Below are 144,179 nucleotides of genomic sequence, written 5' to 3'. Positions count from 1 at the left end.
CTCTTTTAATAATATTCCAAATTGTTTTAATTTTATTATCAGAGTTGCTGATTTCAGACATGATACACATACTCCTGGATTTTTTAATAACTTTTCTTAATATAACACAGTAGTTTTTATAATTTTTGATGGTTTCTGGGTCACTACTCTTTCTTGCTGTCAGATACATTTCCCTTTTCCGGTTACAAGATATTCTTATACCCTTAGTAAGCCATGGTTTGTTACAAGGTTTCTTATGAGTATATTTAACTATTTTCTTGGGGAAGCAGTTTTCAAATGCATTTACAAAAATGTCATGAAATAAATTATATTTTAAATTGGCATCAGGTTCACGGTGCACCTCATCCCAGTCTAACTGCTGTAGGCTTTCCTTGAAATTTGCAATTGTTAAATCGTTGACTGAACGTACTACTTTGGAGGACTGTTTAGTATTGCTGAATGGAGCTATGTCATATATTGTAACTAGCTGTGCACCATGATCAGAAAGACCATTCTCAACAGGCTGAGCATTTATCTGGTTAAACTTATCTTGGTCTACAAAGAAGTCATCTATCAGTGAGCTGCTATCCTTTACCACCCGAGTAGGAAAATCAATAACGGGTGTCAAATTGAAAGAACCGAGTAATACTTCAAGGTCATTTTTCCTATTACCCTCTTTCAGAGAATCTACATTGAAATCCCCACAGATAATAATTTGCTTCCCCCTGTCTGACAGACAGCACATCAAGGAGTCCAAATTTTTCAGAAATAGATGAAAATTTCCTGATGGGGACCTATATACAGTTACAATTATAAATGTGCCTTTATTTAATTTAAGCTCACAGGCACATGCTTCTATATGTTTCTCTACACAAAACTTTTTTGTTTCTATACTTTTTGCACAATGATAACTTTTGACATATGTAGCAACTCCTCCTTTCTCCATATTGTCTCTCATTACATGTGCAGAGAGCTTATAATCACTTACATTTACCTTATCCATATCAGTAACAATGTGATGCTCAGACAGGCATAGTATATCTATTTCATTCTCAGCTTCTAAATCTTCTAAACAAACCAGAAGCTCATCTACTTTATTCTTTAAACTCCCAATATTTTGATCAAATATACTTACATTATTTTTAACTATACTTTTATGAGAACCTTTCCTTATTCTAACATTTGCAGTACTCTCCTGTCTGAGTTTCTCATTGTGCTTAGGCCTAGTTCCTATACCAGTGGTCACATGGTGTTCAGAGAGGCAGATTATGTCAACTGGGTTGGGTGACTTTAATTCATCGATGGAATTACCTAGGACTGAGATACAACTTGGTGGAGATAAAATTTCTGGTGATTGGTGAAAATTTATAATTGATAGCTGTGATTGGTGATCCAATGTGCTAGAATTTTGCTGTTTAATTTCTTTCCTAAACTGAAGATTTGTTTCAATCCTGACCTCTCGTAGAACTTGACATCTTTCTGTCTACCTATCCTAAAAAAGGTGCTGCTCCAACACCTGTAACCACTGGTATTTTACCATTCATGGCAGTGCCTCCCCCCCTTAAATTTCCTGCTATTACCTCAGCCAGTTTCCCCTTCCCTTTCCTGTTGAGATGTAGGCCGTGCCTGGTATAGTCCCACCTACTGAGATAATCAACAGGAACCACACCAATATGAGCCCCCGCACCCGACCCAAGCAGCTGTTCCAACTCCAAATTAACTCTCCCAACAGAAGACTTCAAATAAGGCCGGTCATGGCGTCTCAGGACAGATACAAATTCAACATTGGTGTGTCTCGATGCCGACGCAATCTTTACCAGGTCACACTCTATACCGTACCCAGGATCTCTGTCGATGCTGTTCCCTGGCCCTCCCACAATAACCACGGTGTCTTCCCTGGTAAATCCTTTACAGAGTGAACCTAAATCCTCTGTCACCTGATCCAGACTAGCACTTGGTTTGAAAAAATTTGTGACCTGGTATTCTGGTCCTAATTCCTACTGCAGAAGTTGGCCTACACCTCTGGCATGAGAACTGCCTAACAGCAAAACTTTCTTCCTTTTCGATGACTTTCCTACATTCTTTTTCAATTTCCTATTGAAAGTTTGTTGTGTCCTGTCTACACCTACCTCTGCTTGAGGCTCATCAGTTTCTAACTGAAGCAACAGGTCAAACTTATTTTTGACATTCACCACAAAACTTTCAGACTTAGTTCTAGGCCTGTTCCTTCTGCTACCTGTTGCCACTTCCCACCTCTCCTTGCCCTTCTCCCTCCTTAACCTGTCCAGATCTTCCCTAGCCTGATCTAGCTCAGCCTGAAGTGCAGCAATTTTCCCCTCCTGTTCCACTATCTTCCTATCTCTGCTGCAAATCCTACATAACCACTGATGAGCCTGATCCACTTTCCCAACGCCCACGCCACTGCAGTCCCCCCAGTGAAAAAAACTACTGCATCCATCACACCAAACCCCGGAACTAACGATTCTACGGCAAGGCAGGCACTTCTCACTCATGGCAAAAATAATACTTTAGCTAGAATAAATCAATTAAATTACCGAAAATCAAAAAAGACCTTACAAGAATTAAGCCTATTCACAAATGTATATAAGCAAGTTTCTGATTTAAAATTCCGCTGTTTTTCTGAGATCTGTATTAAAACAACGAAGGTATACGCTATTTATTATATATTTCACTCGATGGAATGAAAAAAAGGACAATTAAACGAGATACTTTAACTTTGATTCTCCAAAAACGTTACGAGAATTAGGCCTATAAACAAATGTATATAGGCAAGTTTCTGATATAAATTTACGCTGTTTTTCTGAAATCTGTATTAAAACAATGAAGTTATACGCTATTTACGGTAGTTTACTTATTTGTTACCGAGAAACTAGTTAAATTACCGTGAAACAAGAAACAAACACGTTTACAAAATTTAAGCCTAAGCGCGACTTCGTGAAGTTACGATCTTTTCGTGTTTTCTGAAAAAATACGCAAATAAAAGTCAAACCTTTAACGGCAAGACTAAACGATACACTAATGCACGTATTTAATTTGTTGTCGGCGTTAAACTAAATTATATTCCTGTCTAAATCACTTAACTTTCTGGAAGTGGTTTCTGGCGTCACTTACTCGGCGGCCATCTTGGAGAGCATGGAGTATCAGCCTCAGAATGCCACGAAATCGTTCCCCAGATCATAACGCTCCTACCTCCGCCCTGGATCCTTTCGAGATTTGTTGCAGTGTGTTTGCTTTCACGCCATACCCTCCAACAGCGACCTGTTCGATGGAGCATAAAACGCAAATCATCTGAAAAGTCCGCCGTCGCTACTCAGTGGACGTCCAGTAGCGGTAATGGCATGCAAATTCCAGCCTTCGTCGCCGATGAACAGCAGCCAGCATGGGTGCATGAACCAGTCGCCTGCTGCGGGGACCCATATGCGGCAACGTTCGCTCAACAGTCGTTGAGGAGACACTGTTGGTAGCCCCTTGGTTCATCTGGGCGTGCAGATGCACAACAATTACACATCTATTCGCCCGTACACATCTCCGCAGACATCTTTCACCCCTGTCATCTATGGCTCGCGATGCACCACAACTGCCTCGGTGCCTGTGGTGTGCGTACTGTAAGACCTTCGGTACACAAACCATCAGATTATTTGACTTGTCGCTCTAATGAAGTAGGCGAGTGTCAGCAATATGTCTCGTGGTCTTATTGTGGCGTGTCTATCTTCTGCCGTTAGGTCAGACGACAAAAATGCCACTTGCACGCTTAGAGTAGCAGATTGACGGTGACCAATTTGATTAATTTTCACACACATTTATTAAAATAATAACAAGCCTAAAAACTACTTAACTTGGTTCTGGATGCTATTTACAATTGACAGTCTGAAGTTCCTTTGCTCTTGGTACGTTAATTTTATTCTCACATATCTCTGATACTTGACAAAGTGTCTATACATTTCTCTTCATGGCTATGTACAGGAATATGATAATCTTATTAGGCGTGGACTGAAACTTTACTATAGACTGGTACAGACTAATGCAGACTGATTAATCGGAGGTCTGTACACTCGTTATAATACCTCGCGCGTTCAGGTATCACTGCGCGAGTGTGATCCGTGAGGAGAAAAGTTCTACGTTAGCAGCAATCTCATTGGCTGCATTACATATTAATACGCGGATCGGCGGAAGCAGAATTTGGTCCGTCTCTAAGACAGCGCCATCTTGTAGTGCGGAGATGGATGAGCGCTGCGCCTGCGCTGTTGTGCTTAGTGGGCGCGCTCTAGTGGGAAAGTTGTGTACGCACTGACTACGCGGAACTATGTACACAACAGTGCCAGTTTTGAATAGTGCGATTTTTCAATGCTGGGTATACTCTAACCAAGAAGGCATGTGTACTGTTTACAAACTTGGCCGTTTCCGAAATACTTCTACCCTTGGCCCGAAAGCCACTGATCATGACCTCTGGATTTCAGATAAATCGCTCCTTTTCAAGCATTGCACTGCACTGTTTTCCGCGTACCCTCGACGTGCTTTATTTACCCTGCAGTGCTAAATTGCACGTCATTTATGACGGCGGCCGAGTTTAGGTTTGTTCTGCGCATCTGACGTCACAAAACACAGTCAGCCAATGAACAGAGAACGACGTTGCCAGAGCTCGACTGCTGTACAGAGCACGGACGAGTGTCTTCAGTTTTAGAAACGTTCAGTCATAAATGAAGTAGCTGAACGAAAGCAATGTCTTGATAGCAGAATTTATTTTATAGAAAGTTTGGAAAAAGCTTTCTTTATACCAATTGCTTCATATTCTATTAATTAACTAAACCAAACAAGCAATAACCCTCCTAATTCAGGCGATAGCAAGCAAAGGTGCTTGTATCATTCTCACTAACCGGTTTTTCGCAATAAAGAACAGCGGTAATTGTTTATTTCCTATTGTACTTCGACGAAACGTGAGTAATTCACAGTCATACCAACAGTGTTTGTCGGTATTTTGCGTCCTAGTTTAAAGTCCTTCAGGAAGTCTATTGAATGAAAAGCTGCGTTAGTGTAATGGTAAAAATGTTTGACTGCTTAGCGAAAGGTTCCGAGTTCAAACCTTGGTCGGTGCGTACTATTTTCTTTATTTAAAAACAATATCCAAGTGTCTTCATGAATTTTATTCGTTTGAATGTAATTTTTGAAAATTTCTGGTAGCAACTGAAATCGAGCATACAGAAAGTATACGCTATGGACTTTTACCTCTGCAAACTCTTCAAAATCTCGTTCTGTGGTTTACTACATTTAATGCTGCACAATAACTGCGTTGAACATCGAAACAAAATTAAGTCATTTTTGGGGGGAAGGTATCAGTCAAGAAGATATGTAAAAATCAAATTTTTGGGACAAATAGTTTTTGTGAAAGCGAATGATAAGTGTGTCAAAGCAGTCGGAACACCATGTGTCTACACAGGCGAGCAGTGCAGTGTGACAAAACCGCGCACAGCGAGGAATGCGGAGAGCACGTCTCTATAGCAGCGAAAGAGTTAATGCGGCCGTGGAGGCTTTACTTCAAACTGCGCGCTCCCCCGTAAACTTAAGTTTGCTTGGCGCGTGCAACTGACAACGCAGCAATCTCCCGCGTCTGGGCTGGCATGCGCGAACCGCCAAGATAAAAGAATTGGACTATAGTTCTACCGCCTGCCGTCTGTCAGATGTTGTTGCACGTTGGTGTCCAACAAAGGCGCTGGTCACGTTAATGAGACTGGACCGTATAAATTATGGTGTTTGGACTGTAGACCGCAGCCTTTACCAGAAGCACAATACCTCGGGTGTTGTCCATAAAAGACCTTATAAATATGTCTTGCTTTTAGAAAAAAAAGTATTAGCAACGAACTGATGAGTGCCTGTTCAGCGGCCTTCAGCCATTTGACATATTACGATCGACCAGACAAGAGTGGCCTCGAAAAATAAATATTTACTATGCTTCAGTAATAAACATCTGACCCTCCGGTGGAGTACCCACGACTGCGTTGAGTGATTAAACTGCAGAAAACGATCTTAGAAACAAGGACAATCGATGCTCACAAATAGTTTCAATGTCACGCATAGTGTAATTGCAGTTGCAGACTCCTTTCACAAATGCATAGTGAAGTCGTAATGGTATGTCTGTTAACGAGATTACCTTAATGTCAACGGGCCATTAAACGCTAACTTCCTATCCATACAAAAAAGGCATACTTAACAATTTACGATAGGAATGAGTTAATTATAGGTTACCTTGAACTATTCTTTCGACGCTCTCTGATGGTTGGTTCCTTTGATACAGTATCGTCTGTACGTTTAAATCCCCAGTCGTGCACGCAGTGTTTGGGACGTTCTGAGACATTACTCATGTGTATCACACCCCTCACTTACGAAATGACCAGCTTGTGGAAGTATCAGAAATAGTCGACATTTTTTAAGTGCCGTAACTTTCAAAGACTGAAACCTTGAGGGAGCTTTTGATGGATGTTTAGTAACTGAAATTGAAAAATGATCGAGATTGTGGTTCTCAGACACTTCAGGGATAGAAGCATGATCTCGTCCAAGTTTTGTTGGTTAAAATATAATCACACTTGCAACCCAGGTTGGGGACTCAGTAAGGGGACGTCGCTGTAATTATACTTTCTCTAGTCTAATTACTTATACGTTTTGATTGGGAGATATCAAACCATTAAAAAAATTCCACAAATTAAAAAAAATGTGTAGATATTTGTTATGTAATGGTTAGTAATTTTGTACTTCTACTGAAGAGTTACTCTGTGATATGGAAGAGACTACCAAAAATAAACAGCTTTGTCCTACAGTTAAGAATATTACTGCTGGCTTACAGACATATCTCATTTTGGATAGATTATCAATGAATTTTATAGCTGTGTACTTCACTCCTTCCTGTTTCATTGACTACAGGATAGCCTTGTCTGTGATTGCCTGAATTACTTCCATACTTGAATGGACTGTTGGCAACAAATTTGTTCAATGAAAGAGGTACGCGTAATTCGAAGCAGTTTGTTTTTCAAAATTTAAATTATTTTGCCTAAGTATAGAATTTCTCTGAACCGACTTCAATGAATGAAAATATGTTCAATCTTTCAACCTCTTGATTCTCTGAGTCAAAAATCTGTACGTATTCTCATGCCTGCAGTAGGTGTATCTATGAATTGTATCAAAACTACTATACGGCTTTTCAAGCTACAGGTTTCATCAGTATGCAGACTTTTCTCCTTTTTACTGTTTCTTGTTGATACACGACATTAATGTAAGATGTTTTATGTTTGACTATACGAAACTGAATAAACTGTGTTTTTCACTGCTTAAGGCACTCCTGTTTCAGTAAACCAATCTCTTAACGGCTTTTACAGAAACAATATTATCATTTTCTCTGTTTACGCGTCTTTGTTCGATCTGGCAATAATACTTATACAGTGAGGAAGGCTAACTGATACTGGCTCCTGATTCAAATAAAATAATTCACACAGACTAAGATAAGGAAAATATCCATGATCTTGACCTGTGGTATTCCCATTGTAATTACATAAAACGTATTCGCCGCCATCAGCTGTACAAGCGAATGACAACAATTATAATTTGTGTCGACCGTGGACTCGAACTCGGATTTCCCACTCCCCGCGAGCGGTTATCGTAATCGCTTTGTATATACGTGCACTACTCAGGGCCAGCCCCAAGCTTCCATAGGTGATCGTTCATGCGTCGCAACCTGTACTCGAACACACACTACGTAATTCCCGTACAGGGGTGAACATTTTAATTGGAAGTCGCTGTTTGGCATCGGCGGATCAATACGATATAGCAGTGCCCGTGTTCTTAAGAAGACAATTTATACTGACAACCGCTAAGTACATCAGTTTCTCACAAATTTTGGAAAATGTTATAAGAAGGGAGGAACGGGAGGCAGCTATTGGCATCTGGGGAGCCACCTTTTTTGTAGTAATAATCAGTGTGGTAGATATCAGAATTAATTACATATTACGCCTCTTCCTTATTTATACAAATGATATGCCCTATAGTATCATGGACAATTCTAAAATATTTCTGTTTGCTGATGACACTAGCTTGGTAGTAAAGGATGTTGTGTGCAACATTGGCTCTGTTTCAAATAGTGCAGTTCACGACAAGTTCGTGGCTTGTAGAAAACAAACTAAAGCTAAATCACAGTAAGACTCATTTTTTACAGTTTCTAACACACAATTCGACAAAACACGATGTTTTAATTTCACAGAATGTGTATATGATTAGTGGGACTGAATAGATCAAATTTCTAGGAGTTCAGATAGATAATAAACTTCCGTGGAAAGCCCTTGTTCAAATACTTAATGGTACCACTTTTACTATTCGAACGGCATCTGAAGTAAGTGATCGTCGGACACGAAAAGTAGTGTACTTTGCTTATTTTCATTCGCTTATGTCGTACGGTATTATATTTTGGCGTAACTCTTCCAATTCTAAATGGATATTTTCGGTTCAAAAACGGGCAGTTCGGGCAATAAGTGGTGTACGTTCGCGAACCTCTTGTCGACCCCTGTTCGCTAATCTGGGTGTTCTGACACTGCCCTCTCACTATATATATTCTTTACTGTCTTTTCCTGTTAACAATGTCAGTTTCTTCCCAAGAATCAGCAGCTTTGACTCAGTTAATAATCGGCAGAACTCCAATCTGCATTTGGATCGCACTTCCTTAACCCTTGTGCAGAAAGGTGTGCAGTATAATGCTGCATCCATTTTCAATAAGCTACCACAAGAATTCGAAAATCTCAGCAGTAATCCATGCGCTTTCAAATCTAGACTGAAGAGTTTTCTCATGGGTCGCTCCTACTCTGTTGAGGAGTTCCTTTGAGAAAAGAAGCTGATTATTATATTTTTTATGCGTTTACTTAAACTTATGGTTTGACATTTTTGGTTCATAAACTGATGTACTGACACGTCACATGGCCTTGGAGAATTGCTCCTCAATTTGGTCCTGCGAAATTAGACGTGTAAATAAATAAATACATTTTACAAGTCGACAACGTTACAGTGCCTGATAACGAACGTTAACAACCCCATCTAAATTTTGTATCGTTTCTTCTGGAAAAAGGAGTGTTCCGAGCCAGTACAGTACACTATGTCATCAAAAGTGCCCGGACGCCCCTGCGTAACGCAGAATTGATCACTATGGGTCACGAGAGGCAGACACGCCAGTATAAAAGGAGGCGGGGAGTACTGCGTTGTCATCATAGAAGCAGTAACGGCAGAATGGGTCGATCAGGAGATTTCAGTGAGTTCGAACGTGGACTAGTCACCGGATATCACTTGAGGAACAGATCCATCACGGAAATGTCAACCGTTCTGAAGCTGATCAAGCCGACTGTTGGCGATGTGATTGTGAAATGGAAACGTCGGGGGACAGCTATAGATGGACCAAGAACGGGCGGACCTCACGTACTGACGGGCACGGACCGTAGAGTCCTGCGGAAGATGACTGTAAAAAAGTCACATGGAATGAGAGGATGGAGTCATTCGTGAGTTCCGAAGATCAACTAGCAAGATCTCTTCGCGCAGGGAGTTAAAAAAAATTGGAGTACAGTAGTCGATCAACTCCTCATACGCCCCCACTTCTGTAGTCAATGCTAAGCGACACTTAAGAGCGACGCCACTGCACAGTGGGTGGCTGGGAACGAGTGACTCGGAGTGAACCTCGTTACATACTGCGGAAATTCGGTAGGAAAGGTTTGGGCTTGGCGAATGCCTAAAGAAAGTTGCCTGCCGTGATGTATAGTGCCAACAGTGAAGTACAGAGGAGGCGGTGTTACAGTGTGGGGGTGTCCTTATTGCACTTCAGAAAACGCTGATGGAGATGAACACATTTTACTGCGTGCAGTAGAGGAACAGTTCGGGACATTGCACCCCGTCATAAAGCAGCGTCGGCGAGGAGGCTGTTTGCGCCAAGTGGACTGGCCTGCACGCAGTTCCGACCTGGCCCCAACGGAGCGCCTCTGGGACGAGACAGAGCGTCGACTTCGCTCCAGACTCCACTCGGTACATATGAGGAGGTGAGAAGCCAAGGGGTATAAGTGACATTTTCGGAAAAAATTAGTTAAGTGCAGAAATGGGTTCCTAATATATGTAAAATTATGGTGGTCAAGAGGTACGAGTGTATCTCTGTCTGGTGCTGCAATCTGGCAACAGAAAATTTAACTACTTGCAGAAACGGGTGCATTGTTTGGCGGCCAAGGGGTATATGTGAAGCGGCAATAATGGTGGTTCGTGTGTGTGAATGCTGCGCTACTGTTACGAAGTTCATTGCATGTAAGTGATCAAACAAACTTCATTTACTGTCTTTCATCAATAAATACGAATATTAATATTATTTTTATGGTAAATTGGACATAAAATACGAGAGAGAACAGAAACTATGACATCTCCAGAAGGGGACTGTTCTGACAGCTCCGAAGGTGAGTAATTAAGTACACCATTAATATTATTGTCTCATGTTCAAATAAAACGCTTCAAAAATACGTATATTTTATATTTAAAGTGAAAAGTTGTTGATATTATTCGCTAGAATGACCTTTTTTTGCTGCAGACCAGACATATGATGATGATATTTCGTATGAACCAGAGGTAGATAGTGTAGATACTGACTCCAGGGAAAACTATAGTGATGACGGTAATTTTCTATAATTGGTGCAATATGAGCAGTAAACTAAGTTACAGTTCGCAAAAATTTTCCTGGCAGAGTAGCTCCTTTCTTCTGATCGATATCTCTCGGTGGAAGTCAGACTGCATTGTGCTGTTTTCTGGTTGCAGATGCTGCCAAACGTAGTAAGCAACTGATTATAAGGGCTACGAAAGATTTATTCATTAATTCCACATTCATTAACACTACTCAGAACTACATTACTTTGACAGTGAATATCTGTATAATATTATGGTTTCATGAAGCATTGTTACTGCCGTGCATCGTTAATTTCTACCATAGTGAATTACTAATGTGAAGTTAACAGTATCACACAGAATGTTCTCCCTTCACCTTTCCTCACCCCACAGCCATGTTGGTGCATTTTCTTGTTCACATTTTCGCCTTGCTGCCCAGAAAAGTTTTACAAGCTGTGTATTTACCATTAATTAACAAATAATGAGAAATCAAAACAACTTTCATTACCTGAAAAGGTAAAACTAACCAGGTTAACGTACTGCTCTATGCTTCTTCATTTCAGATGAAAATGAGGGGTCTGATGAAAGTGAGGTAAACAGTGGAGGGCACAAAGCTTGTAAGAGAGTAAAGCATGTGGGGAGAAAAAAAAACATGAAGGACTCATTTATGGAAAAGAGTAGTATCATCTACGAAACGTAATGAAGGCAAGGAACATGTGGATCGCAAAGGAAAGTTGTACAAAGAGAGAAAGGTAAGAGTGTACAATCACAACTGCCGATTCAAGTGCAATCAAAACATCAGTCAACAAACAAGACAGGAAGTATTTAATGAATATTGGAGTGTTGGTAACTGGGACTTGCAGACCTCCTTCTTATACTCTTCTGTCAGTGAGCCAAATAGAAGGAAAGGAACTGCTACAAAAAGAAAATCTATTAGTTGCCAATATTCTCTCCAGGGCAAAAGAGTTTGCAAAGAGTTCAGTTCTTTTTGAGGCCCCTAGATGTGTCTGACAAGAGAGTAACAAACGTTGTACAAAAGAAAACCACTTCAACTACAAATATTTTACCTAAGGACAAGCGAGGCCATAAAACTCCTGGAAATAAGATTGATGAAGCTAAAGTAGGTCTTATAAAGGAACACATCAAAAGTTTTACAAAGTGCAGTGGCCACTATTCACGCCAAAAAGCACCTAATAAGAAGTATCTGGTAGGAAACGTCAACCTCAAGAAAATGTATTGCTGTTCGCGGTGATCACACGCCCAATTAAGAACCACGTCCTACATTTTGGAATGTCCAGGAGTCCATCGTAAATTGCGTTCACTTCAGCCTAATTATTGTATTTTGAATAAAAATGTCATTTCTGTTCGTCTCATTGCGAATTTCTGTAGTGTACTGTAGCAGTTCTTTCTCTGTATGGTCCAAGTTTCATCAAGCTTTGTTGCTTGGCAGTGGCACGTCGCTCGAAAATTATTTTCGTCGTCAAGTTTACCATATCGGTATAAATGGAAGTTATATTCATAAATTATGTGTTGATTTTGATGGTTCGATTTATTCTTTTGTGCTAAGGATCAGTGACTACATCCTTCAGAGGATGTCCTCATTAGCACTGGTGATGCTGAAAAAAGAAACCAGACACATACTCAATTTATGGTCAGTTTCTTGATGAATCATTAATTGCTGCTCAATGGTCACATGATAGCTATGCAAAAACCAGTTTGACTTGCTATTAAATTATGTAATAGTGTGTGTGTGTGTGTGTGTGTGTTTGTAATTCTCTTCTACGTATTTTTCATAGATATAACGAAACAAAATTTACTTCGTTGAACTGACTGTTTAATAGTGTAAACATTTAAATAATTTCATAAAAGAAGAAACATTACACTAGTAAATAAATATTATTTATCTTGCTAAGCCAGTCTTGTTCATACATACATCCTTAGAACATTTCACCAATTGTTTTTCAAATAACAAGTCGCTGGAGTTTATGTTCCTTTTAAACGCAGTCTTCATTTATTACTACGTTCTTGACTCACTCTCTACTACAAAGCTTCTTAAAAATAGATTGTGGTACATCCTTGAGCTAGACAAAGAGCTCTGTCAATGAGAGGGTAACATGTACCGTACTCACTGCCTGGTAAACCCTCTCTGCTCTGATGCTACCTGAGGTAACTCTAAAGCAAATATGATGCGCTTGGAGCTAAAAATGTATTATTTATTACGAATCCAGCTTCTAGTACCTTCTAGAACAGGATGAAGTAGTAATATGACTGTCTTAATTGAAATTGTTTTTCAGATTTAATTTATATATTTTCTGGAAATAATAATTTACATGAAGATTTATAGCCGGCCGGTGTGGCCGAGCGGTTCTAGGCGCTTCAGTCTGGAACTGGGTGACCGCTACGGTCGCAGGTTCGAATCCTGCCTCGGGCATGGATGTGTGTGATGTCCTTAGGTAGATTCGGTTTAAGTAGTTCTAAGTTCTAGGGGACTGATGACCTCAGATGTTAAGTCCCCTAGTGCTCAGAGCCATTTGAACCATTTTTGAAGATTTATACGTCTAATGGTTAATAAAGAAGATTACCAATTTTTACAATATGAAAAATAGCAGCTTACTGTAATTTTATGATATCGATTTAATAATCGATAGTAAAATTAGAAAAATTAGAAACCAAGAAAGAAATTTTTTTTGCATCAAAACTGAAGCACAATAATACTGTCTCTACTGTAACTTGATTTTTAGATCATTTAAGTTGACAATTGCAATTACTAATTTTCATGGCTGAAGATAGTTATTACATTATGGATCGATATGAATAACAAAAAATACATTTTCAGATAAACAGTCTTTTGGCAGTCAGGTATGTTCAAAAATATCTTCAGATGTGGAATATCTAGTTTAGGTATGAAAATTAAACCAAGTCGGATCAGAGTTTATACGGACTCGAAAGTATCGATTAACGTAAGCTCACCAAGAAAACTCAGGAACGGCCTGCCAGAAGGATCGGTACTTAGACTACTGCTGTTCGACCTATATATCGCAGACATGGAAGAGACGAGATCTAAAAAGTACGGTTACGCTGATGATTGTGTACTTGCAACAAGCTATAGCTGATTTGAAGTATCAGAGGAGGTCCTTATAGCCGATCTGGAGAAGTTGGGAAGGTACTTCCGAAAATGGCGCCTCCAACAAGACGCCAGCGAAACAGAGGTTACATGCTTTCATCTGAACAATAAACTTGCCAAAAGGGACCTTAGAATACAGTTTGTGAACACACGGCTTACGCTAGTGTTACACTATCACAATTTTTTGTCGAGGTTGATACGTCAAATATTTATCAAAGAAATTTGGTGGTGTAATAGGGAACTTTGTCAAATCTCGCCTGTCGTCTAATAAATGTGATCAAACCTAGGGTCTCGACGTAGATTTGATCATAAAAGTCGTTCGTCTTCTGTTTACTGGAAAATGAAACGTAACCGCTTCGAGCGCTGGCGTCGTTACAGCTATTTGACATCTCTGTAGTGTGTTTGTAAACATGGCTTCAGAGTTTTTTTTTTTTTTTTTATATATAAACTTGCTTCGACTAGGGTAGGGGGTGCGGAAGGGGCACAGTGCATGCTATTAATTGTGCGTTGACGGGCAGATGGAATAATCTACAGGCGACTTCATGTCCACAATCACAGTTACAGCCATCCATCTCAACATCTGGAAACATCCAGTCAGCTTTTCAGCAAGCCAGAACAGAGGATGTGGTCACACTCTAAAATAAAAAAAATTATTTTTTAGCTTTCCATTCTACTTTGTCTATTTTTTAACTGTGGATGCCCCAAGTTAAAAAGCGCTTCATCTGTTTCGTACTTTTAATTAATTTTGTAGTTGTTGGAACACTAATTCCATTAATTAAATTATTCAGAATTTAAAAAAATGGTTCAAATGGCTCGAAGCACTATGGGACTTAACATCTGTGGTCATCAGTCCCCTAGAACTTAGAACTACTTAAATCTAACTAACCTAAGGACATCACACACATCCATGCCCGAGGCAGGATTCGAACCTGCGACCGTAGCAGTCGCGCGGTTCCGGACTGAGCGCCTAGAACCGCTAGACCACCGCGGCCGGCCAGAATTAAAAATAGTTCTTATTGCCCATATAGTGTACTAAACATTTATTTCCCTTCACATATTCCCCCTTCAATGCTTTATAAATCGCTTCACACGTTTCTGAATTTATTTTGGTTGATGTGCAATGTGGTATTAGAGTGTGGTGTTGTAAATTAGAGTAGTTCTCTCTCACGTATCAAGAAACCCCAGTGTCACAGTTTGCCTGTCGTCTGCACATATAGCACTTCTCTAGAGAGTATTCTGCTTTGTAATATGAGAAGCCACTTTACTGAGCAAATACTGAAATACACTCTCATCCATTCGTAAGTAGTTTATATATTAAAGGCTTGAGTTTCTCCACTTGCAGCTGCGTAACAAATTCTGCTGAATGCTTTTGTTATCTCGACATAATACCTACGACTTCGCCCAATTGTATTTCCTTTTTTTCCGCCGTTTATCTTCCAAATACACACACAGTGGAAATGTGGTACTAGAAACTGCAGCGTCATCTTGAAATTTGACGAAAAATATGACGACAGTGTAATATCCCTTTTTAGCGCCACGTCGAAGATATTTGTCAAAGAAATTTGACGAATATTTTACCTTATTTCTTTGTCAAAGAAATATGGTTGTGTAATACCGGTCTTACAATAAAACACCAAAATATTTGGCGACACTCGACAGAACTCTCACATTTAAAGAGGATATAACAAAAATATCAGAGAAACTAAAATCGAGGAACAATATTATACAAAAACTCTGTGGAACAATATGGAGAGCATATGTATGCCTCTGTCCTACGCTCATTTGCTCTGAGCCTCGTCTTCTGAGCTGCTGAATACTGTGGGCTAGTGGGTCTTAAAAGTCCTCAAACTCATAAAATTGACGCTCAACTCAATAACATAATGAGGATGATCATAGGAGTAATCAAATCTACCCTTACGGAATGGCTCCCACTACTGAGCCATATACCACCGCCAAATTTGCATCGTATAAACGCACTCACGAGATAGTACAACAAGATCTTGAGCAACAACAACCCACCAGTACATGAGGACATTTCATACACCACACAAAGCCGCCTTCGATCCAGAAAGCCCCCTAGCAAAATGGCTACAGCCATAGGAAAAATTGAGCTTGACTAAAGCCTGGCGTCAACAATGGACAAGTCAGAGTAACGAAATTCCGTGCATTACCCAAAAGCCTCCGGGTTTTGAGTTTCCACGTCTAGCCTGGTAAACTCTGAACACAATATGGAGCCAAATGATAGACGTTCCTGCATAAATGTGGCAAGAAATCCAAACCATAAAACACGTTATAGAAGAATGCCCTCATACAGCTTATGAAGGGAAACCTGCAGATTTCCTGATGACGACTCCAGAAGCAATAGCATACATAAATACGTTGGGTTCAAAATGGCTCTGAGCACTACGGGACTTAATTTCTGAGATCATCAGTCCCCCAGAACTTAGAACTACTTAAACCTAACTAACCTAAGGACAGCACACACATCCATGCCCGAGGCAGGATTCGAACCTGCGACCGTAGCGGTTGCGCGGTTCCAGACTGTAACGCCTAGAACTGCTCCGCCACCGCGGCCGACTGTATTTCGATTTTAACTGATTGTATTGTCATTTGTGTCTTACTGCCATACGCTACATAAATAACGTATGAAAGTTCCGAGGAGAGAAGACTCCCTAAGATTGCGTTTCCAGTTTCATTCTAAGGCTTGAAGGTTCATACTTAATGCTTAAAAGTTCAGGACTGTTGTGAGCAGTGCCGTAGGAGTAGTTGACTTCTTGTCGCGGCAGGATCAGCGCACCTTGCTCACGCCGCTTGCAGCCGGATGCTGCGAGGCGACGGGCGGGAGGCGGCGTTACGCAAAGTGCTGCAGAGGCGGGGGCGGACTTCCCGGAGCGCGTGCTGGCCTTCCCAGGAGGTCGACACGCGCCTCTCCGCAAAACACCGCCGTCACCCACCGCCGTCTGCGCCGGGGGGGAAGCACTCGTTCGTCACTCCTGGTGGCAAACAGTGTCCCGGACTCGAGAAGCCTCGCAGGGGCGACGCGAAGAACTCTCCTCCTTCACGCGCTTACCACGAAAACTCCCCATCGCATCCCCTCAGATTTAGTGGTAAAATGGCCCAGTGGAAAACTGAACACAGATCAAACATAAAAACAGGAAGAAGGTGTACTGAACTGTGAAAAAAAAAGAAACAGTGAACGGTCAAAGCTTAAGATGGAAAACATTGAGGTAGTTTGAAAGCTCATGGCGTCTTGGTTATTCAGATCTCTATCGTGACCCCGTTTTTTATTTATTTTTTCAGAAAATTTTGAAGTGTCCGTACGGCCATTGACTTGTGTTCTCATTCTGTAATCTTGGCAGTTGTTATACCATTCACTGGTTACCGAAAATGAGTCCTGTAGTTACAATTGGAGATGAAATGAGCGTATGGCACTATGGCACCGATGGCCTGGAGGCCCCATCTGGGGAAGTTCGGACGCCAAGTGCAAGTCCTATTACAGTCGACGCCACATTGGGCGACTTGCGTGCCGGTGATGAGGATGAAACGATGATGAAGACAACACAACGCCCAGTCCCCGAGCGGAGAAAATCTCCAACCCAGCCGAGAATCAATCCCGGACCCGCTTGCATGGGAGGCGAGCACGTTACCACACAGCTAAGCAGGCGGACATGTAATTAACAATGTATTAGGGTCGCAAGTAAGTGTCATGAATAGAGGAAGCAGGAGACATGCCGCATAGTCCTTTCACAGAAAATGAAAACGACAAAAAACGGGTATAAACTATGTTACAACAAAGGAATTCAAGAGTCAAAACTTTCAAAACGGAACGCAAGAGTCATCAAATGTGGTACTCGTGTAGAAAAAATAGTAGGCACAAATGTCTGGGGTCCCTTCACTAACCTCACTGTTGCGAACGGACTTTGCGACATAGACACAGATTTGAATAAAGCGAACAGACACGTCAGTGGCCGAACGGACAGCTCATAACTTCGTGAAAAAAGAAATGGGGAACGAGGGAGATGTGAACATGGATCTCCCCTTTCGCAGCCCAACACCATGACCACATAACCACATAACGCCGTGGCTTCGCTCCATGTTGCACATCTTGAACTTGGATCGTTCACTTGCTTCTTTTTTCACAGTTGAGTACACCTTCTTCCTGTTTTTATGCTTGATTTGTGTTCAGTTTTTGACGGGATATCCACTGTATCATTTTACCACCTAATCTGGGGGTCGGGGGGGGGGGGGGGAGGGGGGTTACGATGGGAGTTTCCCTTGTTAGTAGCTGAGGCGGGGCTGAAGATCGCAGTTGATGAAACACAGTTCCTGACCAATGACAAGAGACACCTGATAATCTTCGTGGAAAAGAAAATGAAACGCAACGCCAGACACATACAAATCTGCATACATACTGCGCAGGCCACTGTACGGTGTGTAGCGGAGGGTATCATGAATCACCACTAGTCATTTCCCTTTCTGTTCCACTCGCAGATCGAGAGAGGGAGAAAAAAGACTGTCTATATGCCTCCGTAAGAGCCCTAACCTCTCTAATCTTATCTTCGTGGTCCTTAGACGAAATGTGCATTGGCAGCAGTACAATCGTTCTGAAGTTAGCTTCTCGAACGCGGCGTCGCCTTCCCACCACAGACTATGATTTCAGTTCCCGAAGCACCTCTGTAATACTTGCGTGTTGTTCGAACCTAGCAGTAACAAATCTAGCAGCTCGCCTCTGATTTGCTTCGATGCCTTCCTTTAATCCGACCTGGTGCGGATGCCAACCACTCGAATCGTACTCAACAATGGTTCGCACTAGCATCGTATATGCAGTCTCCTTTACAGACGAACCACAGTTTCCCAAAATGCTCCCAATAAACCGAAGTCGACCATTCGCCCTCCCTGCTACAATCCTTGCATTCCATTTGATATTGCTTTGCAACGTTAGGCGTAGATGTTTACTTGACGTGACCCTGAAGCAGCAAGCTACTGATGCTGTACTCGAATACCATGTTTTTCCTGCTCATCTGCATTAACTTCATTTTTCTACATTTAGAGCTAGCCAGCGTTTATCATACCAACTAGAAATTTTGTGTAAGTCATCTTGTATCCTCCTACAGTAACTCAACGAGGATACCTTCATGTTCACCACAACATTATCAGACTGCTGCTTACCCCGTCCGCCAGATCGTTTATGTGTATGGAAAAGCAGTCCTGTCACACTTCCCTGGTGCACTCCTGACGGCATTCCTGTCTCTGATGGACACTAACCGTCGAGTACAGTGTATTGGGTTCTGTTACTTAAGAAGTCTTCAAGCCACTCACCTATCTGGGAACCTATTCCGTGTGCTTGTACCACCATTAACAGTCTGCAATGTGGTGCCGTGTCAAATGCTTTACGGATATCTAGGAACATGGAATCCGCCTGTTGCCCCTCATCCGCAGTTCCCAAGATACCTTGTGAGAAAGAGCAAGCTGAGTTTCACACGAGCGATGCTTTCTAAAATATTTTGGAAAATGGATATCCAGGAACCACAATCAAAACGAAAGTGTTACAATAAAGGATATTCGAAGGTGTCCATCTCACTTACATGCATGTACAAATCTAAATTCCTTTCACGTTAACCTAGACATGGTAATACAAGCACTATGTAAACGTTTTTTTAAATTACCGCTACCAGTCACAAACTTTGTCAACTATTGTATTACTTATTTATTTAGCGACATGTTTCGTAAATGCTATGTAGAGACTGTGTAACATCAGTATGACCTTGTTGTAAAGTTGTTTTTGTAATGCCATTTAGCCTGAAGATGAGGTATAACCCTCGAAACATGTCGCTAAATAAATAAGTAATACAATAGTTGACAAAGTTTGTGACTGGTAGCGGTAATTAAAAAAAAAAACCTTTACATATTTCTTGAGACAGCCACGGTCGAAAAATAATCAAAATGGCTTCAAATACAAGAACTTTTAATGTCTATACCTAAGAATGCTTTAATATACAGTATCTGATCTAAACCTCCCGGACACATACTAGTGGATGTTGTAATTCCCCCTCACGTGAAAGATAAAGTGTTATAATTTTACTGAAATGGAATGATTCATGAGAGGAGTCATTATTTCAGCTTGAACCCAGGTATTGTTACAGCTACTAAATATGCAATCATACTGACATCAAAAAACGTCCTTTGCTAAATTATTCATCTAGAAAGCATTATTCAACTGAGTACAGGGCCTAGACTTTACTGATGATACGTCCTTGCCGACAACGCATATACTGAAGTGACAATTTGTCGAGCCGCTTCGAGTGGCCGCGTGGTCTGGGACGCCACGTCACGGACTGCGCGGCCCTCCCACCACAGGTTCGAGTCCGCCCTCGAGCATGGGCGCGCGCGCGCAAGTGTTTGTGTGTGGGTGGGTGTGTGGGTGTGTGTTGTTCTTAGCATAAGTTAGTTTAAGCAGTGTGTAAGTCTAGGGACCGATGACCTTAGCAATTTGGTCCCTTTGGAATTCACACACATTTGAATTGGAACATTTGACAATTTGTCATGGGATACCTCCTAATATCGTGTCGGACCTCCTCTCACCCGGCGTAATGTAGCAGCTCGACATGGCGGGCACTCAACAAATTGAAATATTGGGCCATGATGCCTCCACAGTCGTCCATAAATGCGAAACTGGTGCCAGCGCAGCATTTTTTGCACGACCTGACCTCTCGATTATGTTCGATGGGATTCACCACCGGTGATCTGGGTCGCCAAATCATTGGCTAGAATTGTACAGAGTGTTCTTCAAACCAATCGTGGACAACTGCGGCCTGGTGATATTGCACACTGTCATCCAAAACAATTCCGTCGTTATTTGGTAACATGAAGTCCATAATGGCTGAAACCAGACTCCAAGTAGCTGAACATAACTATTTCCAGTCAATTATTGGTTCAGTTGGACCAGAGGACCCAGTCAATCCCATGTAAACACGGGCCACACTGTTATGGAGCCACCACCTGCTTGCACACGGCGTTGTCGACAACTTGCGTCCGTGGTTTTGCAGGGTCTGCGCCACGCTCGAACCCTATCATCAGCTCTTACCAACTGAAATCTGGACTCATCTGACCAGGCCACGGTTTTCCAGTCGTCTAGGGTTCAACTGATGTGGTCAAGAGCCTTGGACAGGCCACAGTTTTCCAGTCGTCTAGGATTGAACTGGTGTGGTCAAGAGCCTAGAAGAGGCCACGGTTTTCCAGTCGTCAAGGGTCCAACTGATATGGTCAAGAGCCTAGGAGAGGCGCTACAGACGATATCGTGCTGTCATCAAAGGCACTCGAGTCGGTCGTCTGCTACCGTAGTCAATTAACACCAAATTTCGCCTCATTGTCCTAACGGAATCGTCCGTCGTACGTTCCACATTGATTCCTGCGGTTATTTCAAGCAGTGTTTCTTCTCTATTAGCACTGACTACACGCACACGTCACTGCTTTCGGTAGTTAAGCGATGGCCGTCGATCGCTGCGTTTCCGTGGCGAGTGATAATGCCTCAGTGGGATGTGGTATTCTTGGCACACTGTTGACACTGTAGATCTCTGAATGTTGGGTTCCGTAGCGATTTCCGAAATGCAATGTCCCATTCGTCTAGTTGCCACTACCATTCCTCGATCAAAGTCTGTTAAGTCCCGTCGTGCAGCCTCAATCACATCGGACACCTATTCACATAAATCACCCGAGTGCCAATAACACCTATGCCAATGCACTGTTCTTTTATACCTTTGGAATGCGACACTACCGCCATCTGTGTATGTACATATAGCTAATGGTTCCAATGGCTCTAAGTACTGAGGGACTTAACATCTGAGGTCATCAGTCCCCTAGACTTAGAACTACTTAAACCTAACTAACCTAAGGACATCACACACATCCATGCCCGAGGCAGGATTCGAACCTGCGACCGTAGCAGCAGCGCGGATCCGGGCTGAAGCGCTTAGAACCGCTCGGCCACAGCGCCCAGCACATATCCATGACTTTTTCACTTCATTGTATCTGTGTAGGCCTATTGGAACGCAATTTGGTTGGGTGCGGCGTTTGAATCATGTCCCAGCGTGGCGTGCAAAGGAATGGGGCACGCACTCTCCTGTGACCAATGGCGGAAGGTGCTTCTGCTCTGCCGGAAGCCGTTACGGCCGCGGGCTGCATGGCCGCCATGTGATCCGATAGCGTCGCAATGACAACGGAAAAGATGCCTCGAAGGCACTGGAATGCATGTTAGAGATCCTAGAAAGGACAAAAGTATATTCCTTGATCTGTCAGGTCCACGTTTACTCAATATGACAGTTACTTCAAACGTTATCAGTAACTGTCACTGCATAAGATTTGACAGCAGTAACATACACGACAATCTGTATATTATGTTACACGACATATTTCAGATCCTTTCGTATTAAATGACATGCCATGTATTGCTATAGAAGTACATAATCTAAGTAGACTTATATTGCTACTACTACACGTACAGTTATTTTGTAGAAATCGATGCATATACTGTTGTTGTTTGTTCCTCTGCATCAGATGCCACTGTTGACGATTTATCAACCGAAAACCAGGTGGCAAATAAAACCTTTCTACTGCAGTTCATGGTGCAAAGGGGATGTCCTTTAATAAAGAAAAACGTGACAAAAATTTTAAAAGGTGACAACGTTAAAAGAAGGCGAGAAAGGTTACTGAGCCCTCACCATGCATATGTAAAAGCGCGAAATGGTACCAACTGACGATAACACAGTAAAATGCTTATGAAGAAAACTTGTCAGAAACGTGATGGTCTCGGAACGAACCCATCACTTGAACTCTATGTAAGCAAACTGACGAAAGGTAAAAATTGTGAGCCACATCCTGAGGCACACTCACTTCTTAGAAAACATAATACAGAGGAGCGAACGAGAAGAGCAAGAGAGACATTCCGAAAAAAAGCCTCCTCTACGAGTTAGAAAGTATGATTAGATCTCAAGATACGTACATCTCAAAACAGACAACACAAAGACAGGGCTAATTGAAACTAACATCAAGGAAAGGAAGGAAGTTTAGCTTCTGTCGTCCCATTCAGGACGAGATCGTTATAGGTGAAGCACAAGATCAAATTGGACAAGTATATGGACCATCGAAGCCTTCGCCTTGTGTGATTTCGAGAACCAAGAGAAACGTAAATTTGTACTCTCGGACGGCAGTTTGAGATCTACTCCAACCTATAATGAATCCACAAACTAAACAACCTCGCGCTCGCGCTCAGCTAATTTAAATAGGAGCAAAGTTTACAGGAGATGCTGCTTTTCTCAACTTATACTTCATGTGCGTATGAAAGTACTTACTAAATTAGCAATGCTGTGTAATGAAGGATACAGGAAGACACTGTCCCCTCAAGCAGAGAGTACTACTGAAACAATTTACCAATGTGACTATAAACTCTAATACGTCCACCTTTCCTTTTTGTATTATCTCTTTTTGAAATCTAATATATGTATATATAATATATGGTAGGTTCTGGGACGTAACTATAAATTCAAATTTCTGAAATATCATGAAGATAAAGAAGCGGTTTCAGCTGTGTCATCTTTTTGTTACCAAATCACAGCCGGTTTCGTGTCAATGAAAACCACGTACTCAGGTATGTCTGTTTTAGAATTAATCACGAAAAAGTAACAGATCCCTAAAATACCCACTAATATGAAACATTTTCAAATTTCCAGGAACACGGGACGCAACAGCATACTGTGAAAAACTGACATCGTGAAAGTAAACAACCAGCCCGTAGAGGGCTCGCGCAAAGACTAAGGCTGAGGTACAGGTAAGTGTTATTTTATTTATTTCTCCTTTCCTTTAATAAGCTACTTGCTTGACACACATTGTCCGTTTCTTTTTTGAGTTTCGCTGCAGGCTCCCGCACTGTTCTTTCAACTAACCGCTCATCCGATCTTTATATGTTTTTTTTACGTATCTTCATGTTTTAGTTTACCGAAATGCAGTTTTTTTGCGCTCTACAGGCCACTTTGGATATGGATCCCTACGTCTGGTGGATTTTGATTCACTGACGTACCACTATTTAGCGGTACATTATTCTGGTCTGACAACGAATGTTTGGTTCCATGTTCGCGACTACTTAGCTCTTATAACTTCGCTACGTGAGTGCAGCTTCTCTATTTTACAGATTCCTTGAAAAAATTTAATATTAGAGGGTATTTTAGTGTCTGTTACTATTTCGTGATTCATTGTTATCCAGATTTCACCTGAGGATGTGGTTTTCAGTGCCAGGAAACCGGTGGTGACCTGATAATAGAAAGTTGAAATACAGCTGAAGCGGTTTCTTGATCCTAAAGATCATTAGTCACAGCTACGGATGCCATGTGTACAGAGTTTTCTGAATCTGTGAAATACTTGGAGATAATGACATAGTTGAATTTTTAGCGGTTTTCCAGACGAATCTTGAGAATTCCAACTCATTCCTATACTGTAAATTCAACACACAAGGCACTGGGTACAATAACATGGCTACTCTATTCTGCTCTGACGTCAAGATAATGCAAGCTTAATTCAAAGAAGAGCTGTAATGTACTAACTTCAGCACACCACTTTACGAAGGGGAAGCCAGACAATAGCGAATGTTAACATGCGTAACAAAATAAACTTTTATCATTAGTAACAACACGAATCAGAATAAGGATATTATGGGAAAGAGGCACTTAGTTTCTGATTCGTATAGATAACTGCAAGGAAATATTTCGTGTTTCACCTGCAAGAAATCTGTAACGAAACAACTTCATAAAACCGTTAGGCGTGAGTTGAGTTCATTTATCAGCTTGTGAATGAAAAATGAGGGATATTCATTAGAGTAACCGAAAAATAGTGCGACAGTTTCTTTTGCAGTTCTGACCTCAAACTCTACACTCTACCGTTCGTTGCGTTGCGTAGAGTTCTCTCTCTCTCTCTCTCTCTCTCTCTCTCTCTCTCTCTCTCTCTCACACACACACACACACATACACACGTAACACTATGTCGGTTCGGTTTACAACACAGACATATTTTCTACTCTTTTTAATCTTTATCCTTCCTCGTATCTCACTTTCGTCATTTGTTTGGACATCAATTCTATTAACGCCCATCTATTCCAAAAATCCTTCATTGTATTTTCATTGGTAAAAATAGACAACACAGTGTATTCAATACTCATTCAGTTCTATTATGCACATTTATTTACATACACTTCCTTATTTCCTACAAATTTACGAGAAACATCTTCCAAAGCCACGCATATGTATAGCTGCTGTATTTGATCTGCAATCCATCAACAAAACAACTCTCACGAGGAACCTCTCCTGCTCCACCAAGGTTATGCACTTTTTTCGTATTTGTGTTCTAGGTTTCATTTCCTTACGTCTGTCGAGACCGCTCATGTTTTATGCGTGCGTTGCATTGCCAAGCTAAAGTTCACTTCGATACCGTTGAGACCAATCCTCTGCATTATTCGTACGGAGAATCAAAATTACTCGTCCAGTGCGGTCGGCGCAGACTCTTATTGCAAAAGGCCAGCCGGTGTGGCCGAGTGGTTCTAGGCCCTTCAGTCTGGAACCGGTACGGTCGCAGGTTCGAATCCTGCCTCGGGCATAGATGTGTGCGATGTCCTTAGCTTGGTTAGGTTTAAGTAGTTCTAAGTTCTAGGGGACTGATGACCGATTTTAAGTCCCATAATGCTCAGAGCCATTTGAACCATTTTTGTTTTTTCCTTGCAGACTTCTCCAGCTGAACTGGTGTTCCGCCTTCACTCGTCTCAGAGTGACTGGTTGCAGAATATCTTTACGAAGAAAAGGCTAGACGAATATGGTCGTCTAGGAAATGACACGCTATAATAGCTTCTAACCGCAAGGATAGGCGTCACGACGCATTTCCTCATAGGCTCAACACGTATACGTCAGTAATAGGACAAGTTACTATTATGCTTCTGAAGTTATAGTACCACCAGACTGAACCGGCGTGATTATCAGCGTAGTTTTATTTGCTCCTTCCTACAATTCATCTTCCCCGTCGGCCTCTGTTCCTAGAACAGAGCTGCGTAAAGGCTCTCCGCGTGACTATTCGTTTGCGATACGAAGGTCGGCGGAGGAGGCAGGGGACACTTATCCCCCTTACATCAGGCGCCGAGAACTGAACCTGAAAGAACTTCCCTGTAACAAAACCCAGGGGACGGCGGACAACCACGCTGCAAAACGAAGCTGCCAATATTGAGAGGCACCCACATGCCTTGCTCATACTGTGGCATCAAGCAGTCAGGCCTGCAAGATGAGTGGTCTGCCAAGCGAGTGGATTCATTCTTATTTGTCGAGTAACATGAACTCTAGTACTCACAATTAAGTTACAAATTATTCTCCTGTATGAATATTACGCAACGGAAACGCACATCTGACTATTAGTAATTTACAGAACTCTGACTGTTCACTACGCACTGGCAATACCACATTTTCTTTCTTATTTAACGGCTTTGATCAACACATGGCCATCGCACTGAATACGAATGGCGCACACATTATAAATTCTGGATATCATGACAACACACAATTCGAAGGAAAAGGCCACCAATCTTTTTCTTTTCATTATCTTATTTATTCCGATAAATTCTATAACCTAAACACACAAATTCTATAACCTACAACAATAACACATGAGAAATTCCGCCCAGTGGGTATGGCTTTAGATTGGTGATTCTCTATCTTATGGTCTCGTAATTATTTAACGCTACAGTGCACTTTCTGGATAGGATGGTGGATCTTTTGCTATATCTCACACTTCGACTCTCACAACCATCATCACGAAACTTTCCTCCAGACCGAGCGGTACAAAAGGAACAAGCATAACCCACTACCTCTGAAACTACCTTGCTACTCTCCCATGCAAACCACACATAGCCAAATTACATGACATACACCACACTACAACATAGAATACAACACAATAAATAGTCACAACACTATCACTTTCAGCTTTCCCACTTCAATTAGTATTTATCCCAGTTTCACACGACACTGCCCCACTTCGTAATTCTTCTTTCCTACTATGAACTCTGGAGATATATGTACGTCTTCCTGTGCAATGCAAGCCAAGCGGAGTTGCTGGATAGACGGCAGACTCACCTTGCTCCTCTCTCAGAGTATTATAGTTTGAATCAAGCGTCACACGGAAACATATCTCGCAAAGTAATATTAAGAACATATTCATCACACACACGAGTCCTCAACTGATACCATGGACGAGTACTTCTCTTTATCCTTTGTCTTATACACAGATTGAGACTCACACAGCACTCACCACGTGGAAGTACTCGCCTCTAACTTCAAGTCCTGCACACGCCATTTCTTAAACATTTCAACTTATAGTACACACGCTAGTAATTCAGCTTAACTTAAGCACTCGCTAGTATTTCAACTTATTGCTACACGTGGTTTCATTGTGACCGTTGGTCACTTCCGAAGATTACTACGATCCCCTTAATATTACCTGCCTGACATTTAATTCTCCCCACAAAAGTTCCTGAAATAGAGAAATTATTATTCTAAACTACTCTTAAGTATTTCACATGCATACTATGTCTCCACTCTTTTGTCCTTACGGAGCACGCCTAAGACAGGTCTTACCAACACTAGATCCAGCGGCAGAGTGTTGAAACATGGCCGTTCTTCAGGTCATCTCACACCTCTGTCGAGGTGGGGGAAGACCATGCTACCGTATTGGTTAGCCACATTTCAGGCGCCCAAAGCTCCGGTAAGTTTCATCTCTTTGGTTCCACCAAAGGTGGCCAAAGGATCGTCTCAAAGATGATCATATATTCACATTCACTATCTGCGGTTAGCAGACAACCATACATTCATTCATTTCACAGATCTCACCAAACTGGATGTAGGGATTTATTTTGTGGGAGTGCACATGTGATCAATTAAATAATAAATTGTCATTCTTTCCCACACTGGTATCCAGCTTCGCTGTATTAATTGAAATTGAGTTATTTTTACAAAAAATATGTTGTACTGACAAGAATAACGAAGAATGTTGTACCTATTTTCAATGTCGGGCGGTACTGTACCCTTTCAATATTTACAAGGGTGTGCTGAAGAGTGATGCCGCCGAATTTTTAATGTGAAAACCCTTAAAGCTTTTTAAATAAAACAAACATTATTAACCTTCTACATCTTTATTCTTCGTGTCTACATATTTGCAGTCCTCTTCCGTTAGAGGGCTCCGAATTGTAGCGTGTAACGTGGCGGTGCGTAAAGTAACTATGTCGGTGCGTGAGAAACAGCGTGTTGTAATCGAGTTTCGAATTTGAAGAGTTCATCCAAACATGCAGCACCCTTTTTTCAGTATGACAATGCCAGACCACACACGAGCGGTGCTACATCTTCAACAATCCGATGCCTTGGGTTCTATATTACTACATTTTTGGAAAGAAATTGACACGGTGTCCCATTGCAGGCTGTTAACGAAGGTGCGGGCACATGGAATAAGTGTATAGATATGTGCGTGGCTCGAAGACCTTAAATAATAGAAACCAGTATGTTGTCCTCGACGACAATTGTTCATCAGAGACAAGGGTACCGTCAAGAGTGCCCCAGGGAAGTTCGATAGGTCCTTTGCTGTACGCTATATATATAAATGATTTGGCTGACAGGATGGGCAGCAGTCTGCGGTTGTTTGCTGATGATGCCGTGGTGTACGGAAAGGTGACGAAGTTCAGCGACTGTAGGAAGATACAGGACGACATAGACAAAATTTCCAGTTGGTGTGCTGAATGGCAGCTAGCCCTAAATGTCGAAAAATGTAAGTTAATTTGGATGCGTAGGAAGAACAAACCTGTAATGGTCGGATACAATATTACTAGTGTCCCGATTGACACAGTCAGATCGTTTAAATATTTGCCGTAACTCTGAAAAGCGATATGAAATGGAAAGGGCATGTGCGAACTGTGATAGGGAAGGCGAATGGTCACTTCGGTTTATTGGGAGAATTTTAGGAAAGAGTGGTTCACCCGTAAAGGTGACCGCATATAGGACGCTAGTTCGACCTGTTCTACAGTACTTCAAAAATGGCTCTGAGCGCTATGGGACTTAACATTTGAGGTCATCAGCCCCCTAGAACTTAGAACTACTTAAACCTAACTAACCTAAGGACATCACACACATCCATGCCCGAGGCAGGATTCGAACCTGCGATCGTAGCAGTCGCGCGGTTCCGTACTGAAGCGCCTAGAACCGCTCCACCACCGCGGCCGCCTCTTCAGTACTGCTGGAGTGTTTGGGATGCGTACCAGGTCGGACTGAAGGAAGACACTGAAGCTATTCAGAGGCTGGCTGCTAGATTTGTTACCGGTAGGTTCGAACACTATACAAGTGTTACCGAGATGTTTCGGGGACTCAAATGCGTATCCCTGGAGGGAAGGCGACGTTCTTTTCGAGAAACACTATTGAGAAAATTTAGAGAACCAGCATTTGAAGCTGACTGCCGAAAGATGCTACTGCCACCAACAAACATTGCGCGTAAGGACCACGAAGATATGAGGAACTAGGGCTAGTAAGGAGGCATACAGACAGTTGTTTTTCTGTTGCTCTATTAGTGAGTGGAACAGGAAAAGAAATGACAGCTAGTGGTACAGGGTACCCTCCCCCACTCATCGTACGGTGGCTTGAGGATCATCCATGGAGATGCAGGTGTGGACCGTCATGGATCACCCTCCACACAGTCCCAGCTTGGTTCCATCCGATTTTCGTTTGTTTCCAAAACTTACAGAACATCTTCGAGGACTTCACTTTGAACCGCTGCAATAAGAGGCGAAGTTGTGTCTCTCTCAACAAAGTCAAGCGTTTCTACACTGGCGGTGCCGACAAACTTGTCTCTCGTTGGGTGAAATGTGTGTCACTAGGATGACTAACGTTGAGAAGTAAATATGTAGACCTGAAGAATAAAAATGTGTAATGTTAATAACGTTTGCTTTATTTAAAAAGCTTTAAGGGTTTTCAAATAAAAAATTCGGAGTCATTGCTTCTCAGCATGCCCCAGTGGCGGATACAGAAAAACATCAAGGAGGGGACGCTACAGATATTTTGATCTACCTTTACTTTTACCTTAATAAAAAATAATCAAGTCACATGCAAAGTTTAAGAAAGTTTTATTTAAACTGCTTATACACATATACAAGACGATACCCCTTGCGCTCCCCATATGTATCCGCCACTGGCACGTCCTCGTATATAGTTGTAGAAATCCTTATAAAGACAGGGTTCCTACAAAAATACTATACGATGTCCGAAACATACAAGTGTCGAATTTATTGTAAATGTAGTCGATCCACATAAGATATTACAACCATGAAGAAATTGCAGTTTCTTCCACAACACGAGTAAGAAAATAAGCCGTTTGTATTTCCGGAATGGCAACTGGTATAAAGGCACTCAGCGTCTTGTTGCGTTATGGGATTGTTAGTATTTTGTCCAGCCTCCGTTTCTCCTATTTACCATAAAAATTCTATTCGGTATTGATTTTCTTAGGGCTGTAGTTCTTACAGTGAAATTGTTACCCACTTTCCTTCCATTGCGATAAACACGCCTTGCAAGTATTCGCCAAAGGTTTTCCGTGAAGTTCAGATTTAGGCTACGTGCAGGCCAGGGCCTGACGTCGGTATCTTTATCTGGAAACAACTGTTTGGTTTTCGTTATAGACGAAACATGCACCGATGCATTATCTTGTTGAAACACTAGACTTTCGTCCCTTAGGTCCTCAAGGACTGCAATCCGTTCTTATCTCTAGTATTTCATGATACATATCGTAGTTCATTCTAGCGTGCAGCCAAGAATGCGTGCTTTACTTTTCCGACAGAATCCTGCCCAAATCATTGCACTTCCACCACTAAAATTCCAGCTCATTTTTAACTGCTGCTCTGCTGCCAGATATGCCAATCATACTGAAATCCATCCGGACCATCTAAATTAAACTTCTCATTACTGAAGATTACATTATCCCACTCTGAAGCCCATGACATATGTTTTTCAGCAAAAACCAATCTAGCCTGTTTATGTTTGGGTGTTAATAGAAGGTTTCTGCAGTCGCTTCTTGAATGCAATATGTTTTCCTTTGAAAAAATTTGTCATTCACGTCAGACCGTTACCGGCAACCATAACTCAGCAACAAGTTGAGAAGAATAACTGTTTGTGGACCTTGCTTTAGCAAAAGTAACCGTTTCGAAGCCTCAGATAATTTTCTACTTTGCCCATATTTTCCGTTCTGTCCATATCGTACGCCTAATGTAAAGAAATTGTAGAGGGAGACCAAGAGATGAATACACTAAACAGATTCGGAAGGATGTAGGTGCAGTAGGTACCGGGAGATGAAGATCCTTGCACAGGATAATGTCGCATGGAGAGCTACATCAAACCAGTCTCTGGACTGAAGACCACAACAACAATAACAACAACAACAACAACAATGTAAAGAAATTATAAATCACTCTACTTGTAGGGCTCAGTTCCTTGGTGGTTTGACGATCAGAGCGTCCCATTTCTATCTACGCATCGGTTTTTCCTTTTTTATTACATGATAACTGTTTTCCGCGTGGCATTGTCACAATCATGATTTATGTGCACAACAAGCATTGTCGCTGATGGTGTCAGCCCCCTATCTGCAGAAAAGGCACGTATGCACTCAATCATGCCGCACAGAGCTGACTGCCTTCATACCGAGTACCATCCTCTACTGTCTGCATCGTTGATGTAATGCCATATACTGTACTGCTGACATCAAATGTGATACCATCTGACCACATTTGTCACTATACTGGGTCTCATACTAATGCACATGCATAGTGCACAGTTATTGTAACCGGTAATGTTAATTTTCCAACATATATCCATGCCCTTATACTGATTTCTACTCCACAAGACTATGTCCTCCACGTTTACAGGTGACTTAACTCACTGTGACCTGATAATGAGCTACAGTGCCAGCTACACAAACATAGGAAAAGAAATCCACTACGGTATAACTACACTGCTGGAAACAGTAACCACCGTGAAATATCTAGAAGTATCTACCCGAAGCGACCTTAAGTGAAATGACCACATAAAACAAACAACAGGAAAAACAAAAGACAGATTGATATTCATACGAAGACTTAAAGAAATGTAATTCATCCACCAAATAACTGGTTTTGCAGGGCGTTTTTTCCATCGATTCTTGAGTATTTTTGACTTATATGGGACTCTTGCCAAGTAGAACAGATAGAAGAGAGGGGGAGAGATTAGCCAAAGCGTTTCATCACGAGATCATTTAGTCAGCGCGAGAGAGTACAGAGGTGCTCAGCATACCCCAATGCCAGAGGCGTTGTGCACCACGGAGAGTTTTATTATTAAAATTTCGAGGGAGAACTCTTCGCGCCGGCCGGTGTGGCCGAGCGGTTCTAAGCGCTTCAGTCTGCAACCGCGCGACCGCTAGGGCCGCAGGTTCGAATCCTGCCTCGGGCATGAATGTATGTGATGTCATTAGGTTAGTTAAGTGTAAGTAGTTGTAAGTTCTAGGGGACTGAAGACCTCAGATGTTAAGACCCATAGCGCTCAGATCCATTTGAACCATTTTGAACTTTCCACGAAGAGTCGGACAGCATATTACTGCTTCTCACATACGATTTGCGAAATGACAAAAGATAGATCCAATACAGAGGCTTCCGACAATCATATTACCCATTCGCCATTCGCAAGTGGATCTAGAGAGCAGGGATTATTTAGCACCCTCCGCCACATACCCTCTAACGGAGTATTGATGTAGACGTAGCATAACGGGCATAAACACTTGACTGAATTCTGTGAATGTTTTATGTTCTGGTAAGCATATGTTCTAATATGAGTGACGTGTAAGTAACCCAGCTTGCAGCCAACTTACGTGCGGTGAGTATGCGCGACTCAAGACTGTTAACCTAGATTTCCTATTGAGCAACTTGAAATTCAAAACACAGTAGCGTCGTATGTAAGGTGATGAACTACAAGCTATCTCTTTGCAACTCCAACTACTCACCTTCTGGTCCATAAAATATGCAAAAAGAATTCCACATGCATCAGAAAATACTGAAAAAAGCTCACTAAGTGAGGGTGTGATGTATTTAACTACCCTAATATTTGGATGATGTAATGTAGATCCCATTCTGTAAGTAAAGGGACAACGATCATTTGACGCCAGTCTGCATTGTTGCGAAGTTATTAAAGATGCCAGCTCTCTCTGGGGGGGTCCTCCACCTCCTCTCACTGGGAGGTACATGTGCCAACGTCACATGAAATCACTACCCCCACTCCTATCACCTCCCCCTAGTCCCCTCCCCACCTACACTTGGAAATTGGCGGGAAAGGGATCAATCTGTGCTGAGCTGCTGAAGAGGAAGGAGGAAAGGTAGTGTCTTTATTTATTTATTTATTTATTTTATTTATTTTTGACAGAGTGGAATGTCATCCACAGTCCGTGGCCTCTGCCCCACTTCCTGCCACGTTTTCCAACTCGGTATGTATGTGTTCATCTCAAAAGTTTCAAGACCGACTGCTCTAGCCCACAATATCGTCACCAGAAGGTACTCTAAACTATCCTACAGCCGTGCCCATCCACCCCTATTTTCCGTTAACGTCTGCCTCCAATTTTTCCTATTGCATATGTATATCTTCACCTTTCTGTGTGCCCTAGTCGACAATACCATTTGAATCTTGCAGGCCATTGCTAAAATAATAACTGAAACAATCCTATAAACAGGTTTACACATTGAATCACCCCTTCCCTCCCCCACTTGGAAATTGATGGGAAAAATAAAAAGTGTGTTGAGTTGCTGGAGACGAAGGATGTAAGATAGTGTATTTTTTATTCACTTATTTACTTTTGGGGGTTATTCTGCTGAAGAATTTCCTAAATTTTTGGTGGGGAAACCGAACTGATTAATACCCTAGAGCCTTTCTGCTTGAAATTTAAATAAACACAACTGGTTAAAATTGGTGGGATGATAGAAAAACGCACTCTTGAAAAGACTACTCTCATGAGATGAAATTTGTAGTGAATTCAAGCAATATATTGTTTATTTATTTAAAAATTAATCAATTTAATTAATTAAAATGTTATGAAATGGGTTCAATTGAGGAGATGTTGGTGTTGGATAGAGAGAGTTTAGTAAATATATTACTTGTAAGCATACAGCTGAGGACTGTGTCCATAGCCTAATACTTGGTGATAGGAAAGACGAGATAATGGATAAGCTTGGGAGAATACTTTTCAATAAATAATGCTGATGCAGCAGGATGGATGAGGATGCATTCACAACTTTACTGCCTGTGCTGGAGCTGTTCATGATTTTCTAAATGGCCAATCAATCCAGAGAAAACAACTTGTCCTATTCCACTGCCCCGGACTGGATAAACCAGAGGTGCTCGCCTTGATATATGGAACTCAACTGAGGACGCTTGAAACCTGTTTTGTTGTCCTTTCCGATCGCGTATATGTATGTATATGTTCACCTTTCTGTGTTGCCTAGTCCACAGTATCACTTGAAATTGGTGGAATGCTGTCCTACAACTGCTGCTGGAAGAATTGCCTCCTACCAATCTACATGTTTATAGTGAACTTTTACACTGATGAAATCTGAAAAGAGATAGGACAGCAAACTATCACTGAAGTGTGGGAAGAGTAACCTCCTATCAATCTACAAAAAAAAAAAAAAAAAAAAAAAAAAAAAGGTTCAAATGGCTCTGAGCACTATGGGACTTAACATCTGTGGTCATCAGTCCCCTAGAACTTAGAACTACTTAAACCTAACTAACCTAAGGACATCACACACATCCATGCCCGAGGCAGGATTCGAACCTGCGACCGTAGGATATCAATCTACAAGTGAAACAGCTGCTGAGGAAGTTGTAGATGCCCATGCGCGCGTGCACACACGCACACGCACACACACACACACACACACACACACACACACACACACACACTTGGTAAGAAGGTACAGGTCAGCAAACTATCAGTGAAGTGTAGGAAGGCCTATACACGCTACCGCAACTGATGGAAAATGCTTTACTGCTCTAATTACACATCAAAATTGTAGTGAAAGAAAAAAACCACCATCCACCATTCGTAAACAACAGGTCACAATCCAAAAAATACACTGGTAATGGAGAACAATCATTGTAATAACACAGGTATCACAAAAACCGAACCCATAGGTTCTCACCGGGAGAGAGTGGCGGCAGCTGCATGTGCGTTCACATCGATTTGTGGATACAGACTAACGAGGTTAGAACCATTCTTACCTCCCCTCCTACCTACCCTGTGTCCCTCTCCATCCTCTTCCTGTAGGTAGGAATACAGGTCTTCCAGGCCTGTTCTAGCCTGTGGTGGTACACACAGAGATCCATGTGACACTCTTTATAAATATATAATGCATGATTACACAAGTACCCTCCTCAGGTGGCGCCGTTCCTTTGACGGGGGAATTCCAGATACCCTTCTTGTCTCTCTCTCTCTCTCTCTCTCTCTCTCTCTCTCTCTCTCTCTCTCTCTCCCCCCTCATGTGATTACTTCCTGTTTGTTACTTTCCCTCCTCCACTTTGAATTAGCGGGAAAGTTCATTCTCCGCTGAGCTGCCAGACTGTGAGCGTCTCATGACACAAAATGGGCGACAAATTCGAGTAATATATTGTTTATTTATTTAAACATGAGTTATTAATTAAATTGGTGGGAAGCGCTGGGCTGGGTTCTCTTCATTTGGGTGGGGAAAAATAGGCCACTCTTATGATGCTAAAGGAAATAGGGGGGCTGGCACAACTGCGATATCAAAAATGGCAGAAAATAGTCCATTTGCATTACCCTATCTAATTAACCGTTTAACAATTCACAGGAGTCAAATAGGTCACTTAAAGCACTTACCACTACCTAACGATGATTCTTCTTTGTAATAATACATATATAAGGCCATCATGCTCGAGAATGACACACACGTTTTGCAAATGAAGTAGTTAAATTCCCATCAGAAGTAGATCACAGCGCTAAATACGAGGGCTGTTCAATAAAGAATGCTCATAATTTTTTTTAAAACGTACCTTTACTCATGCTCATAATTTTGATGGTCCTTTTCAAAGTAGTCTCCCATGAATGCGATGCACCTGTCCCTGAGTTTCTGCCAGTCTTCAAACACATGCTGGAAACCATTTTTGAGAGGTTCTTCAAAATCGCCTCTGCAGCCTTCACCACATCTTCTGATGATTGATAATGCCACCCACGAAGGCGTTTCTTCATGTTAGAGAATAGAAAAAAGTCACATGGGGCTAAATTCGGACTATAGGGAGGGTGAGGTATGCATTTCACGTTGATTTTTGCAAGATATTCAGCAACAACATTGGCAATATGCGGCCGCGTATTACCGTGGTGCAGCATCCAGCCTGCTCCACGGAAATGTGGTCGTTTGCGCCTGATATGGACTTGCAATGTTTTCATGACATCCCTGCAGTATTGTCCAGTTACTGATGTGTGTGCAGGTACAACATGCTGATAAACTTTTCCATGAATATCAAAGAATGAGATGAGCATTACTTTCCCAACAGAAGCAAACACTTTTGCTTTTTTTTTGGGGGGGGGGGGGGGGGGGGTTGGAGATGAAGGAGATTTCCGCACTGAGCTTTGCTGTTTGCTCTCAGGACCAAAATGATGGAGCGAAGTTTCATCAGCAGTGATTACATTTGAAAGAAACTCCGGATCTTCCTCTAACATCAACTTTAACTGCTTGCAGACCTGCACGAGAGTGTCCTTTTATTCTGGAATCAACAGTCTTGGAACCCATCGCGCACAAACACGTGATGTGTAATTTTTCTGTCACCAACGTGTGGGTGGCACCCAATGAAATGTTCAGTATTTAAGAAAGTGATCTTAAGGTAATTCGTCGATCCGCTCTCACAATGACAGCAGCAGTGTTGATGTTTTCTTCCGTAAGAGCAGTAACTGGAGCATCGGGTCTATCTTCCTTTGAAATTGATTGTATCCCCCCTTTAAACATTTTAAACCACCTTCGAGCTGTGCTGTAGGGAAGAACAGACTCTCCATTGGCGTCCTGTAGCACTGTATAGGCCTCAGATGAAGATTTGTTGAAAGCAGAATTTCAAAGCATATTGTTCCTCGCGTGTTACCTCCATTGCAGCGGTAGGCGATACTGAACATGTCTGACCTTGCCTGCCTCTCACAGGCGGGAACCAGGAGTCCCAACAATGAAACTACTACGGCGTGTTTGATGCACATTAAGCTAATAGAATATCATAAGACTACATTTTAGCGGGGAAAATTATGACCTCAAAAAATTATGATCATACTTTATTGAACTGCCCTCGTATATCTGAGGTCTTGTGTGCACTGATGTTTGAGAACACAAGCACACTCCCTTGAAAGATTTCCACGCAACATATCCCAAGGAAAAGATTTAAAAAAAAGACAGAAACTTCCGATCACACACATTCGCAGTCACGGTGGACGTGCCGTCCTCTGACTGCTGGAGAGCCTGGACCCGCAGCCGTGCCGGCACTTGCGAGCCTCTCCAGGTACCCACACGCGGGTCGTACCAGACATTCAGAGGCCAGAGCAACTGTCACCATCAGCGCCCACCCATCATCCGATCAATTTACACTGAGGTAGGGGGACCGGGGAGGGGGGAGGGGGGGGGGAATTATCATCCAGTGATATTTTCAAATTTCGACATAAAATCGGCGAATACAAGCAACACAGGTGTTCGCTTCTGTCGCCACTGAAACAGCATGTTGGCTAGTTCACTATTCAGTCATCCAGATGGCCCCTTGAGTGCCACCGCCAGGGCTTGTCTACGCGGCTGCAGGCAAGAGCCGACTAGCCACCGCCTTTCTTCACACACACCAGTCGAATGCAGCTAAGCCGCAGGTTCTGGACGGTTGACGTCTCCTGTCCACTCCTGCAGCTGTCTATGGCACACTACGAGACAAACAGGCACGGCTTGGACATATAGTTTTAATTGCAATTCCAGCCCCGACATAGACTCTCCAGGTCATGTTCTTTTCGAGGAACGCTATTGAGAATTGACATTTGAAGCTGACTACGTAAGGATTCTGCTGCCACCAACACACATTTCGTATAAGGGCAATAAAGATACGAGAAATTAGCGCTCATATGGAGGCATATAGATCGCTTTTTTCCCCCTCGCTCTATTTTCGAGTGGAACAGGAAAGGAAATGAGTCGTAGTGGTACAGTGTACCCTCTGCCACGCAGATGAAGATGTAAATTTAGTCTGCCTATTAAGATGTAAGCCCAATCATTTATAGGCGCACAACACCCACAGAAGAATGTTGTCTCTTATTTATCGATAAAACAAAAGACAGAATTTCTGCTGCTGATTGTCCCTCAGAACAAACTTTCACATTAACACACAATTTTCTCACTGCAGTCATTTCGTGAGGCACATGTGAGGGGTTGTAATATGTTTGCACACAACACTTAGGAGAAGCGGTGTAGAGCCCGCTTCTCAGCTACCCTTTTATCAGAGTATCGCTTATCTGTCATATTCTCATGAACCTTCCAGTTTCCTATATAAAGCAATTGAATCCACCGATTTCGACGAGGAAGAGATGTCCCCACGCCAAGTGAAAGACCCCCATTAATTCTCTCGAAATTGCATCACGATCTGACAGCACTGATCCATTAGTTAGAAAGGTCTAGCCCTCAACTCATCATTGGCTAGGCAAAGAGCTATCACAATGAGAAAAATAGCACGCTTACTTGCATGATGAAATTCGCAAAGACAAAGAATATTCGTGAACTGCACAATGACATTCAAAAGCATGCCAGCAACAATTCATCAGTATCAAATGACTGACTGTAAATATCCCCTTGTACATGTCCTAATCTCCTTTATCACATACCTACTATTACTATGCTAGACATACTACAGTGTAATAGTGTAGAATCCTCGTTGACAGCATAATGTTTCGTGAGAACTACATCATATTTCTTCAAATGTAGCGTACCTTCATTACACGAATCTAACAGTATCTCAGAGCTTTCAATACACTAGCCGTCGAATCATTCACACTGGTGCAACAGCCTTACATCTCCACACATAATTCAGAGCTACTGAAAGAACAGGGGGAGATTCAGGACATAATCACAGCATTGCTCATTTTTTACCCTCACATGCCTCTCCAACCAATGGCCTTCCTTTGTTCTCGCATAGTGCTAGTTATTTATTTAAAAGCAGACCTGGGAATTACATGCATTCTACTTCAGATCGCTCCACATACTTACTGCTAGGCATTTTGCTGCGCTTAACGCTTCTGATGATAGTGTACGGCACTTCTAATCCTATTAATGTCCAATAAATTCAGTTACATTGAGCTCAACTGAAACTCTACCACAGGTCGTCCCGCCTTCTTCCAGACAACTCATTCATCTACATACACCCCACATCTAAAAGAAATACACTGCAAGCAGCTATATAAAGCTTGTTGGAGGGTACATCACACCAGTGCTATCGATTACCCATCTATCCCAATCTTACAAGCTGATCGAGTAAAAACTTGCCTATATACCTCCACATACACCCTAATCCACCCCTATGTTTCCAGGAGAAATATGTCGTCTTTCCCACTGATTCTTTTTCCGTCACTTATTCGAATGGAGTATACCAAAGCATATGGTCCTAGCAGCATCCACACGACGCTTTTGCTTCACAGATCAGTCATGTAACATGAACACATCTAGGCTCACAGGACTGGTAGAGAGGGACTACGTGATGTTGAGCCATCGAATCGATGTTAATGTTCACTGGTATGTATCATTTAACCACAAACAGGTCTATGCGTTTTAATGTTCGGATAGCAGGTGACAATGACCTCAAAGTTATAGTGGAATGTGAGAATGTATAGTGAGGTCGTCCAAAGAGACTAGGGAAAGCTGTGAAGCAAATTGACATATACGAGGGTTGGAACCGAGCGAGGTGGCGCAGTGGCTAGCACACTGGACTCGTATTCGGGAGGACGACGGTTCAATCCCGCTACCGGCCATCCTGATTTGGGTTTTCCGTGATTTCCCTAAATCGCTCCAGGCAAATGCCGGGATGGATCCTTTCAAAGGGCCGACTTCAAAAATGATTCAAATGGCTCTGAGCACTATGGGACTTAACATCTGAGGTCATCAGTCCCCTAGAACTTAGAACTACTTAAACCTAACTAACCTAAGGGCATCACACACATCCATGCCCGAGGCAGGATTCGAACTTGCGACCGTAGCAGTCGCGGGGCCGACTTCCTTCCCCGTCCTTCCCTAATCCGATGAGACCGATGACCTCGCTGTCTGGTCTACTCCCCCGAAACAGCCCGACCCCCAACGAGGGTTGGAACTTTAATAGTGGCAACTATTTACTTACAGCTCGTACAAAATAGATACGTGTTTCAAAGTTTTACTGACCTTCAAAATAGTTACCAGCATTGTGCATAACCCGTTGCCAGCGATGTGGAAGACGTAGGTTACTCTTAACAGTGCCAGTTGTGTTGACTGTTCGAGCGGAGCGGTGTATTTCCCGACGAATTTGTAGCAGTTCTGAAGCGAATGCCGTGAAGTGTTTCCTTCAGTTTAGAAATCTAGTTGAACTCACGAGGGCTTAAGTCAGGGGAGTGTAGTAGGTCGTATAGCACTTAACAGCGCCTTCAGTCAAACAAATAAGCAACAGCTTGCACTGTACGTGCTTCTTGAGCATTATCCTGCAAAATGATGGTCAGGTCCTGCAGAAAGTGTCATCACTTCTGTCTCTATGCTGCTCATTTTTGGAACACAACCTACGAGCAGCTTAGAGACAGAAGTGATGACACTTTATGTAGGACCTGGCCATCATTTTGTAGGACAACGCTCAAGCAAGTTTCATACTGAGTGGCGACAGAAGTAATAACGTGTGTTGCATGTATTCTCCGATTTTTGCGTGGAGATTTGAGAAGAATCAATATGGCAGTGTTTGTGGTGGACGATTATCACCCTCTCCCCCGTATAAATCGATCGGCTGATGGTTGGGCAGTCATGGTGACGGGCTCTCCATCCTCAAACTTCTGGTACGCCTGACATGTGGGTACCTGGCCAAGGGTTCGCAACTCCTGTGTGACCAGTGCGGCCTTGGCTCTGGGCACTCCTGCAGTCGGCGGACGGCACGTACTTAAGGATCGTGTGTGTGTGTGTGTGTGTGTGTGTGTGTGTGTGTGTGTGTGTGTGTGTGTGATCGGATGTTTTTCTTTTCGCCAGATATGTTTAGTGGAAACATTGTCCTGGGGGATGGGGGAGTGTGCTTGTGTTCTCAAACGTCAGTGCATACAAGACCTTGCCTATATTTAGCGCTACGCTCTATAAGTGGCGGAAATTTAATTACCCGATTTGCAAAACGTATGTGCCTATTTCTCAAACCTTGTTGTGGTCTTCAGTGCTGAGACTGGTTTGATGCAGCTCTCCATGCTACTCTATCCTGTGCAAGCTTTTTCATCTCCCAGTACCTACTGCAGCCTACATCCCTCTGAATCTGCTTAGTGTATTCATCTCGTGGTCTCCCTCTACGATTTTTACCCTCCGCGCTGCCCTCTAATACTAAATTGGTGATCCCTTGATGCCTCAGAACATGTCCTACCAACCAATCCCTTCTTCTAGTCAAGTTGTGCCACAAACTCCTCTCCTCCCCAATTCTGTTCAGTACCTCCTCATTAGTTATGTGATGTACCCATCTAATCTTCAGCATTCTTCTGTAGCACCATATTTCAAAAGCTTCTATTCTCTTCTTGTCTAAACTATTTATCGTCCACGTTTCACTTCCATACATGGCTACACTCCATACAAATACTTTCAGAAACGACTTCCTGACACTTATATCAATACTGGATGTTAAAAATTTCTCTTCTTCAGGAACGCTTACCTTGCCATTGCCAGTCTACATTTTATATCGTCTATACTTCGACCGTCATCAATTATTTTGCTCCCCAAATAGCAAAACTCCTTAACTACTTCAAGTGTCTCGTTTCCTAACCTAATTCCCTCAGCATCACCCGACTTAATTCGACTACATTCCATTATCCCCGTTTTGCTTTTGTTGATGTTCATCTTATACCCTCCTTTCAAGACACTATCCATTAGGTTCAACTGCTCTTCCAAGTCCTTTGCTGTCTCTGACAGAATTACAATGTCATCCGCGAACCTCAAAGCTTTTATTTCTTCTCCATGTATTTTAATACCTACTCCGAACTTTTCTTTTGTTTCCCTTACTGCTTGTTCAATATACAGATTCAATAGCATCTGGGAGGGACTACAACCCTGTCTCACTCCCTTCCCAAACACTGCTTCCCTTTCATGTCCCTCGACTCTTATAACTGCCATCTGGTTTCTGTACAAATTGTAAATAGCCTTTCGCTACCTGTATTTTACACCTGCCACCTTCAGAATTTGAAAAAGAGTATTCCAATCAACATTGTCAAAAGCTTTCTCTAAGTTTAGAAATGCTACAAACGTAGGTTTGCCTTTCCTTAATCTATTTTCTAAGATAAGTCGTAGGGTCAGTATTGCCTCACGTGTTCCAACATTTCTACGGAATCCAAACTGATCTTCCCCGAGGTCGGCTTCTACCAGTTTTTCCATTCGTCTGTAAAGAATTCGCATTAGTATTTTGCAGTTGTGACTTATTAAACTGATAGTTTGGTAATTTTCACATCTGTCAACACCTGCTTTCTTTGGGATTCGGATTATTTTATTCTTCTTGAAGTGTGAGGGAATTTCTCCTGTCTCATACATCTTGCTCACCAGATGGTAGAGTTTTGCCAGGACTGGCTCTCCCAAGGCTGTCAGTAGTTGTAATGGAATGTTGTATACTCCCGGGGCCTTGTTTCGACTTAGGTCTTTCAGTGCTCTGTCAAACTCTTCACGCAGTATCGTATCTCCCATTTCATCTTCATCTACATCCTCTTCCATTTCCATAATATTGTCCTCAAGTACATCGCCCTTGTAATGATCCTCCATATACTCCTTCCACCTTTCTGCTTTCCCTTCTTTGCTTAGAACTGGGTTTCCATCTGAGCTCCTGATATTCGTACAAGTGGTTCTCTTTTCTCTAAAGGTCTCTTTAATTTTCCTGTAGGCAGTATCTATCTTACAACAGTGAGAAAAGCCTCTACATCCTTACATTTGTCCTCTAGCCATCCCTGCTTAGCCATTTTGCACTTCCTGTCGATCTCATTTTTAAGACGTTTGTATTCCTTTTTGCCTGCTTCATTTACAGCATTTTTGTATTTTCTCCTTTCATCAATTAAATTCATTATCTCTTCTGTTACCCAAGGATTTCTACTTGCCCTCGTCTTTTTACCTACTTGGTCCTCTGCTGCCTTCACTATTTCATCTCTCATAGCTACCCATTCTTCTTCTACTGTATTTCTTTCCCACATACCTGTCAATTGTTCCCTTATGCTCTCCCTGAAACTCTGTACAACCTCTGGTTCTTTCAGTTTATCCAGGTCCCATCTCCTTAAATTCCCACTTTTTTGCAGTTTCTTCAGATTTAATCTACAGTTCATAACCAATAGATTGTGGCCGGAGTCCACATCTGCCCCTGGAAATGTCTTACAATTTAAAACCTGGTTCCTAAATCTCTGTCTTACCATTATATAATCTATCTGAAACCTTCCAGTATCTCCATGGTTCTTCCATGTATACAACCTTCTTTTATGATTCTTGAACTAAGTGTTAGCTATGATTAAGTTATGCTCTGTGCAAAATTCTACCAGGCGGCTTCCTCTTTCACTTCTTAGCCCCAATTCATATTCACCTACTATGTTTCCTTCTCTCCCTTTTCCTACTATCGAATTCCAGTAACCCATGACTATTAAATTTTCGTCTCCCTTCACTACCTGAATAATTTATTTTATCCCATCATACATTTAATCAATTTCTTCATCATCTGCAGAGCTATTTGGCACATAAACTTCTACTACTGTAGTAGGCGTGGGCTTCGTGTCTATCTTGACCACAATAATGCGTTCACTATGCTGTTTGTAGTAGCTTACCCGTACTCCTATTTTTTTATTCATTATTAAACCTACTCCTGCATTACCCCTATTTGATGTTGTATTGATAACCCAGTATTCACCTGACCAAAAGTCTTCTTCCTCCTGCCAACGAACTTCACTAATTCTGATGTGTTGGTAAATGTGCCAACACCTTGTAGATAGAGGCGGCCTAAATGCACGCTATCTAAGGCAGACGGGCGTGAATTCTGGAACAGGATAAGTATTGAATGCTAATAAGAAAAGTATGCAGCTCTTCGAATACTTAACTTTTATATAGTTCTTTGGTACATCGCTCTTGATAAATACAAATAAGACTATCTTCAGATACGGTTAATGGCGCCTTGCTAGGTCGTAGCCATGGACTTAGCTGAAGGCTATTCTAACTGTCTCTCGGCAAATGAGAGAAGGCTTCGTCAGTGTAGTTGCTAGCAATGTCGTCGTACAACTGGGGCGAGTGCTATTCCGTATCTCGAGACCTGCCTTGTGGTGGCGCTCGGTCTGCGATCACACAGTGGCGACACGCGGGTCCGACATGTACTAAATGGGCCGCGGCCGATTTAAGCTACCACCTAGCAAGTGTGGTGTCTGGCGGTGACACCACAAATTCCTACTATATCTAACTTTAACCTATCCATTTCCCTTTTTAAATTTTCTAACCTACCTGCCCGATATAGGGATCTGACATTCCACGCTCCGATCCGTAGAACGCCAGTTTTCTTTCTCCTAATAACGACGTCCTCTTGAGTAGTCCCCACTCGGAGATCCGAATGGGGGACTATTTTACCTCCGGAATATTTTACCCAAGAGGACGCCATCATCATTTAATCATACAGTAAAGCTGCATGCCCTCGGGAAAAATTACGGCTGTAGTTTCCCCTTGCTTTCAGCCGTTCGCAGTACCAGAACAGCAAGGCCGTTTTGGTTAGTGTTACAAGGCCAGATCAGTCAATCGTTCAGACTGTTGCCCCTGCAACTACTGAAAAGGCTGCTGCCCATTTTCAGGAACCACACGTTTGTCTGGCCTCTCAACAGATACCCCTCCGTTGTGGTTGCACCTACGGTACGACTATCTGTATCTGAGCCTTTTTCCTGCCAATTTCCAGATGGTTGGGGGAGGGGAAGTTGGGGAGCAGAGGATAAGAGGGGAGGGGAGTAGTGAATATGGTGACATCATGCAGGATTGCCACACCACCCAAGGGAAAGGAGGGGGGGGGGGGGGGACTGCCCAGGGAGAGGCGCCACGCTGAATAAATTTGTTAACAACAGACAACATTGTTTCCCTACTTCTGTACCTGTGCTTCGAGAATTGCTCATCTCACCGAACAGCTAACTTGGTCTTTTAAAATGGATAAGTGCTCATTAAAGATGTGGTAATTCCAGAAATACGAGTACACCAAGCCTTGCAATACCGCTGTGTGAATCATTTTCTGCCTGTATTACGTTTCTGCTGGAATAATCTGCAACTACATACATAATCCGTACAGTATGGTGCGTGTCGGAGGTACCTTGACACACTACCAGCCATTTTCATTCCTCTTCCACTTGCAAATACTCGTATAACGACGGAAAAACGTGTATCTACCATGCCTCCATACGAACCCTTAATTCGCTTATCTCATTTTATCTTTGTGGTCTTTATGCGACATGTGAGCTGGCGACAGTAGAACAATTCAGCAATCATCTTCAAACGCCAGCCCCCCAAATTTTCTCAATAGTGTTCCGTGAAAAGGCTGTCGCCTTCCCTTGAGGGATTCCCATTTGAATCCACGAATCATCTCCGTAATATTCGTGTGGTGATCTAACCTACCGGTAACAAAAATTGCAATCCGTCTCTAAATTGGTTCGGGGTCATCCTCTAATATGACCTGATGGGGACCTCAGACACTTGAAAAGTACTGTAGAATGGGTAGCTCTAGTGTTCTAGACGCGGTCCCGTTTGTACATGAACTATGCTTTCTTAAAATTCTCTCAAAGAGAAGTTGAGCATTCACCTTCCTTACTACCATTCTTACGTGCTCGTTCTATTCCACAGTGCTTTGCGACATTACACCTAGATATTTAATCGACGTGCCGGCCGGAGTGGCCGTGCGGTTCTAGGCGCTCCAGTCTGGAACCGCGAGACCGCTACTGTCGCAGGTTCGAATCCTGCCTCGGGCATGGATGTGTGTGATGTCCTTAGGTTAGTTAGGTTTAAGTAGTTCTAAGTTCTAGGGGACTGATGACCTCAGAAGTTGAGTCCCATAGTGCTCAGAGCCATTTGAACCAACCATTTAATCGACGTGACTGTTGTACACTGTACGCTACCAGTGCTGTATTGGAACATTACAGGTTTGTTTATCTACTCATCCGCATGAACTTCCATTTTTATACTTTTACAGCAAGCTGACGTTGATCACACCAAGTAGGTATTTTGTCTAAGTCGTCCAGTATCATCCTACAATCACTCAACGGCGATACCTTCCGTACATCGCAGCATCACCAATAAACGACCGCAGTTTGCTGCTCACCCTGTCCGCCAAATCATTTATGTATACACAGAGAATAAGAGAGGTACTGTCGCACTTCCCTGGTGCGGCCCTGACGATACCCTCGCCTATGATGATGCTGCTTACGATATTCCCTTACGTTCGCAGTAATAGTTCTCACGGTGTCGGTCCAGGTGCGGCACTGCAAGAGATGGCAGTCAGGTGTCTCGCACGCTGTCCACTGGAATGACGCTATATACATCACAAGCATGACTGTCAGCAATGTGGCATTCGCAGCAAGACAAAATAACGCACAAGAAAAGAAAATAGCACTGAGTAGTGGAAAGACGTTAGAATGGAGACTTGATGTAAGCAGGTCACAGCGAGGCGACATCCGACAGAAATGGAGGGAATAACGCTGTATTCGAGTACTGCGTTAATATACTGGAATCTGTAAGGGCAATTTGCGTGATGCAAAATATTTATACTGTATTCCTAGCAAATAGTATAGCCTATCCTTAAAGGTAAGCATGTGGGCCATAAAATCAAATGTAGCCGTAATGGAGAAGTATAATAAAACTGGTATTAATCAAGCAAATGTGTTATAACTGACAATGGCACATCACACAAGATCGAGCTAACTCTTGCGTATAGACAAAATAACCAACAGCCCTTCAGTATTTGTGTTTTCATTACCTAGTCAGTAATCCTAGTAACTGGTTTAAAACTGGAATAAAAGACAAAAATCCTGAGGTCAAGTTATGGCTGCACTCTGAATATCATGATATAGTAACGGTCAATAGATTCTGTGCTTTATGAAGTGCACTGATGTAAACGAGCTTGCCACACATAATAAGAGTGCTCTGCATAGAAGACATTATATGAGATTTGTCAGACAAGGTAAGTACCAAATCAAAAGTAAAAATCCAGAATGTGATCGCCGGCTGGAGTGGCCGAGACGTTCTAGGCGCTATAGTCTGGAACCGTGCGACCGCTACGGTCGCAGGTTCGAATCCTGCATCGGGCATGGATGTGTGTGATGTCCTTAGGTTAGTTAGGTTCAAGTAGTTCTAAGTTCTAGGGGACTGATGACCTCAGATGTTAAGTCCCCATAGTGCTCAGAGCCATTTTGAACCAGAATGTGATCAATTGTTCTAAGCGATCAATGTGACGCATGCCAGATGTGGCGAAACGCTTATGTTCACTATTTTGTTAGGGCGAATAATTTGTTACACCCGTTTTCTGCTAGTATGACAAAGCTGTAACGAAGATCCAGGTGGCAATGCGCACTGCAATTTTCAGTTAAGAAAACCGTTGACATTGAATAACATTTGTGTATGGATATACGTACAGAAATATTCCACCATAAGAAACAATCTGTCTGAGAAAAAAATCATCCTGATAGTCCACTTTTAAACATTTTGACATCATCTTATACTAATGGTTCAAATGGCTCTGAGCACTATAGGACTTAACATCTGAGGTCATCAGTCCCCTAGAACCTAACCAACCTAAGGACATCACACACATTCATGCCCGAGGCAGGATTCGAACCTGCGATCGTAGCAGTCGCGCGGTTCCGGACTGAAGCGCCTAGAACCGCTCGGCCAACCGCGGCCGGCTTTATACTAATAGTATGTACAATAAGTAGAAGCAATTTGCTAACCAATCGCCTTGTCATTACTTCTGCAAACCAGACGTTTTTTCCCGTTTCTGTAAATTTGGTGAAATGTGGAGTAGAGCGCTATTAACACACACTCTTAAACTGGAGGAGGGCGGAGAATCTTCTTAATGTGACACCGAATGTGTTCTGTTCGGTCAGAGACTACTTATAACCTCCTCGCCTATCTTCAGTTAAAGGGGCTGAGAGATGGGTCACGAATGTTTTATCACTATAACCCGCTGTAGACTTGTAACCCGCATGAAATACAGAAAATAGACGCTATTCCACAAATCCACTCAGACTCACCATTCTACGTTTATGCGATCGGTCATACGAATTATAACCAGTTTCACGTCCAAGTTTCATGTCAGCCAATGAATTTGCAACTGCATTTGTTAACTCTCCAGTATTTATCTGAATATTCAGAAAACCTCTTTGCGCACAAATAGTGGAATAACTACAGAAAGTTCGCAGGAAGCTACCACTGAGCAGAAGCAGCACCTCCAGCTGTGGTCCCTCTGTCTGGAAAATATGCAAAGTACTCTCTCAGTGGTGTCTGCAGCAGACATGAAACCTTCTCCCACCACTACGTAGTACAGAGGTCAACGAGGTGCCCTCTAGAAAAAAATTTAAAAAATCAGTGAATGGACTTTTGAGCCCAGTCCATAGTGTCTTTCTCAGTACTTGGAACACTCACTATAAAGCGCAATTTGTATTCGGGGAATTGTCGCCGGAGCTGGCCTTCGTTCCCACACGAATGGACGGCATGTAGGGTGTGCACAAAGTAACTTGGCCTGTAGCCACACAAGGGGCACGGTAGGTGAGGTGGCAGCGGTCTCGGCTCCCCTGTGAACCATTACTGCGTCGTAAGGGAGAAGCCTTTCGAAAGTTAAAGCTGTGGAAAGCTTCACATCGCGCGTGACATATAAGCTACAGCTAGTGAGTCTGCAACAATCATAACACATTACGTGAGTACGACCAAAAATACGGCACGTATGAGCGACCAAAAACAATTGTTTCTCACTAATGTACAGAAAATGAAATAGTCCCATAAATCAAGAATCGACCAAAGCAAAACAAGTCCGACGACCTGTGTCAGAGGGAATCATTATAAAACAAAAAAGGTGTAATAATTCCTGTGCGTGCAGTTCGCGTCCGCACCATAGATTTTTCATGAAAACAATGGGATAGAATCGTAAGAAGTGTTTCGTATTAATACGTAATTTAATTACCAATCCCTTTAATACAGAGGTCACACGGTAGTGTGACGGTTGCAGAATAGATACACTACTGGCCTTAAAAACTGCTACACCACGAAGATGACGTGCTACAGACGCGAAATTTAACCGACAGGAAGAAGATGCTGTCATATGCAAATGATTAGCTTTTCAGAGCATTCACACAAGGTTGGCGCCGGTGGCAACAGCCACAACGTTCTGACATGAGGAAAGTTTCCAACCGATTTCTCACAAACAAACAGCAGTTGACCGGCGTTGCCTGGTGAAACGTTGTTGTGATGCCTCTTGTAAGGAGGAGAAATGGGTACCATCACGCGTCCGACTGTGATAAAGGTCGGATTGTAGCTATCGCGATTGCGGTTTATCAAATACCGACATTGCTGTTCGCATTGGTCGAGATCCAATGACTGTTAGCAGAATATGGAATCGGTGGGTTCAGGAGGGTAATACGGAACGCCGTGCTGGATCCCAACGACTTCGTATCACTAGCGGTCGAGATGACAGGCATCTTATCCGCATGGCTGTAACGGATCGTGCAGCCACGTCTCGATCACTGAGTCAACATATGGGGACGTTTACAAAACAACAACCATCTGCACTAACAGTTCGACGACATTTGTAGCAGCATGGACTATCAGCTCGGAGAGCATGGCTGCGGTTACCCTTGACGCTGCATCACAGACGGGAGCGCCTGCGATGGTGTACTCATCGACGAACTTGGGTGCATGAATGGCAAAACGTCGTTTCTCGGATGAATTCAGGTTCTGTGTACAGCATCATGATGGTCGCATCCGTGTTTGGCGACATCGCGGTGAACGCACAATGGAAGCGTGTATTCGTCATCGCCATACTGGCGTATCACCCGGCGTGATGGTATGGGGTGCCATTGGTTACACTCTCGGTCACCTCTTGTTCGCACTGACAGCACTTTGAACAGTGGACGTTACATTTCAGATGTGTTACGACCCATGGCTCTACCCTTCATTCGATCCCTGCGAAACCCTACATTTCAGCAGGATAATGCACGGCCGCATGTTTCAGGTCCTGTACGGGCCTTTCTGGATACAGAAAATGTTCGACTGCTTCCCTGGCCAGCACATTCTCCAGATGTCTCACCAATTGAAAACGTCTGGACAATGGTGGCCGAGCAACTGGCTCGTCACAATACGGCAGTCACTACTCTTGATGAACTGTGGTATCGTGTTGAAGCTGCATGGGCAGCTGTACCGGTACAAGCCATCCAAGCTCTGTTTGACTCAATGCCCAGGCGTACCAAGGCCGTTATTACGGCCAGAGGTGTTTGTTCTGTGTACTCATTTCTCAGAATCTATGCACCCAAATTGCGTGAAAATGTAATCATATGTCAGTTCTAGTATAATATATTTGTACAATGAATACCCGTTTATCATCTGCATTTCTTATTGGTGTAGCAATTTTAATGGCCAGTAGTGTAAATCGCAAATTTACCGCATCCAGCAAAGGTCCGTGGGCAGATGAAGTCGGGCAAGTGCTTCGAGAAATGTTTAACAGTGTGCGTCCTACCGTCAGTTCTCCTCCGTAGCTAAGTCATCAGCATAGCTGACTGCCCTGCAGAGGAACCAGGTTCGTCCCTTCATACCACATCCAAAGCCGCCACTGATAGAGGATGACACAGCAGTCGGCTGGTACCGAACGAGCCGTTAGGGTTGCGCAAGGACTTCAGATTACATTTTAACATTACGTGCTAAATCATCATCGATGAGGTCAGCATAATCAGCAGTCACATCATTCATGAAGTAGGTCATAGGTGTACATGACATGAGGTTCGGTGAGTTCCATGTAACACTGTGCAGTGATACATATTCCCGATGGGCCAGCTACGTAGCTGCTTTCCGCCTATTATTCATTTCCTTTTCGACACTGCCATAGTTCTCGCATTCGCTGGGCAGTGGACGTTTTAGGCTTTTTATATTCCTGTCGCCACTAGTTTTCCTCTGATCTGTTTTTTGCTATAATTTCGAAAATATTTACGAGTCATTCATGAGATGACATCTTTGTTCATTTTGCAATTTTCAGTGTACTGCCGATTTTCACTCGTACTGACGGAAATGCCGTAGGATTGTAAACTTCTGCATTAAAATCGCTGTTCTTGGCTGATGAGATGACCGTGTTGGCACAGCCACCATTAAGTTTGATCCGCATAATTGCGTATCATTCACTCCTCTCGGCCTGAACGCCACCCCGCCAAGGCAAAGGCCACCTGGTGTCGTAGCCATTGGCCGGAGTCCAGGTACCTCAAAGTGGACTCCTTGGCTGACATGGGGAGATAACAGTTCAACTCAGGTATCAGAAATGTCAGGGGCTACCACCGAGACGATACATGACAACCCCACCACGATGGAGTGGCTATAGCGCTGGATTTCGGGTGCAAAGGTAGAGCCACTTGATTGGTAGATGCAAAAGATAACAATGCACAGTGGAGAGTTAATGAACCGCAGTAAGGTGTCCTTCCCCAAACGGCCTGCCCTTTAGTAAAATTTGGAAAGTGGCGGTCAAACCCAAAAACGGGACTAGAATTTAAAAAGCCAAAAAAGGTGAGAAAAAAGCATTTAAAAAGTGAAATGAGCGGAAACCTTCAAAAGTCACAAGACCATGGTAAAAAACTTGACCCAATAAAAAAGGCTCCTATTAGTCGCCCCTTACTACAGGCAAGGAAGGGCTGCAGGTCTATTCTAGCCTATGACACTGCAACTAAGGTGGCTTCCTCTTCAGAACTGGCCGTTGGGATCGCCTGCACTCAAGACAAGAATGCGTCTCTGTGCCAGGAATACGATGGGCGAGCTCAGGATACAGCGCTAGACTGAAACGTGGAATGCGTTATGCCGAACTTTGGAAAGTTTCTGGTAATATTATAAAGTTTGTTGTTAAATGGATTAAATAATACTACAAGGAATTATGTGAAAGACATGTTTCACGTGAAATCGCTCAGTGGTTATTGCCCTCAAATCACAGAAGATCGTGAAAATTTGGTGTAAGAAATTACACAATGACAGAGGGTTAAAATAACTTTTCCAGATTTTTCGATCAAAACTGTAGTTAGGACATAATTTTGAAATGTGGATCATTTCTAAAAACTGGCATCAGTTAACAGGGTGATATATAAGTTTGTAAGAACTATAACTTTTTATTTATGGATCAAGTTTATTTAATTTGGTGTCATTGGAAATATAAAAGAACCTGCTATAATATAATATAATTAAAATATTGGAATTACGCATAGAGACATCTAGAAATCCTTAATTAAAGTCGTTTTCTACAGATCTCTTTTTTTGCAAATTTCAGGAACATTTTTCATCAAGATGACGAGTTTGACCATCTTAATTTTTGTTTCACATAGTGCCTTTTGCTGTACTTTTTAACAAAAAAAAGTCAGAAGTTTGTTATTTCTTTCTTGCTAGATCTCATACTTTTCAATGAACTTTTCAAACAGCCGAACAACAATGCAATAAAGAACAATGAAAAACTGAGTCTAGCTGCCTGTGTTACCAATTCAGCCAATTTTTGGCTGATTTTGGCAGATTTGTATTCCTTAAAGCAGGAAAATATTCTTCTCAGCCGACAGCAAAAAATCTGGATGATTTCCCGTATTGCTGTCTTAATAAATTAAACACAAATAATTTCACTATTTTAATTATCTTAATTATCAAAATATTAAGGTTCAGACAAGAAATTCCGCTGAGTTAATGATGGAATTAATATTGAGATAGCTTAATATATTGTTTAACAATCGGTACTCTGATTATTATTGCCTACTGCGTGACGTCTGACGCAATAACAGACTGCAGCGAGACGATAATGGATTGCTTGAATAAACAATCGTACTAGCTACACACATCTGCAGCGCTATGTCAACTATCACTATTATCAACAATACACTGCCACTAGTCTAAAATCGTTTTCAGTGTATTTATTTAACTCTTTTCACTTTGAATAAGAAGTCAGTTTTCTTAGATCTGTGTACATTTTGTTGAAAAATGCCTGAGAAACCCAATATAAGCACAATTTAGAGGAAAAGGATTAAAAGATGAGTTAAAGACTGGATCCAAAAGATGCTACAGACAAAAGAAAGGTGTGATGTCGTTTTAGTCAATGCCTCCTCAATTGCAAGTGCTAGACAGTCTACACTGAATTTTCAGCCTAAGTTCCATAAGACACCACATCCAGAGCTAAGGTCGGAATGACATTCGGGAGCATGCTTACACTATACAGTATGTTGATTAACTGTGCTAACTGAACAAACGGTGTTTCCAAATAAGTGATCCGAAAATGCATCGCGCACGATGCAGTGAAGTAATAAAAATGTAATGTATATACATTTCAAAGTTTTGCTGAAAAATGGTATTGGTTAAAGTGAGTATAGCATATTTGTGGACGACAGTACCGACACTACTGTTATGAAAAAGCTAGGTGTTTATATTATGAACTTCTCCAAAAACAAAGGGCCTGTAGTTTCAACATTCTTTATACTGTTAGAGCTTGATTCAGCTGACACAAAAACGTTATTGTTAAAAGTGTGAAAGCTGTATTAGCTAACTCTAAACTGAATCTGCAGAAAATGCTTGGTATAGACAAAGACCGTGTCTGTTATTGTAGACATAGAAAATACATCTGTTATTGTTGGCAAAGGCAGCGGAGTTTATGCTGTCCTTAAGCGAGAAATTCCAAACGTAATCCTCATACCATGTTCTTGTCGTTCCATTCAGTTGCCCCTCTCTCGTTCTCGTAAAGAGGAATTAGTAGCCCATTTGGAATTCATTTTTTCAGGAACACACAATCGGTTCAACAGCTCCTCGATAAGGCAAAAGGCCTACAGTGATCTGTAGAATACACTTTATGATGCGGATCCCTTGAAGATACTACAATTCGACGGGATACGTTGGATCTCGATAGAACCCGTCTGTGAACCCGTACTTAATGAGTGGGGGGCAATAATGGAGTACTTAGGGAAATCTCATGGAATGAAATGTCCTTCACCATACAGACATTATATAATTGTATAAAGATACAACAACACATCGTTTTTTCACATTTCTACGACTATTTTTGTGAGATTGACACGTAGTTAACAAGGTGCTCCAGTCTAAATCTAGTGAATCCACCAAGCTGCTTCAAGATCTCATTATTTTAAATCAGAACTCTTGTACAAATGGAAATCGTGAAAATGTGTCAAGATCCGCTTTTCCCAATCCCGTCCCCCTAATAAAGTTAATGTGCTACACAATATATCATCTACAGCACCAGAAAACTGTTTAAGAAGAGAAAAGGACAATATCACATCATTAGCTTCGGAAATAGATATCAGACCGGACATCCTGTCTGACATAGAACCCCAGTGACAGAAAATGAAGTTTTTGGAGTGGGAGAATGTAACAGACACGATTTTGAAAATTGGTTACCCGAAATATTTGTAACAGACTTGGCAACACTGCTAGCACAAACTCTCACGGCCAACACAGGCCAAGTGTGTCCTCATGTTTTGTGTGTGGGCGAGTTTTTATCTCTGAAGAACTTTTTTTTCCCTTTCGATTTCGTGCTTTCTACATCCCCATCCACTTCTCTCAGCGCCTCAGCAATAGACTGCTTTTAGCCGGTAAAAGAAGTGTGACTGCTGTCAACTGGCAACAATTTCCTAGTTGTTTTTACTCTGAGATATTACACAAGGTTTCCGCTATGTTAGATAAATATCTTATTTCTTCCCTAACATTGAGGCTAGGGATCACATAAAGTAGTCATTAACTCTTTCATGTCTCCCAGATTTTTCATAACACACCCTTGACTGGTTACAGTGTCAGAAAAAGTTTAAATCATCCAGTACTTTTCTGCAACATTCAAATCAGATTTAGAAATCGTCATGAAAAACAAACGTTGTATCAGCAAACTTGTGTAAGAAGAAAAGTAGTAGGAGTAGAAGAGAGATTGATATAGTGGACATGTCAAGTCTGAAACAAGCCGATACTGAATTACTGAAGCCAAGAAATATCTGTGAAAATACTGACAGTGATCACGCTTCTCATCAAAGGTTCTATCTGGAAACATTTTAAGACAAAGAATTTGCTGTGGTTCTTTAAAGAAGTGTGGAAAAAGACTGTTGAAAAATCTTTGAAAGTTGTTTCTTCCACCAAAGCGAGGAAATATAAAAGTATCGGACTCAGCTAAGGTTCTAATCTTTGTGTAACATCCTGTAAGGCCGTTTTATCTCTTACATTACATACCTTGTCAGGGTCTGATGAATGTGAAGTTGAAGATCCAGACTATACACCAGATCCATCTACAATTGTTGAAAAACTTAATGGAAGTTGTGAATTACTTGGAATTTCATCATTTAAGGATACCACAATAACTCATGACAGGCGATCAGAACACATTCGCTCCAAGCCTCATCGTTTTAACATAAAAATTCCAGGAAGCGACATCACAAATGCTACAGGTTCAAGTAGAAATGTGCCTTAGGAACGTGGCCGTTCTTTATGCACAGACTTAACAGTTTAATTCAAAAAATTATCAGAAGTTCCGTATAAGAAAAACTGCAAATACTTAGTTACAGAAAAATTCGAATATTTTTAACACGACTGAATATATCGTAAAGAAATCAAGGATATTATTAATATAAGATAAAATTTTGTCAAAAGGGAGCTATAAAGTGGAAAACAAAATAGGTAAGAGGGCGGAATCATATGCCCAGACTTTTTACTACGACAATTAAATGAGTCGAATATCTGATAATAAAAAAATTTGTTTATCTGTCCCTTCAGAAGATGGCAAAATAGTTTATAAGACTGCATGATCTGAAAAATGTCAAAGAAAAACGTCCTTCCGGTAAAATTGGCAGACAGAGTTTAGTGAACTTCGCCCAAAGATAGAGGAAATGAACAGTTGTAGAATGCATAACGTTTGTGTATATATTTGTCACCAAAACGTAGTACTGTTGATGCATGCTTCAAATGTAAAAAAAGCTTACACTGAACTTTTTAAAAAACTTGTTTTGCAATCTGCTTGCTTCACTGCAGTTCTTAGTGTCCTGAAGGGTACGAACTGCATAATTTTTTATTGTTGCTGAAATCCTTACAGTATTCTGAAGATGTTATTTTCAAGCAACAGATCCAACTGTTGATCTGCATTGGACACATTAATGAAAAGATTCGATTAATTTATTTGGTACCTCGTGTAGAAACGCAAAACTTGGCACAACATTATTCCAGAAAGTATAAAGGAGGACACGGGTACACAAGACAAAATACCTGTGATTACTGGAATCAGAGAGGCACATTTTTTAGGTTAGAGTCAGGTTACTGACAGATGGTACTGAAAGAAATGAAAGCAGAACAGGACCATAATACATGTAACAGTATCCAGAAAAAATCAAATTCTTTCATAAGAACATTAGGTGTTTAAAAATATGATAGATGCACTTCTTGTTTGTCTAGAAGACGTGAAAAATTCTAAAGTCATACTTTTTGTGCACCTTTGGAGAAGTTAAATATTACAGTCTAGCATCATTTTCGTGCAGAGTTAACATAGAAAAAGTAGGAGTTAAAACAGTTGTCAGTGAACTATCTGATCATGATGTATAACTGATTGAAACAAGCAATACAGCCCCTTATAGCCCTGAGGCAAGTTTATGCAAAGCAGTGGGTCTTGTTAATGGCAACAGGATACAATGCTTAAAGAGGAAATTAAAAGAGGAGGTATAGGGTGAATTATATGTAGCAAGAGATGCAAATGTCAAATTCAGTTTATTGCATACTAAATTTGTGTCAATATTTGAAAGTTGCTTTCCTGAAAAATTATCCAGAAAACCATAAAAAAGTGAACTGTGGATAGCTAAGGAAATTAAAATCTCCTGTAAGAGGAATAGGGAAGTTTATATAAAGGCCAGAATATGTCCACATCTGACATTACATACATACTACCCAAAATAATGTAATATTTTAAGTAAAGTCATTAAAATGTCAAGAAGCATATACACCCTGACAGAAATTAATAGTGCAGATAATAAGATTAAAACTTTATGGGACATTGTCAAACAAGAGACTGGACCACCTGTCAGTGTACAAGATACCATAACAGTTAATCTTAATTATAGTATTGTGACTGATAATTCACAAGTTATATTCTTCACAATCGTTTTCTAAATGCAACAGCAAAAACTAGATTAAATGATTCATGTCGAAAAGCAAAAGAATATATTAAAAATATCATTCCACACAACTATAAACAACTAGAAGTGGCACATTATTCACTGAAATTAATAAAATCATAAAAATTCACGTGGTATTGAAGGAATTTCAAACAGAATTCTGAAAAGCTAGTCTAACTTAATAAGAAATTTCATTACTAATTCATGTAATGCGTGACTGACTTGGGGAATTTTTCCAGACAGATTAAATTATGTAACTGTTTAACTTCTTTGTAAGAACAATGACGAGAAGACTTAGTGTGATATGCTAAGTAAATTGTTTCCCTTAAATGGGAGATCAATCTTGAGTACATTATATTTTCGAATATTTTGGAAAAATGTCAGTAAGGAAATCATCCAATTTCCTTACTGACATTTTTCCAAAATATTCGAAAATGTAATGTACTCAAGATTGATCTCCCATTGAAGAGAAACAATTTACTTGGCATATCACACTCTGTATTCCAATAGGGTTGCACAACTGAAAATTGATGGCTCTACACACAACTGGCTTGAACCACAATTAACAAACAGAATGCGGAAAAATGTGCTGAATAATTCAGACAATGCTGGAAGGATAGAAAATTTTACTGATGGGGGATAAATCACAAAAGGGAATCCCACAGTGCTTAATTTTGGGTCCACTCCTATTCATTAAATATGTGAATGAGCTTCCACTTAATGTTCAACAAGCAGAATTGATATTTTTCGCAGATGATACTACTGTTAAGCTATAATGAATCTCAGAGACAAAGCCACAGAAGAGATTGTTGTCTTTCAAAGATTTATAAGTGTTCTCTGAAAATGTCCTCTCCCTGTATTTTGAGAAAACATCATGTATAAAATAAACAGAGTCATAGCCAAAAATTGATGTAGTACATCAACAGGAGTTAGTAAATAGGTAGAATGCTACACATTTTTGGGTGTACATATTGATGAAAACTTGAACTGGACGAGGCATACTACTGAGTCTCCCAAGCAGTTAAGTTCAGCTACTTTTACTCTTCGCGTTATTGCTAATATTGAAAACAAACGACTCAACTCCCTGAAATATTTTGCATATTCCCACTCAATAATGTTTTATGGAATGATTTTCTGGGGTAAGTCGCCACTTAGGAAAAAAGTGTTGATTGCACAAAAGTGAACAATACAAATAATACGTGGTATTCACTCACAATCATCAAGTAGGTACTTCAAAGTGTTCGGCAATTTAACAGCACCAATCACAGTATACATATTCACTGGTGAATTTCGTTATCAACAAAAATTTTTAAAATCTTTGTTTTTCGTTTTAGTTGCTTCAGAAGGTCTAAAAAATAATGTGTTCATTAATGTTACACTAATGATGTGTACAAATCCCGTAAACTCACTCGTCCTCGTCCTACATCATTTTAATAAAAGAATCGTTCAAATGAGCTATGGAATATGTAACTAACTAACTTACATATCGAAATTTCAGAGTCAGTGCTTAAAAATCAAGCAAGGAAACACTGCCTGATACATCATGAAGGTAACTGTGTATGTAGTGTTCAGGATGCTGCACAAGGATTTGACTGGCAGAACATTCAAGTCACACTTCACTCTTTTGTTGTGTACTATACAACAGAGGATTGCATTATGTCAATGTCATTGCATGGTATAAATAATTGTTTGCTGTATGATGCACATTCTATGTTGCTAGATAACCTCTCTCACCTATATACTGGAACTAATACCACACATCCAACATGTCGTTTACTTCAGTGATGGCAGTTCTGAATAATATAAAAACTTCAAGAACATATTTAATTTGTGCCATCAGAAGCAACCTCATGGAATTCCTCAGAATGGAATTTTTTGCTACTAATCATGGCAAAATTGCATGTGACGGAATTGGTTGAACGTTTAGCAACAAGATCAAGTGTACAGCATCCACATAACAATCATATTTTAAGTTAAAAATATCTGTTTGTATTTGCCAAAACTTATGTTCCTGGAATACAAACATTTTATGTGACGACAGGGGACATAACAAATTCACAAATGTGTTAAAAAACGATATGAAACTGGTTCTACCATTCCTGGGACAAGAGTAAGTTATTTTTTCTAACTGCTCAGTGAAAGATGGTTGTTGATAAAGCGTATTTCATAATCTTCTAAATTCACAGAATTTCATCTTGGGCTTCAAAACAAAGCCTTTGTCATTATTTAAGAAAACATGTTCGTCAAAGCTATCTACTGTAATCAGTGGTGGCTTGGAAAAATTCTGGATATCAGTGAAGAACATAGATATGTAAAGCTCAAATTCAGAAGACAAAGTCGATCTTCCTGGTTTTTTTTTTTTAATTCTGATTATTGCTGGATCCATTATGAAAACATTTTAATCACTTTCCCAGGTCCTAACGCAAGCACAAGCATCGATCGCTGACATAGTTTTGAATCAGACACAATACTCTCCGTTGATAACTTATTTAAAAGACAACACTTTTCAGAATGTTATGAATGTATTTTATGTGAACTGGAGATCATTTGTTGTACAGTAGGTACAAGTAAAAAAATGAAACGAAAATTTGTTTGTGTTCTTTCAATTTTGAGTCAAGAAACAGAGCAAACACCATTCTGATTTTTTATGCTGCTCAGTACGATAATGCGTGTTATGTGAAACAAAAATTTTTGACTGAAAAGAGTTATTGTATTTTTATATAAGGGCATTGAGTACATTAACAATTGAAAAGTGCTATTACCTGCAATGGTAATGTGTATGCAATCGTGAGTAGCTTTCGAAACATTGACGGACTTGTGTAATTTTGCTAGAATCCCTCACACAGGGATCGTGAGGATAAAATGAGAATAATTACTGCGCGCACAGAGGCATTCAAACAATCATTCTTCACGGGCTCCATACGTAAATGAAACAGGAAGACACCCTAATAACTGGTACAATCGGACGTACCCTCTGCCATGCATCTCGCGGTGGTTTCCAGAGTATAGGTGTAGATGGAAATGCGACCCGGTCTAAAAACGTAATAATTGACATCACGCCTCCATTGTTTACAACCTGAATTTCGAGACTAGACTGGAGAATATTCCAACTTTACATATTCAACGGTGAATAATAAATAAAACGTTCTAGGCACACACATCTGGTTAACGTGTAAATCTGTTGTAATCATTTAGACATGTGAAGTCTAATTGGTTAATTTCATTACAGCACTGACGGAATACTCGCAAGAGGATTTTTGAAATTGTGTAACTCATCCTTCTGCCTACGTAATTAGCACTTTTTGCTACAATCTGTGGAGCGTCATAACGTGACACGTGAACTGTTGCTTTAAGGTTAGGCGTCAGTGGACTTACAACTTCCCCATCAAAAACTCAATTTGTAACATATAGGCAACATGGCTGGTTATCGCAACAGAACGTAACACAGCCCCATCACGGAGAAGCTTACAGACAGACAAAACACACTTGTGGACGGAGATTCATCGGAACACATGTAGATGGTGTTCGATTTATCTATTAAATGCGCACTGTTATCACTGAATTTCTCATTTTGTGTCAGTATTTATATATGACTTGGTAGATATCTAGGTAATTACGGTGTTACCACTAAAATTTCGGGCATGGATGTGTGTGTTGTCCTTAGGTTAGCTAGGTTTAAGTAGTTCTAAGTTCTAGGAGACTGATGACCTCAGATGTTAAGTCCCATAGTGCTCAGAGCCATTTGAACTGAAATTTGAAAAAAAAAAAAAAACTGTTCGTTTTAGATCATTTCTGAAACATTGGAGGCAAAAGTAAGAAAATTTTAGTTTAGTGGCTTGAAAAGTTAACATTCTTTGACCAGAGAAACAAGACATCCGAGACCAGCTGAGTCGAGGAAAGCTTCGGAGAGCGAATGAGCAGAAACAAGTGTCAGTTTTCCGCCAGTGACACACGTCAAGGTTGCTAAGCAGGCTACGCATTAAAGCCTGCACGCCCTTTTCTGGAATATTATTCTTGAGGGCGGCATCCACGCAACATTAACATAATGAGAAACAACAACAAAAATGTCCTTTGGTTCACCTACCTCATGCAAAACTTTTACAGAAACTCTAAAACCTGCGTCTGTTAAAGAGACAGGCGCAAATTATATTATAGATTTAACAACGCATTTTTAGCTCTTCGCGGGTCTTAGCTGCCTCTTATATAAAGTCAGAAGCAATTTAATTATGGCAAGTACGAGAGCTTAGGAAGCGACTATTTTCCCGAGCTGTGGAGCGGCGAGACATTTTGATACTACTTACATAATAATAAATATTACTTCTGTTAATCACGGTGACTTGCAGATTTGTGTTAGGAGTAAGGATACTTACAAATCTCTTTTTGTTTCAGGTAATCTCTAATTTGTTGATAGCCACAAAGTTAAAAATCTCTGTACTCTATACTCCTTTGTCTCGGCGAACAATAACCAATCATGTAAACTCGGCCGGCCGAAGTGGCCGTGCGGTTAAAGGCGCTGCAGTCTGGAACCGCAAGACCGCTACGGTCGCAGGTTCGAATCCTGCCTCGGGCATGAATGTTTGTGATGTCCTTAGGTTAGTTAGGTTTAACTAGTTCTAAGTTCTAGGGGACTAATGACCTCAGCAGTTGAGTCCCATAGTGCTCAGAGCCATTTTGTAAACTCGTTTGGGTAACTACCGCTCTGTACTATTCGCTAGAAGACAAGACCGATCGTTCTTCCAAATGTTTCTGTCTTTTTATTTCTGTTACGTTTCCTTTCCACGATGCACGATGTTCACATCTTTTATAACAATATTTTTTTGCTTCCTATCATCTCCCTTTCCTGTGTCTTTTTTTTTGCTGTCGGCGTATCTGCATTCGTCACGCATACTATCTACACTCGGTAACTACGAAGCTGTCAGTTGTTAACTCGTTGATTACTAGCATGCACACGTGCCACGACGCGCGTGTTATGCTGTTCTTCCATTCGAAGAAACGCTGCGTTGTTACTAAGCGCTAACTACTTTTGTGAATATTATTCACCGAAATACCACCGCAGGCAAATTATCAGACTGTCAAGGAAAAGTAACGAAACATCTAGGACACTCTCAGAACAGATATGAAATGCTCTAATCAGCAAAACTTTGCGACTACCCCACGGGCCCTCACAAAACAGCTGCAGTACGTCGTAATGTGGAGTGTATACGACATAATTCGAGTGAGGAACATTGTACTAGAGACTGACCTAAAAGTGAATCAGCTCCTACACGATTTGTGATCTCTGAATTTGGGTTCCAGAATATAATCTGGAATTTTTGCCATTTTGGGCTTTGTGAATAACTGTCCTGCTGGGGACATGTAATGAGGTATCTCTAACAGAATGTCCTACTCCATTCAAACCAGTGCCGATTCCGGAAACACCAATCATGTGAAACCCAACCAGTGCTTTTCTCACATGACGTCCTGAAAGCCATGGTTCAAGCAGTCAGCTGTGTTTGTAGAAAGAGCTTCAGGTTTTTTCCAGGGAAGTGTCTTCGTACCCTTGCTGTTCGTGTTGTATATTAATGACCCAGCAGAAAATATGAATGCTAACTTAAGGGTTTTCGCAGATGATGGTGTTACCTATAATGAAGTACTGTCTGAGAAAAGCTTTACAAATATTCAGTCAGATCATTTTAAGATTTCAAAGTGGTACCAAGATTGGTATTCACTGTAATAATTCAGAAATGTAAATTTCTGCACTTCACAAAACGAAAAAACGTGGTATGCTATGATCACAGTACCAGTGAGCCATAGCTGTAATCCGTCAACTCGCACAAAGACGTCGATGTAACAATTTGCAGGTGTGTGAAATGTAACGACCATACAGTCTCATTCATTGGTAAGGGCTGCGATTCAGCCGGCCGGAGTGGCCGTGCGGTTCTAGGCGCTACAGTCTGGAACCGAGCGACCGCTACGGTCGCAGGTTCGAATCCTGCATCGGGCATGGATGTGTGTGATGTCCTTAGGTTAGTTAGGTTTAATTAGTTCTAAGTTCTAGGCGACTGATGACCTCAGAAGTTAAGTCGCATAGTGCTCGGAGCCATTTGAACTGCGGTTCATTTGCAGAATACTGGGGAAATGCAATCATTGCACAAAGGATATCGCATACAAAACACTCGAACGACCCACCCTAGATTATTGTTGAAGTGTGTGGGATCCGTACCAAATAAATCTAACACGGATACTGGACGTATACGAGGAAGAGGAACACGAATGGTCACAGATTTGTTTGACACGTGTGAGACTGTCACTGAGATACTGAAAGAACTGAACTGGCAGACACTTTAAGATAGATCCAAACTACACCGTGAAAGCATTCTTAGAAAGTTTCTAGAACGAATTTTAACCGATGACTCTAGAGATACGCTACAACCGTCGATGTATCGCTTTTGCAAGGATTACGAAGACAAGGCCAGACCAAAAACAGCGTGCACGGAAGCAATTAAACAACCATTCTTCTAGCGCTCCATAGTGAAAGGAATAGGAGAAAGCCGTAATAGTTGGTACAATGAGACGTACCCTCTGCCATGCACCTCACAGTGGTCTGCATGGTGTTGATGTTGATGTAGATGTCTAACACATACTTTCCAAAGATATTTAGTCTGTATAAAACTTCTATTCTAAACACAGACTCGGGTTTCTTATACAATCACAAGCTTAACGGTAGTAGGTACAGGGCTACAACCACTTTATTAAATAGACGATGAATTTAATTGACTTAATTATGCATTAAAAGTAATTTTTTCAAGTCATCTGACAGGTTGCCTGATCAGAGGACTATCAAACGGTGGCGACGGAAAAATTTCTGGGTTCTCCTATCGGTTAATTTATAAATTCCTCAGAGTGGGGTCTAACTATAGAAGATCCAGTGGCCGTTGTTTACAGAAGTCCAATCCAAGGTGACGATCGCGCGTAGACGCCTGGCGCCACCCCATTAATGCCAACTAGTGCGTGGGTGTGTCGAACTACCCCTCGGCTGAAAGTCTAAGCGGCCGTCGGCATTTCCGCCCCCACTTATGTTGGCAGCAGCGACCTTTTGCTGTCGGAGGAAGCGTGCAGTGTGCGAGGACCCGAGATTACAAAATCATTGAGAGTCGCATCCTCGCACGCAGTCTCGGCGGTGCTCGGTAGGGTCATTTCGTGGCAGCACATTGTGGGCTTTATTTCGTGACCGGCAGTACCCGCCATTTTCCGCTGCATGTGTTCGATTCCAGCGACATGGAAGCAACCGGGCACCATTACGCTCAATCTGATCGACTCATTCGCTGCAGAGTGCTCATAGTAAAGCCGACTGTGTTCAAGACGTTATTCGGTTTGGACCGCGAGAGATCAGCCTCCCGGTTTTATCGGTGTTGATTCCGTAGTCTTCGTCATGCTGCCTGTCACCGTGAGCTCGCAGCGTGTTTCCACTCGTGGCTCTTCACCGTAACTTGTGATTCGAATCCTGGAGACCATCTTTGATAAGCTGCTTCAAAACTCCTTCTAGAGACTGGAATAGTTATGTCAACCTTGTTCATATTCTGTGTCTTTTCTTGGCTCATAGCAAGCCTACGTATCGCCCGTGTAGTCCGAGATTGTGGACTAGCTAATTACCATCTATCTGTATAGAAACTGCGTCTTATTTCAATGTGTTTACGAGAATGTATCTGCTTTTCTTTCAGTTGCCTGTTACTGGTATATAGTCTCCTCCCGTTCTCTTCATTAATCAGTTAATTTCAATCAGCAATCGAAATCTCTGCAGTACGTAGGGAAGACAGCGATAGGTGGAACTCATTTCTTCTATCTACACTCCTGGAAATGGAAAAAAGAACACATTGACACCGGTGTGTCAGTCCCACCATACTTGCTCCGGACACTGCGAGAGGGCTGTACAAGCAATGATCACACGCACGGCACAGCGGACACACCAGGAGCCGCGGTGTTGGCCGTCGAATGGCGCTAGCTGCGCAGCATTTGTGCACCGCCGCCGTCAGTGTCAGCCAGTTTACCGTGGCATACGGAGCTCCATCGCAGTCTTTAACATTGGTAGCATGCCGCGACAGCGTGGACGTGAACCGTATGTGCAGTTGACGGACTTTGAGCGAGGGCGTATAGTGGGCATGCGGGAGGCCGGGTGGACGTACCGCCGAATTGCTCAACACGTGGGGCGTGAGGTCTCCACAGTACATCGATGTTGTCGCCAGTGGTCGGCGGAAGGTGCACGTGCCCGTCGACCTGGGACCGGACCGCAGCGACGCACGGATGCACGCCAAGACCGTAGGATCCTACGCAGTGCCGTAGGGGACCGCACCGCCACTTCCCAGCAAATTAGGGACACTGTTGCTCCTGGGGTATTGGCGAGGACCATTCGCAACCGTCTCCATGAAGCTGGGCTACGGTCCCGCACACCGTTAGGCCGTCTTCTGCTCACGCCCCAACATCGTGCAGCCCGCCTCCAGTGGTGTCGCGACAGGCGTGAATGGAGGGACGAATGGAGACGTGTCGTCTTCAGCGATGAGAGTCGCTTCTGCCTTGGTGCCAATGATGGTCGTATGCGTGTTTGGCGCCGTGCAGGTGAGCGCCACAATCAGGACTGCATACGACCGAGGCACACAGGGCCAACACCCGGCATCATGGTGTGGGGAGCGATCTCCTACACTGGCCGTACACCACTGGTGATCGTCGAGGGGACACTGAATAGTGCACGGTACATCCAAACCGTCATCGAACCCATCGTTCTACCATTCCTAGACCGGCAACGGAACTTGCTGTTCCAACAGGACAATGCACGTCCGCATGTATCTCGTGCCACCCAACGTGCTCTAGAAGGTGTAAGTCAACTACCCTGGCCAGCAAGATCTCCGGATCTGTGCCCCATTGAGCATGTTTGGGACTGGATGAAGCGTCGTCTCACGCGGTCTGCACGTCCAGCACGAACGCTGGTCCAACTGAGGCGCCAGGTGGAAATGGCATGGCAAGCCGTTCCACAGGACTACATCAAGCATCTCTACGATCGTCTCCACGGGAGAATAGCAGCCTGCATTGCTGCGAAAGGTGGATATACACTGTACTAGTGCCGACATTGTGCATGCTCTGTTGCCTGTGTCTATGTGCCTGTGGTTCTGTCAGTGTGATCATGTGATGTATCTGACCCCAGGAATGTGTCAGTAAAGTTTCCCCTTCCTGGGACAATGAATTCACGGTGTTCTTATTTCAATTTCCAGGAGTGTATTTTGCTTTACATAACAATAAGGCTAGCAGTTCCTGCATGATATCGCTTACGAGCGATTTGTAATTCGTCCGTTTTAGGTAGTTCAGTTGCCAATGACTGCGTCGAGTTACAGATGTCACAGCATTTACAAGAAAGGACTCAATTTTCAGAAGAGTAGTACTTAACCAGGCGAGGGCTTACTGTAGAGAGGGAGGGGGGTTATTATGCTATTCATATTCTCTCTCTCTCTCTCTCTCTCTCTCTCTCTCTCTCTATCTCGTGACTTGCTCTGACGTTCACTTTTAATGTACCACAGGTGCCTAAGATTCTAACAGTAATAATAATAACGAACAAATGTTATAAAATGTCTTAAAATAATACTAATAATTATTATTATTATTTGTTTGCGTCAGTGTCTATTGCGTTTATCCAGGAGATTGTAATCGAAGAAATGTAGCATCTGAAAATCATTCATGCAACTAATTTAAAAACTAGAATAGAAAAAGACACTGGTAACTTTCACAGCGTGAAAATTTACGCAACATAAAAATACAAGTTTGTGCACGTCATTATCAATATTTCACCAAGAATTACGATTGTAAGCTGGCTGTGCAGGCATATAAGCGAGGTGTACGCCGATTCTTTGTTTCTGCCTACCCTAGAGAAGTCAATCAATCTTTCTGAGTTTTCATTAGTGGTGACTCGTTCCTCTTTTCTGTTTAAGCAAGACTGAGTACACAGTTGGTAGGGTTAATTTAGAAGAACTCTGGGACAGAGATGGAACAGGATTGAAATGATTCTACTCCACAATGACTCTACAGAGATTCAGGTTTCTGGTACAGTGGCTGAGATTTGACAATAAGTCAACGAGGTCCGACAGGCGAAAAGAGGATAAATTGGCTCCTAAACGAAATATATTTGATTCGTTCACCAAAAACTGTATACCACACTATTCTCTTGGAGAATATGTCACTGTAGATGAAACGCTTGTCAAATTTAGAGGACGATGTAGTTTTCGAATGTACATTCCTTCCAAACCTGGCAAATATGGAATAAAAGTGTTCAATCTAGCCGATGCAAGAACGGCGTACACGTCAAATTTGGAAGTTTATTTAGGTAAGCAGCCAGGTGGACCATATAAGTTGAGTAATCGTGCAGCTGATGTCGTCAAAAGATTGTGTAATCATATTTCCAAAACATCAAGGAACATAACAATGGACAAGTGGTTTGCGAGCTATGAACTGGCCCTGTCACTTCTGAAAGACCATAAATTAACACTTTTGGGAACGGTAAGAAAGAACAAGACGGAAATTCCCCCAGAATTCGTGAACACAAGAAGTAGAAATGCTTTTACATGTATCTTTGGCTTTCAGAAGACGTGCACATTAGTGAGTTATGTACGAAAGAAAAACAGGTACCTACTTCTAATGAGTACTATGGACCATGACACAAAATAGATACAACAAAAGGGGAAGAAATGAACCCGGAGATGACAAATCTGTATAATGCTACTGAGGGTGGAGTAGTTTAGTAGATCAGATGTGTGCCACCCATTATGCAGCAAGAACAACTAGAAGTCCTTATTGTTTTGCTTACTGAATGTAGCAGGCATAAATAGTCTCGTCATCTTCAGAGCCAACAACCAGGGGGGCACCAAGAGGAGAGACTTTCTGCAATCGCTTGGGAAGGCTCTTGTCAGAGGCCAATTACTACACAGGGCTGGCAGTAAGCACATCAACCGACCTCTCAAAAGATCAGTCAACAGACTGGCGGGGGTCGAACAGCAAGACGATGGGAATGTGAACCAGAGTACGGTGCCTAAGAGAGGACGGTGCTATTGGTGTGAAGATAGCAAAACCCAATAGATTTGTTACAAACGCTCTATGTCTGTGTGTCTCAAAAAACACTCAAGTTTAATTTGTAAAGACTTCATGTAGTGGTCTGGTGTGGTAAAACGACATGTGGAAACAGTACGATCAAAAGACATTGTGGAAACTCTCTGTTTACTTACAACGTTTTCTTACATGTTTTCTACTCATCTGTTCATACCTGAGTTTGGTAGCTTTCATTGTTCTACTTTGTGTGCTATGACACACGACAGTCGCATTGTGTAACCATTTTTGTCCTGTAGGTATGTAAATGTTAGAATCACTGTCTAATTTGTTTACGTAGCAATAAAGGACAACAATTTACTCAAACCCAAAGAAAAACGTGTTTGTCTACTTCATCTAGACAACATACGTGAATGTGAAGCCCTTTTGTGCTCCCTATCCTTAACGAATCAGACTGATACACAGGTCGTGTTTGTGAGACCCCTCGTAGCAACGGTGGTACAAACGAACATAGTAGCAACGGAGGGTTAAATGTAGTCCCTTTCGTGACCGTCTCCCCGGTATGCAATTCATTGTAACAGCCAGACGACGGCTACGTTAGTGCTGAGGCTACTGACTGTTGCTCGAATTGTCAGCAGTTCAACAGCCCGCATACCTCATTAATGAGTCTATTGCTGCGGCTAGACCGAAATGCATCAGACATAACAGCAGTCCAAATTAAGCTCGATGCCCGCGCTTGCACAAACTGTGTCAATAAGGATGTGCCTTGTAGTACAGCACAATTTTCATATGTTTGTCTTCGGTGTAAGGAGACAAATACACCGCACAGGCTTGCGCAACCGACTACTGACGTCACATCCGGAGCCTTCCCATAGCTTTTAGCCACTCCTGTGTGTCTCCCATCGCTCTCCTCAGTCAGCTGTAAAGCAGGTGACTCCCCTACCAAGGCCAAAGCGAAAAACTGTTTAAGAAGACGCATATCGTACCAGGGCAAGAGCAGCATGGAAAACAGGGAGGCAGTAATCGAGTTCTATTAGCCACATTTCACAGTTTTAGCGACAAATGACCTTCCTTGTGTACGATACTCAACTTCTGCCTAGCTACAAGTATGTGGTGAACATAGAGTTGAAAATTGGAGCCGAACCTTGGACTCGAACCCAGATGTCTTCTGTGTCTCAGGCAGTCGCGTTAACCAGCGGGCAAACTCAGCACACCTCTACTGGCGTTCCCACCTACGATTTACGACCAGTGCCAGATGACATTCTCCTAACAGGTATGTGGGAATACAACAGTACTAATGGGGGACGGGAAGACGGGGGAATATCATTTCACGTCATCATATCCCCATATTCATTCCACTTCAGTGCATTTCATTCACTTCATAAAAACATTGTGGTTTTGTAGCCGTCCATGTAAAGTTTCATGTTATCCCGTTTGTCCTAGTATGGCCATTCATTGACTAATTAGTGTCGTATTAAAACAGCTACTTGTAACGGGACATGCTCCTCTTGCATTACTTTTCCTCAACAGTAGTTGTCGATACCAGTATTATTTTTCGAATTTTGGACAGGTCAGTATTATCTCAGTTGCTTTTCTGAAAACTTTCATACAATTTTATACACAGTATGTTATATTTCAATCTAAAATTTATGAAAAAGAATTAGATTATCAAATATTTTAGTCTCTATGTTGCAGTCGATAAGTACTAGTTCTGGATGTACAGTTAAATTTCTTTAAGAAACATTTGAAATTACGAATTATTGACAAACTTAAAATTTCTATTATTAATTTGCAATCCTGTACTGTTTACCATATTTATTTCTAGATTCATTTATGAAATAAGAATCGAAATTGAAGCTAGTAAAAATTCATTAATTAATAAAAATTGTAAACCCTTTGGAATACTGCTATTTCCGCAGAGTGAGGGAGTCGTAACCATGCCTCTGATGTGATCGGACGTATTATTGTGCGAACAGTGTAATTTCGGCTTTGTAAATGTGAAAAAACAAAAATTCTGCAACAACCATCTTCAAATGTATTTAGTTCAATCCAACCGTGAGGACCTAAATGTGAGATTTTTCAGCTTCAAGAACCAGACCCTAGGCAAGAAGAACTGGAGCCAATTCAACATGACAAGCTAAGTAAACTAGAAAGTTTATTGTAATCTTCGCTCCTCTCAGATTTTCATAAAAGGCTTTGCTTATTGCTTAATGTGGACAATGGGGGTGAAAATAGCAAGGGGGGGGGGGGGGGGGGAGATTATGAACTTCAGGTGACAAAGTACGTCCTATCTACGCCTACATATGTCCTCCGCAAGCCACGATAAGGTGCACGACGGTGAGTACCTTTCACCACGACCAGTCATTCCCTTTCCTGCTCCACCCCGGTGGAAGAAAGATTGTAAGCACCGTGCGACTCCTAATTTATCCTATCTTGTCTTAGCGGACCTTACGCGAAATGTACTATGACTGCAGCAGGATCATTCTGCAGTTAGTCGCAAATGCCGGCTCTATAAATTTTCTCATTAGTCTTTCGGGAAAGGAACATCGTCTTCTCCCCGGCAATTCTCATTTGAATTCACGAAGTACCTTAATACTCGCGTGTTGAGCGAACCTACTGGTAACAAATCTAGCAGCACGCCTCTGAATTGCTTCGATATCTTCCTTTAATCCGGCCTCTTATGGATTCCAAATACTGGGGCAGTATTCAAGAATACTCGTAGGTCGCATTCTAGTGTTCTACACGCGGCGCCTTTTATAGATGAGCTACACTTTCCAGAATTTTTTAAATAAACCGAAATCCACCATTCGCATTCGTCTTTACGACCTTAAGTGCTCGTTCCATTTCACACCGTTTTGCAATATCTGACAGACGCGATTGTGGCAAGCAGCAACTCCAACGCTTTATTCAAACATTACAGGGTAGTTTTTCCTACTCGTTTCCATTAACCAATATTTCCCTACATTTAGAGCGAGCTCTGTCGTTCATCATATCAAACAGGGCCGGCCGGTGTGGCTGAGCGGTTCTAGGCGCTACAGTCTGAAACCGCGCGACCGCTACGGTCGCAGGTTCGAATCCTGCCTCGGGCATGGGTGTGTGTGATGTCCTTAGGTTAGTTAGGTTTAAGTAGTTCTAAGTTCTAGGGGACTGATGACCTCAGAAGTTAAGTCCCATAGTGCTCAGAGCCATTTGAACCGTATCAAACAGAAATCCTGTGTTCTACTACAATGACTCAATGACTACACTTTCGCCTTAAACTACAGCGTCATAGGCTAACAGTCCCTGCTCTGTTATGTGATAGGGATCCCACCATTAAAACTTCATGTTGTAATTTACCCCTCCCTTGTTTGTTGTTGCTACTGTCCAGTATGGTGAAGTCTTTACAGAAGATTCGAGAGGAGTAAAATTTACAATAAACTTTTTACTTATCTTTTCGCGCACAGTTGGCTTCAGTTGTTCATGTCTAGCGGCCTGATTCTTGAAGCTGAAATTCTCATGGTTCAATTGATCTAAATCATTTTGAAGAATGTCGTAGAATTTTTGTTTTTACGATAATTTACTGTCTCGGATTGTACTATATTACACTTTTCTTTGCTTTTTAGCAGAAAAGGTGCTGAGTTGAATACTTGTGGCAAGTTGATACTTCCTTCCTGACGCCAACTTTTGCTTCTGGACTGAGGTATCCCCAGAACGACTCAACGCTTCAGTCGTAGTTGCGCTCCATGCTTCACCAACTGCCCACCCACCAGCCCCTGAGACTGAGATCCCTGTGGTAAAGGATAGAGTGAACAGTCTGACTTGATCATAGCTACATGATGAGTCAGTTAGAGAAGCGCTGTCCAGTTAGGGTCAGCTTACAAATAAATGAAATAAAATAAAATAAACGTTAACCCTTCAGAGGTGTGCAGAGACCTAAGACATTTAAAAAAATCAGATTCTTGATGTCAGGATGGGACTCGATAGCTGGCCTACTGTCGCTGTTCTAGTCGGTGTCTTCAGTGTAATCTTTCTCCGGCTGGTGTTAGCCTCGTAGCATATCAAGAGAGAGAAAGGCTTTGAGCGCTGCAAGAAGACTGGCTCAGCTGAAAGAACCTCATCTCCCCACCCCCTCCCGCGCCGCACACACACACACACACACACACACACACACACACAAGCCTGGCGTCAGTTTCGAGTGTAAGCCTGGCATGCAATTTAATTTATCAAACAAAATTAATTCTGGAGTTTATGCATCCATTCTTCAACCTATGTCAAAAAGTACGTCTATGCAAAGGTGATGGGTCTAATTGCTTGTGTTTACGCAATTATGAGAGCAATTTGTATTGTTCTGGCGCCGTACCCCTTGTTGACCCCGGCGGTCACAAGCCTTGAAGTCTATGCCTGCCACTGTTGCCTCGGTAGCATCAACAACGAGATAACAAATGCGCATAGAAGCCTGCTACTGCGCCAGGACGTTCCATTATAGCAGCTGAGTCACATTTCGAAAAAAAAACGAGAAGCAGCGACGCAGCAACGGCTACACAGCTATTAGTACCGAAAGAGGCAAAGCGCGTCGGGTTCCAGGAAACGCTTCTACGCGACTCTGCGATAATTTCGCCTGCACTTTCGCGGCGCCAAGATTATGTCGCTCCCTGGCCAGGAGAAGACTGGAATATGCCTACCAGTGATACAGGAAAGACGTAATGAAAGACGAATTTTATTTTCTACTTGTTTAGAATTATTACATTTTTACTACACACACACACACACACACACACACACACAGAGAGAGAGAGAGAGAGAGAGAGAGAGAGAGAGACGTATATGAGGTGTGGCTAGAAAAAAACCGGACTAGTACTGGTGAAACAATAAAACGAATGCAATAAGGCTGAAAGTCGCGTGGCCTGTGACGTGACTCTCGCTCCGCCTACTGCTCGAGTTTCATCTGCCTCCTGCACTCAGTCTGCCCGTGGCGTCTGTTTTAAGTAGTTGACGTTTTGTCTGTGCGTCGGAAAATGTTGAGTGTACAGAAAGAACAGCGTGTTAACATCAAATTTTGTTTCAAACTAGGAAAATCTGCAAGTGAAACGTTTGTAATGTTACAACAAGTGTACGGCGATGATTGTTTATCGCGAACACAAGTGTTTGAGTGGTTTAAACGATTTAAAGATGGCCGCGAAGACACCAGTGATGACACTCGCACTGGCAGACCATTGTCAGCAAAAACTGATGCAAACATTGAAAAAATCGGTAAACTTGTTCGACAAGACAACAAGTCAACTCCTGTTAACTCAGACACTGCTCTGATTGTTAAACGGCGATCTTGTCGAACAAGTTTACCGATTTTTTCAATGTTTGCATCGGTTTTTGCTGACAATGGTCTGCCAGTGCGAGTGTCATCACTGGTGTCTTCGCGGCCATCTTTAAATCGTTTAAACCACTCAAACACTTGTGTTCGCGATAAACAATCATCGTCGTACACTTGTTGTAACATTACAAACGTTTCACTTGCAGATTTTCCTAGTTTGAAACAAAATTTGATGTTAACACGCTGTTCTTTCTGTACACTCAACATTTTCCGACGCACAGACAAAACGTCAACTACTTAAAACAGACGCCACGGGCAGACTGAGTGCAGGAGGCAGATGAAACTCGAGCAGTAGGCGGAGCGAGAGTCACGTCACAGGCCACGCGACTTTCAGCCTTATTGCATTCGTTTTATTGTTTCACCAGTACTAGTCCGGTTTTTTTCTAGCCACACCTCGTATGTGTAAATTGGATTACAGTAATTGCCGTTGCCTACTTAAGTATGAATTGTCTCAATCTATCATAGAATTCTCTATATCATTTGCGAGAGCTCAGAAATGTGCGCTCGGAATTTTCGATTTAAAGAGGGAAAGAAGAAAGATTAGTGGTTGACATCCCGTCGACATCGAGGTCATTAGAGGCGGAGTAAACGCCGGATTGTTTCAAGAATGGGAAAGGAAATCGGCTGCGCCGTTTGAAAGAAACTATCCTGGCATTCGCCTGGAACATTTTAAGATAATCATGAGAAACGTAAATATGGATGGCCACTAGGGGATTTGAGCCACTGCCCTCCCCAGTACGATTCCAGCGAATACCCACCGAGCCGCCTCGCTCGGTAGATGTACACTGTTGGCCACCGTAAATGCAACACCCTGAAAGAAGCATCCGAATCAAGTGAAATTTACACCATGGGTTTGCAGCGATGAGATATGCAACTGATTAGAATTTCAGCGCAGACGCACATCACGCGCGCCTGTGGCGCCACCTCATAGCGCCATTTAAGGCTTGGCGATTTCGACGAGTGTACGTTCGGCACGTGTGTTTACCTTGTGGTTGTTTCACAAGACGATCAGTTATGCCTCGTAGACAACAGCGAACATCGTTTGATCAAGTATCCGAGTTCGACAGAGGAAGGATAGTGGCTTACCGAGATTGTGGATTATCATACAGAGAAATCGCTAGTCGTGTTGGACGAAACCAAACAACTGTAATGCGGATATGTGACCGTTGGATGCAGGAGGGTACGACGGACCGACGTGGTCGATCGCATTCACCTCGGTGCACCACTGCACGTGCTGATAGGCAAATTGTGCGCATGGCAGTGACGGATCGCTCAGTGACATCCCGAACCATAGCACAGCACATTGCATCTGTAACGCATCATCCAGTGTCTGCGCGTATCATTCGACGCCGTTTACAGCAGAGTGGTCTGTCCGCAAGACGTCCATTGCTTCGTCTACCATTGACGCAGAACCACAGACGTCTCCGTCGCCAATGGTGTGATGACAGACGGATGTGGACGGCAGAATGGAATGACGTTGTCTTTATTGACGAGGCACGCTTCTGTCTGCAGCACCATGATGGTCGGATTCGAGTGTGGAGACACCGTGGAGAGAGGATGCTGGACAGCTGCATTATGCACCGCCACACTGGTCTTGCACCGGGTATTATGGTATCGGGCGGTATTGGATATTACTCTCGCACGCCTCTAGTACGCATTGCCGGTACTTGAAATAGCCGGCGCTACATATCCGAGGTGCTGGAGCCAGTTGTCCTTCCTTACCTTCAGGGCTCGGCCACAGCCATATTTCAACAGGATAATGCGCGACCACACGTGGCACGCAGTGTCCAAAGGTTCTTCGTCAATAACCAGATTGAAGTGCTTCCCTGGCCGGCTCGCTCTCCGGATCTTTCGCCGATAGAAAACATGTGGTCCATGGTTGCTCAACGAGTGACCCAGATTACATCCCCAGCTGCCACACCAGATGATCTTTGGCAACGCGTGGAAGCTGCTTGGGCTGCTGTACCCCAGGAACACATCCAACGTCTCTTTGACTCAATGCCGAGACGTGTAGCAGCGGTGATCTCCAACAATGGCGGCTACTCTGGCTACTGATTCTGGCAGGAACCACATGTCACAGACGTCTGTAAACGTAATCATTTGATACTTGGTCAACATGTTATCTACAAAATAAATTTTGTTGTGCTACCTCTTGTCTTTCTTGGTGTTGCATTTACGGTGGCCAGCAGTGTACGAATAATTCCGTCTTCTGCAGACTGCCGTCTGTCTGCTGAATTATCCGTAACTTCGCAAGCTAAAGCTTGCTGGTACATCTCTTTCGTTTCTCCAGGAATGGACAAATTACGTGGTATCACTGACTGATGACTGACTAGCCTTAAACGTCTTCACTGTCCTACTTCTGATGACAAATTTGCTTATTCAGTGGCCCATCAAGGGTCCATTCACCTATTCCATAAATTTTGTTTCAGTGGTTCTGCTTGCTGTTTCACGCTGTTCTCTAGAAGTATGAACAATATTCTAATTTTAACTGAATTTGTACCTCAGTACTTACGTCCATGCCCCACCATAGGTAATTCACTATTTAAAAGATCGGTTCACCTTTCAAAGGCGCCATCAAACCGTTACATGAAAATAGTGATTATGTACACAGCGCTACAAAACCCTTTGTTTACTTTTTTGTACTTAAGTGTGATAAACTGAAGGGTGAAAATAACCTTCCCATGATGTGTCACTGGCAAGTAACATAGTTCGATGAAACTTGAACTATACACAGAGAGGTTCAAATGACTCTGAGCACTATGGGACTTAACTGCTGAGGTCATCAGTCCCCTAGAACTTAGAACTACTTAAACCTAACTAACCTAAGGACGTCACACACATCCATGCCCGAGGCAGGATTCGAACCTGAGACCGTAGCAGTCGCACGGATAGACAGAAAGGACTGATGCACTATTGTTCAGATGGTAAATGAAAAAAATAGGCACTGTGAAGAAAAGAAATGACACTTTTATTGGAAATACAATAATTACACTCAAGTTAGTGTGATTTATTATGCCCTGCTGGACAGTACTGTTGTGTTCTTCCCACTCGTCCAATATAGGATGGCTAGGAATCCTGCTTTCTCGGATCGCTAGACAACATTTCAATCAAATCGTATTAATGAAGTCTATTACAGTAAGATAAATGACAATACTTAACTTTGCGTATGCACAAAGGTGTTGTTTGGTTGGATTAAAAGAGGGGGGGAAAGTGACCAAACTACGAGGTCATCAGTTTCTTGTTCCGAATAAAACAATGCCACCAATGTGAGAATAAAACGAACGAGACTGACAACTCAAAACGGAATGAAAGGAAAAATCACAAGAACGATGGAGGGAAAAAACATGTAAATGGACAAAAGGGGACAAGAAAACCACAGAAACGCAAGAAACGGGATGAATAGATTAAAACAACAAAGCAGATTACCATGGCTGGCTGACCATGAGAATAAAAAAGGAGAAGCCAGCCACTCTGCAACACATTAAAGCCTCCAACCTAGAAGCCACACTGTCTTAACGGATAAGTTCGTCGTACATCCCAGACTGATTTGTGTGTTTATTTCGCACAGTGTTGCTTGTCTGTTAGCACGGACAATGCTGCTGCTCTCGGTCGTTAAGTGAAGGCCATAGGCCGCTACATGGCCCATGGCTAGAGGCAATGTGTGAAATTTGGTGATCTCGGTACACTCTTGACACTGTTCGTCTTGAAATACTCAATTTCCTAACGATTTCCGAAATGGAGTGTCTCTTTCCACGTTCAAAGTCTTAATTCCCGTCGTGTGGCCATAACCACGTGAGAAATCTTATCACATGACTCGCCTGAGTACAAATGACAACTCCGCCAATGCATTGCCCGTTTATACTTTGTGTACACGACAGTACCGTCATCTGTATATGAGCATATCGCTATACCATGACTGTCACCTAAGTGTGTTATGCGCACCTTGTGGTAAATTATAATACCATGGTTAACCTCCTGAATCATGTGACTAGATTTTGCGAATGAAGGATTTATAGTGGTGGTCAGTTTGTTGTTCTGGGAGAAAATAAGACTAAAGTCATAAATTTAAAATATTGTTGTGTTTCACAAAAATGTCACAGTATGTAGCATATATGCTACATCACCACTCAAATACGTCTCTTGTCCTAGTAATGACGTGTGTTCAGGGATTCATTAGTTGGATTTTATATATAAACTGACAACTGGAACACACAAATATATTTACATAAATACTACAAAATCTTTTTTATTATTGTATCTGAAAATGCCACCAAGAAAGTTTTCAGACGAAGAGATTTCAAAAAGTAAATTACACATTATTATGGTAGGTCAAGTAACTTTCATAGACTACCGCACTACTCTTCGAAGTTACGCAGTTACCTGACACTTTTTCGATATAGTCACCAAGTCCCTGTTAACAAAGGTCGGTGAGTTCCACCTATCGTTCAGTTCCTCGGTGATAACAGGCGCTCCTTCATCTCGGAGCTATTGGCGAACCGCTGCGTGAACGTGATCGTGGTCGGAAAATCTGCGTCTGTTGCAATACAGTTCGTGGATTGCCTTCACACTCTCGTCTGTGGTTCACGGCGGTAGCCTTCCTTGCCAGTGAGAATAACCCATGTCTACGCACGTCTGTGGGCCTTGGTCAAATTGTTGGCACAGACTCAATTCGGCCAGACGCGACCTTCCATTTGGTCCACATGCCGCCGGAATTTCACGGTGGATCTGTGTGCAATTTAGACGTTTTGGCAATAAGAATCATACCGCCCATCGTACGTTTCCAGTTGCCCTACCATTTCACTCTGACACTGTGGTTCACCTGTTACCTTACTGCAGCACAACTGTCTATGCAGGAAAGCCGGAACGTGCACTCACTTCTGACTACGTGCTACGCTTCTTGCCAACGGTCTTACCGTGGGTGCACTTGTCTAACGTACTTTGTAAAGTCCCTACATATATGTTCCACTCAACTATTTGTTTTACAGAATTGCAGAAAGCCGCTACTTTTCCTGTGACGCAACGACATATTTTGCATTTATTGCTCTCCACAAATGTGAAATCTTTACATGCAGGCAACCCATAACCGAAATGACTTTTCTGAGTTTTAGTTATCATCGCAGGCAGATGCATCGCATGGAACGCCCTTGCCGTTAATGATGCCATAGGCTTTGGTTTTCTGAGAAGTTTCCTCACTGAAAATACATCATCTTATCGTATTCCTCCTCTTCTTCAATCTCTTCTTCCTCTTTTATTCTTTCTTGTGGATGTGAAAGCATAAATCGTTGCCGCATGTAGACACAGCGTTACGTCGAAAAAAAATAAGGCGCCATATTGTTGTGAGGAAGGAAAAAAATGGTTCAAATGACTCTGAGCACTATGGGACTTAACTTCTGAGGTTATCAGTCCCCTAGAACTTAGAACTACTTATACCTAACTAACCTAAGGACATCACACACATCCATGCCCGAGGCAGGATTCGAACCTGCGACCGTAGCGTTCGCGCGGTTCCAGACTGCAGCGCCTAGAACCGCTCGACCGGCGAGGAAGGAAACAATCACTTATTTGATGCTGCAGACTACAGTGTATTAACATTACGATTTATTCTAAACACACTAGTTCAAACTTACTAAAAAAACTAATAGAAATTACATTTGTTCCACGAAGTCGTGTCAGCACTGCAATGAATAGGTTTCTTCAGTTGCCGGGTGGTTATAACGAAAGTGCAGCCACTTACATGGTCCAGTGTGGGCTGTAATCGTTGTGTAGTAGTGAAACTTCGTAGATATTCTAATGCGTTAATTCCGAACCGTTTCACGGTGGAAAAAAATAGTTCTAGTTTTGACCACCATGTGCAAATCTGGCACTGTACAGCATCTCGTAGACGTCTCGGGAGCTCATATTGAACGAACCGTATGTGCGGCGGTTGATAGTAACATCAACTTTACGTCTTTCTCAGTCGGTTTCACATCAAAGCATTAGATTATCTACGGCGTTTCGCTGCCATTCGATGATTACAGCTCACATTGGAGCTCTGTGAATAGCTGCACTTTAATTATAACCGTCCGGCACATGCCGAAACATACTGGGAGCTTGTAGAGAACACAGTGATGGTGTAATGTACACGTTACAATCCGACACAGTAGCTTTAGTTAATTGCTCGAGCAGAACTGAGGAGGATAATACAGCGGTCTACGCTTCCATGAGTTTAGTGAGTGAGGTAAAACATCATCCAGTAATTAAAAACAGTAGCTGATTTGGTGTGACGTTAAAGTAGCAACGCATTAACATCCTTTGTCAGACGAAGAATACAGGAAATGTATTCGCTATTACGGATATGGACCATCATCGGCTGTGTATTTGAATGACGACAATGAAAATTTGTGCCTGACTACAACCCTAATCCGGATTTCCCGCTGTACGTGAGCCGTCGCTTTAACCGATTCGGCTATCCGTGCACGAATCACGGCCGGACCCAAACTTCCACATGTCCTCCATGTATCCATGTGTCACAACCTGCACTCGTATTGGAATGACATGGGGTTTTATTAGAACAAAAAAAAATACAAAAGTTCAAAAAATGTCCGACAGATGGCGCTTCATCTGATCAGAATAGCAATAATTAGCATAACAAAGTAAGACAAAGCAAAGATGATGTTCTTTACAGGAAATGCTCAATATGTCCATCATCATTCCTCAACAATAGCTGTAGTCGAGGAATAATGTTGTGAAAAGCACTGCAAAGCATGTCCGGAGTTATGGTGAGGCATTGGCGTCGGATGTTGTCTTTCAGCATCCCTAGAGATGTCGGTCGATCGCGATACACTTGCGACTTCAGGTAACCCCAAAGGCAATAATCGCACGGACTGAGGTCTGGGGACCTGGGAGGCCAAGCATGACGAAAGTGGCGGCTGAGCACACGACCATCACCAAACGACGCGCGCAAGAGATCTTTCACGCGTCTAACACTATGAGGTGGAGCGCAATCCTGCATAAACATCGTACGTTCCAGCAGGTGTTTATCAGCCAGGCTGGGGATGATGCGATTCTGTAACATATCGGCGTACCTCTCACCCGTCACGGCAGCAGTTACAAAACCAGAGTCAGGCATTTCCTCGAAGAAAAAAGGCCCCTATAACGGTAGATGTGGTAAATCCAACCCATACCGTGGCTTCCTCGTCGTGCAAGGGAGTTTCCACGACAGTTCTAGGCTTTTCGGTAGCCCAAATTCTGCAGTTGTGGGCGTTGACATACCCTCGGAGCGTGAAATGAGCTTCGTCGGTCCACAACACGTTATTCAACCAATCTTCATCTTCCGCCATCTTTTGAAAAGTCCACACCGCAAATGCCCTCCGCTTCACTAAATCGCCAGGTAACAGTTCATGATGCCGATGGATTTTGTACGGATAGCATCGGAGGGTACGCCTAAGTGCCAACCAAACAGTAGTGTATGGAACGCCGGTGCGACGTGCGACTGCACGAGCGCTGACTTCCCCGTTAGACGAACCCGCTACAGTCTCCATTTCTTCTGAACTGTCTCAACAGCATTACGCCTTGTGCTCGGTCGGCCACTACGGGGTCTATCGTCTAAACAAGCCGTGGCTTCGAACTTCGAAATCATTCTCGCTACAGCTGCATTTGTCAACGGACCTTTACCCGTTCAAATCCCCTTCCTATGGCGATAGGATCGTAACGCTGAACTAACACATTCCCCATTCTGGTAATACAGCTTCACTAAAAGCGCCTTTTCAGGTAACGTCAACATGCTGCGACTGCTGGCGCATCGGATTCTCTCCTTCATTACAGCTCCTTTTATACACGATTGTCACGCGCAGTCACTGACGTTTTGCTGTCCAGCGCCATCTGTCGGACATTTTGTGAACTTTGGTTGTTTTTTTTTTTTTTTTTTTTTTTTTGTTCTAATAAAACCCCATGTCATTCCAAGCATGTGTGTCACTTTTTACCTCTCTATCTACGTTATTCCGTGGTTTATTAAGTTTTCAAATTTATACTGACTTTTTGATCACCCGGTATATTGCCGTGCAGGAAGGATACATTTATTGATAGTCGTGGGTCTGGTATTGGGGATCAGGTACAAAATTATGCCTGTGATATAAAGAAGTACGGTGCAATGTTCGTCTGGGCACACGACGAAGCGGAGAGCATCGTCGGGACCTGCCAAATAGACCGACAGCTGCCGCAGAGGTCCCTCCGAGCGCCCACTGGCCACTGTGCCCGGCCGCCACGTCCGCCGGCAGCTCGCTCGCTCGCCGAGCAGCGCGCCAGTGCGTAGCAGCAGGTGGGCGGCGCGTGTCCGCCCAAGGCCGCGGCCGGGCTTCCCGCAGCGCGCGGTGACGTCACCGGCCGCGAGGCGCGTGGCTCGCGGAACTGACGATCGCGCGTGTCCCTCCCCCCCCCCCCCCCCCCTCCCCGCCACAGCAATGCACTCACAGCCACGGCACACCTCAACGTGCTGCCTCAACTTGCACCTTAACTCTGTAGTGAGTATATGCGCACTCTCCGTCCCGCGTCGCCATCACACATCTCATATGACTCAGTCACCTCTGAATGAAACAGACACTCGTCCTACTTATAGAGTCTTTAAAATAAGTTGCGACTTTCGACAGTTCAGTTCGAAGCGTGTGAAGGAAAGCTTAATTGTCAGTGTGTGCTGCGCGCGCCAATAAACGACCTACTCGGTGCTGTAGCTAGGAGGCTCGCTTCACTGCACGAACAGCAAGGGGCACAAACCGGTCGATCTGGAAATCGACCTAAAACGATATTAAAGAAACTATTTGATAAAAAAATTAAGATTCTCACACATGCTGTAGCTTCACGATGGACCGCCTGTCACGTCATTGATGGCTGGCCGAAGTGGCCGTGCGGTTCTAGACGCTGCAGTCTGCATGTCCTTAGGTTAGTTAGGTTTAACTAGTTCTAAGTTCTAGGGGATTAATGACCTCAGAAGTTGAGTCCCATAGTGCTCAGAGCCATTTGAACCATTTTTGAACCACTTCCCCACGCCCGGTTTCCCGGGTTCGATTCCCGGCGGGGTCAGGCATTTTCTCTGTCTCGTGATCACTGGGTGTTGTGTGATGTCCTTAGGTTAGTTAGGTTTAAGTAGTTCTAAGTTCTAGGGGACTGATGACCATAGATGTTAAGTACCATTGTGCTCAGAGCCATTTGAATCATTTGAACCACTTCATTGATGGTCATAGTTGTTGTGGTTTTTCGAGATTAGGTGAACTACTGCAAGACATTCTTAAAGTTTGCAACGGAAAATGTGGGTCGCTATTAATTTGCGTTTTGTGCATGTTAGGTCGTTCCTGCATACGAAATGTCGATACTGAATTATTCGTTAACTTTTAAGTGTGTTGCTATCTGCCTCCAATCTCGAAAAAATGAAGCGTATGTAAAGCGCTCTTCACGAACAGGCAGACCAGCGAAAAGGCCAGAAAGAAATACAAATCCCTCATGTCTCATAAAGGGTTTGACATACTGAAGCACGATTTTTTCAAATAACATACAAATAGGAGGCTATTTTGCCATATCTACCACGATATTCAAGCAACTACAGCTTTTTTTCAATGAAATAACATGGATTGCTGTGGGTTTTGCAAGAATATTAGTAAAGAAGTTGCGCGTTTATTTTTATACTGAGAATGGGCTTTTTCATAAAATACTGATATACCTTGGCCTCAGCTGCTTTTTCAATAACACAATTCTGTCGCAATTTCAACTGCATTAGAATGTTAGTGAGATACATATTTGTAAACTCTGCCACTTTTTGGCAAAAGAAGCTGATTTAAACACGCCAGCAAGAGAAGTTACGCATTACTCAAAACTCTTCAGTCCCTCACGGATCCATGTATGGCTGACAATTCGAAAACAGTCCTGTGGTGTAACTTTTGCAGTGGCTTCGTTTGTCAGCATTTCAGCCTCACTGAGTACTTTTTTTGTTTTGTTTTTGACACATCTGATTTAGATGAATGAGATATAGAGGAAGCCTGATTTAACTATGCTCTTTGGCGTTAGCTAGTTCGTCGACCTTGTAGCGTGGAGTTTTTAGGTTGTCCGGCACTACAAGTTCCGTTAACTGCGTCTTATGCATGCTGGTTTCAACTTCATTCAATGGAACATTTCTCGGTATCCAGAGAAAAATATCCGCTTTCGCCCAATGCATTGTTGGAGCTTTACCTATCTCAACAGAATCGTATGGCGCATGTTTATCACTTTTCTCGAATTCAAGTGAATATTTTTAGCAGAACATTATTTTCTCAGCTGCTGAGCGTGTTCCTGGACGACAACTTTTATTTCTAATCTCGTGTTCAGACTTGGCGCTCTGTTATTATTAATGGAATGCTAACATAAAACATTCGTTCACAAAACCTGACTACCACAGAAAACGTCCACGCCAAAAAATACCACTTTACAACGAGATCTGACGTACATCATGCACGTAATGCGCAACACCACGTGGTACTGTTTATCTACGTCGTGGCGACAGGAGAGCCTTACCAACCGAACCACTGGCGGCGCGGTAGAGAAAGCTGGCTCGCCATTGGTGTTATCTGGGGGAACGGTGTCACGTCGCCTCTGGTGGTCTTCAGTCCTGAGACTGGTTTGATGTAGCTCTCCATGCTATTCTATCCTGTGCAAGCTTCTTCATCTCCCAGTACTTACTGCAACCTACATCCTACTGAATCTGCTTTGTGTATTCATCTCTTGGTCTCACTCTACGATTTTTACCCTCCACGCTGCCCTCCAATGCTAAATTTGTGATCCCTTGATGCCTCAGAACATGTCCTACCAACCGATCCCTATTTCTTGTCAATGGTGCCACAAACTCCTCTTCCCCCTAATTCTATTCAATACCTCCTCATTAGTTATGTGATCTACCCATCCATTCTTCAGCATTCTTCTGGAGCACCACATTTCGAAAGCTTCTATTCTCTTCTTGTCCAAACTATTTATCGTCCAATTTTCACTTCCATACATGGCTGCACTCCATACAAATATTTTCAGAAACGTCTTCCTGATACTTAAATCTATACTCGATGTTAACAAATTTCTCTTCTTTAGAAACGCTTTCCTTACCATTGCCAGTCTACATTTTATATCCTCTCTACTTCGACCATCATCAGTTATTTTGCCCCCCAAATAGCAAAACTCCTTTACTACTTTAAGTGTCTCATTTCCTAAACTCATTCCCTCAGCATCACCTGATTTAATTCGAATGCATTCCATTATCCTCGTTTTGCTTTTGTTGATGTTCATTTTATACCCTCCTTTCAAGACACTGTCCATTCCATTCAACTGCTCTTCCAAGTCCTTTGCTGTCTCTGACAGAATTACAATGTCATCGGCGAACCTCAAAGTTTTTGTTTCTTCTCCGTGGATTTTAATACCTACTCCGAATTTTTCTTTTGTTTCCTTTACTGCTTGCTCAATATACAGATTGAATAACATCGGGGAGAGGCTACAACCCTGTCTCACTCCCTTCCGAACCACTGCTTCCCTTTCATGTCCCTCGACTCTTCTAACTGCCATCTGCTTTCTGTACAAATTGTAAATAGCCTTTCGCTCCCTGTATTTTACCCCTGCCACCTTTAGAATTTGAAAGAAGGTATTCCAGTCGACAATGTCAAAAGCTTTCTCCAAGTCTACAAATGCTAGAAACGTAGGTTTGCCTTTCCTTAATCTTTCTTGTAAGATAAGTCGTAGGGTCAGTATTGCCTCACGTGTTCCAATATTTCTGCGGAATCCAAACTGATCTTCCCCAAGGTCGGCTTCTACTAGTTTTTCCATTCGTCTGTAAAGAATTCGCGTTAGTATTTTGCAGCTGTGGCTTATTAAACTGATTGTTCGGTAATTTTCACATCTGTCAACAACTGTTTTGCTTGGGATTGGAATTATTATATTCTTCTTGAAGTCTGAGGGTATTTCGCCTGTCTCATACATCTTGCTCACCAGATGGTAGAGTTTTGTCAGGACTGGCTCTCCCAAGGCCGTCAGTAGCTCTAATGGAATGTTGCCTACTCCCGGGGCCTTGTGTCGACTCAGGTCTTTCAGTGCTCTGTCGAACTCTTCACGCAGTATTGTATCTCCCATTTCGTCTTCATCTACATTCTCTTCCATTTCCAGAATATTGTCCTCAAGTACGTCGCCCTTGTATTGACCCTCTATACCCTCCTTCCACCTTTCTGCTTTCCCTTCTTTGCTTAGAACTGGGTTTCCATCTGAGTTCTTGATATTCATACAAGTGGTTCTCTTTTCTCCAAAGGTCTCTTTAATTTTCCTGTAGGCAGTATCTATCTTACCCCTAGCCTAGTGAGATAAGCCTCTACATACTTACATTTGTCCTCTAACCATCCCTGCTTAGCCATTTTACACTTCCTGTCTAACTCATTTTTGAGACGTTTGTACTCCTTTTTGCCAGCTTCATTTACTGCATTTTTATATTTTCTCCTTTCATCAATTAAATTCAATATTTCTTCTGTTACCCAAGGATTTCTACGCACCGTAGGCTGTAAAAAAATGTATGACGACCTATTCTTAGTCAAGCAAATAGTTTCGGCTCAGATGACCGTTTTCAAAAAACGAAGGAATATTAGCGTTCAACGTCCCGCCGACATCAAGGTTATTACAGACGGAGCACACGCTCGTATTAGGTAAGGACTGGAAGGAAATCGTCCGTGTCCTTTGCAGAGGAACCATTTGCCCAGAGCGATTTCGGGAAATCACGGAACTGAAATCTGGGTGGCCGGACGGGGATTTGGACCGTCGAACGATTGAATAACTCGCTTCAAAAAACTGGACAGAATAGAAATAGAAAAATGTTCATGTTCCGACTTAGTCCCTCGCGAAATCGCATGTATATTGCACTGGTTCGTACTTTTCCAAAGCTGCAGTGGCATCCCAGTCACAATTCGATATGATACGTGCCCCAACAGTTGCCGGTAAACAGTGAACTGGTCTACACATTTCTCATATACAGTTTGTGTCACCTGTTCAGTAAATGACAGCGATCCTGCCGAGCTGTCATGATAAAATAAGATTTGTAGCACTCCAGAAGGTATGTATGGCGTATATCGGTTTAAAACTAAACTACTGCCGATTTTATCTGGAGTCGTTGACAGCGAAATTTCCTCTGCGTCCTTCCACTTTTGTAAATGGATCTCCTACTACCTTATTAGTATAGTTTTTTATTTAAAATTTTTTTGCGTGCGCATATTTGGCCTTTTCTAGTGGACTGTCATTTTTCTACCGTACGGCACAACTATTGTGCAATAATGCACAGTATCATGTCCGATGCCGACATCAGTCCACATAGTTCTGGTGCACTGATACGCCACAAAGGAAGCTGCTCCATTGCCGATTGGTCGGTTTTCTGAGAATGAAAGGGAAACTCGGAATAACGATACCCAGCGTTATCGAATATTTTATGCGCAAATATTCCCGTGGGAAAACTATAAAAGAGGTATATCAAAAGCTTTGGTATCTTCGGATCCATTCATCTCGCGATCCCAAGAAATGAAAACTGAAGAAGATAAACAGATGCGACCTGAGGTAAAAGATCTGCTTTTCGAACCATCTCTCAATGGACAACCGGACAATATCTTAACAACAGCGGTAATGACGCAAACGAAGAATGTGGCTACGGTTTCCACTGAAAAGTGGAAAATACCGAATACGACATTTCAACATGGAAATTTCTGCTTCTAATTCGTTATCAGCGACCTCGCAATACTTTATACTCCAAGGTTTATTCGAATCTGCTAAATTTAAAATTTTAGATGAGTCATTTGTATTTTGTAATCCCGACATCGGATTCTTAATCAGCGACCCCAAAAATCAGAAAAAAAACAAAGTTTTGTAGGATTTTATATACTGAAACCAACATCTCAATCAGCTTGCTAGCGGTGGCATCCATTACTAGGCGACTTATGGAATACTGTCCAGTTTATCCCAGTTGTACGTAGGGGGTTCAGAAAGTACGTGACAAGTGGCGTCCCACACAAACACCCCTGCGCAGCAAGACTGGCACATTGTCGAAAGAGAGAACACGTTCCGGGTTCCCTGCAGACGCGGACGCATGTAAATCACAGTGCGCGATTGATATGGCGCGGTAACTGGGAAAGTATTCCAAAGCTGAAGTAAGCGGTACAGCACGTTTCTTGCGGGGAAAACATCTAAACTGCACAGAGATTCGGCACGAAATTCTGGCTGTATATTGACAAAATGAAATGTTGCGTCCAGCCGTAATGAAACGTTGCCAACAATTATACCAAGGACGCACAGGCGTGGGTGAAGTCCAGATCTTGCACCATGCGATTTCCATCTTTTCGCCAAGCTGAAAGAACAACTGGGAGGAAAGAGATTTTCGAACAGTGAGGAAGTCACGCAACTATTCATCAATGGCGCCGTGACCAAATACCGGACTTCTATCGTCGGGGAATTGAACGTTCGTTAGAAGAACGTTATTTAAAGAGACTTTGCGACTATATCGAAAAATAATGCCCTGTATCTGTATTACTTTGACTTTTAGTGCAGCATTTAATAAAAGTTACGTGGCAAATTTGGAAATTTGTGGTAAGACCTTATGGGACCGAACTGCAGAGATCATCGGTCCCTAAGCTTACACAGTATTTAATCTAACTTAAACAACTTATGCTAAAGACAACACACACACACACACACACACACACACACACACACACAAACACACACACACATCGATGTCCGAGAGTGGACTCGAACCTTCAACAGGAGGAGCAGCACGAACGGCTAACCCGCGCGGCAGTTACTTGGCCAGCCATAATAACGTATAACTTACATTTCGAAGTCCGTTCGAAGTATTTTGACTAAAGATGTCTTTATTAAAATGTTGGCATTTTGGACAGCGATTGGTTGCGCCGAAAGATATGCGGAAGGAATGTGAAAAATGTAACTGGATAGCGATATGCACATATACAGATGGCGGTAATATCCCGTACAGAGGTATAATAGAGAAGTGCGTTAACGGAGCTGTCATTTGTACTCGTGTGACTCATGCCAAATTGTGCCCCACGTGATTATGGCAGCTAGACGGGAATTAACAGACTCTGAACTCGGAATAGTGGTTGTAGCTAAGACACGTGGGACATTACATTTCGGAAATCGTTTCGGAATTCGGTATTCCGAGATCCACAGTATCAAGAATGAGCCGAGAACACCACATTTCAGGTATTACCTCTCAGCACAGACAACGCACTGGCCGACGGCCTTTAGTTAACGACTGACAGCAGCGGCGTTTGCAAAGAGTTATCAGTGCTAACAGACATTCAATATCGAGCGAAATAAACGCCAGAATCAGTGTGGGTCGAAATGGTTCAAATGGTTCTGAGCACTATGGGACTTAACATCTGAGGTCATCTGTCCCCTAGAATTTAGAACTACTTAAACCTAACTAACCTAAGGACATCACACACATCCATGCCCGAGGCAGGATTCGAACCTGCGACCGTAGCAGTCGCGCGGTTCCGGACTGAAGCGCCTAGAACCGTTCGGCCACGAAGGTAGGCATCAATGTGGGACTTACGATGATCGTATCCGTTAGGCCAATGCTGCGAAATTTAGCGTTAATGGGCCATGGCAGCAGACGACCGACAAGAGTGCCTGTGTTATCAGCACGACATTGCTTGCAGCGCCTCTTTTGGGCTCGTGACCATATCGGTGGTACCCTAGACGACTGGGAACCCGTGGCCTGGTAGGATGAATCCCGATTTCAGTTGAAAAGAGCTGATGGTTGGGTTCAAGTGTGGAGCAGACCCCACGAAGCGATGAACCTAAGTTGTCAACGAGGCACTGTGCAAGCTGGTAGTGGCTCCATAATGGTGAGACCTGTGTTTCCATGGAATGTACTGAGCCCTCTGGTCCAAATGAACCGATACTGTAAATGGTTAAGTTCAGCTACTTGGAGACAGTTTGCAGCCATTCAGAAGTATAGAAGACGGAGACGGAGAAAGGATATTATAATAAAAGATCACGTACGGTTATTATGGATGACAATGCAACATGTCACCGGGCTACAACTGCTCGCGACTGGATTTAAGAACATTCTGGACAATTCGAGCTCATGATTTCGGCGGACTTGAATCTCACCGAATGTTTATGGGAAAAACAACTCTTTCGCAATTATGGACGGCTATAGGGGCAGCACGGCTCAATATTTTTGCAGGGGGCTTCCAACGACTTGTTGAATCCACGGCAAGTCGAGTTGTTGCGCTACACTGGGAAAAAGGACGTCCGTCAGTTATTAGTAGGCATTCCATGTCTTTTGTCACCTCAGTCTATTTCGTTCCACACGTAACGTTGTTTCAAAATCACAAAAAATAGCGATCACATTTTTCCAGAGAACGTCAGGGTTTTTTCCCTCCGTCACTCGACTTAGATGTTGGTTTGAGACCTTAACAAAGTAAAGATAGGCGACTGCGCGTCCCATGCGTATCTATGGTTGAAAGGAAGATACCACTCGCATGAAAATGGCAACGACCTCCCACCGTGTACTATATTTCGTGATGGTACACAAACTATAGTAGAAATGCAACCGTCCGTGATCTTTGATCGTAATATCCATTCTCTGTTTGTATGTGTAACTTCTAGCTGTCTATGTGAGACAGTTATGTGAAAGTATGCGAATCTTCCGATTTGTACATCCCATGTGTACAGTTGTGTGCACTTTAGGCGATCTCTGAAGTCTACGTTTCTGCCCTAGTTATGATTGCTGTATAACAATATTAACTTTATGCGTAATGTTTATATTTGTACAATGTGTAATCCTTATATTTGTACAACATCAATTCCTATGTCAACCAAATCAACATTTTCATATTTAACAATTTAATTCGCCAAACAGCTGTTCAGTTGAGAAGTTAATACGAGGGCAGTTCAATAAGTAATGCAACACATTTTTTTTCTCGGCCAATTTTGGTTGAAAAAACCGGAAATTTCTTGTGGAATATTTTCAAACATTCCCGCTTCGTCTCGTATAGTTTCATTGACTTCCGACAGGTGGCAGCGCTGTACAGAGCTGTTAAAATGGCGTCTGTAACGGATGTGCGTTGCAAACAACGGGCAGTGATCGAGTTTCTTTTGGCGGAAAACCAGGGCATCTCAGATATTCATAGGCGCTTGCAGAATGTCTACGGTGATCTGGCAGTGGACAAAAGCACGGTGAGTCGTTGGGCAAAGCGTGTGTCATCATCGCCGCAAGGTCAAGCAAGACTGTATGATCTCCCGCGTGCGGGCCGGCCGTGCACAGCTGTGACTCCTGCAATGGCGGAGCGTGCGAACACACTCGTTCGAGATGATCGACGGATCACCATCAACAACTCAGTGCTCAACTTGACATCTCTGTTGGTAGTGCTGTCACAATTGTTCACCAGTTGGGATATTCAAAGGTTTGTTCCCGCTGGGTCCCTCGTTGTCTAACCGAACACCATAAAGAGCAAAGGAGAACCATCTGTGCGGAATAACTTGCTCGTCATGTGGCTGAGGGTGACAATTTCTTGTCAAAGATTGTTACAGGCGATGAAACATGGGTTCATCACTTCGAACCTGAAACAAAACGGCAATCAATGGAGTGGCGCCACACCCACTCCCCTACCAAGAAAAAGTTTAAAGCCATACCCTCAGCCGGTAAAGTCATGGTTACAGTCTTCTGGGACGCTGAAGGGGTTATTCTGTTCGATGTCCTTCCCCATGGTCAAACGATCAACTCTGAAGTGTATTGTGCTACTCTTCAGAAATTGAAGAAACGACTTCAGCGTGTTCGTAGGCACAAAAATCTGAACGAACTTCTCCTTCTTCATGACAACGCAAGACCTCACACAAGTCTTCGCACCCGAGAGGAGCTCACAAAACTTCAGTGGACTGTTCTTCCTCATGCACCCTACAGCCCCGATCTCGCACCGTCGGATTTCCATATGTTTGGCCCAATGAAGGACGCAATCCGTGGGAGGCACTACGCGGATGATGAACAAGTTATTGATGCAGTACGACGTTGGCTCCGACATCGACCAGTGGAATGGTACCGTGCAGGCATACAGGCCCTCATTTCAAGGTGGCGTAAGACCGTAGCATTGAATGGAGATTACGTTGAAAAATAGTGTTGTGTAGCTAAAAGATTGGGGAATAACCTGGTGTATTTCAATGCTGAATAAAACAACCCCTGTTTCAGAAAAAAAATGTGTTGCATTACTTATTGAACTGCCCTCGTATATTTTGTTTCCGCTACCAGTTTCGGGAATTCATTATGCAATCTTTAGGCCCGTATGCACCTCCCAAAAATAATCGATATTGCCATACTGGAGTGGTGGTAAGTTCCTATGGGACCAAACTTCTGAGGTGATCTGTTCCTAGGCTTACATACTTCTTAATCTAACTTACGCTAAGGACAACACACACACCCATACCCGAGGGAGGACTCGAATCTCCGACGGAGGGAGCCACGCGAATCGTGGCAAGGCGCCCAACACCGCACAGCTACCCCGCGCGGCCTCTATACTGGAGCCATATGTTTCTGGCCGTAGTGAATTCTCAAGTGTTTCCTTCGAAGACTTGTTGCCGTCTAGTCTTCGAAGGAAGCACTTGAGAATCCAAGACATTCAGAAACATGTGGTCCCAGTATGGCAATATCTATTATTTTTGAGAGGTGCATACAGGGCCTGAAGAAGACTTAATGAATTGCCGAAACTGGTAGCCAAAACAAAATATGATAACTTCTGAATTACACGGCTTTTTGGTGAATTTCATCGTTAAATATATGACCAGCAGCTGTCCTATGTCAACAGAGACAGAATATTTATATACGCAGCTGGGCAAGATTGCATCATGACTGAGGAATCACTGAATATAAAGAGAACATATCCTCTGCTATGATTATACAACACTACAATATGTTTTATAACACAGCACTCTGAATGTGATAGTACGTTTGTTCTAACAACTGTAACTGATACACACAAGATAAACATATACTCTATACTGATGAGCCACATTGACCACTACCCACCGTGAGGTTGAGTTTCTCCTGGTGGTGTTGCGGGCACGTGACGCAGTAGGGAAAGAGTAAGCGAAAGAGACACAAATGGGCAGTCATTATGGCGAAAATATGGGCCATAAATGCGGAAATGCACTGGCTCAAATGGCTCTGAGCACTATGGGACTGAACATCTGAGGTCATCAGTCCCCTAGAACTTAGAACTACTTAAACCTAACTAACCTAAGGACATCACACACATCCATGCCCGAGGCAGGATTCGAACCTGCGACCGTAGCGGTCGCGCCTAGAACCGCTCGGCCACCGCAGCCGGTGCAAGAGGTTTTGACAAAGGGCGCATTGTTGTGACGCTGCGGCTGCAAAAGAATCTCTGGTCGACCGTTTGAGTACTACTGTCGTGAGCACCTACGGAAAGTGGTTGGAGGATGGTGGAATAACGGTTAGGCCGTTTTGTACTGGGCATCCTCGTCTCATCACAAAACAGAGGTCGGAGGATCCCCCACTGTGCAATCCAGGCTAGGCAGCGATCTGTAGCGGATCTGACGACAGAGTACAATGCTGGTGCAGACAAGTAAGTGTTCGGCCACTGTTGAACATGGAGTTCCACATCACACGACCCCTACGTATTTCTGTGTTGACCCAACGACAGAGTCAGCTACGATTGCAGTGGGCACAGCATCACCTGAGTTTTCACCACGGATCAATAGAAACGAGTCGCTTGTCGGATGAATGGCATTCTTGTGACACAAGTCGATGGCTGGATCCATACACGCCGACATCCAGGCGAATGGGTGCTTGAAACGAGCACCACGCCACGGATGCAGGTCGGTGAGAGCAGAATTATGCCATGGGGTAAAATGACATGTGCTTCTATGGGATTGGCAGTTCTCGAAGACATCACGACAGCAGTGAACTGCGAGAACATTATTGCGGACCACCCGCATCCCTTCATGTTTGAAGTCTTCTCTGATGACGATGACGTCTTCCAGCAAGATAACTCCTCGCGACACAAGGCCAGAATCGTCCTGCAGTGGTTTGGGGAGTACGACAGTGAACTCACACTGACGTCTCAACCAGCAAATGCCCTTGATCTGTAGCCCCTGGGAAACATATCAGGCGCCTGCTGTGCGCCCACAGACTACCGTCCCGTAATTTGTGGGAATGTAGTGACCCGTGAGCAGACATCTGGTTTCACATTTCGGGAAAGCTATCGCTGTACTGTGTTTGAAAAGTGGCCCAGCAAGCTATTAAAAAGGTGGTCATAATATTTTGACTCATCGGTGTAGCTGAACGTAGTCTGAATCAGTGCATAATGTATAAACACTCGTTGTTCCCTAAACGCACTAAACAATGTCTGAACCTAGCCCTAATTGTAAGAATGTTATGAGTCACCTGTGAGCTGTATTTCCACCTTGATAATAATCGTCTGCAACAAGATGAGCTGGGAGAAATCATACTGCTTTCGTCGTCACAAATCTCGCTAGGCGCAATGCTAGTAAGCCTAGCGCCATTAAACCATTTACTAAGAATCAGATCAGGCGAGCTGCGATGCGTGCCCAGATAATCGTACTTAAAAACACTTTTGAAAAGGCAAGTAGGATGTAAAGGTTCAGTAAGGAATAACTTGAAAACTACTGAGATTTAGTTGTGTATCAACCACGAACGACTACCACGAACAGCATCAGAAACTATGAACATGTTTGTATTGAAGGTCACTGTTGTAAACAATTACTGTAATCTCTATCTATAAAAGAAAATGTCCTGACTGATTCACTGACTCGTCAACGCCCAGCCCGAAGCTCTCAAGCCAGAAACTTGAAATTTGGAGAGGGTGTAGATCTTACTGTAGGCATCGTTTAAGAAGGGATTTTTTTCGACATTCCATCCCTAAGGGGGTGAAATAGGGGATGAATTTTTTTGTAATAAATGTATCGCGATTAAGGTAACTTTGAAGCTAAAGCTACGAAAACTGGTGTTTGGTTTGTCGATAGAAATAAAAAAAATATATTTCGGCATTTTTTGGAAATTAAATCACTAAGAAAATGAAATAGAAGGTAGAAGTTTTTAAAAAAATAAATTATTGAAGAACTACTAAAGCATTTATAAAGCTACGTCTATGAAAATTGTTGTGTGTCGTCTAAAGGGTTGAAATAGGGGACGAAAAGTCTCAAGCAAATATTTGATTATAAAAGTAGAATCGCTTTTTGGTCTCAGGTACATTCGGAAAAAACCATGTTTCTATGGGCTTATTAGCATGAAAAGATTAGGTGTTGCAATTTGTGAACTAGATCAAAGAAAGCTATGTAACAGTCATCACGACAAATAGTCTTTCCCAGAAATTCATAGAAAAATAAACGGATCTTTAATACATTAATTCTTCAGCAGGTCTAATACATAGTAATACAATTATTTTGGTTATAGCTACTACGCGAACTAAGCATAATTGATAACAAAATAGGTACAACGTTTAAATGCGATTTCATGTACGGGATTATCAGTTTGAGATGAGAGAATTCAGAACCGTGCGGATGTGTGGCACTAACAACTATTGCAGTCAGACCGTGTCCGCTGCCGCGTGGCTCCTCTTAGCTTGCACGGTCATTGCCGCTCCCATCATTAAAAAAAAAAAAATTTAAAAAGATTTTTAAATTGTAACTATCGCTTTTATCAGATGACGGTGTATGGACATGAATGGTGGGAAGTGGCGACAGGGCAATGTTCTACGTTACCATGTTATAAATAGCGTATATTGCCTGAGGATGCACCGATAAGTGGTGCGAAACCGGTCGCAGATTTAATAAAAGTAATTGATACAGCCAGTGCGGAATTTTCTTTGGAAAAATGTCGAAGTTTGGCTGTGGTTGCCCGCCCTACAAAACAACAAATAACTATTGACCCACATATCTGATTTTCCTCTTTTTTAACTCGCTATATGAAATTGAACGTGTTGGAACACATTAATTATGCAAAGAACAGCAGCCGTGTAAAGGGTCACTGACTCTCTAAATGTAAATCACGTGAGACTAGGGCGTCCCATCGGGTAGACCGTTCGCCGGATGCACGTCTTTCGATTTGACGCCACTTCGGCGACTTGGGCGTCGATGGGGATGAAATGATGATGAGTAGGACAACACCCAGTCCCTGAGCGGAGAAAATCTCCGACCCAGCTGGGAATCGAACCCGGGCCCTTAGGATTGACATTCTGTCGCACTGACCACTCAGCTACCGAGGGCGGTCACTGACTCTCTTACGTGTAGATTTAGTCATGAGCAGTGGGCGTAACAACATACAAATTCGATTAAAGGAAAAACAAAACAAAAAAACAATCTGTGCAGACCATACAGCGCACGCGAGGGAAGCAACTGGCGCTAGGCTACTTTGGATATGAAACAGCGAGCTCACGAAATGAAGTCTTGACAAAACTTCCTCTTACATTCAGTACCTTAAAAAGGGTAAAGAGTGATCGATGTTTTCCTGAGTTCATGCATCTTATGAAGTGCTTAAACCTACTATGTTCTAATAGTCAAAACACAAACTACACTACTGAAAGGGCTTAAACTGGAAACGCTCCTCAAACACGACATGCCGTTTCCTGCCATATTAGCGCATGCGAATGGATAACCAGGTATTACCTCATTTGATATGTTCCAAGCTGTAGCAGCTGCATTCCGAAATCAAGCCTCCACACCAGCAAGTCCGAGACAACATGTCCAAATCCACCAATGCTCGACAAATGAGTGCTACCCAGAGCGGTCTGACTACGCGACAATACAAACTTTGGCATTCAGAGAGAGTCCTCTCTATATGTACTGGAAACACGCTACCTGCGGCAAATATTATAAATAAAAACTGTTACATCTCAAAATATAGAAACCTTACATACTGCTATTTTTTTCTCTCAATATTTGTTTAATGGACGAAAGTCTCCCACACAGGGTAGATGTAATCATACCACCAGAGATATTGTATAAGCAGATGACAGACCCACTAGATTTTCTACTGTTGTTCAAATAAGCGGGTCAAATATGTTGATAAACCAACAAAATACCGAAAATTACTACAGAATTGCTCACAGCTGGGAACACTTTCAGAAAAGATAACCCAAGGGTAAAACGGTAGACAAAATCGGTTCGTTACAAGTAAGCCAGCAGACCTAAATCTAGGGAGTTTTATGTGGATCAACAGTCAAATAAATTATCTGAGTGATTCGCCCCACGATTCGCCCGACTACGGAACGCTACACATAATGCTACCACTTCAGATGAGTGAATTAATTTTGCCTTCGGGAAACTGTTTCGCTTGCAGTAAATACAACTGTTGTAAGATGAAAACGGAAATTTCCACAAGTTTAGATTGAGGCACGTATACAGCCACAGTGTCTCCATTTTAAATAATTTAATTACTCCAAACTATTCCTAAACAAGCCTGTCTCTGATTATTATTAGTAAGAGAAGGGAAAATATTCTACTTGTTCTACCCATTACCCTACACTACTAAATTATATCTCCTTTCTGATTCCCAACAGTAGAAGTTGACTCATTTCGTTGCTCGCCGAAACAGCAGACTGAAATGGAAGTTTCACTTTCATGCCCCACATCTACTTCCTGTATTTTCCTCTCCGAAGTGCGGTCCCTGTGAAAACAAAACATGTGTACACTAGCTTTTGGTACGATCTGTTCAGCGCTGAGCCCTAAGCCTGCATCCAGTGCCATCGCCTTTTCGGTTGAAGAATGCCTCGAAAATTGCACTTTGGCAATTTGTTGTACAGTTTTATTCTTTGGTTGAAAATGTTGTTTTGAATTTTCTGTTTATTCATTCTTCGTAATATAAGTTCAGTCTATACCAGTGATTCCCGACCCTGGGATGCGGACCGGGAGGGGGGAGGGGGAGGGGGGAGGGGGGGAGGGGGGAGGGATTTATGGGATTTATAAGGAGGGAAGTGGAGGGTTCAGACTGCTCAGAAGAAATCAGAAAAATACTACCAACTCCTTTGAAACGCTATAATTTTGTATTACTCTACATCTGAAAGCCTCTTTTACTAAACTGTGAATTGCAGATTATTGTCAAATAAAGTTTTTTCCAAAGAAGCCAAAAAATAAAATAAAATAAATATAGGGCGCATGAGGTATTCTGGGGTTGCAGTTGGAGGCACCGGGTAGGAAAAGTTGGGAACCACTGCTCCAGACCATGGAACAAGATCTAGACTGCACTTTCCATTGACCAAGAAAGAATTAACATAAAATTCCAAACATAATTTAAAATTGTAGAACAAATTGCCCACGGAGATTAAAGACATTTCTAAAACCAACTTATTTAAAAAAGGTAGTTCAAAGTACCTCTAAATCAGTACATTCTATACTGTGAAGTATTACTTAGATAACACAGAGTATTGGTTTGATAAAAAAAAGGTTATACAAAAAATAATAATAATGATAATGTAACACCTATCATTTCACGTAACACTTTCAGACTACTTTTCCTTTTGGAAAATTTTACTCCAAAAGCTGTGCAAAGTATAATACTAGCACCTTATCCTCTTTCTGAGTTCAACATTTCACTTTCTATGGAGGGATGCTGACTCTGTTTTTCACGCTAGCAAATGGTAAATTGCAGTACACAGAACCGAAACCAAACGTCGTCGCTATGGTCCTGACGTCAGCTGTAGCGCGTCTAGTCTTAGCTAGTGAATATAGTGTGCGTGTGCTATGTCTAGTGACTGGGAGGGAGAAATGAGAGAACAGTGTAGCATTAGCCTTTCGCATTATTAAATCACTTATTTTTAAACCAGTTTTGCACCGTAGTATTAATCCGAACAAGGCAGTACTGTTTTAAACGGAGTAGCCTTGTATTCTGGAGGGTGGCCGCTTCAGTCTTTATCCGGCCATTCTGGTTTAGGTTTCCCGTGGTTTCCCTGAATTACTTCAGGCAAATGCCGAATGGTTCCCACTATAAGGCCACGCCCGGACCACTTGTGCCATCCTTGTCAAAACTGGATCTGTAAGTATGCAAATGCCTATAATATGAATGTTATTTCTATTGTTCTTAAATTGTAATATCACGCAATGTCCAATACGCTTGTAAAAGTGACCTACAGGTGAATGAAACTACTAAAAGCACAAGGCTTCCTTGCTCGCGTCGACTTCTGCTTCTCGTAGTTTCTGTTGTAAAAGATGCTCTCGTATACAAAAACCGAAACACACGACGAGCGTCAAATAAACCTTGACAGCGTGGAATATTCTTGACAGGGCGGAATATTTCGTGGCGGTTATCTCCACATGGGCGGAACGAAGCAAACATTGTGATAAACTCATCCGGGAAAGCCAACATGCATGTAGTTGTTTTCCATATATGGTGTTTAATGCCACCCATGGGAAGTTCGAACGAAGGTGAGTCGTATGACTGGGGAAATACGTATCTTCTCCCACCCCGTAATGTATGCCTGCAAGTAGCCGAGAGATCGGGGTCTATCTAAGTGGCAGTTCCCACTAGCGCGTGGCAGAGGTGATCGGCTCGCGACTGCGTCACAGCCAGAGCCCACACAGAGCCTGACGCCTGACATGACAGCCAGTACCAGATGTGACGACATCGCAGTCGAGCCCACGCTGAAATATCCTTTTTGCGGCGACTGCACGAAGGCTGCCTCTCTAACATGGTATCGATCTGTGCTTCACTTGTTCGTAGGTGTAATAGGGTTGCTCGCACCAACTGTAAAACCATTATTTCATTCCGTAAAGGTTTAATAATATTACCATATTTTTTGCAAAGAAATATGATCACGTATTCGTCAAATTTCTTTGACAAAGACCTTTGAAGTGGCTCTAAAAAGCTGTCTTACACTGTCATAACATTTTCCGTCAAAGTTCAAGATGCGGACAACAAAAACTTATTACGCGCTACAGTTGCTTGTATCATAATTGCATTGTGTGTGCATTTGCAAGAGAAGCAGCGGAAAAAAAGGAAACATACTTGGGTGAAAACATGGGTTTTACGTCGCGATAATTAATGGATTCAGCACAATTTGTTACGAGCTGCAAGTGGTGGACGTCAAGACATATCAGTTTCTTACGAATTGATAAGAGCGCATTTCGGTATTTGCTCAGAATACTCGCTTGAGAAATGCTATATGTGCAGAAGACAGGCTCACCACTACACTGCGATTTCTTGATGCAGAAGAGAGCAATTCAATACAGCACTAGAATACCACAGTGCACATTAACCAAAATTATTCTAGAAACGTGTAAAGCGATGTATGAAGTACTGAATGAAGAATATCTAAAGGTAAATAAATGTTTCGTACACTATATGTGCAATAAGAACTATTTTTATTTTTGAATAATTTAATTAATGGAAAGTTTGGAAGGTAGGAGACGAGATACTGGCAGAAGTAAAGCTGTGAGGACGGGGCGTGAGTCGTGCTTGGGTCGCTGAGTTGGTAGAGCACTTGCCCGCGAAAGGCAAAGGTCCCGAGTTCGAGTCTCGGTCCGGCACACAGTTTTAATCTGCCAGGAAATTTCAATGGAATTAGTGTTCCACCAACTATAAAGTAAATAAAAAGTCGAAACAGGCAAAGCACTTTTTAACTTGACAAAGTGAAATGGAAAGCTAAGATTACTTTTTATTTTAGAGCGTGACCACCTTCTCTATTCCGGCTTGCTAAAAGCTGACTAGGTATTTCCAGATGTTGAGGTGGATGGCTGTAACTGAGATTGTGAATATGAAGTCGCCTGCAGCATATTCCACCTTCCTATCAGCACAAGATTACTAACAGACATTGTGCCCCTTGCGCACTCCTCACCCCAATCGATGCAAGCTTATTAAAAAGAGTCGAAGGAACACACCAACTAAACTCTGAAGTCATGTTTGCAAACACACAACAGACACGTCAAATAGCTGTAGCGATGACAGCGCTCCAAGTGGTTACATTTCACATTGTAGTGAACAGAGGACGAACGACCTTTATGATCAAATCTACGGCAAGGCTCTAGATTTAATCATATTTCTCTGATGAAAACTTTCATATTACACTGTCAAGTTTCTTTAACATAAATATTTGGCATATTAACTTTGACAAAGAAATACGATGGTGTAATATCGGCCTAACGTTCTTTCCCTCCCCCCCCCCCCTCCCTCCCCCCCCCCCCCTCAATGCTCAGCAATAAGAAATCGTAAAATATAGATCACTTGATTTTACTAACGCTAATATTGCAGAATAGCAATTTTCATGTAATTACTTACAGGAACTGTGCCTTCTTCACTGTGCAGAAATTCTCACACGAAAACCATCACTCACACTGTTTGTTTACGTGAAATCAAAATATACTACAAAGATATTACGACATACGGCCACCCAAAGAGTTTGCATATAGTCAGAGGTATTCCATTTTTCGTGACTTACATTGTTTAGATCATGTTGTCGCTTTTAACTCCTGTCAACAACAACATCGACTACATACAATTAACAATTATGCTTTATATTCTATTTTAAATTGTTTTGTCGTGATTACTGAGTGGAGTGTGTGACTGAATGAACTTACATACGGATTTACTATACCTGTTACAAATGGGATAAACATTTGCCGGCCGTTGTGGCCTAGCGGTTTTAGGCGGTTCAGTCCGGAACCGCGGTGCTGCTACGGTCGCAGGTTCGAATCCTGCCTCGGGCATGGATGTGTGTGATGTCCTTAGGCTGGTTAGTTTTAAGTAGTTCTAAGTCTAGGGGACTGATGGTCTCAGATGTTAAGTCCCATAGTGCTTAGAGCCATGTGAACCATTTTTTATAAACATTTGAAGAAAAGAATAGAGTCACTGCTTAGCTTGTGATTGAGAATATTTTCTCCTGACTTTTTGTGATGCACAAAAATTTCCAGTTACTCGGTTAAATCCATTGTAGGTGATTTCTATAAGTGGTAGGGTATCTTAAGATCTTCTGATACGTTTGTGAACAAATGTCCAGTGTTTTTTGTGTATGACGCTGTGGGTGATTTTATGAATTAGTTGTGTGCATTGGTATCCGCAAGGGGAAGAGGGGGGGGGGGGGGGGGGCAAGAGGAGGCACTTGCCACCTCCTGGAATCTAGGGAACACACTTCTTATTTATTGTAGTATTTTCATGACTTTCTAGCTATGATCGCTGTTCTGCCAAACTGCAGATTACAGAAGTATTCTCTCTGTGATTTGACATCTTGACAAACTCCGTTGGATGCAACCCAACGCACAGGCCACCTAATGCCTTCTGCAGACCAGTTGGCATGGCTACCGAACAATGTGACGAACTTCAGACGTGGGACCGCATTGGTTCAAGTGTCAAAGGTCAGTTCTACGGGCCAATCTGAGGGTAAATTTGAGCATTTTATCCGCGTTCATCTGGTCGTACACTGAACCAACTGAAACAATATAGCTTTCAAAATATTTTATTCAAATTTAGCTACGCCAGTTAACAATTAAAAACAGAAAGTGTGACATTAGATCTGATGTGAATTTCTGTATCCAAACAAAATTTTGTACTCTCCACCAAAGTTGAGTAAGCTTTTTTTTTTAATTTTATTCCGTGTTTCACCACTTCGAGGAGTGTGAATCTGTCAGTTTCTTTTGGTTATTTTTGTTGATCTCCAACAGGATTCAATCAAATATTTTGACTTTATTTATAGCAGAATTTTAATTTTCAGTCTTCGCCGTATATTACGGAAATTTTAATGATTGATACCCTGGATGTAATTTTAGATCGTTGGATCAAAACGATGGGATCCATTTTCGTATGAATAATATAAACAAATGTACTTTGCATATATTACGGCAACGTGCCTACCGTTTAGGTATCAAAGCAATCTGACTTAAATTACTAGCTGGATAACTCGCAGTCATTTGAATTAATATCCGTTTGGTGTACTTCTTGCCAAATTTAGTTATTGGTGCAAGACACGTTTTCAAACACACTGTCTCAGTCACATCAATACTGACAATTTTAGAACTTTGCTTTCTCTTGGAAAAATGTTTGCGGGTCGGCTCCCATGGCTGTGTGTGTAACAGTTGTGTTCAGTGTATCTATTTCGGAAGCACTTGTCAGTCTGTCCTATGTAGTAGCATCATTTTTTTCATAATCCTGCATCTGAGAGCTACTTTTTATTGTTTAATGTGTCGACTAATTTTTGCTGTAGTTTGTTGCTAGTAGAGAACGCTACTTTCACATTAGGTAACTTAAGTAGCTTTGCTAAATTTTATTCTCTGTTAAGAAGTACTCCGAAATAACTTCTTTTTCAATAAACTGATTGCACTCAGCGACGTGTACCGATGAAATCACAGCGTCTTCCCTGACCTTATGTAATTTCATTACTACCGAGTCCTCGTGGTCCGTATCGGTAGCAATTAAAAGCTCGTCAGGAAGAGGTGGCAGAGACGCCGGTTTACGGCGGGTGCGTGCCTGTTGCAGAGGTCGCCACGACCGTAGCGCGCTCCAAGGCCGGCTTTGCACACGGAGGCGGCACTCACTGTCAGAGATGCGGTGACTTGCACCGCGGAATAAAAGGACTGACGCCGCACCCAGTATACGCACTGACGATTTCATATCGGGTCTCCAGCCGGAACATAACGTCACCTTGACACAATATTTCGGCGATCCACCTTGCCTCCATCTTCAGGTGACTAAGCCATCGCTCTAACTCGCCGGAACTAAAATCAAACCGCAGCGGCGGCTCTATACACCGTCCGTAGGTTCACCGCGCGTGCGCAGATATAACCGTCCTCCAGCGTGAAGCACGACAGCGCACCGGTGGTAAAAACTCGCGGAAACGATAAATCGATATCGAACACTGTTGACATCTATTGATGATGTCCGCCCCGATAGCTGAATGGTGCCGGCACGGTATCTCAGCGCGTTCAGTCAGAGGGCTGCGTGCTCTCTATAATAAAAAAAAAAACTGAGTCAAGGAATCAACGACCAACTTGAACGGATGTCTTGTGACGTCCGCCCAGAACAAACGCAGCGAACTATATCGAACAAAATGAAGAAGGAAAAAAAAAATGGTCAGCTTGACGGACTGCCGTCCTAAGGGGCCCGGGTTCGATTCCCGGCTGGGTAGGGGATTTTCTCCGCTCAGGGACTGGGTGTAGTGTTGTCTTCATCATTATTTCATCCCCATCTGTTGCGCAGGTCGCCCAATGAGGCGTCGAAAGTACTAAGACCTGCAGCCGCGCGGGTTTAGCCGAGCGGTCCTAGGCGCTGCAGTCATGGACTGTGCGGCTGGTCCGGGAGTTTCGAGTCCTCCCTCGGGCATGGGTGTGTGTGTTTGTCCTTAGGATAATTTAGGTTAAGTAGTGTGTAAGCTTAGGGATGATGACCTTAGCAGTTAAGTACTATAAAATATCACACAACACACACACAATAAGACCTGCACCAAGGCGGCCGGACCTGCTCCGTAAGGGGCCTCCCGGCCAATGACGCCAAACGCTCATTTCCATTTTTCCATCTATTGATGATCGAAACAAAGATGCTTGTTTTTTAATGTCAAACAAAACAGAGATCTGACAACGACATGATTGTCAGGGTAGATACACCAAACAGCTGCTTATAATAAGTAATCTTCATTTACGACAGTTTCGGCTTAATCGCCATTTTCAATTACTATTTCGTAACTGTCACTGCTTTAGTAAGATAGTAAATGGTGTCAATATGTTGAAATTTAATGTTAATTACGATGTGACAGCATTTTCACAGTTCCACTCTTACGACCATGTGTTTACAAAAATTGTGCAGAAGTACAGCGATATTATTTTATAAACTAAAATTTGTTACGATTATCTTTGGTTGTTGCATATGTTACTTCAGATTTATCCATTTTCGTGTTCTAAAAGTTCAATAAAGTTTTTAAGGTAGTACTTGTGTCTAAATTCTGTATGTTCGTTTAATATTTATGTGGGTATTCTCTCGTGTACCTAAAAATTTCTAATTGCTCCAGAATGTTCACTGCAAAACCTTTTGATATTCTGTGCAGAATGGCGAAGCAGTTTGTCGTAAATAAACTTTACTTATTAAAATCAGATGTTTGGTGTATCTACTCTAACAATCATGACGTTATCAGACATACATTACGCTGCTGGCCCTAAAGAAGAAAAAAAAATAAGGTCCCAGTTCTTATTTAAAGGGTACCCCTTATCCCTGTTTGTAATATTGTCAGATATCTACATCTACAAACATACTCCGCAATCCACCATACGGTGCGAGGCGGAGGGTACCTCGTACCACAACTAGCATCTTCTCTCCCTGTTCCACTCCCAAACAGAACGAGGGAAAAATGACTGCCTATATGCCTCTGTACAAGCCCTACTCTCTCTTATCTTATCTTTGTGGTCTTTCTGCGAAATGTAAGTTGGCGGCAGTAAAACTGTACTGCAGTCAGCCTCAAATGCTGGTTCGCTAAATTTCTTCAGTAGCGATTCACGAAAAGAACGCCTCCTTTCCTCTAGAGGCTCCCACCCGAGTTCCTGAAGCATTTCCGTAACACTCGCGTGATGATCAAACCTACCAGTAACAAATCTAGCAGCCCGCCTCTGAATAGCTTCTACGTCCTCCCTCAATCTGACCTGATAAGGATCCCAAACGCTCGAGCAGTATTCAAGAATAGGTCGTATTAGTGTTTTATACGCGGTCTCCATTATAGATGAACCACATCTTCCCAAAATTCTACCAACGAACCGAAGTCGACTATCCGCCTTCCCCACAACTGCCATTACATGCTTGTCCCACCTGATATCGCTCTGCAATGTTACGCCCAAATATTTAATCGACGTGACTGTGTCAAGCGCTACACTACTAATGGAGTATTCAAACATTACAGGATTCTTTTTCCTATTCATCTGCATTAATTTACATTTATCTATATTTAGAGTTAGCTGCCATTCTTTACACCAGTCACAAATCCTGTCCAAGTCATCTTGTATGCTCCTACAGTCACTCAACGACGACACCTTCCCATACACCATAGCATCATCAGCAAACAGCCGCACATTGCTATCCACGCTATCCAAAAGATCATTTATGTAGATAGAAAACAACAGCGGACCCACCACACTTCCCTGGGGCACTCCAGATGATACCCTCACCTCCACCAGCCGGACTTCAATAGCTTCTTTCACTACACAGTCCCAATAACGCGATGCAGAGGCAACCACTTGTGTCTCATCCTACAACATTCTATCTCCTCCAGTAAGACAATGTTCCGGCTGAAATAAACGCGTGTGGCGATGGTGCTCCACGCATCGATCATGTGCCGTACGATTCGTTTGTCCAATATAGGCTTTCCGCACTGGCAGGGAATTTTGTAGACACCAGGCTTTCTGACACCCAAACCATCCTTCACTGAATCCAGCAGTGCTCTAGTCTTAGCTCGCGAATGGGGTACACTTTTAATATCAAATCTGTTTAAAATTTTACCTATTTTTGAAGATATGCCAGCGGTAGGTAGAAACGCCGTGTCTTGCTTGTATCTTCTGTTGGGTCCCAGGTCCAATCTGTAGAGCACGACGGATCTGACTGTCGGTATAACCATTCTGCTTGAACACTGCTTTCAGATGATCCACTTCTTGTGTCAAACTATCTGCATCCGAGATGGCATAAGTTCTTTTTACCAATGTTTGTAGAACCCCTCTGCGTCGGTACGAAGGATGACAACTTGATGTGTGAAGATATCGGTGCGCATGCGTGGGCTTACGATATACACTGTGTCCTAATCTCCCATCATTCCTCATGCATACCAACATATGTAAGAACGGAAGTTTGCCATACTTCTCAGCTTCAATCGTGAACTTAATATTGGGCTACAGATAACTGAAATGATATAGGAAACGATCCAGAGCATCGTGAGAGAACCATCAATGGGATGGTGTACCAGGATATGGTACAACAAATTTTGATAACACAGATCCACGCGGATGACCAAGAACGAAATGTTTACTTCATGCAAGATGGTGCACTACCCCACCACCTGGCTGACGTCCGGGATTTTCTCAGCGACCACTTTCCAGATCAATGGACTGGCCGTGATGCGCCAATTGCATGGCCCCCACGTACCTCAGACCTGACACCACTCGATTTTCTTTTATGGGGATTCATCAATGATATCGTATTTGTACCTCCAGTGCCGGCTTCTCTACCTGAACTTAAAGCAAGAATTTACGCCGCCACTGAGCAAGTTACACCTGCAATGCTACAGCGAGTTTGAGAAGAAATTGACTTTCGAAGAGACGTGTGCAGGATAACCAACGGAAGCCACAAAAAAGGTAAAAAATCTTGATGTGTTTTCGTACAAAATAAGGCTAAATCCTGCTCTATATCTTATTTCAATAAATTTATATGAATTTTTAAAGTTGTAAAGTCCTTTTTGAAACACTCAGTACATGACAACATTAACTAAATAGTAAAAGCTACATAAGCCAGAAATTACATCACAGTTGCATTATGTTTCCAGAATTAATTGTGCAAAAAAAATTTTAGGCACTGTAACGGTTGGCTTTTCCAGTATCGTGCGATTATCAGAAGCTTGTCATAATGGAACTGTAAAATTTTTCAGTTCATCCAGTGGAAAGCTGAGTTCTGTGTTCATCAAACGTACAGCTTTTTCTTCTACTTAAGACGATGATCGCTACGACCGAAATCAGTGAAAAATAATTAATAAATTCGTGCAGCTGACGGCATACATGCAGTTCCTGACAGCTGTGTCGAGTCTCTTCATGAAACTGAACTCCTAGAAGTACTGCCACGATACACCTGATTGAAAAAATCGTGTCTCGCAAACGACATGTATATCTCCCTTTTTGTTCCGAATTCGGATTTGGCGGATATGACCCCCGTGTTCATAATGTACTTGTGTTTGAAGAATTTGAGTGGTCTAGGTGGCGTCCGTATGCGTCTATTTTGAAGCGCATAGTTGATTGACTAGAGGACGTAGAAGTGGCCTACGCTCTGGAATGGGTCCTGGTGTTTCCGTTTGTGTAATTTTGAAGACGGGGGTAGGTGAACCTTCGTCATCAACTGAGTTACTTAGTACGCAAGAGAGAGGACCCGAAGAGTTCCCGGACGTGTGAGTGGAATTCTGCTCAGGCACTTTCCTCTTTATCTCAAGTGTTACCGAGCGAGGTGGCGCTGTGGCTAGCACACTGGACCCGCGGCCGACCACCGTGGCCGAGCGATTCTGGGCGCTTCAGTCCGGAGCCACGCTGCTGCTACGGTCACAGATTCGAATCCTGCCTCGGGCATGGATGTGTGTAATGTCCTTAGGTTTAAGTAGTTCTAAGATTAGGGGACTGCTGACCTCCGATGTTAAGTCCCATAGTGCCTACAGCCATTTGTACCATTTGAACTGGGCTCACATTCGTGAGGACGAAATCAGTGTCCGGCCATCCTGGTTTAGGTTTTTGGTGATTTCCCTACATCGGTTCAGACAAATGACGGGAGCCAGCCGGTGTGGCCGAGCTGTTCTAGGCGCTACAGTCTGGAACCGCGCGACCGCTACGGTCGCAGGTTTGAATCCTGCCTCGGGCATGTGTGTGTGTGATGTCCTTAGGTTAGTTAGGTTTAAGTAGTTCTAAGTTCTAGGGGACTGATGACCTGAGAAGTTAAGTCCCATAGTCCTCAGAGGCACTTGAACCATTTGAACCAACAAATGTCGCGACCGTTCCTTTGAAAGGGCGCGTCCGACTTCATTCCCCATCCTTCCCTAATCCGATGGGACCGATGACCCATCCCCTCCTGCAAAACAACCAACTAGTCGTCAAGTGTTAATGATCTGTGAGCCTGGACATGCTTGCTAAAAGAAAAGAGATAACTTAGAGCAGAGCGTTGACCCGTTAGGTAGGTGGAGGTGTTGCGGGGTGAAAGTAGCGTACTTGGCTGGTGTTAAATCGTGCCAATAAATTTCATTTATATCCGTACAAATTTGAGACTGGTAATTTTACGTGACTCTTTCGCTATAGACTTTGAACAGGCAGTTACTGCAGGTCCGGCAGTGACCGTTTGCGGTTACATACGCGGAGCAGTGCGTCGCGCAATTTCTGTCGTGCGCTTCGCATCGCCTCGAGAGAGCACATTCTGGCCGGGACGCGAGTGTGTGCAATCTGCCTGAGGCGCGGGCGTGTGACTGGGAGACGCGACGGAACTGAGGAAACGAACGACCCACATCAAACCAAACTTCCAGAGAGCCACTAAACTTGTACGACTTCTGCAATCAAGTGTGGTGACCCCTGGAACGTTCAGTGACGTGATCAAACCTGTTACGATAAATTCTGGGCTGTTTCTGCAGACATCGTTTCAAATAAAGTGTCGCACACGATCTGCTTTGGCCTCTAGATGTCAGGTCAATACAATTCAAAACAAATGAACGCATTTACCGCTAGACGGCGTGTACATTATTTGGCACAGCGGCAGGGCCGTGCCGTGGCCCACGCACGCACCAGCCGCCTCCGCCTCCGCCGCCGCCGCCAGGCGCCAACTCCTCCAGTCACGACGGCGCGCAGCTGCGCCGCAAACCGGTCGCGCGGCCGCCGCCTCCGGCCAACGCTCACTCCGCGCCCGCCCCAATCAATTCCGGCCGCTTCGCCAGCCGGGGCACCGGCCCGCCCCCAACCACTTCGCACCTCCACGCGTGCTCCCCGTGGCCTCCTCAGCAAGTATCGTGGCAGGCGCTTTCGGATATACGTTGCGGTTATCGTCGTCTTCAGTCCGAAGACTGGTTTAAAGCTGCTCTCCATCCTACTCTATCCTGTGCAAGCATCATCTCCAAATAACTACTGCAACCTACATCGTTTCGAATATGCTTAATGTAAAACTTCCTGGCAGATTAAAACTGTGTGCCGGAACGAGACTCGAACTCCGGACCTTTGTCTTTCGCGGGCAAGCGTTCTACCGACTGAGCTACCCAAGCACGACTCACTCCCCGTCCTCACACGCTGTAGAGTGAAAATTTCATTCTAGAAACATCGCCCAGGCTGTGGCTAAGCCATGTCTCCGCAATATCCTTTCTTCCAGGAGTGCTAGTTCTGCAAGATTCGCAGGAGAGCTTCTGTGAAGTTTGGAAGGTAGGAGACGAGGTATTAGCGGAATTAAAGCTGTGAGGACGGGGCGTGAGTCATGCTTGGGTAGCTCAGTTGGTAGAGCGCTTGCCCGCGAAAGGCAAAGGTCCCGAGTTCGAGTCTCGGTCCGGCACACAGTTTTAATCTGCCAGGAAGTTTCATATCAGCGCACACTCCGCTGTAGAGTGAAAATTTCATTCTATGCTTAATGTATTCTCTCTGTCAGCAAGTTTCTGAAAACAACTCGATCCCTCTTCACGACGATTTGCTATCACTGCCCAGGAAACCCTCGAATCTAGAAGACCAGCATATGAAACGGGAGTCCAAATACTATCCACAGGATTCGACCAGGCTGCAGAGTGGAAACGTGAGAGGCAAGCTACAAGAACCCGAAACCACGAACTTGTAAACAATCCAACAGGACCAGTTCCAGGCTTCCACTAACCAAGGGAGGTGTGGGTGCAGTTAAACAGATATCGGACCGAAGAGGGTAGGTGCAAATACAATATGCACAAGAGGGGCTTTTCAAGTGACAGTGTGTGTGACTGTCGTGACACCCAAACAATGAGCCACATTGTTAATGACTGTCCAATCAGACGCTTCCCTGGTGGCATTGAGATGCTCCAACGAGCATCCCACGAGGCACTCCGCTGGATCGAGTCCATCAACATCCGAGTGTAGTCTGAGCCGTTTTAAAACTTTTGTACTATATATAATTTCACATGTTCATTTTTATACATATTTCTTTGTTTTGCTAAATGTGTATTACTGGAATTGATGCATACGATAATAATAATAATAATAATAATAATTCATCTCTTGGTCTCCCTCTACAACCTGTACCCCCACACTTCACCCCAATAGTAAAATGGTGACCATTTAACGTCCCAGAATGTGTCTCATCAACCGACCCCTTCTTCTCGCCAGGTTGTGCCACAGATTGTCTCCCCAATTATTAAGTGTATCTACATACGAGGTCTGATGGAAATCTTTTCAACATTGCTCGCCTCAAGGCCAAGACAAAGTAAATACAGTTGTTATCCGTGAGTTGTTATATGCGGACGATGCAGCTCTAGTAGCGAACACAGAAGATGAGCTGCAGTATATAATCAACAAATTATCAAATGCCTGTGAAAAATTTGGTCTACTCATCAGCCTTCAAAAGACTAAGATCATGGAGCAGAGCACTACTAACCTTCCATCCATCAGCATTGATGGCAATCCTCTCCAGGTAGTTGATGACTTTACCTACTTGGGATCCACAATATGTAACAACTGGTCCATGGACACTGAAATTACTAACAGAGTCGCAAAGGCATCATCTGTCATGGCTAGATTGAAAAACAGAGTATGGAACAACGGACTGCTTACCACAAAAACTAAATTAAAAGTCTACCACGCTTGTGTTATAAGCACCCTTCTCTATAGCTGTGAGACATGGACAACTTTTTCTAGGCATGAATCGCGACTCAACAGCTTCCATCTCCGCTGTCTCCGAAAGATCCTTCAGATCTCTTGGAGAGATAGAGTACCCAACACCGAAGTCTTTCATCGTGCAAGCACAATCAGCATCTTTGCGCTCCTGAGTCATCGACGTCTAAGATGGTTGGGATATGTCAGGCGCATGGATCCTGAAAGGATACCGAAACAACTGCTGTGCGGAGAACTTCAGGAGGGGGTGAGGCAAGTGGGACGACCGCATCTTCGTTTCAAGGATGTCTGCAAGAGAGACCTGACCAAGACCAGAATCAATCCAAGTCGCTGGGAAGCATTGCAGATGACCGAGTCAAGTGGCGGGTGACTGTGCGCAACGGCGTCAAGCTCTCAGAGGACGAACGCACACAGGAACAAATCAGGAAGAGGACAAAGCTAAGAGAGAGAGCGGCTTCTGTTCGAAGTCCCTCAAATTTCACATGGCCAAACTGCAGTAGGGACTGCCACTCTCGAGTGAGGCTTTTTAGCCACAGCAGACGCTGCAGACTCTGAACCAAGCATGCTACACCATCATCCCTCAAGGATGGACGGATGCTATTATTAGAAGTATGAAACCGGTATTTCCCTACAGATGGTGCTAGCCGTCAGTGTAGGGACCGTGAGACCGCGTCTGCAGTGTCGTCTGCTTCCTGTAACGCCTGAGGATGTCTGTCTCAAACCCCTAAACATGTCGAGTTTTGTGCCGACGAACTACGATTCGTGGACAGCATTAGTTTTCTGTTATCGTTTGAAAAAAGCTGCTGAAGAATCTTATCGATTGCTTTCCGAAGATTTCGCTGAACATGCGCTTGGGAAAACACAGTGTATCGAGTGGTTCGAAAAATTCAAAAATGGTGATTTTGGCGTGAGAAACGACGAGCGCGGGGTCCCACCGAAAACCTTCGAAGACAACGAATTGTAGGCTTTATTGAATGGATATGATACTCAAACTCAACAGGAACTCGCAGAACAACTGAATGTGATACAGAAAGCCGTTTCTCATTGGTTTAAATCCCTGCGAAAGGTGCAAAACGTGGGAAAATGGTTTCCGCATGAATCGAATGAAAGACAGCATACAAATCGAAAGATCAGTTGTAAAATGCTGCTCGCCAGACACAAAAGAAAGTCGTTTCTCCATCGAATAGTGACAGTAATGAAAAATGGCTATATATAGTGAATCCTAAACGTCGTAAATCATGGATGAATCCAGGCAAACCATCGAAATCGACCACAAGACCAAATCGCTTTGGAAAGAAGACAATGATCTGTGTTTGGTGGTGTCGTAACGGTGCATCTACTATGAGCTGCTAAATCCTGGTGAAACCGTTAACACTGGTTCACAATGAGATTTTCACTCCGAAGCGGAGTGTGCGCTGTATGAAACTTCCCGGAAGATTAAAACTGTGTGCTGGACCGAGACTCGAACGCGGGACCTTTGCCTTTCGCGGGCAAGTGCTCTACTAACTGAGCTACACAAGCACGACTAACGATCCGTCCTCACAGCTTTAACTAACACTGATTAACACTGATCGCTACCAACAGCAAACGATCGATTTAAATCGGACATTACGTGAGAAACCACCGGAATACCGAAAAAGGCAACACAGAGTCTTATTGCTACATGATAGTGGCCCATCACACATAGCAAAACGGATCAGGGGAACGATCGAGGCGTTCAGTTGGGAAATACTAGGTTCAAATGGCTCTGAGCACTATGAGACTTAACTTCTGAGGTCATCAGTCGCCGAGAACTTAGAACTAATCAAACATAATTTACCTAAGGACATCACACACATCCATGCCCGAGGCAGGATTCGAACCTGCGACCGTAGCGGTCGCTCGGTTCCAGACTGTAGCGCCTAGAACCGCACGGCCACAGCGGCCGGCGGGAAATACTAGGGTATGCGGCTTATTCCCCAGACTTGGCTCCGTCCGATTATCATCTGTTTCCATCACTGGCATACGCTCTTGCTGAACAGCGGTTCAATTTGTGTGAAAATGTACGAAAATGGTTCGCTGACTGGTCCGCTTCAAAAGAAGAACTGTTTTTTTTGGCGTGGCATTCATAGCCTGCCGGAGAGGTGCGAGAAATGTATAAATAGCAATGGAGACAATTTTGAATGAAATATTGTTTATCAGTATGAAACAACAGACGTGTCATTATTGCAACGAAATTCCGATTTCATACATCTACACCTGGTATTCAGTATCTCCTCATTCGTTGCGCAATCTACCAATCTAATCTTTAGCATTCCCTCGGCTCTTATAAAAGGAGCGATCAAAAAGTTTTCGTTTCAGGGCGTTTCTATAGCGCATATTTGACGTAGCACGACTCCGATGCGCGTATATAAGCACCGACATGTAGGCAAGGGATTAATATGGTATTCGTGGCTTTCCGACGTGCGTGCGGTAAACGCGGAAGCGTGAACTATGGCGACGTTATTACCAAATGGCTCCAACCAAGACCGGTGTGCTGTTATTTTTTTCTTGGCTGCCGAAGGACAAACACTGATAGATATCCATTGGAAAATGGATAATGGGGCAGGATGTTTGTCGAAAAACACCAACTGTGACAAGAGGTGCTGCCGTTTTATGATAACGCACCTCCTCATGTCGGAAAGGTCGTAAAGCAGAAGCCGCGCCAACCCAAGTGTGAGACACTCGGGCGTCCGCCTTACAGGCCTGATCTCTCCCCCTGCGGTTATCACGCCTTCGGTTCCTCAAGAAAAGCCTTGGAAGGGTCGACGATTTTCGTCGGACGAGGATGTCCAGCAGGCAGTCACGGACTCCTTCACGCAGCTTGACACGGAGTTTCACTAAATTGGAGTGCTCAATCTAGTGCGTCTCTCTGATAATTGCCTCGATGCTCAAGGCGATTTTGCTTGGTTAGTACACCGATTCTGGACTGTACATCGAACGGAAACTTTCTGATCGATCCTTACTACGGCCGTCTGGTTTCTGTACAGGTGCTAAATAGTCTTTCGCTCCCTTTATTTTACTCCTGCTTCCTTCAGAATTATCGAAAGTATTCTAGCCAACATTCAAAAGCTTTCTCTAACTGTGCGTTTGGCTTTCCTTGACTTACCTTGTACGAGAAGTTGCAAGGTCAGTATTGCCTCATGTGTTCCTACATTTCTCCGGAATTCAAACTGATATTCCCCGAGGTCGGCTTCTACGAATTTTTCTATCGTTCTGTAAAGGATTCGTGTTAGTATTTTGCAACCATGACTTATTAAACTGATAGTTCCGTAATATTCACTCCTGTCAGCACCTGCTTTCCTTGGAACTGGGGAAGAGCAGCTTCTCTTCCTTGAAAGGAGGATATAAGATGATCATCAACAAAAGCAAAACGAGGATAATGGAATGTAATCGAATTAAATCAGGTGATACTGAGAGAATTAGATTAGAAAATGAGACACTTAAAGTAGTAGATGAGTTTTGCTACCTGCGAAACAAAATAACTGGTGATGGCCGAAATAGAGAGAATATAAAATGTAGACTGGCAATGGCAAGGAAAGCGTTTCCGAAGGAGTGTAACTTGTTAACATCTAGTATAGATTTAAGTGTCAGGAAGTCCTTTCTGAAAGTATTTGTAGGGAGTGTAACTATGTATGGAGGTCAAACGTGGACGATAAATAGTGAGAAAAGAAGAGAATATGAGCTTTCGAAATGTGGTGCTACAGAAGAATTTTGAAGATTATATTGGTAGATGATGTAACTAACGAGGAGGTACTGAATATAATTGGGGAGGAATTTGTGGCACAGCTTGACTAGAAGTAGGGGTCGGTTCGTATGACACGTTCTGAGGCATTAAGGGATCACCAATTTAGTATTGGAGGGACGCGTGAAGGGTAAAAATCGAAGAGGGAGATCAACAGATGAATACACTAAGCAGATTCAGAAGGATGTAGGTTGCAGTAAGTACTTGGAGATGAAGAAGATTGCACAGGATAGAGTAGCCTGGAGAGCTCCATCAAACCAGTCTCTGGACTGAAGACCACAACAACAACAACAACGTTCTTCTTGAAGTGTGAGGTACTGCACGTGTCTCGCACATCTTCCACACCAGATGGAATAGTTTTGTCACGGTTGCCTTTCCCATGGGTATCAACAGATCTGACGGATTTTCGTCTACTCCAGGGGCCTTGTATCGACTTCTTTTCGCAGTATCATGTCTCGCATTTCCTCCTCATCTAAGTCCTCTTCCCTATCTATTACATTGCCTTCAAGTTCATCTCCCTTTTACAGACGCTCTATGTACTCCTTCCACGCTTCAACTTTCCCTTCTTTGCTTAGGACTGGTTTTCCATCCGAGCGCTTGATATTAATGCAGCTGCTTCTCTTTTCTTCAAAGGCCTCTGCACTTTTCCTATAGGTGGTACACATCTCTCCCTTAATGATGTATGCTTGTATATCCTTGCGTTCCTTCTTTCCTGATTAACCTTTTTGCAGTCCCTATCAACCTGAGACATTAGTTCGCCGTAAACTAATTCTCTGTAACCTCACGCATTTCCGATCCGCACCGTAGATTTTTCGTGAAAACTCAGACGTAAAATCGTAGCCAGCGTTTCGTATTGAGATGTATTTTAATTATCAATAACATCGCTGTCTACTGTAGAACGCTCCACCGATGTACGCGCGTTAACGCCCGACGTGTTAGCATCGATTGACAAGACGACGATATTTGGCGGCCGCGGTAGCTATTCGTCTGGCGCTGTCACGTTGCCATCTATGTCCATTCATTACTGTCTTCTATATTCCCTTCCAAGGACGCCCACACATGTTTCGTTGACGTTTCAACTATCACTGGCCGCTGTGTGCCGATGGGCCAGCCACGTAATCGCTTTGCGCTGTTTTTTCATTTCCTTTTCGACGCTGCCATAGCTCTTCCTTTCGCTATGCACTGGACGTTTTTGGCTTTTTGGGTTACTTTCGATACGAGTTTTTCTCTGACTTGCGTTTTCTATAATCCCGAACACATTTACGAGTCCTATGAGATTACATGTTTCATTATTTTGTAATTTTTAATTTAATGCGATTTTCACATCCATTTCGACGAATGTTTCTATTGTACCACAATGGGTTCTAATATTGTTCCGCAAGCTCTCCACAATGAAACTCAAATCGATATTCTAGCTGAACACGTTTCCACGCTACACCCATTATAACTTTGGACAAAGCTAATTCTTAACAATCAAGCGCATACGCTGGAACGATAATGTCACAGGCAAAACAAAAACTACGCAAGAAACACGTATGCACTGATCTATCCGACGTGCGCTAACAATTGTTCACGCATTATAGTCTCTTAGTTATCAGAGATTCCAATCTGACGGTATTTTCTCACACAAGACAGTTCGACCGATGAACATGTAACACCGAAAATACAGAGAAAATACCTTCTTCACCAACAAAAAATTTTCGGCGTTTAATATCCGTTGCTGCATTATGTGATCAAAAGTATCCGGACATCCCAAAAACATACGTTTCTCATATTAGGTTCATTGTGCTGCCACCTACTCTCAGGTACTCCAAATCAGTGACCTCAGCAGTCTTTAGACACCGTGAGAGAGCAGAATGGGGCGCTCCGCGGAACTCACGGACTTCGAACGTGGTCAGGTGATTGGGTGTCACTTGCGTCACACGTCTGTACGCGAGATTTCCACACTCCTAAACATCCCTAGGTCCACTGTTTCTGAAGTGATAGCGAAGTGGAACGTGAAGGGATACATACAGCACAAAAGGGTACAGGCCGACCTCGTCAGTTGACTGACAAAGACCGCTGACGGTTGAAGAGGGTCGTAATGTGTAATGGGCAGGCATCTATCCAGACCATCACACAGGAATTCCAAACTGCATCAGGATCCACCGCGAGTACTATGACAGTTAGTCGGGAGGTGAGAAAACTTGCAATAGTTGTGGATATCAGTACTGTTTTTCGAATTTTGGACAAGTTAGTATTATCTCTGTTGCTTTTCTGAAAACTTCCTCATAATTTTATACACAGTATGTTATATTTCAAGCTAAAATTTATGAAAATGAATTATTACTTTATAAAATGTTTTAGTCTCGATGTTATAATCGGTAAGTACTAGTTTTGAATGTACAGTTACAATTATTTTTTTTTAGAAACATTCGAATTTACAAACTATTGGCACACTTAGAATTTCTATTATTAATTACGCAGTACTGTACTGGTTATTATGTTCATTTCTGGATTCATTTATGAAATAATAATCGAAAGTAATAATGTAACAGAAACTAATAGAAATTCATTTGCCAAGAGAAATTGTAAACACTTTGGAATATTGTTATTTCCGCTGAGTGAGACAGTAGGCCTCTGATGTGATCGGACGTATTTTTGTATTTTGTGCGAAAAATTTAATTTCGGTTCTTTTAATGTGAAAAATCTAAAGACTGTATGATATACTAAAATGTGACAAAATATATGAACAGAACAATAAAAATTCTGCAACAAGAATCTACAAATTTTATTTAGATCAATCCAACCGTGAAGACCTAAAATTTTACATTTTCAGCTTCAAGAATCAGACCCCTAGACAAGAATGACTGGAGCAAACTTTACAAGAAAAGCTCATTAAACTAGAAAGTTTAATTTTCGCTCCTCTCAAACTTTTCATAAAAGATTTTGCTTATTGTGGACAATAGCTGCAAGTAGGAAGGATGGGGTAGATTACACCACTCATTCCGGTTAGCAGCACGTTTATTTCAACAGTGACCAAGTGGTACCCTTTCTTCTAGCCACATCTTCAGGATCACGTCGCAGTGAATTTCCGTTCTTCCGTCTTCACGAGGCTGCACGTGCACAGCCGTCTTTTAACAAACACAACAGACACGTTGCCACATTTTCTCTGGCCCTCTTAATCACCCGATATTAATGCCATCGAAGATGTTTAGGGCTGCTTGGAACAGCGAGTCAGAAGCAGAGGCGTATTTAGGCCTAGGCACATTAGGCAGGTGTTGCCATCCATAACGTTACTACTTGGAACAAATAGTGAAACGTGGCAACTGCAAAGAGATATGAGGTAAGCATACCCCCTAGCGGTTCTAGGCGCTCAGTCCGGAACCGCGCGACTGCTACGGTCGCAGGTTCGAATCCTGCCTCGGACATGGATGTGTGTGATGTCCTTAGGTTAGTTAGGTTTAAGTAGTTCTAAGTTCTAGGGGACTGATGACCACAGATGTTAAGTCCCATAGTGCTCAGAGCCATTTGAACCATTTTAAGCCTACCCAACTTCCTAAGATTGAGGATTGTAAATAAAAAAGCAAAACATACATTGAATCAACAAACTAAATACATGACATGTAAGACATCAATACATTGTTCTACTAACCCATAATAAAGAACAGTTAAGAAATGAAAAGCTGTTGAAGTTATTAAATACAGTAAACAAAGTGAGCATGCTACCTATTTTTATAGTGTACATACCTAATTCTGTTACATTATATACTTAACTTTGTGATGACGGGCTTAATTCCACGGTCATTTTATTTCGCATTGTTAAAGGTCACTTAACGCACTTTTCATTCATTTTTAGCTACTGTGTCACTGTCACTAACGTCTGCACAAATATTACACATAAACAGAGGTGAATTGATGGACTGACACCTTTCATGGAACCATCGCGGGCAAAAACAACACTGAATCCAACCAAGCACATCTATTCTTTCCACAGCTGTAGCTCTTTTTGTAAGCGGTGCAGCTGTCATTTTGTTCTTTAACTTCTGTCTTCCCTCAGACACTGATTTCGCTGTGCTGTAGTGGTTAGTTGATTATTCGTTTAACGTCCAGGTCGAACCCTATTTACTGTATTTGTATTGTGAAATTAACTAACCTAGCAACAAGTTGACTGGAAAGGGCAAAGGGTCTACCCATTTTGCCAATGGTCGCATTGTTTTGTCACCAGCACTGCGGTCTACACAGACTTTTTAAAAATCCCATGGAATGGAGAAATCCTTAGCAACTTTGTATATCGACCATTTCTCTTCCAAAACCTAACGTGCTCCTAGAAGACCATCAGTTGAAACTACAATGGAATCACTACGCTTAGCTGCATACAGGCGTTGATATACGTCAACGGGTACAGTCGAAAATGTGTGCCCCAACCGGGAGTTGAACCCGGGATCTCCTGCTTAAATGGCTGACGCTCTATCCATCTTTTTTTAAATGTATTTATTTATTTTTTTACGTGATTACATTTAGGAAACGTGTACAATGAGAATTCTAGTAACTATGTGTTACAAGTAAGTGTTACAACAACAAAGGTGGCATAACAGAATAATCAAAAAAATAGAAATGTAAATCACTGATGCAATTTCAACTAAAAGTGAAACGTCCCCTTAGAAAAATTGTACAAGACTGTGCTTAAACTGACACACAATATTTTTAGCGCAACGCAATCTGACTTTCAAAAATCCCTACAAAAAAATGGCCCTGACCAACATAACCTATACCTTTCACAAATCACTTACCTCACAAAAATCTTCGTTACTCAAGCTACAGCAATACAGCGAGCGCCACTACTGCCAGCTAAATAAAAGATTCAAACTACCGAAGGCACTAACTACTGATATGCATAGTTAGCAAATGAAAGATTTGATAGAGAACAAATGATTTGTTTACCTTAATAGTCATAATATATATATCAGTTCATGACATCCAGTCTTACAAATTTCAAAACTCCGCCACCTCTCTCCCCACATCCACCACTGCTAGCGGCTCACCTCCAACTGCGCAACGATACGCGCTGTTAACATCCAGCTGCCCAACACTACAATAGCAGACAACAATGCAAACTAGCCACAGACCGCACACAGCACAGCCAGTGATTTTCATACAGAGCGCTACGTAACGTTGCCAATAAGAAAAAATAACAGCCTACTTACATAGCCCCCATGCTCCCCACAAAAAATTTTACAAATTGTTTTGGGCAGTGGCCAATAATGATTTGATAAAATTTTTCATAATTACAATAACAAAGATATCAAATGCACCCACTTATTGATACAATGTTGGTCAAAAGCTAAAATTTTCTCACAGTCCATAAAGACAGTCCTGATCATTCATCACAGTAACATTGCAGTGTTTTTCTCAAAGTCTGAGCAGTAAAAGAAAATGCACATGGAAGTAGTGGATTTCCATGCAATCTTGAAGAAGTAGTGTTGTCCTTCCAACGGAAAGACAGTGCTGACTCTTGACATGCAGACAGGTATCGGTCCACAACAGAGCAAACCTACAGCAGAGTCAGTCGAAATTTTGAAGAGTATTGGTAGGTAGGTCATCACAGAGCAGACCCTCTATAGTCCTGGTAGAGATTACGGTATTGGTGGGCCACCAGAGATGCAGACCCACTGCAGTCCTTGTAGAAATAATGGTATTGGTGAGTCAGCAAAGGTGTAGACCCACTGTAGTCCTTGTAGAAATAATGGTATTGGTGGGTCATCAAAGATGCAGATCCACTGTAGTCCTTGTAGAGATGGCCAGCAGCCATCTGTTGTGACTGTGCAGGTGCACAATCACCATTGAAGAGTCTTGCGGATAATATAGAAAGTCCATAACCACCACTTGTGCACTCACAAAGTTTTTGGAATTGTCCTTAGAACCAGCAATGCTGTTATCCAGTCCCTTGCTTAATTATTAACACACGTGCAAACACTAACAGTCCCTACTTCTCACATATTGCCCATACACTATGACCAACAGAAACGTGTGCAGTGAAATGTAACTTACAAGTTAATAATATGATGAACTGGTATCAATTACAATTTTATAACATAAGAATACAATAACAAAGGTACAAAATACATCATTAAAAACATAATAATACAGATAACATTTGTAGTAATAGGGGCTTTACAAAAGAATCGAAATAACATATACATCAGTGTTACAGGAATTATGACATAAGTAAATACACAAAATATCAGAATAACTTTTGAAACATCAACTTCACACATGAGCATTAAAACAGAACAGAATAAATAATGTCTAAACATCTTTACAAAGTAAATAACATATTATCAAAAAAATTCTACAATGTAACTCTCATCAGATAAACACATAAAGACAGTAAGAACACAAATATACAAGAGTACACAAACACATAACGGAGTAACAGAAAGGGAAAGGACAGGGTTTGTTTTACTGCAGTATCTTGCAAACAAAAATTTCTTTACTTCTCGGAGATCTCCCTTCGTTCTTCATTATTTCCAAAAAGTCCTATCTATACCTGCTTTCTGTACTTTTCTCGTATAGCCTCTCAGTGCATATCTTCAAATTCATCGCAACTCATTCTCTTATAGGCTACCCCCTCTTAAGCTAACTTAAATCTACTGAGCTCAGATGCTAAACTAAGGGACGAGGCAATGCAGCAGCACAAAACAATTAACACAAACAGCAATGACAAAAAAATGGAAAATTGCAAAGCAAGCTACAGTAAATCTAAATTACCAAGCAATGCAACATTACAACTAATATGAGCCAATGTGCAGCAACAAGAAAAATAAATCAGTAGTAAAACTAGCTTAACAGAGTAATACAAAGTGAAATTTAGTAGCACTATGCCTGGCAAACAGCCGCAGCAAATGCAATAACTTATATCTAAACATGAGATAGCTCAAGCAGAAAAAATATTACAGTAAAAATGGCCATGTTTAATACCTATGTCACATCTTAACACTAGAATGCTGCATCACTGTAACTTGCTCTAGCAGACAAGTTACCAAGTCACTGACAAAAATTACGTATGCAATTCCTGTGAAGTGGAAATGTCTTTTTGTGCTCCCTCATTTTTTTGGAGTGCATCCATCATAAAGTTATTTTTTACTGGATCTGTAGGCATAAAATATTTATATTAGTACATCTATAAAATTTTATTTTAACCAATGCTGCAGTGCAGCTAGGAACTAGATATTAAACAAAATAGGTAAAGCAAGACGTGAAACGTCGTTCACTAGCCATATGGCATTTCATAATGCAGTCCACGTTGCTGCAACTTGCCGACGGCAATCCAGGTCCTGGAGATGAGTTGTGTTGAGCTTCCAAAAGCCATTGCTACGCCAGACTTGTTGAGGGCGTAGGTGTATAGTGCAGATATAGGCAGTATGATCGGAATAGGCCTGAGGCCATAGTTCGGCGTCCACCACACCTTGTGTGAGATCTTGTGACACATATATGCGATCAAGTCGGCTGGCCGAATTACTGGTAAGATGAGTGTGGCCAGAGCGGTTACCGTGGACTTTTTCCCACGTGTCGCACAAGTGAAGTTCTTGGATCATCGCACCCAGTTCCAGACAGTGCGAAAACGCTGTGGTCGTATCGTCCAAGGAAAAGGGGAGCGACATCTGTGGAGTAGAATCTGGCGCGGTCGTGACGCCTTGTGATACCCGACGGCGCGTAAACATTAATGAATCGGGTGTTGAGCGCCGTAAATGCTATTCCTCGCGCAGAGGGAAGATACGTGACGTCGGTAACTTCAATACCATCACGCACTAATATTGCCACTCCGGTGTCTGCAGGGCTACAGGGCGTCACATGTGTGGCGTAACCGTAAAAGTTCGGGAGTGCAGTCGTTTTCACTTCTTGTAGGAATGCAAAGTCAACTCCCATGGCTCGCATTGTTTCTTTCAAAAGTTGGATCTTGACAGGAGAACTTATCATGTTGATGTTCATTGTCGCCAGGCGGTAAGCCTGGCAACGCGTTGTTTGGGCGAGGTTATTCATGTTGAAGTTGGAGAGAAGCGAACATCGGAAGTGATGTCACCCCCCGCCGAAGGCGGTCCTCCTTGTGCTGCTTATGCTGCATGATCCGGCGGCGCCTCAGCTGGCCGCGGTCGGGATCTTGTGTCTCGACATCCTCGACCCACGAAGCGGGCGCGGATGTCTGTTCATGTTCCATAGCCTCGGAATGTTTGATAGTAAGGGACCGCGCGACTTCGATGCTGCACTGGTACCTTCCCGCTGCTCACTGTGTATGTCAATGGGCTGATGGTCGAAAGCTGCATGTTTTTCTGTCTGTTCTGCAAGGTTCGAGTCAGTGGAAAGAGCCTCAGCTTCGCGGCTGGCTTCTTGAATGGTCAGTTGTTCTTCCCCGGCCGAATGCGAACCGCTGTGTTCCGACACGGTCCGACGACGGCGCTTTCGGCGTTTCGGTGATCGCTGTTTCCGTACATGGCCTTCATTGTCAGAAGACGGCACTGACTCACGCTCCGCCGGGACAAACGCTTCTGTCGGTACAATAAGGGAATCAATTGCCATCTTGCTGTCGTCAATGTCTGTCGCGTTCGGTAGCTCCAGAGTCGTAATACTATTTTCCACCACTGGCCAGGTCGGCGGATCATCCAGGTTTTTGTCCGTGGAAGGTGATGCTTGTACCGCTGAAACCGTCGGCTGTGGCTGTTGTGTGGAGAACGTCGTGAGCGCCGCCGCGAAAGTCACGGGTAGAATAGTCTTCGTCGCTGGTGGTGCAACGTCCTTCGGTGGGAGTTGTGTGATCCAACGCTGGAGGCACTCGGAACGAAGGTGACCTTCCTTGCCGCATCCGGAACACGTCTTCGGCTGGCCGTCATAAATAACTATGGCCCGGCATCCTCCTATCTGTAGATAGGATGGCACGTGTCGTTGGAGATCAATGCGCACTTGGCGTACTTCATTGAGTACTGGATACGTCTTAAACTGGGTCCATTTTTCAGCCAAGTGTTCGTGTACCGTGCCGTAGGGGCGGAGCGCCGCTACAACTTCTGCCGCCGGGAGTTCAAATGGGAGTTCGAATATGCGTATAGTCCGCAGTCCCATTGCGGCATGGCCGACCTCGACGTTGCCAACATTTCCATCTGCGTGGCAGAAGCGGAGTTCTTGTTTCATCTCACGAAGCACCTTGTCGCATGTAGTTTCGTTTATGAGCTTTACATAGACCGTGCTACTGACGATAGAAAAGTGAATGCCGACAATGTCGGCAGCCGGGATCTTGGCTTCTTCTTTTAAAAATGCGTTCGAGTGCCTTTGGTCGGGTAAAATCGTTCCGAAATGTGAATTTCAAGGTTTATCTTCTGTATTGGTTTGCCATGGTCTTGTAGCGCTACGGCGTCACGTTAGTGTCGGCCGAAGAAAGTAAACAAGGCGCGCGGGCCCTCGCTGGCGGCGGAGAGCACACACTCCACGTCTGCGTCGCTCGGCTGCGAGAGCCGCACTGTCCATCTGAGCCACCAAGCACACAGAGGATAGTGCGACTGCAGGGACTTATTTCCGGCAACCCTCCCGTGAGACCCACATTCCCAACTTACTGATCCGCCCTATGTTCATAGTGCCTCTGCCCATTACACTCATTAATCGCGGCATTTTTTGTCTATTCCCGTAAGAGTTCGGGCACTATTTGTGTATCCGCACAGAAGAAGATGGTCGAGCCTTATATATATATATATATATATATATATATATATATATATATATATATATAGTGTCCCAGCTATCTTGTCCACCCAAAATATCTCTGGAACAATAACAGCTATTGGAAAATGACTTTCCTCGGTATCAATGTAGGGCTGGGGTCCATGAATGTACATATTTGGAAACATTCTAAAACGAAAGCATATGTGTTTTTTAACACAAACTTATGTTTTTTTAAATGGACCTCCTCTATTTTTTCTTCAGCAATCCATAGCATGACAAAGCACATACACAATGGCGTTGATTGCATCGCAATATTCCCATTACATCCCGAGATATTAAGACGCGAAGTTGATGCTTGAAACACCCGACATGCGCTGCTAGCGCACGTCCTGAGGCTCAGGCGTGAACCCCATGCTGCCCGTAATCGCGATGTGATTCACATGCGTAATCACACTTCCATACTTATCAAGAGGTCCGAAACGAATAATACGGTCTGCTGCCATCCTGCATTAACGTCGTACATTCCAGCAGGTATTTATCCCTTAGGCTAGGGGTGGTGCGGTTCTGTAACATATCTGTGTACTGCAACGTTAGTCACAAAGTTAACTTCGCTTATCGTTAATCCGTTACTAAAAAGGTAATGCCGTTCAACGTTAAAACTTTGCTTTACTGTAGATCTAGCGCAAGTGTCAGTTAATCATTCACTCGTAATAGTAAAATTCATGTTGATGGTTTTAGTGAAACGAGCAAGTGGCCTAAAGTTTTACCGTTGTTTAGATAAAAATGTTTTGATTTGGGAAGTTCAGGTAGGACTTAGAAGATGAATGTAAACATGTTTAACCAATTAGTTTTATTATCACATAATTATCAATGTTATGTTTATCTAATGCGTTAAATGACAAATTGTTGCAAACAAATGTTTCTTAACATCACTGGGTAAAATGGCCCTTTGTAGAAACTTCCACTGTGATACCAGCACTACATACTAAACATAGCGTTCACATCTCATGCTCAAAATGATGCCCATTGGCTTGCATACATAGGGTCACTCTGCGGATGAAGGATGCCCTACTTCGTGCTACTGTTTCCTCTTTGATGGCTGCACAAGCATCAATAATGCGTTGCTTCATGTCCTCTGGTGTTGTTAGTTCATGTTGGTAAACAGCATCCTTCACTGCTCCCCAAAGAAAATAATCCATCGGTGTAAGGTCCGGAGATCGGGCAGGCCACCTAACTGAGCCACCTCGTCCAATCCATCTACCAGGGAACTTACGGTTCAGAAGTCGTCGTGCTCGTAAGGCGTTATGTGCAGGGCATCCGTCATGCTGATACCACATGACCATTCTCCGGTTCAGAGGTACGGTGTCCAAGAGAACAGGAAGATTGTGTCGTATAAATCTGGAGTATTGTCTGCCATTTTGGATGCCATTTATAAAGAAAGGTCCGATAATGGTATCTCCAATAATCCCACACCAAACATTAACTTTCCACGGACTTTGATGCTCTACCTGACGGAGCCATTTTGGATTGTCTGCGGACCAATAATGCATATTCCTCATATTGACAATTCCTTTGTTGGAGAATGATGCCTCGTCGGTAAAGAGAACATCTGCAAAAAAATTTGGATTAGTCAGAAGTTTTTGCTGAGCCCACCGACAAAATGTTACCCTATTGCGGAAGTCATTTCCATGAAGATCCTGGTGTAAATGAACATGGTAAGGATGAAATTTATGACGTTTAAAAATACGCTGTGCACTTGATTTCGACACACCAACTTCATGTTCAATTTGACGTGTGCTGATTTGAGGATTCACAGCTATGGTAGCGAGCACAGAAACATCTGTGCGTGTTCTAGGACGATGTCGAGGTCTTGGATTTAAGCTTCCCGTTTCACGTAGACGAGATGTGAGACGACCAAACATCAGGCGCGAAGGCGATGGCTTGTCAGGGAATCGTCTTCTGTACAGTCGTTCTGCCTTAACAGCATGTCGTCCACCTACAACAGGGTACAGTACAGGTATGTAGAGTAGGGTAGAAAACAGAGATATTAACTTAATAATCATAATGTTCGCTAACAGTACTATCAACAAACAAGCAATCTCATAACGTATTTCCCGTCAACGTACATTCTCCATAGATCAGCAGCATTTCTACCATATCTTCATGTGGGTACATTATACTGTACAGTGTAAGTTCCACAACACAACGTTTATTCACAATGTGTACTACCTCCGTGCCGTCACTAGATTACTCTGATGCACGACTACACTGGCAAGTGGTGTACTGCACGCCAAAGCAACAACAAATGGGATGCTCGGAGGGTGGTGGAGTACAGGAGTTTGCATGGGTCGCAAATCATACACAAGGCGATGTGGTAACTGTGGCAGTAGTGGGAACTACGTTGCACCTTTGACTAGGTAGAGCCAGGCCCTGCGCGACAGGCACAATGGGTCATATAACGCATTAGATAAACCTTATTTTGGGTGCGCAGGATAAATAAGACAACCTGACGGGTGTACACCGATCGGTACTGGTTCATATTGTGTACGTAGATACGTAAAACGTGCAAGAGGGAAACCATTATGTGCTTATGAGAGTTGATGGCAGCAGACCGTATTATTCGTTTCGGACCTCTTGATAAGTATGGAGGTGTGATTACACATGTCAATCACATCGCGATTACGGGCAGCATGGGGTTCACGCCTGAGCCTCAGGACGTGCGCTAGCAGCGCATGTCGGGTGTTTCAAGCGTCAACTTCGCGTCTCAATATCTCGGGATGTAATTGGAATATTGCGATGCAATCAACGCCATTGTGTATGTGCTTTGTCATGCTATGGATTGCTGAAGAAAAAATATAGGAGGTCCATTTAAAAAAACATATGTTTGTGTAAAAAACACATATGCTTTCGTTGTAGAATGTTTCCAAATATGTACATTCATGGACCCCAGCCCTACATTGATACCGGTGAAAGTCGTTTTCCAATAGCTGTTATTGTTCCAGAGATATTTTGGGTGGACAAGATAGCTGGGACACCCTGTATATGGTCTTATAACTCATTTTTCGCTTCTCCCTCTTCGCACGTTTGCTTAGAGATGGAGCCATTGTTTCTGAAATTTACACAAGCCTTAAGAGTTGTTGCCGTTTCTCTAAGCGAATGATTCAATTTAAATCGAACTGTGATGACTATAAGTACGTGCCATTGGTAATACAACTGCATATAAGTGTCTGACTAATTACCTGAACAACTTACTTTAATGAAGTTGCATTACAGGTGCAGCGCAGCAAACGACGTATTTCCGTCCGCACAAGAAGTAATTAATTACGTGTTCCGCACACAGCGTACGTTCCCGCCCAGAATGTCTTTGCCGTGTGAAGATTCCCTACCATTTGTTGACTGCGGTGGGAATCGTGTGTATAGAAGGCCTACCTAACGTGAGGACAAAGAATAAGTCTATCACGAAACAAAGTATGTCACGGATTTAGGTAGGTTTACCATACAGAAGAACTGCATTAATTATACAATACTTTATTAACACAGTATCACAAACAAATTTGAGTTTTCCTTTGTCACTTGATAACATAACAATTTTCACTATGTTTATCAATTTTCACCTACTATATGGCAAATTTTCTACAATTTAACTACTTACTGGTGAATTTTCTGTAACGGACGGCTTCGTGGTTAAACAGTGTCTTTTGTTTTCCACGTCAGTATGAAATTAGATATTTTTGTACTTCTGTTTTACTTCCTCCGATGGAAAGTGAAATATTTAGCAAACTATGGGACTAAAAATTTCCATTTCCAAACTAAAAAATTAACAAAAATTTTGCATTTTCATTCTTTACACTTCCATTAATAGACAGCACATTTCCATTCGGGCTAGAACAATTCAATAGGTTTAGTTCTCTCCACTCTCACTAAAGGCTTTTAAAAATCTCAGGAAATGCGTAAAATGGAAATGAATTGTTTATTCTTTTAATATCTAGCACTCGAATAAGATCCAGAAATTTATCTCTGTTACAGAGGAATGCCTGATTCTACAATTAGTAAATTTAGATTTTTCTGAAAATGTTACCAAGGCCCCAAGTAAAGGCAGCTACTGTCTAAAGGGTTGCGCCAAACGACATGTCCCTTATGTGCAGAAATGTTCTCGAATCGGGACTGCACGTCCGTGGTATTTGTAAGAAGCAGCCTGTAAAGATATAGCTCTAAGGAACCTATATACTACCATGAGCTTCGCCATTCAGAAGGATGACGTCGGTGTATTCTGCAAGTGCACTCAACCATGTTGCTCTAACACTACCAGACATGTGAATGAGGCTCGAACCAGGGCAGGATAGGATAGTCGTCAAATGACATCAGCCAATCCGACGTTACCACCCCCAAGATGACTATCATATTGCATACCCACCCAAACATGTTTTCAAACCGCTGTAGAACTGAAACGGTGCGTTTCCGGACATGTGTCTCTATTAGGGCTGCCATCCATCCCTATACATCGGGATCCCCATAATTATGGTCCTTCTTGTCACAACATCCCAACAAGACCCAGTGCTGTCCCGATTTTGCAAAATTCTGTTTCGAGCTTGGCTCTAGTACTGAAGTAACGCCATCTGTTAGCGCAACATGTAAATGCAGCCTCACTTAGTTTTATTTGTGTCAACAAGTTTATGTCGACAAGGTCGTCTCACAGGTGTGGCTGTATTTTGCTTATCCTGTATCGAGAATGCAAGCACCTTCTAGATCTAGCGCCATCATTCGAGAAAATACCAGACTTTTCCAGTAGTACGGGGCTGGAACTATTTAAACAGCGCCACGCAGGAGAATCGGGCATTTCCCATTTGAATAGCGATGTGATAAGACGATTCTTTCTAAACGCAATACGACCAACGATTGCAAGTGAGTAATGTTTGAAGTGTTTACTGTGGGCATGTAGGGCGCGAAGTGTGTAGTGACGAGTACTTCGACGACTGAAGTGTTATAGTCGACTGTTTGCTGTCTAATCATAGTTTACGTAAATGCCTAAGGATGGAAAGAGAAAGTGTCACTTTTCCGATGATTACATAAAAGAATGGTCTTTCGTCAAGAAAGGACATACGGATTAGGAAGCGTTGTGTGATATTTGTAGCTGTTTCATCTCAGTAACTCACGGAGGTAAGGCAAATGTGAGGCATCACATTTCTACGAAGAATCATGCAAACTGATTCCCGGAAGCATCGACATCAAAGCCTATTTCTACATTCATGCTTAAAGAAGATACCCAGGAAGAATTGTTCGTTACTGCTGCAGAACTAAAAACAGCTTATAAAGTTGTCAAGCATCATCAATTCTTCAGTTCTCTTGACTGTTTCGTAAAACTACATGCCATAATGAATACTGACTCCAAAGTCGCCGCAAAGCATCTACAGCAAGCCCCAAAGCAACAGTGATTGTTAAAAATATTCTCGCACCACACCCCGTATCCGAATGCAAAAACAACTGCAAGAAGTTTCGTTTTACGGGATAGGCACCGGCGCATCAAACCTGAAGGCTGAAAACATATTGCCTTTAGTTGTACAATACTTTACTGAAACTGACGGAATCCAAGAAAAGCTGCTGAAGCTTGATTCGCTGAATAACGAAACATCGGAGACAATTGCAAAATTTTGTCTAGACACTTTAAGACAACTGCAACACCGTTAGATAAATTAATCGCTCTTTGTGGACACAATACATACTAATTTCGGAGGACTTCATCGACGCGGCCTGCGGAATGTGTTTCACCAAACTAGGAAAAAAATGTAAAAGGAATTGAATGTCCTGGCCATATTCACCTCAGTACCATACCAAGCGCTGCTGGAGTCTTAGCTGTCGACTTTGAAATAATCGTCATGAAAACATTTAATTATTTTCCAATATACACGCTAAGGACAGAGAAGCTGAAAGAGTTCTGCTTATACGTTGATTCAATCATCAGACTCTTCAATCTCACTCAAAAGCAAGACGACTGTAGTTAATGCCCGCAGATGAGAGCATTCTTAAGCGTTGGATTCCATTAAAACAATTTTTTGACGACGAAAACAGGTCACCTAAAATAATTTCAGATTTTTTTCAGTAGTCCGATCAGTGAAATTTATTTCATATTTCTGCAGTCAAACTTGGCTCTGCTTGAAAGAAATATAAAAAGCGTGGACAAGATTAAAATATCGATACTTGAAATAAGAAAAATATTAATCGACATCCAAAGATGTGTCTACGAAAGGAAGACTGCCAGTTTTATTGGCACACAAACCAACATGAATTTCAACAAATTAAAGAATGAAAACCCTAACCAAGAAATAATTAATTTGATTTCAAAATTTCACGAAGAGACAATGCCCTTCTATACCACAGCATTTGATTCCTGAGAGAAATTAGCTATTTTTTAAAATAAATACAGAAGTATTTGATGGACGACGCTCTTCGAACCCCACATAGGGTGATGACTGAAAACATTATTATGTACCTGACTAAAAATGGTGTGAAGATTTCAGATGACAAGTGTTTCCAGGAATACAAGTACCTGAAGAGCTTTTTAGAAACTAAGCGAGACTCAGAAGAATGGAAATCTAAACACACTGAGGAAGAAAAGCGGATTTATTTTCCTAAGGAAACCAAAAATCCTGAACGCGAACGTCAACTGCTAAATTATACGAGTATTTGTTTTCTGTTCACGCACACAACGCCATTGTGGAAAGAGTATTTTCACTGATGTCGGCCCTGTGGTCTGATGAAAGAAGTAGACTGTTGCTAGGGACTCCGGAATCAATCTTACAGTCCCAGTTTAACTACAAGCTGACTTGTATGGAGTTTTATAAATAAGTGAAAGGGGAAAAAGACTTGCTGAAAAAGGTTAAATCTTCCGTAAAGTACGCTGCACCAACTACTTCTGCCGCAACAAGTTCCATATAACTGTGTTCTAAATAAAAATTAATAATACTAAATTTCTTGACATTATGAAAAAACGGGACTTCTGCCGGATGTTCGCGTCGTTCTCGCACGATATTTAGAGCGTAACTCGCTGTCTCCTTCAAGTGCTTCTCGAGAATGGTCCTCTGGCGCTCCCTAGTTGGTCCGCGCCGCATCGGGTGTTCCCTCCGCGGTCCGCGCCCGCCTGACGCGGCTCCCATGTTCCTCTCTGGTCGCTGGTGTTCCCACTGACGTCCGCGCCTGGCTCAGAACATGAGAAAGATGCAGTAAAAAGACAAACGCAACGTGAAGAAGATTCTATCGAGAGGACTACTACAAACTCACCCAGGCAGAAGTAGGAAAGGCGTGATCCGCTCACCCTACAAACACACCAGAGTACGATGCTCTGTGCATTTGCGTAGCGTAGCGCAGCCGCTCTCTGGGGTCGCGGTAGTCATCTGTAGTGTCTAGTTATCTGTGTCCTGGATGTATCCTTGGTGTCCACTTCTATTTCTTGCTGGGCGCTTCGTAACTGGTCCGCGCCGTATCGAGTGTTTCGTTCGCGGTCCGCGCCCGCCAGGCCCGGCTCCCATGGTCCCCTCTGGTCGCTGTTGTTCCGATCGGCGTCCGCGCCCAACTTGGACGTCCTCTAGGGTCGTGGTCGTCATCTCGGTAGTGTCAGGACAAATCTGTATTGTCTGGTGCTCTGTCTCGTGGCTGTTTTCTCGGTCCCCGCTCCTGTTTCTTGTGAAATCTCGATGTGTTTTGCGTTGAGCTCTCATAAGTTCAAGAGCCGGATACCAGGCCGTGCTGAGCTGGTATGCAGTGTCACGGTTCATGAGATTCTCCGTGATCTTGATCTCGATGGACTCTTTTATGACACTCTCCCAATATTTAGGGGTCAGTGTGACAATCTTGGTGTCATCAAGTGACCGAGCTCTAGACAGTGTACTACTATGGCTGACTTGGTTGCCTGTCTGAGTCTGGTGTGCCTCTGGTGTTCTTTACACCTGATGTCCACAGTCCTGGTGGTCTGGCCGATGTATGACATCCCACACTCGCATGGTATGTTGTAAATGCCTAGCTTCTGTAACCAAAGGTCATCCTTTACATTCCCCAACATTTTCCCAATCTTAGTGGGTGGGAAAAATACGCTCTTGATGTCATGTTTTATGAGAATTCTGCTGATATTAGCAGAGATCGGTCCAGCATATGGCAAGTATGTCACCCTCTTAGCCTCTTCTGGTACTTCTACTGGATCCTGTGGTTGACAGGCTGGTCGAAGTGCCATCTGGATGTCTCTAGATGAGAATCCAGTCTTGCTGAATACCGACTGTAAGTGTTCTATTTCCATCGCCACACTGTTAGGGTCTGATGGAGTACATGGTCTGTGGACTAGAGTTTTGAGCACTCTATTCTTCTGTGCTGGATGGTGGCAGTTGTCCTTCTGGTATAAGTCAGTGTGTGTCTGTTTTCGGTACACACTGTGCCGAAGTGTGCCATCACCCTTCCTCTTGACTAATACATCCAGGAATGGGGGTTGTCCACCCTTCTCCAGTTCCATTGTGAATGTTAGATTCGGGTGGCAGGAATTCAGATGTTCCAGAAAATCATCTAGTTTCTCCCTGCCGTGGGGCCAAATTATAAAGGTGTCATCCACACATCCGAAAAAGCACTTGGGTTAATATGTGGCTGATGCAAGTGCCTCCTCTTCAGATCTTTCCATGAATAGATTGGCAACCACTGGTGATAGAGGGTTGCCCATTGCCACCCGCTCTGTTTGCTGATAAAATTGACCCCCATGTAGGAAGTACGTCGAGGTTAGTACATGCCTGAATAAGTCAAGGAGAGCTGCTTCGAACCTATCTCCAATAAGATCGAGTGAGTCGTTCAGTGGTACTCGTGTGAAGAGACACACCACATCGAAACTGACCATTATGTCAGAGTCCACAGTGTGTAGTTGCCTCAGCCGTTGTAGGAAGTCCTCTGAATTCCGAATGGGGTGCCCGCATCTCGTGGTCGTGCGGTAGCGTTCTCGCTTCCCACGCCCGGGTTCCCGGGTTCGATTCCCGGCGGGGTCAGGGATTTTCTCTGCCTCGTGATGGCTGGGTGTTGTGTGCTGTCCTTAGGTTAGTTAGGTTTAATTAGTTCTAAGTTCTAGGCGACTGATGACCTCAGCAGTTGAGTCGCATAGTGCTCAGAGCCATTTTTGAGCCAATTCCGAATGAGGTGCAAACATTTGCCTACATGTGGATGACCTGGGGTTACACAAGCCAGGCATTTACAACATACCATGCGAGTATGGGATGTCTTACATCGGCCAGACCACCAGGACTGTGGACATCAGGTGTAAAGAATACCAGAGGCACACAGACTCAGACAGGCAACCAAATCAGCCATAGCAGAACACTGTCTAAAGCTCGATCATTCGATGAACTACATTGACACCAAGATTATCACAAAGACCCCTAGATATTGGGACAGTGTCAAAAAAAGAGTCCATCGAGATCGAGATCACGAAGAGATATTTTGTATAGGCACCCACGCCCGGAAATGTCATCAAACGAAGCTACAGACCGTCAACGTTATAGGCGCCAGTGCCTGTAAATATATATGTATAGAGGGTGATTCCGTGATTACGTTACAAGCTTTCGACGATGATCGAGACGGATAAATGTATCATTTTGAGGTACGGTAAGGGTCCCTGGTTTGGAAGGAAATGAGTCGAGATTTAAAAGCGAAAATCAAGTACCGGTACTGTTATTGCTAAGAATTTAGAGTATGCAACTTTCAGAAATGGTAGCATGGACCAAAACGAGAAAAAATGTCGAGCAAACATGCGATCTACAATGCGTTGCTGAGGAACTATGAGCACTTGGTCATCTTCGCTAGGGTGACATACATCTCCGCTAGTGAACAAGTGCTCATAGCTCCTAAGGTATACGTTTTACAGCCCATGTATACTGGACCTGTTTTTGTTTTGGACCAAACTAGCATCTCTGAAAGTTGCCCACAGTACACGAGGTATCCGAACGGTTTTCGCTTATAACTTTCGACTTGTTCGTTTCCGATATAGGGAAATCAACCTTGAAAGTTTGTAATATCATCATGGAGTCGCTCTGTATACATATACATTTACAGGCGCCGGCGTCTGTAACTTTGACTCTCTGCAGCGCCGTTGGATGAGGTTTCCGAACATGGGTTCCTATCCAGAATATTATGTACTCACCCCCTCTAGTTGTCCTCGAAGTTTGTAACTGTAGTTTCCGAATACCTTGTATGCTTGTCACAACAATAGTTAATGCCAGGAAATACTTTTATTTTCTTGACCAAGGTTTTTGTATGTTTGAATGAAGGTACAGGGCGACTGTATGAGTACAGTTTTATTGCTTTTGAGTTGCACAGTAAATTTAATTTCATTTTTTGGCTCAGAATTCCACACGTCGCACAAATCGCCGCTAACTAACATATTAAAGTTCATTCAGTGTTACAGGGCGAGATTACTTCACCACTTCATTACAAATTCATTCACATTATTTAAATTTAGGTCGACCATTTCCGTTGTGTTGTAAACCGGGGTTTAGAGTCCACGCAAGATACGGTGGTCGATATGCAGTGATCAGTTATGGTCCGAAGCGCCACGCGAGTTCAGTCGTTTGTTCGGAAGGGGAGGCCGGTAATTGGTGCCTTTCCGCCTGTCAGCGATGACAGTATGAATGTGCACGCCCTGTAATCTTCCTCAAACGATTTTACGGAAATTATTCGGTAAAATAATTTCCTTTTCGCATAGCATATATCCTTATATGGCAGGTTCACGATGATTCGACCATTATTTCGGTAAAGGTCATCAGTCAGTGTGATATTTACGTGGAAGTAAGACACTGCGGGAAATTCGAAAAAGTCTGCAATGAAAAATAGGCGTAGCTTTGATTTTGCGTTCGTTGCGTGTTACATAATATATTGCTGTGTATAAAATTTAGCTAACACATCGATTTTTTCTTTAGACTCGGATGGAGGTTTCAATCCGACAGCAATCTCGAAAAAAATTATCTGAGGTAGCAAACTCATTTGCGATCGGACTGCGCCAGTGATAAAACCAGAGTGAAATATCTACAAAATTCCTCATATTGCATAAACAGTTTGAGATATCGAAATGAGAGTTTGGCAAATGATAGCACGCAAAGAGGACAATAGTTTCCTTATCGTTATTACCCAAAACTTCATTATCTACTGTGTTATATCAGTAACTACAGACTTTTTAGAAGAAAAAATTTAATTTTTAAGGGCCGTCGATAGCTGGTAAAACAAGAACTGCTATGGGTTTGGGAACACCGTAACTGAAGACATTACACATTTATTTTGTATCGAGGATGTGGTTTTTCATAAGCTACTGATCTTACTTTTACTCAGTTCCTCACTTCTTTTCCTTAGCGTGCCTGTCCGCTTCGGACGTTGGCGTTCATCAAAGCTATTCTGTCTTTACCAGTTGCAATGCGAAACAGTTCTTCAGAGCTGACATTAAACCAAGATCTAAGATTGTCGAGCCAAGAAATTCTTCTCCGTCCCGGAGGTCTCTTTCCCTTGACTTTTCCTTGCAGGATACGTTGAAGCAGCTCGTATCTTTTTTTATTTCTCATGAAGAGGTCAAAGTATTGTAGTCTGCGACACTTGATGATGTTGATCAGCTCTGGGCTTTTGTTAACTCGACATAGAACCTCGACGTTTGTCACTTTTTGAGTCCATATTCTCAACATTCTTCTGTATAGCAAGAGTTCAAAGGCTTGGAGTCTGGCAGTGGCTGCGTTTGTAAGGGTCCATGTTTCCACACCATACAAGAGAATTGAGAACACACAGCACATGAGGAGCCGCAATTTTGTGTTCGTGGTAAGATCGTGACTCTTCAAGGCTGAGCTCATCGAGTTGGGAACACTCCTCGCCTTTCCGATGCGACACTTTATCTCCTGCGAGTTGTCCCACGCTTCGTTAATGATGCTGCCCAGATACGGGTACTGTGAAACTCGCTCTATGCTTGTGCCATTGATGTACAGATTCACACATCGAATGTTCTTCCTGCTGTTGAAATTTTGTTTTGTTTGTGTTGATGTACAAGCCGTATTTATTGCTTGTCTCAGAAATTTTGATTATCAGCTTCTGCAGCTCTTCCATCGTATTCGCAAACACCAGGGTGTCATCTGCATAACGAAAATTATTGAGTGTGATTCAATTCACTGAGATTCCTTCTTCCACGTCAAGCAAGGCTTCTTTAAATATGTGTTCAGAGTACAGGATAAAGAGTATCGGTGATATTATATAGCCCTGCCTGACGCTGTCGTATTCTCACTTGTTCTGATTGATAAATTGGCCATTATTCTTAGATCGTTTCCATCAATTCCTGTTTCCTTTAGTTCTTCTATCACTTGTTCATACGATCAAATACCTTCTGATATTCAATAAGGCAAGCAAATATATCACAATTGATGTCCCTACGTCTTTGGAACAATACTTGTACACTAAATACCGCTTCTCTTGTGCCAACTGCATGGGCGCTATTTGGTCTTCACAAATATTGTGTATCCGCTTGTGGATCACTTTAAGAAATAGTTTTAGTAGCTGTCTTATTAAACTGATGGTACTGTAGTCCCCACATACTTTGGCATTCGGTTCCTTAGGTAGAGCAATGAACTCTGATGTAAGCCATTTTGGAGGGATTTTGCCCTATGAGAAAATGTGATTGAATATTCCTGTGATCATTTTTACTTTCTCTGTATTGTGTATTTTGCTGAATGCTGCTTGTATTCCATCTGGCCCAGCTGCTTTCCCTTCATTTGATGCATGGCCGCTTCCACTTCACTTAATAGGATATCTGGTCCCTCTGTGTCTAATATCTCTGGTTCTTGTCTCCTCTGGTCATTTTTAAATAACTGTTCTAGATATTTCTCCCACGCTTTCTGTTTTTCTTCCTTATTGATTGTGAGATTGCCACTGTCATCTACTAGCTCCACACTGTTTGATTTGTGATATTTTCCTGTTGCCTCTCTGACCTTCCGATGCACGTTAAAATCATCATACCTACTCTGATAAAACTCAATTTCTGCACATAATTCAGTTTTTTCCTTCTCTTTGGCTTCTCTGATCTTCTTTCTGATTGTATTCTGTATCGCGTTGTATTCTACCAAATTACCTTTTTTCTTCCTCCGTTCTTCCATAAGATCCAGAATCTCACTTGTCGTCCAAGATTTCTTCTTTATAAGGTCCGGCCTCAAATACTCGTCTTTGACTCCTTGTACCGCTTCTTGTAACTGTGTGAGTTTTTCATTGGTGTCATCCCCACTGTCTCTCCATTTGTTGTTTGGGGCCGTCCTGACTGTCTGCTGTAAGGTAGCATCTTTCAAGTTTCTCAGGTCGTATTTTCGTAATATTTTGGAGACAACATGTTTCATTCTGATTTTGAAATTTCGTACGAGTGGGATATGGTCTGATTGTACGTCTGCTCCCGGATACGTTCTGACATCTGTACAACTATTTCTGTATCTCTTGTTCACTAGCATCAAATCAGTCTGATTCCTCACAATTTGTCCTGGTTTGTCCATGTGTGTAACTTACGTGGTGGAAGTTGAAACCATGAATTCATCACCTCTAGTTTATTTGGTTCTGCAAATACTTCCAAGTCATCTCCTCCGGTGTTCGTATCCCCTAGAACAAAGGATACAACGGAGCTTGATGTGTTTCCTTATTCAAATTTTGCGTGAAAGTCACCCGTGACTACACTCAGATCGTTTCTTTTTAGCTTGTTCAGAATATGGAATTTTCGACCTCCTGATCTCGTTTGTCTGCCGTGTGTGCGTGGACTTGAATAATGTTCAAGTTAACGGGTCTAGCTTTGATTTGACCTAATATAACACATTCTGAGACTGAGATAACAAGCCGGCCAGGGTGGCCGAGCGGTTCTAGGCGCTACAGTCTGGAACCGCGCGACCGCTGCGGTCGCAGGTTCGAATCCTGCCTCGGGCATGGATGTATATGATGTCCTTAGGTTAGTTAGGTTTAAGTAGTTCTAAGTTCTAGGGAACTGATGACCTCAGAAGTTAAGTCCCATAGTGCTCTGAGCCATTTGAACCATTTTTTGAACTGGTATAACACTGTCAACACATTTGGCGATTCTTTAGTTCAATATGATTCCAACTCCAAGTTGATGCATACCATTGTCTGTACCTGAGTAGTAAACTCGGTGATCATCTATGCTGATGTTTCCAGTTCCTGGCCATCGGGTTTCGCTTGTTCCCAATATATCTGTTTTCATTCTTGTCATCTCCTTTATTGCACTGTGAATCTTTCCTCCCTGGCTCATCGTCCTGACGTTCCATGTCCCAATTTTGATTTTATCTTCGTATTTCAATCTTCCTATTCTCCACTTGTAACTGCCCCTCCCGGAGATCCGATTGAGGGGCTTACTCTGGATGCTAATTTAGCTGCAAACATAGCCATAGTGATTACTAGGACGTATCCATTCTGGATCTTTAATGAGGTGAGTGTCCAGTCTGCTTCCTCATCCTTATGACGCTAACCACATTCGGCAGTTCTTCCACCTTCGGAGTCAGTTCCCTGACTCCAGGGCAAAAGAGTGCCCTTCTCTTGCTGGCTCATCCATCCGAAGCTGTGGGCCAGCGAGAGTTTTTTGTTCTCTGTTGATTAAAGCCAAGCAGAGAGGGTTGGTGTGTCCTCCGCCTTCTTGACTGTTGAGGGGTATTTCCTTCCTGCACTCCTGGAGCCGTTGGACATCCGACGCAGTCACAGCCGCCTCACTCCCCTCGCTGCTCTCCCGCGTTGTGGACTATACTTGGCTTCCCATCACCTCTTAACAGCCGGCAAGCAAGCTTCCCCGGTTGATCTGGTTCATAGGGACTGAGCCCCCACACCACGTCAAGGTGATAGTCCCTGGGAGGGAGTTCCTCACTTATTAAACTTAATAAACCACTGTTTCAGAATTCTGACGAAACTGTGTCTGCACAACATGTTAGTGAGGTGATATTTTGTAAATTACGCTGTGTTTTGGCAAAAGAAGCAAATTTTATCAAGGGAACAAAAGAAATGTGTAGGTTTCACTCAAAATTCGCCACTCATGACGCTTCTCTGAAAGTTACAAATGGTTAACAAGCCAAGCGAAAATAAATCGCTGCATTTTCAACAGGATTCTTTTTAGATACTACAGAAAGCAGATCTTTCTGAACAGTCACCATGCAAGTGTGAGTGTGGAGGGGCTCCACTCAATATTTACAAAAATTGTGAGCTTCAGTTTAGAACGGCACTAGCGCGCGGTATTTTCCCTACAGCGCCTGTCAGTAAACCCAAGCACTATCTCTCTCTCCACGTGTGCCTTGCTGACTGTACATGTACCGGCCACGGTATTTCGTGCGGACTAGTTAATAATACAATGAGATTTTCACTCTGCAGCGGAGTGTGCGCTGATATGAAACTTCCTGGCATATTAAAACTGTGTGCTGGACCGAGACTCGAACTCGGGACCAGCTTTACTTCTGCCAGTACCTCGTCTCCTACTTTCCAAACTTTACAGAAGCTCTCCTGCGAACGTTGCACAACTACCACTCATGGAAGAAAGGATATTTCGGAGAATGGCTTAGCCACAGCCTGGGGGATGTGTCCAGAATGAGATTTTCACTCTGCAGTCGAGTGTGCACCGATTTGAAACTTCCTTGCAAATTAAAACTGTGTGCCGGACCGAGACTCGAACTTGGGATCTTTGCCTTTCGCCGGCAAGTGCTCTACCATCTGAGCTACCTAAGCACGACTCACGCGCCGTCCTCACAGGAGAGCTTCTGTAAAGTTTGGAAAGTAGGAGACGAGGTACTGGCGGAAGTAAAGCTGTGAGCACAGGGCGTGAGTCGCGCTTGGGTAGCGCAGTTGGCAGAGCACTTGCCCGCGAAAGGCAAAGGTCCCGAGTTCGAGTCTGGGTCCGGCACACAGTTTTAATCTGCCAGGAAGTTTCATATCAGCGCACACTCCGCTGCAGAGTGAAAATCTCATTCTGGATACATACCCCAAGCTGTGGCTAAGCCATGTCTCCGCAGTATCCTTTCTTTCAGGAGTGCTAGTTCTGCATGGTTCGCAGGAGAGCTTCTGTAAAGTTTGGAAGGTTGGAGACGAGATACTGGCAGAAATAAAGCTGTAAGGACGGGGCGTGAGTCATGCTTGGGTAGCTCAGATGGTAGAGCACTTGCCCGCGAAAGGCAAAGGTCCAGAGTTCCAGTCTCGGTCCGGCACACAGTTTTAATCTTCCAGGAAGTTTCATAATTAATAATATCTCGACATTTCTTAAATTAAGTGGAATGTCAGTATCAGCCTGCATACCATTGAAGGACATATAGTGCACTACCTCGTCAGCATATCTAATTATAATTTGCCAGCTTCCAGTCTTCCAAATGCGCGCTGCCACAGTTCACTGCACGTCTGTATCTACATCCATTCTACGCAAAACAATGAAGTGCTTGAGAAACGTTGCTTCCGATCGTATCACAGATCAGATTTCTTCCCGTTCCATTCGCTTGTGGGGTGCAGCAGAAATGATGCTTTAAGCGCATCAGTGCGCACTGTTGCTGGTCTTATGTCTCCGCAGACCTTGCTGAAATCGCATGTGTTGGGCCGTAGCATATTATAGGTTCTTCCTTATCATCTGACATTTCAACATTTTCGTCAAGCCCTGTCATGGACCAGACAAACTTGTGACCACCCGTGCGACCTTTTGTATATACGTTCCATAAACTTTTCTAGGATAGGTCGTATGAGTGTCTTATACGACTAATTGCATTTTTCCAGTGTCCTACTTCTGAACCAATGTCTGCTCCCTGCTACGACTGGGCGTATCTTAACATTCCTCTTCATATCGCCCCCAAATTCCTACACCCAGGCATTTGTATGAGTTGACTGATTCCAGCATATTCACTGATATCGCTGTCATAAGATTTACATTTCTGTGTGTTGTTAATGTACTGATTTATGAAGATTTAAAGCAAGTTGCCAGGCTTAGCAGCACTCTAAAATCTCATCAAGATCTGACAACATCTTTGTGCAACTTTTCCCCATGCAGTAATTCAGCTGCACCAAAAAAAAAAAAAAAAAAAAAAAAAAAAAAAAAAAAAAAAATATTACCTGCGAGGTCATTAATCTTCATCCGGGATACCACGCTGCGTCCTCCCTACCAAAAAATCCACATTCCAGCAACAAATGTTGTTCGACACGCAATGCACAGATACTAATCATGTGATTTTCACCAATCAGCGTACTCCCGAATGCGGCTAATTGTCGCAACTGCTAAACCACGAATTTCGGAATACGTCATTCTTCATATCGCATTTTCTCTCTCTTCACACTATCGTCGTAAGGAAGAGAGGCTGCTCTACAGGGGTTTTTCGTACACTGACTCCCTTAGAGGCAGATAAGAGTCTCTGCAACTTCCATGCTAACAGAGGAGAAATCACGTTTAACACTGATTGGATTTGTTATCATTTACTGTAGGACATTGCACAATGATAAGACACTAGCCTCGCATTCGAGAGGACCGAGGTCCACACCGGATTTTCATGTATAATTTCCATGGTTTCCCTAAATCGCCTAAGACAAATGCAAGGATAGTTTCTTGAAAAGGCCGCTCCCTTCACCGTCATTCGGCAGTCCTAACTCGTGATACATCGTTAATGACCTAGTCGTCGACGGGACACTAAACCGTTATCTTTCTGCCTTTGCTTAACAATTCTTTTCAACTCTGCACTACCTTTTATTTTTGTACCGTAATTTATGATGCACAGTATACAACGACAATAGGCATATGTCATTGAATACTTCTGTCACACATAATATATTTGGCCATTTTACGAAAACTTCATATACTTTTAACGCGACGGAATAGGACAAAAGCCTGCGCCATAAAATAGCGACGAGCACGGTGAGAACAGAGTAACGCTGGCAGGTTACAACTGGAAACACAGAAAAACTGTTCCATTGTTTCTTATCTCAGCACTTAACATAAAAACACTTAGTGCGTGAAAGGCGTGAGCCAGCGCTGTCTAGTGGCTGCTCTTCGTAGCGTTAATCCCACCGGCCAACATCGCAGCGGCAGACACGACTTGGAAGTAAGTCCACATGCCTCATCAACCACTGACTTCAGTCTCACTGACATGATTCGGAAGGCCGCCTAATGGCGTAGGAGACTTTAGGCCTTTTGGGCTTAACAAGTTTCTGTAAAAGAACAGATAATAAGATAGACCGAATAAGGAAAACGGTTAATGCACAAGAATCTTTCGTGTATATTTTAAGTCATTTATAATACTGGTCTACGCGCAGGCAAAACGTGATATTAGCTTCTTGGTCCAATTTTGGCACTCAATCTTTTTCACGGAGTGAAGATGTGTGGTCCTTGGTACTTTGGCGGAGTTGGATAATACCACGTGTCCACAAACTGATCACACATTACTAACAGATTTAACCAGTCCCCAGTAGTGTTGGAAAGTATCTTAAATGACTAAAACTCAATATATCTCCTAGCACGTGGTGCAGTATTAGTCAGATTTTTTATACACTGAAGAGCCAAAGAAACTGGTACATCTGCCTGATATCGTGTAGCGCCCCCGCGAGCGCGCAGAAGTGCAGCAACACGACGTGACGTGGACTCGACTAATGTCTGAAGCAGTGCTGGAGGGAAATAATCCGCAGCTCGTGGTCGTGCGGTAGCGTTCTCGCTTCCCACGCCCGGGTTCCCGGGTTCGATTCCCGGCGGAGTCAGGGCTTTTCTCTGCCTCGTGATGACTGGGTGTTGTGTGATGTCCTTAGGTTAGTTAGGTTTAAGTAGTTCTAAGTTCTAGGGGACTGATGACCATAGATGTTAAGTCCCATAGTGCTCAGAGCCATTGGAATCATTTTTTAGGGAAATGACACCATGAATCCTGCAGGGTTGTCCGTAAATCCTAAGAGTACGATGAGGTGGAGATCTCTTCTGAACAGCACGTTGCAGGGCATCCCAAATATGCTCAATAATGTTCATATCTCGGGAGTTTGGTGGCCAGAGGAAGTGTTTAAACTCAGAAGAGTGTTCCAGGAGCCACTCTGTAGCAATTCTGGATGTGTAGGGAGTCGCATGGTCCTGATGCAGTTGCCCAGGTCCGTCGGAATTCACAGTGGACATGAGTGGATGCAGGTGATCAGACAGGATGCTTTCGTACGAGTCATCAGTCAGAGTCGTATCTTGAGTTCTAGACGTATCCGGAGTTCCATATCACTCCAACTGCACTCGCCCCTCACCATTACACAGCTTCCACCAGCTTGAACACCGCCTGCTGACATGCATGGTTCATGGATTCATGAGGTTGTCTCCATACCCGTACACGTTCATCCGCTCGATAAACCAGACT

The 144,179-nt window shown here is 42.9% G+C and overlaps 1 protein-coding gene and 1 non-coding gene across 2 annotated transcripts; both read left to right on the top strand.

The window, feature by feature from the left end:
• Positions 1-81,981: 81,981 nt before the first annotated feature.
• On the top strand, positions 81,982-123,249 carry LOC126417080 (uncharacterized). The gene is made up of 3 exons (XM_050084974.1): positions 81,982-82,135; positions 109,300-109,547; positions 123,124-123,249. The coding sequence occupies exons 1-3, from the start codon at positions 81,982-81,984 to the stop codon at positions 123,247-123,249; spliced, it is 528 nt and encodes a 175-aa protein (XP_049940931.1).
• Positions 110,009-110,083, top strand: Trnas-cga (transfer RNA serine (anticodon CGA)). The gene has a single exon. It is a non-coding gene; the product is annotated as a tRNA-Ser (tRNA).
• Positions 123,250-144,179: the final 20,930 nt, after the last annotated feature.

The sequence above is a fragment of the Schistocerca serialis genome, chromosome 8 (genome assembly GCF_023864345.2).
Source record: "Schistocerca serialis cubense isolate TAMUIC-IGC-003099 chromosome 8, iqSchSeri2.2, whole genome shotgun sequence".
Lineage (NCBI taxonomy): Eukaryota > Metazoa > Arthropoda > Insecta > Orthoptera > Acrididae > Schistocerca > Schistocerca serialis.
This window is presented reverse-complemented; position numbering and strand designations above follow the sequence as displayed.

What these genes read in the sequence shown, in the direction of transcription:
- LOC126417080 (XM_050084974.1), top strand. Translation starts at nt 81,982, where the DNA reads ATGTTCGTCTGGGCACACGACGAAGCGGAGAGCATCGTCGGGACCTGC. An exon ending in GCTCGCCGAGCAGCGCGCCA is followed by an intron (nt 82,136 to 109,299) that starts GTGCGTAGCAGC and finishes TATTTGGCACAG; the next exon opens with CGGCAGGGCCGTGCCGTGGC. An exon ending in CCCCGTGGCCTCCTCAGCAA is followed by an intron (nt 109,548 to 123,123) that starts GTATCGTGGCAG and finishes CATTGTCGCCAG; the next exon opens with GCGGTAAGCCTGGCAACGCG.